Source organism: Gracilinanus agilis, chromosome 5, assembly GCF_016433145.1.
Source record: "Gracilinanus agilis isolate LMUSP501 chromosome 5, AgileGrace, whole genome shotgun sequence".
In the NCBI taxonomy this organism is placed as follows: Eukaryota; Metazoa; Chordata; class Mammalia; order Didelphimorphia; family Didelphidae; genus Gracilinanus; species Gracilinanus agilis.
This window is the reverse complement of record NC_058134.1, coordinates 308,588,642-308,730,771: the sequence shown is the minus strand read 5'-3', so window position 1 is coordinate 308,730,771 and position 142,130 is coordinate 308,588,642. Positions and strand designations below refer to the sequence as shown.

Here is a 142,130-nt window from a genome sequence, read left to right as displayed (position 1 = left end):
TTTGATCCAGCAATACTGCTACTAGGTTTGTAGGGCAAAGAGCTAATAAAAAAGGGTAGCACAAAAACATTCATAGCCACCCTCTTTGTGGTGATGAAAAATGGGAAAATCCCTCGATTGGGGAATGGCAGAACAAATTGTGGTCTATGATGGTGAAGGAATACTATTGTGCTGTGAGGAATGATGAACTGGAGGATTTCAGAAAGAGCTGGGAAGTCCTCCATGAACGGATGCAGAGTGAAAGGAGCAGAACCAGGTCGTTATACACACACAGTAACTGCAATATTGTGGACCGCTCAAGCGTGAGAGACTTTGCTACTAGCAACAATGCAATGTTCCAGCACAATCCTGGCGCACTAATGAGAAAGATGCACCAACGATAAAGACAGCTAGAGAAAGAACTGGCGGCGGACCCTTTGCAGAAAACATGCGATTTGGCACTCCTTTATATGGGTCCAGGATTGGGGGCTTTGGGTGCTCTCTTACAATAATGAATAATGTGGAAATGGCTTTGAACTCTAACATGTGTGTACGTAAAGGTCTAACCCAGTGGAATTGCTTGTCAACTCCGGGAGCGGGAGGGGAGGGGGAGGGAGCCAACAGGAATCGTGGAACCACGGGAAAAATGTCAACGATGTGTTAAAAGAATAGCGTGGGTTAGAAAGGGAGCTCTTTGAGGCCAGAGGCGGTTCTGCTTTTGTCGGTCTGGCCCTGGGACAGAGCAGGATACCTTCGGCCTAATAACGCTGGGGCGGGAAACTGGACCGTCCAGTGTTCTGAAGAATGAAGCTAAGACTTTCTCCCCGGAGAGGTGGCGGCTATGGAGACCCAGGGCGGCACGCTAGGTCAGGCGCCATCAATGACGGGGATCTTTTCAAAGCGACCTCAGTGATTTTTACAGATAAAGGGGAAGGATTCCTTGACCTCCCCCCCGGGCACATATGGGCAGAAAGGGAAGGGGACGGACCGGGGAATGGAATGGCTGGGGAGCCCGATGTTTTCAGGGCTACGGGGCTGCCCCACCCCCACCTCTAACACCTTTGGGCCCTTTGGCCGAAGCCGGCTCTTTCCCAGAAGGAGTGTAGGAAGACTTTGGCCTTCCGGCTTTCCCTTAAGGTGCCCCCAGTGATTTCAGGAGCGGGGGGGGGGGCACCAGAGGCTGGGAGCACCCGCGGGGGCCCCCTTTCTCACGGCCAGCCTCCGGCCTCTCCCCTCGCATTCCGGAGAGGCGCCCGCAGACTCCGGGGATGAAGCGGAGACCAGAGAACAAAAGGAGCTTTCTCCACGAGCGGAGAGTTGGGGACCCACTTTCGGTGGAGGAGGAGCCCCTCCGGCTCGCTCCCCACGGGCAGGCCGACCCGCCTCCACGGTCCTCCGCTGGCTACGGGCTCCTGCCCGCCTCGGAAAAGGGTTCCGGCCCACAGCGGAACCTGCCCGGAGGAGGTGAACACTCCTCCGTCCGTGGTGGCGTTCCAGCCGGGATCGCGCCTGCAGCTTCGGGCTCTTGAGCAATAGTTAATAAAAGCCGCCTGCGGTTTGCATTTGCTCTCCGCCTCCCTTTTCTACTTTTGGGCGCTCCGGGGCGGTAGCGCGCACGACTGGGGACGCCAAGTTCATCCCCGACCGGCAGAAGAGACGGCGAGAAAAAAGAGCGGAGGAGCAGATCTCCTCAAGTCTGCCGATAGCGCGAGCGCGCTCCCCCCTTACTCTCCGCGCCTCGATCTGGGGGGGAGGCTGGAATAGGTAGGCCCGGCCTGCCGTTTTAGCTCTTGCCACGAGCACCCTACGGACCCTCGAACTCCCGACTAGTCCCCTGCTGAATGCCCGGCACTGTGTTAGCCTTTGGGCAGACACAGACAAAAGGGAAATAATCCTTGCCCTCGAGGAGGGCACAGTGGAGGGGGGGGGGGGCGTCGGCAGGTGAAGGTATATGCAAATTAGATGCAAAAGAGATCAAAGATGGTTTGGGGCAGGGAGGGAGGGCACTAGAGCAGGGGAATCTGGAAAGGCTTCATGGAGGAGGTAAATTGAGCCTAGGAAAACATAAAGGGAAACAGGTAATTCTTTTTTTTTTTTTTTTTTAAACCCTTGTACTTCGGTGTATTGTCTCATAGGTGGAAGAGTGGTAAGGGTGGGCAATGGGGGTCAAGTGACTTGCCCAGGTTCATACAGCTGGGAAGTGTCTGAGGCCGGATTTGAACCCAGGACCTCCCGTCTCTAGGCCTGGCTCTCTATCCACTGAGCTACCCAGCTGCCCGAAACAGGTAATTCTAAGAGGCTGAGGTGAGGAGCAAGGACGCTAGCCTACGCAAAGGAGAAGAAGCATTAGAACTTTTCTCTTTGATAGTCGCTAGGATATAAGTGCTCTCAAGGCAGGAAGGCCTGAGTTCAAGTCATAGCTCAGACCCCGGCTGGGTGAGCCTTTTGAGAAAGTTCCTTCAAATGAGGGTGAAGCCCATGTAGCCAAAGAGGACCTACTGATGAGGGTTGTGGTAAGCATCAAAGGAAAACTAATGTATGCGCAGCGCTGTGCTAGCCATTGTTATTAATATTATAATTTCCCCTGTCGAGTCCTTCCAATAGCTCAGAGAGACCCCCCCCCCCCTTTATTTTGTCCATTTCGCTGAGGACAAAGGAGATGAAGTGATTTGCTCAAGAGCTCTGGAACCCGGACTCCGGAGCTAGCACTGGACTCTGCCTTCCAATAGGCAAGATTTTCCATTTGTCCTCGTAAGCAGAGTATGGTGGAGAGTGTTAGCCTTGGGGATGAGAGCTCCGAGTTTGGCTGCTGCCCCGGCCTCTCACTCGCTGGGTGATCTCTGGGCAAATCACCGGTCCTTCCATCCTCGGGTCCCCCGGGCTCCCCTGGGAGCTGGAGCGGAGATCATCTATGGAGTCCTGGTTCCTACCGTTTGTAGTTCTGGGAACGCACTAGAAAAAAAATCCACGTTACGAAGCCCCGGGGCATGCATGGCAGCCGTGGCATTTGAGCTCGCAGGAAGGGCTACCATCGCTGCAGGACGTTTGGTGAGCCTAGAAAGAAGTCCTCCAGCACCACCTGAAGCTCTTCTTAACCTCGAGACTTAACAAGTTGGGCTGAATAGTAACATTTTAATGAGGTAAGTTAGAACTTCTTGTGGTTTCCTAGGGTATAATTATCGCGATTGAAGCTCCTGCCTGGGACAAAAGCGACATTTGGCTCGTCACCGACAATTGTTGCCGAGTTGCGCTGACTCTTTGGTGACCCCATTTGGGGTTTTCTTAGCCGATGCTGGAGTGGCTTGTCAATTCCTTCTCTAGCCCATTTTATAGATGAGGAAACTGAGGCAAAACGGGGTAAGTGGCTTATCCGGGGTCGCAGAACTAGAGAGCGTCCGGGGTCAAATTTGAACTCGGCTGCCCCGTCCCCCCAGTCTTAAATCTCCACCTGCTTCTCTGGTGAGAACCCGGGAGACTTTCCCAAGTTTTCACCAAGAGGGGGAGAGGCCCTTTTCCTCTCCGGTCAGCAATGTCCCCTCCCCCCCCCCCATTCTTCTCCCGGCGGGCAGCACACCCAGGGGGGAGGGGACCCCACGCGGTCTCGGTTGCCAGCATTTTTTCAGGTGTGAGAATGGCAATGACTAGGGATGGGGGAGGGGCTGGTCTCGGTCCTCCTCCTCCTCCTCAGCCGGCCCCGGTTAAACATCAACTACAAAACCTGTGGTCTCGGCTTTAGCCAAGCGAGAACTCGGGACAGAAAAGTTCCTCGCGGCGCGGGCTGGGCTGAATTGTAGTTCGGGGGCATAATTCATTACCTATCGCGCCCGCCCCCGGGCTGGGCTCCCTCTCCCAGCCGGACCAAGGGGGAACGCTCCCGAGGGAGCCCCGGAGCCGGCGCGCGCTCCGGATTCCCGAGACGCGCTTCCACCTGCGTCTGGAATGGGAGATGCGGCCCTCCAGACCCCGCTAAATAGGCCGGCCTGTTCCCGGGGGTGCCCCTGAGTCCGCTCTTCCTCTCCTAAGCCAGCTCGGCTCCCATTCTGGACGGACCGCAGTCTGGGTCTCCCATTCTGGGCGGGGGCGGGGGCGGGGGGGACCCCGCTACAAGGCTTCTCCCCGCCCCAGGGCCCAGGCGAACTCCTCGGTGCTAGAGAGCCCCCGGCCCCCTCGCGTCGCGTCTCTTCATCCTGGCCCTGCAGGGAGAGGCCGGAGAAGCGGCCCAGGGATTCCCACGCCCAAGACCCCCGCGCTGTGGCGGACGCGCGCCCTCGGGGGAGCTCGGGGAGGCGGAGCCAAGCGCTGCCGGACCAGCCCTTACCTGCGAGCGGCCAGGCGGACGGGGCAGCCAGAGATTGGCCTTTGGGCTGGGCGCCTGGCTTCTGATTGGCCCTCTGGGGGAGGGGGTGGGCCGGCCCGCTTGCTCCTGCGTGCCCCGACTCCAGTGGCCGCAGGTAACTTGGCCGCGGCGGAGCTTCCTGGCTCCCCTCCCGACGAGCATGGCGAGCGGGTAAGAGCCGGCCAGGGTCAAGGCCAATCCCGCCCCCCCCCCCGAAAAGGGTCCGGCTGGGGGCTTCCAGTGGCCCGCCCCGGCTCTCCCAGGCTCCCTACCTGCTCCACAGTCTAGCAGCCTCTGGCTAACCTCCTTCCCTGCCTCTCCCGCTCTCCCTCCTCAGCCCACCTCCTGCCCCTCCCCCAGTTGCCCTTTGGGACCCTCAGAGGAAAGGGGGGTGCGCGGGGCGCCACTTTGGTCAGACAGACTCTGGCCGCGATCTCCCCCCTTACTCCAGCCTTCGAGCCTGAGCAGCAGCTTGCTTTCCCTTTCCAGCCTCAGTTTTGCCCTCTGTAAAGCAGGCATAATAAGGATTGTGCGGGAAGAGCTCTAGAAAATGGAGTATGCCAGAGACAGGTGGAATAATAACTAGTCCATGATTAGGTTCCTGGCGGGAAGGGACCCCAGCGGCCATCCAGCTCCCAGGGAAGGCCACCGTGGGACAGGGAGTCGCGGGAAACAAGCAGACGACAAAGTCAGGATTCGATTCCAGATCCTTGCCTTTTGTACCACACCAAGCTCTTGCCTTGCATGAAGCCGGAAAGGAGAAGGATGGGATACTGGGGAAATCATGGAGGACTTGGGGAGGAGGTGGCATTTGGTGGACTTTGAAGGGGGTAAAGATTTTAATCAGAAGCAGAGAGGTGTTCTCTCCTCTAGCCAGGGGTGAAGGGCAAGTTTGGGAGACAGAAGTCCTCGGTCAGATTGCCATCTTGGGCAAGCCCCTCTTCCTCCATGGGCCCCAGCTTCCTCAGGGGCCTCCGAGTTGGAGTTCAGCTTCTAGCTGTGGTCAGTGCCTCCTTCCCCGGGCAGCTCTCAGACTACACTGCTGGCAGATGGCACCCTGGCTTAGCAGCGAGGAGCTGCTGGGTTGCAGGGGCAGCGCCATGGCAAATTCCCCGAGGGATGTTGGGTACAATCAGAACCCAGCCCTTTCCACTTGGGATCCTGGGCCTGGGAAGGGACGGGGTCCTCCCCTCTGCAGACACTGGCTGTTGGGTGGGGCAGTGTGGAGAAAGAAAAAGGGGCCGCAGATGGGGGGCCAGGACTCTGGCTCTGGCAGGCCACCCGGTGGCCGAGGCTCAAGGCTCTTTTCTCGCTACCTTTTGGGGCCCACTTTGGGCTTGAGCCCCAAACAGCCTGGGCCTCCTTGGAGAATCCATCGGGACGAAGAGGGACGCTCAGCTTCCCAGCCACGAGGAAGTGGTGTCAACGTGTCCATCCCACCGGCGCCAATGAGAGCCCCTCCTGAGCTGCGCCCGGCCTTGGCCTTCTCCCCCCCACCCCCCGGATGCTTTTCAGGGCTTCCTGACAGCCTTTGCCTTTCCAAAAGCGGAAGCCTCTCTGCCCACGGCACAGCCCCGCCGGGTGTTCCTTGGGCCTTCCCAACAGCCCCCAGCAGCTAAACCATCCCACGAATCCGAGGGGGCACCTCCTGCTTGCACCAAAGAACCTGGAATGGAAGAGCTGGGGGAGGGGGGGGCGGTGCTAATTTTCAGTTAGCAATGATCGAGTCTGCCAAACCTCCTTGGCTACCGTACAAAGCTATGGGACAGGCGAACAGGGGGAGTCGGGGCTGGGAGGGAGCCTGGAGAGCCCCTCATTTTCCAGGTGAGGAGGAAAGGGCACCTGGGAGTGCGTCGTTCATGGTCTCCTCTGGTGCTCATGAGGGAACCCACAGTCTGCACACAGGGCTTCTTCTCCTGCCTCGTCCCCCCGTGTCTCACCACACTTCCTCTTGCCTGACCTTTTCTCTGAAGGCGGCCGAGACACTTCCCAGCCCCAGCAGAGGCTGGGTCACGAGGCTCTCGTGTCTGGGTCCCCTTGTTCTGGGGTGGGGGAGGAGGATGTGGGGCTGGAGTTCAAAGTGAAGTGACTCGAGCAGTCACAAAGCTTTGGAGGCAGGAGATCTGGCCAAACACCACCCCAGTGTGCTTTGGGATCTCTAGCCTTAGGGCCTTAACTGGGGGAGATGGTGGAGGCCAGAAGTGGAGTGCTGTGGTCCATGGGGTCAGGAAGAGGCAGATACAACTGGGCAACAAACTAGAAGGTCAGTGAGGTGTCCCAGTGGAGAGAGAGCCAGGTCTTGGGATGAGAAGTCCTGGGTTCAAATCTGATCTCAGACACCGCCTCGCTGTGTGACCCTGGGCAAGTCACTTAGTCCATTTGCCTAACCTTTCCCCCTCGATTTCAGAGTTGTTACTAAGACAGAAGGTAAGAATTTCAAAGCAAACAAATTAGGATCTTACCTCAGGTTAGCGAAGCTGCCCTGTATTCCTCGGCCTAGGTCTGGCTCTCTTGATTTTCCTCTTATATATGACTGGTCTCAGAATCTCTGAGTTAGAAGGGAGGAGGCCTACGCAGGAATCCCCTCTCTAGTCTCCTGGCAAGTATTTATCCAGAGTCTGCTGGAAGACCTGATGGAAAAGGGATGGGGAACTCACTACCACTCACTCCATAGTGACTTATTTGGGCTTTTGTCTAGTTCAGTTCCTCTCTCGGGGGCTCCATTTTCTTCTCTGTAAAATGGTTGGGGTTGACCTGGATGACCCCAAAGGTCTCCTGCAGGTCCAGATTCTTTATTCTCGCCCTGGACCTCAGTTCCCTCACTTGTAAAATAAAGAAGCTGCAGAAGTTAACTCTAAGTTCCCTTCTGGCCTTGAGCCTTATGAACCTGGCAGCCTGCCAGGACTGTTGTAGTCTCTCCTCAATGCTTTCTCCTTTGTGAAAACCCAGAGCCCCAAGTCTAGTCCTGGGTCCACTGACTGTGTGACTGTGTTCAGGTCACCTGCCCCTTTCTGGGCTGTATTTACTCTTGTTAATACCTTCCTCCCTCCCAGGGGAAAGGCTAAAGCATTTTGGAAGTCATTGGCCCCATTTAAACATGGAAGAAGTGAAAAGAATATTTATATAGCACCTACTGTGTGCCACGTACTTTATTATTATCTCACTTGATCATCACAACAGCAATAGTAAGGTAGGTGCTATTATTATCCCCCTTTTACAATGGAGGAAACAGACAGAGATAAAGTGACTTGCCCAGGGTCACACAGCTAGTAAGTGTCTGAGGTCAGATTTGAACTCAGGCCCTTCTGACTCCAGGTCCAACATTCTATCCATTGTCCTACCTAGCTGTCCCTGTTACCTCTTAAGGTTTGGCATCTCAAGGTATTTGAATTTTCTTTTCTTTTTTAACTTTTTCCTTCTGTCTTAGAACTAAAACTAACATCAGTTCCAAGGCAGAAGAGTAATAAAGGCCCTGCAATGAGGTGATTAAGAGACTTGCCCAGGGTCCCACAGCTAGGAAGTATCTGAGACTACATTTGAACCCAGATCTACCTGGCTGCCCATGGCATTTCAGTTTTCTAAGGGTGAAGCTAGAGAGCGTGTGTGTGTGTGTGTGTGTGTGTGTGTGTGTGTGTGTGTGTGTATAGTCATGGCCATGCTCTCTCCCCTTCCCCTTTCCCCAGAGCAAGCCTTGTCTTTTCCTGAAGAAGGGCCCCCATCCTCCATCCTCTTGGGGTGTATGCCCCGGAAGAGGCTAGACTGGGTCCTTTTTCCTTTAGTCAGTAAAGACTCCCCTTCTTGTCCCCTATCCTGTTGTGGAGGCCAGTCACAAGCTACCAAGTGTCCCTGCCAACCAGGCCAGCCCCAGTGGTATCTTTTGGGGCACCCATCCCACCTCAGGGTGATTCGTGCCCTCCCACCCTCAAAGGAAGGACAAGGCTATAGAAATACATGCTAAGATCATGGCGACTTAAGAAGCTGCCATCTAGCCTGACCACTTCATTTCATGGATGATTCCTAGAGAGGCAGCTCACTGACTAGTCCTGGGTCCCTCCAAATGGCAGAGCAGAGATTTGAACCCAGCTTCTCTGAGTTCCCTTGAGTCCTAGCCAGTAGGGTCACAGGGGAGCCTGATGCCCCACCAAAGCCCTGCTTTTGTTTCCCGCAGGCTGGTTTTAAATGACGAACTCTCAAAACTTTTCAACCAACTATGGGATGCTGACCTGAACCGTTTTGGGCCTGGTAGAGACTATGCCATCTCCCTGCAGGTGGGTGCTTCTGAGGGGTGGGGGTGGGAGAGCTGGGACACACTTGGAGGGGAGTCAATCAGGGCCGATCATTCCTTCCTTTGGGGGCTTCTCACAATGTCTGGCAGATGGTTGGTAAGTCATGCTCGGTTGTAGTAAAGCCTCAAACCATAAAAGCAGTAGGAGGGAGAAGGGAGGATGGGCTCATTTAGGGGTCTGGGAAAGGAAGCACGACCGACCTGGGATGTCTCCCAGGCAGGAGGGTTCCCCGGACCAAGGGAACAAACTTTTGAGGGTTGAAGGTGGGCAAGAGGAAGAGGACAGCGTCCAGAGAAGCTGGTTGGGGTGATTTATAAGTGGAGGAAGGGGAAATGCACAGCCTCTTTCTAAAGGTTAGCCTGCTTGGAAGAGTAAAGACACACAGGTGGACAAGGGCCAGCACTGTGTAGCGCCCCCTTGAGATACCCCTCCCCAATGCTGGGTACCCCATGGAACAACTACTGCAGGTTCAAGGGGCTCTGCGAGTCAGAACTCTTCAGACTAGGTTGGAACCCCCACTAGTTCATTCACTTTCAATAATCAGCCAGTTGATATGATTAACTCAAAGCAAGGGCACTTACTGAATGACAAAAGTAACAAACCATTCCTTAAAGCTAGGTGGTTCAGTTATGAGTTCATATCTGGATTCAGACATTAGCTGTGTGACCCTAGGCAAGTCACTTAACCCTGTTGACCTCAGTTTCCTCATCTGTAAAATGAATTGGAGAAGGAAATGGCAAAGCACTTCTTGAGATCTATCTATCATCTTCAGATAATCTGATAAAGACAGCTTAGTTGATAAGGAAGTTGATAAGGGACAGGGGAGATCTTTCTGTTAGCTCGTAGCTGCTTCTTCCAGCTCTCTTGCAGCATGGAGTTTATTATATATACTTCAAGACTCGTTTCACACAAAAGAACCCCCCTGAAACTTCACGTTTGCACAGAAACACAAATTATGTCATATCAAAGCACAATAAAGTTATAGTTTTACAAAGAATTTTCTTATGAAGATAATGCCGGATGGGAAAAAGTCTCAAGGTTAAAAATGATCCTCACTTTATCTAAAAGTTACTTTGCCTGAGCTTGCCACTCCGTGACCCTGGGACGCCTGGAGCAGTGCGAGAGATATGCCCACAGCTGCAGCTTTCCTCTGCTGAGTGAAAAAAGGCTGTTAACTCATTAAGTGCTGGTTTACTAAGAACTTAAAGTTTTCCTAGAACCTATAATGTTTTTCAATAAGAAAAGGTGTGGATCATAAAAGGGGTCAAAAGAGGAGTCTCGGCTTTTCATCTATTTAAGACTGTTTCTCTTATTGGCCTCCCACAAGCACTCTAGGATCTTTGCCATGAAAACCCCAAATAGGGTCATGAAAAGTCAGACATGACTGAGCAACAATAGCAATAAACCGTTCTTCCCATAAACCTTGTGTACATCCTCCCACAAATGCTGACAGTGCAGCCTGTTAGAGTAGATAAAAGAAATGCCTCTGGAAGATGCCATCCGTGCCCATCTACTGTAGGGCTACGGTTTAGCTGCCCCATCCAGGCTTAGGCTCTTAGGTGCAGTCTGCCTGGAGCTTCTTGCCCATAAGACATCTCTAGCACCTTCGAGTCCTGGGATCAGAGAATTTTTAGAACTGGAAAGGACATCCGAAATAGGCTCCTCTTACCCCCTCGTATCTGCAGGGAACAAGAGTGCCCACTGGCGAAGGTACAGTAGAGCAGGGCAGGGAGAGGGTCATATCATCAGATGGCCACAACTTGGAGAAGGAGAGATGATGGGGAAGAGGAAGAGCCAGAAGCACCTTCCAGCTCTTCCTCCTGGCCCTGTGCCTCTGGATGTGAGTCAAAAGGAGCTGCTGGCATCTGGAGGGGTAGAGCGTCCTCAGGAAGAGCCAAACTCCAGGTTGGCCCAGTCTGGCAAAGAAGAGGAAGAGATAGAGAGTGATGCTGACATCTAGAATGGGGCAGAAGAGAAGGGGGGCAGGGAGGCGAGGGGGTGGATGATGGTGGTATATCCAGGAGAGGGAGAGGGTCCTGCAGGTAGAACCATCCAGTGCTTTCTATTAGAGAGAGAGTCCTGGGGCTGGGCCAGCTCTGGACCTCCCCGACTAAAGGCCTGGAGTAACCTCTTCTGTTTCTCATCTCCCCTCCTAGGGGAAGGCTGACTTTGTCCCCCAAGGGATCAACAAGGCCCCTGACCATGCTTCCCAGACTCTCTTCCTCTGGGTGAATGAGGGCCGGTTGCAAAGCACTAAGACCTTTGCAGGTAAGAGTCTTATCCCCACTGGGTGGTCTGCACTCCCAGCTTAGCTAGTCTGGTCCTTGGGCTCTGGACACATCACCAGGCTTATGCCTGCAGTCTTCTTCCTTGACAGCTTATATGCCACTGACAAGGATATTCAAGAGCCCCCATTGGAGTATCCTCATTGTACAGCGTGTGTGTATATGTATATGTATATATATGATTACATACCATATATAACTTCATTTTATATAACATAAAATAGAATATAATTTATATAGAAATATGTATAAATGAACATACAATATATTATTCTATTTGCCATTAATATCATTAATATAATTGATATTGTTATAACACAATGAAATAGAAATAAAATAAATCTGTGTGTGTGTGTGTGTGTGTGTGTGTGTGTGTGTGTGTGTGTGTGTGTGTGTGTGTGTTCTAGATCTATTCCCCACCTCCGAGTGTTGTTTAGCTTCTCTGAGCCTCCATAAGGCTGGTCTCCTAAATGAGGAACAGACTTCAGAGGGTTCCCACCCACCAGCTTGCTGGCCCCATGGGCCATCTCTGGAGAACCTCTGAGTTTCAGAGATGCACCGATCTATTTTCTCATTTAGCCCCGTGGTAACGGAGGGCAGGAATCCTGGCCTCGGGTTGTAGCTGGGAAATGGAGCCTCAGTTCCAGCTCAAGCACCCGGGCTGGGCTTTTTCATTTTTCTTTCCAAATCCTTTCATTTTCTCCTGATTTGTCTGAGCTCACAGCTGAGGAGTCTAGGGCTCAGAGAGGGAGATTGGGCCACAGTTCCACGTGGTAGGGCTGTGACTGGCCCCCAGGATTCTTTCCTCCCTGCCTTGCCCTCCTTGCCCCAGCGAGGGGGTCTCTGGGTTTCTTTTGGCAGCTTTTATCTCCCTTCTGGATAACTACGAGACGTCCACAGGGGTAGCAGAAAAAGTGACTCTGGAGGAAGAAATCGAGAACAACCGATTCTTGGATGCCATCTTGGAGACAGAAGTGATGAAGGTGAGGTGAAAAGTGAAGAAGGTGATGAAGGCCTTGCCCTTCCCACCCCTCTGCAGGTCTGCCCTTTGATTGGAGTCACTAAACGTACATTAAGCACCTACTGTTTTCAGAGCTCAGAGTGGAGGCAGCCAGGTGGGGCAAAAAATGACACGCTGGTCATGAATCAGCGAGACACGTCTTCCTTAGCTCCGTGATCCCTGGGCAAGTTGCTTAACCTCTCCTGGCCTCAATTTCCTTGCCCGTAAAATGGGGGAAATCATCACGAGCACTTCTTGTCAAGTGGTTATAATTTCTTACGCAATTTCCAATTAAATGATTGCGATGAGAATGAAAAGAAGAGCCCTTACGGAATATGTCACAGTTTAGAATTCAGCCACTGGAAGGGGGATCAGAATGACTAGCGCGCATCCGATGATTCGAATTCGTAATGGATTTCTTTCATCATAGCCCGTGCTCGCTCATTATCAAATAACTCTAATTGGTGAATGCTTGAACTCGCATCTCTGGGACGGGACGCTCATCATCATTCTGACGTTCAAATTCCTGAGATGATTTAAATGGCGATAAGAACTCGCCCTTCTTGGCAAACTCTTCCCACGATTCCAATGGGGAGAAGAATAACTGGCTCTTAGCGAGTCAGTATACTTTGTTCCATTATATTTTATAACGCGACTTCTTACAGGGGGCTAATGACTGCACCTACTTGGCAGGGTGACAAAGAGCAGATGCTCCGGGTAGAAGCTCCAGGCCGACCAGGAATCGCCCCAAAGATGCCCTGTTGTTGCTGTTATTGTTGGGGACTGGGGGACTGGGCAAACGGAGAGAGGACCAAGTCCTGGCCTTCTGCCTTCGAGGAGGAGTTTGGAATTCACTCCAGTTAGAAGGGCCCTTCTAGGTCAGGCATCCCCCTGCCCTCATCTTACAACTGTGACTCATCCAAGGTCACTCTGCTGTTCAATGTGAGAAGCAGGATTTGCACTTAGATCTCTCCTGACCCCAGATTGGCTGCTCTGTCCAGTCCTGCCCATCAGCTCTGCAGAAGGTGGGATTATAACCCCTGCTCCACAGGTCAGGAGAGCAGCAGTGGGGTGAGTCCAGCTAGGTCACCCCAACACTCTGAGCAGAGGGCAGGTCAGAGGTGAAAGGGGCACCTTCAGAGGGTTTGAGGGCACCATCTGGGAGGGCAGTACAGGGTCTTTGATTTGAAATCAGTAGACCTGGGTTCAAATCCTGCCTCAAACACTTTCTAGCTGTGTAGCCTGGGTTAAGTCCCTTCCCTCCGTTTCCTTCTCCGCAAAATGAGCGACTGGAGGACCCTGAAGGTGTCTCGGCTTAAACCCAAACTCTTTCAAAGGAGGAGGTTCCACGTCACTGCCAGCTGCGACCTGCCATTGTCCTGGGACCCCAGGAGCAGAGGCTTTGGGTATGGGGCAGTTCACGGGCTGCCTGGGAGCTGGGGGGAGACCTGCCTGCTACAAAATGATACTGGCTGCCATCTCTAAAATGCCGAAGGCTTACGAAGTTCTGTCCCCACGACAGCCTGTGAGGTTGGTGGTAAAAGTATTCCATTTCCCATTTTACAGATGAGCAGGCTGAGGCCGAGAGTGCCTTGTTGGAGGCCACTTGGCCAGTAAGTGTCAGAGCAGAGACCGCAGCGGCTCCACGACTGTGGAATGGATAACTCGCGCCCCACTCCTACCCCTTTTCACTCTTTCTAGCTCGCCCATCAGTATCTGGTGAGGAAAAACTTGTCCAAGCCCAACCAGAGGGATTTCAAGGCTCAGCTCTACGGCATCTGGTTCCAGCTGTACACTCGGGATGGACGCCAGGGGTATGTGGCCCAACCTCAGTTTCCCTATCTGTCAGATGAGGGGCTTTGCCAAGCCGGCCTCTGAGGTTCATTCTGACCAGGAGCCTCTGACTCCTGACTAGCTCGATGCCAAGGAGTGGATAGAGCATCCCAGAAGAGCCAAGTTCGTATCCTGCCTCAGACACTTACTAGCTATGTGGGCAAGTCTCCTGGTTCTGGTGGCATGATCCCGGGCAAGGCATGTAACCTCCGCCTGCCTCAGTTTCCTCATCTGTCAAATGAAGGGAGCTGGCTAGTTGGCCTCTGAGGTCTATTCCAATTCCAATATTCTGTGATGTGGGAACAGCAGTGAGGTGAGGGGGGCAGATGGCAGGAGAGCAGTGGGTCTCCTTTCTGGCCGGGGGCTCTGGGAGAAGGTGGCTCTGTCTCTGGTCACTAGGAGATGATGACGGTAAAAATAAACACAAACACTCCCATAGTGCTTTAAGGCTTACAAATCGCTTTTCTCAGAATCCCCTCCATGTGGCGGGCAACTGCATGGGTGTTAGAGATGGGAAAACAGTCGGAGCTGTTACAGTGACCTCCCCGCCTCCTCCAGCCCCTCACTCCAAGTCCCCCACTTTTTTCTCCACACCATACCTTAGGTGCTGCCCCCAACAGATTGGGAGTCGAGAAGGGCTGGGAAGAAAGTCGCTCCCTACCCCCAAGAGTGGTGTAGAGGCTCACCAGGGAGGGGGGAAGGAAACAAGCATTTATTAGGCACCTACTATGTGACAAGCCCTTTACGAACACATCATCTCATTTGATCCTCACGAAACCCTACAATGTAAGCGTCATTATTATCCCCATTTTATAAATGAGGAAACTGAGGCAGAGAGGTTCAGTGACTAACCCAGGGTCACACAGCTAGGAAATGGCTGAGGGCAGATTTGAACCAATTCCAGGTCCAGTGCTCTAGGCACCATATTTACCAAGGTCCTTCAAATCTCAGGGTACAGTCTGGGGAGCCCTGTCTTCTGGGGGGGACAGCCAGGTGCCTTACCTCTTGTCTCTGTTGACTTACAGGCCTGATTCTTGTGGTTTTGAACATGTGTTTGTGGGTGAGACCCGACGAGGCCGGGACATCCTGGGCTTCCATAACTGGGTCCAGTTCTACCTGCAGGAGAAGCGGGGCAATATCGATTACAAGGGCTACGTGGCCAGGCAGCGCAAGAGCCGGGTGAGTGGGCTGGGCAGGGCTCTGGGAACTGGGGAGTGCTGCCCTCTGCCCTCTGCCTCTCCTCCTCCCCCTCCGACCTCTTCCCTTCTTCCTCTCCCCACTGACTTTCTGGCCTGCCCTCACACTTTTCTCCTCCTTTTCCTTCCTCTCTTCCCCTTCTTGCTTCTCTCCTCCCTCCTCCTCCCTCCTCGTTTCCTGCGAGCTGGCCCTCGAGCCTCCACTTGGTTCTCTGCTCGCCATTTCTTAGACTCTTTAGCGGCCTCCGTGCCACTTCCCAAAGGATGCTGGGGAGGATCTAACAAGATAATGGAGCCAAAGCGCTTTTCCATCAGCATCGTTACTCTACTGTAAGCTCCGGGAGCAGGGCGACTCCTAGAGGGCACGGCCACCGCCATTAGTATTCAAACAGAGGTCTAGGCTGCTTGCTGTCTAGAAGCTTTGGCCTCCAGGGGTCACCTGTGCCCCAGCTTGCTCCCAGGCCAGCTCTCCTTCTGCCTCCTCCCCATTCTCTCTGTCTCTCCTTCCTCCTCTCTCTCTCTCTCTCTGTCTCTCTCCCCCATCTCTCTCCCTCTCTATCTGTCTGTCTCTCCCTTTCTCTCTGTATCTCTTTCCCTTTCTCTCTGTGTCTCTCTCTGTGTCTCTCTTCCCCCCTCTGTCTCTCTCCCTCCCTCTCCTTCTTCCTCTCTGTCTCTGTCTCTGTCAAACACACACACACACACACACACACACACACACACACACACACACACACACACACACACACACACACACCCCCTCTATTTGGAAGCTCCCAGCCGGTCTCCCCAGAGGACTGCCCAGGGACCTCTTTCCCTGTCACCACTTGGCCTCCGCAGGTGTTTTCAGGTCGTTGTTCCACTCGTTGCTCCAGGGACGATCGTCCCGTGTTAGAGATGGGGCTCACTGAGGCTTGGAGAGGGGGGTGGCCAAGCCCTGGGCATGCTGCTAGCCGGGTGCACAGGGGGCTCCCTGGGCCCCGCCGCTGCCTTCCCTAATCTGCTGGAATCCGATTTGAATGGAATTGAATAAGTTGCCATTTGGCTTTAGCGTTTTCGTCTTCACAGTCTGTGCTGCATGGCGGGTATAGTTCATGTGCCACGCGTGAATGTTGATTTTGTATTCTGCGTCATGCCTAGGTTATATGATGGCTGATGCTTGCGCACGTGCCGTGTGTAAATGATAGGCTCCACATCATAACACCTTCTTCCTTACACGAGGACTTTCCCACACTGGCGAGGCCCGGGCGGCCCACTTCTTTACCAAGAGGACGGAGACCTTTTCTCCGGGGTCTCCAGGATCCACAAAGTGCCCCACGGCCCACGGCTCAGGTCCTGTGCAAGACCGCAGGGGAGGGAGAAGGCCGCCTAGCTAGTCCCTGCAGTTTTAGGGTTTCAATAGTAACAATTAAAGTAGGGTCTCCTATTACCTGCTGCCTTTTACATAGGACGGTAACTTCCTGTGAGGGGCTTTTGGGGCTTTGAACTTGGTGTGGAAGGAGCTCAGGGGAGCCCTCAGACGGCTCCCCTCTGAACTGTCACGTGGGTAAGTCAGGCTGACCCTCCTTCTCTTCTCTTGGCGTTTCTGGAGGCTCCAGCCTCAGGGAGGCCTCTCTTGCCTCCCTTCTTAGAGGAGGCCTCGTGGCTAGAAGCCTTGTTTGATTCACCTCCGTGTCCCCTCTGCTGGGGCCTCTGGGCCTCCCTGGCTCGGGCCTCCGGTCCAGGCCGGAGTTTCTCTCTCTCATTTTCCCACCTTCAACCTTCCTAACTGGAAATAAACCACCATAAAAGTCACCCTGACTTGGGCCTCTTTTATTTCAAAATCAAGTTAATCGATTTCTGGCCACCAAACCCTAAATATCTAGTCCAACCATAATAATTCCCCTTTTCCCCTCTTACAGTCTTGAAGGAGCTCCTCTCTAGGATCTTGGCACCTGGGGTGTCCTGCTCCCCCCCAACCCAAACGTCCTTGTTCTCAAGGAACCTGCCTTCTGGGGAGGGGTGGTGCCAGGGCATGGTGCTGGACTCGAAGTCAAGAACTCCTGGGTTCAAATCCTCCCCAATACTTTTGCCAATTGTGCAAGCCACTTATCCCCTCTGAGCCTCAGTTTCCCTCTCTGTAAGGTGAGATTAGAGGGCTCTTAGAACATGGATTATCAGGCTGGGAAAGGCCTTAGAACTTGGCTTATCAGGGTTAGGAGGAGGGACTTCTAACATTTTCTATTCTCTCGCCCCCCAGCCTGATGAAGATGACCAGGTGTTGAACCTTCAGTTCAGCTGGAAGGGTTTGGTGAAACCTGTGGGCAGCACCTTCCTGGGTGTGAGCCCCGAGTTCGAATTTGCCCTCTTCACCATTGTGTTCCTGCAGTCCCGGGAGAAGGTCACTCGGGTGCTTGTCCACATCGAGGAGTATGAGCTGCAACTTGTGGTCTATCGCCATGGCTGCCATATTGGTTCTGCCTACCCCATCCTGGTTAGCAGCAACAATGAGGACCTGCACTGAAACTCACCCCAGCCGGGTAATCGTTAGGCTTAGGATACAGAGAGGAACAGAGGCTGTTATCTCGTAGGGTAGAAATGGGGTTCCACTGCTTGGGAATAAGAGTCCCGGGCTCTGCCTCTACTTTGGGTCACCTGAGATAAGTTAGTGCTTCCTGGTCAGGGCCTGCTCTTCACCGTAAAAAGTGAACTCTTCTTCCTCTCAGCACTGAAAATGTTTGTTCTAACTGTGAATGTCCTAGTTCTTGGCAATACAATGCAGAGACTCATGATGAAAAATACTATCTGCCCTCCTAAAAGGCCTATAGACAGGAGGTCCTGGGTTCAAATCTGGCCTCTGACACGTGGGCAAGTCACTTAATCTCAATTACCTAGCCCTTACCGCTCTGTCTCGGAACTAATACTTAGCATCAATTCTAAGACAGAAGGTAAGAGGTTTTTTAAAAGTTGGTTTTACATGTAATTGGGGGGGAAATAAAGTATTTTTTTAAAAAAGAAAGGAAGAAAAGATCTGTCCTAACCTCCCCCCACCCCACACCCCCAGCTTGGATTCCATGTTTCTTTTCCAAATGATTGTATAAGTGATTTCTCCTGCTGGTGTTCTCTCAGACTAGCCACAGGTAAATCTTTGAAGATGGAGTCCAGTGAAAACCCAGAAGCAGGACCTTTTCTTTTCATTCTGAATTTAACAAACCGTGTGCACAGTGGAGTAGGAAAGGAGGATTGTCCGTAAAGCTTTCTTATGTACGCTTTGCCTTTCTTTTAAAAGCTAGAATAAATTCAACTCTGAGACCTTCAAAGCTCTTTTGACTGTTTCCTGCTGTTTTTTTTTTGTTTCATCTTTTTTATGTTTCATCTTTATTTTTTTAATAACAAGCGTCCACTCGAGCTTTCCAAAGTCATATGATTCATGGTGTCTCCCTCCCTTCTTCCCAGACAAGAATTTCAACTGTGCCTTTTTTAAAAAGCTCCAAGGACCCCCTTTCTCTTCTTTTTTGGGCAGCGCTCTACCTTTTTAACTCCCATGGTTGATGAGGAAGAAAAAAACCCCAAACCCTTATAACAAAAGTGAATAGTGAAGCAGAATGAATTCCCAAGTTGGCCCTACCTAGACATGTGCATCTTATTCAGTAGGCGTGCTCTATCTCTTTTCGCACAGGAGGTGGCGGCCTGCAGTCCTCTGGTAATCCTGGTTGGTCCATGCATTGATCTGAGCTTTTCAATGTTGTTTTTACTCACAGTGTGTGTAAATGGAATTAACTCTAGCCATTCATAGTCAAAACTCTACTCATCCTAGCCTTAGAAATGATGTAATTCCTCACCTTCCTTAGTGGGGAGTGGAGACGAGTTACCCACACGTGACAATAAGTAACAAATCAAGAACAAGGGACGGCCCTTTGGGCAGTCCAAATCAATGCAGAGACTGCCATTTGTCCGCTTGAATTAAAGGTGGACCCACAGGAAGTGACGAAAGACACGATCTCTTTAAGTTAGTTACTTCCTGTTGGGGAGTTCCCACCTTGAACTTGGTGCTGAAGGACCTCCTGAGACCGCAGAACGCTTACACTCTGTATTGTCACGTGGGTAAGTTAGGCTGACTTCCTTGGCCTACCTAGGCCGCTTCCAAACTCTGCCTATCTGGTTGCTGGGCCTTGTGGCTTACAGCTTCATTTATTTAGCCTTTTAACCTTCTCTCTCTTTCTCTTTATTCCTATACTTTCACCTTCCTGATTGTAAATAAACTTGCCTCAACCCCATGCTGACTTGGGTCTGATTTAATTACGGAATCAACCTGAATTGTTGATTCCTGGCGGCCACGTTTTAAATATATATCTATAAAATACCCTAATTTCCCTCTTACATTTTGGCTGACCACGTCGGTCTCGAACTTCCTCAATCTTCCTGAATTTTCTTGAATTCTTCTTTACTTTATAACTATCCCTTAAGTCAGCCTTCTCATAGCACGCTTTGGAGCTTTGGTCGGTCGATATAAAGCTGCTAGACTGGTGAGATCAAAAAACCCGGGGCCCTGGAAATTCAGCTAGGAGGCTGTTTCCTTGTCTTAGGGAATGAAATAAGCCTATTAGCTGGCCTTGGCCACACCTGGAAAGGACTGCTTGGTTCTCCTAGCCAGGCCAGGAGCACACCTAAATAAGGTTTAAAAGCAGCTTAATAGAAGCAGGAGGCGCTAGACTTAGCATATTAGTAGATTTTTTAGGGAGAGTAATTTTTTAGGCTACAAATAGGCTTTAGCTCGGTTCTCTATTTTATTTCAAAACTGTATTTCTAGTTTTAAACTCTTTAGAAAAAACAAAAGCCTGGTGGAGCCAGCTAGAATTTAACCAGCTTTTTTTCCCCCTCAGAGTAGAAGGCACATAATTTTAAAGAAAAGAAATCTTTCAGACTTTTACAACTAAAAAGAGCCTCCCAGAACCAAACTTAGCCTTTGAAAGACAACTCCTCAGGCTATAGCCTTTGTCCCCAGGCTAGGCAGGAACAAAAGAAAATCTTAAACCCAAAACAATACAACTATAGCCCAACCCTTAGTAAAAGGAAGACCTTACCCACTAGGGACATCTAGAGTAAATTATAAGCAGATTTATCAATATCCTGGAACAAAATGTGGTGGTTTCAAACCATTACTGATACAGTAAATACCAGACTTCAGACTTTAAAAAGCCAGATCCAGTATATAGTAATGTCTATTTTTTTTCAGAAGAGCAGTCCCACAAAATACTTTTCAAGGGCTGTTTGTTGCACTGTATGTAGGTGTGATAGTAAGTGTGATAATACTGATTGTAGGCGGAATAGTTTATCTTTACCTCTCCCAAAAGAAACTACCAGAGAAGCTGGATGACACTAACTCAGAGAGATTGAGTAAATTGGAAGAGGGCCAAGAGCAACTGCTGGCTTATATAAAAAACCATGCTAAGCATTTAAAAAAGAGGAAACAGTTAAAAAAGAAATTTCAACAAAAGAGGGAATTATTCCTCCATACTTCCTCAATCAAGGACTCCTCCTATGAAGGTTCTTGACACACCCTCCACTGTACCACCCCATCCTCAGCCCATCCCACCCCCTCCTCCTCAACCCCTCCTACAGACAGTCCCAGCTACTGCTAATGCTGCAGAACCCACCCTCTCTGCCACTCAAGATAATGCAGCACTATTTCCTTTACGAGAAGTACCGACTTTTAATACTGAAGGAGACTTGGTGTCTGTAAAACACTTTACTCCCTTCATCCCTGATGATTTAGCTGGATTTAAAAAAAATATGCCCGCTTTTGAGAAACAACCATTTTTAGTTTTAAGAAAATTAGACAATATATTCCAAACTTATGACCCTACCTGGCAGGACGTTGAAAATGTTTTAGAAGAACTCTGACACATGGTGAGAAAGAGAGGATCATTACTCGGGCCAATCGTAATAAAAGTAAAGACACACCTTACTGGCCCCTCAAAAATCTGAAATGGAATTACAACTCTCCAGCAGATATTAAAAAATTGCATGATGACAGGGTAGCATTATTAATAGCTGTAAAAGCTTGTGCTGACACACAAGACACTTGGGCAAAATTCGAGAAAACTAAACAGTGTACCAATGAAACTCCTTCCCATTTTATGGACAGACTGATTGAGGTTGCAGAAATATATTTGAGCCTTGATTTAACCATGGAACGGGACATTAAACATATATGTAGACAATTTGTAGAAAATTCCTGCAAAGTAGTCAGAGACTATTTTAAGACTAATTGCCCAAACTGGGATACTATGAACCTTGGAGAATTAAGGAAGGTAGCATCTTATGTTTTTAGAGGCCAAGAAGAAGAACAGGAGGACGATACTGACTCGATAGATACTTTAAAAGCAGAAAACAAAATGCTAAAAGCAAAACTAAAAAATGAAGGTGAGATTATAGCCCCTCTCCAAGAATCTAATTATCAGTCTGTTATCTGTCATTTCTGTACAAGGAAGGGCCATAAGATGATGGACTGTAGGAATCTCTTAAGATTAATCAGAAATGATACCCAGCCAACAGATAACTATAGGAATAACAACAGAAACAGGAATAGCAATAATAATAATAATGATGATTCCAGGAATAGCAATTTTAGGCATGATAGAAATGCTAAAAATAAACCTCGGGATGATGATAACTCATACCAAATGACCCCACAACAGTATATCTTAAGTGGAGCTCCCCCCCGAACTAATCAGGGTGCTAATGCCCCTCAGGGGGGTGCCCATGGAGTCCAAGCATCTTTATGAAGGTGCGTGGGGGGAGGGACGGCTTTGGAATCAGAAAGGGAAACCTTTGACTTTCCCGACCATGATGTTCTAATGCCTATTATCCCCATATATTCCCCCCCCCCAAATAGTAAGGAACCTCTTGTAACCCTAAAAGTGGGAAATTCATATTATGATTGTTTGCTGGACACTGGGGCTTCAAGATCAGTACTGGTGAGCAAGCCAGATGTAAACTGTAATTCTATTGGCTCTTTAAACGTAGTAGGGGAATCAGGAACACCTCAAAAGGTCCCAAAACTTTCTCCTCGTATAGTAAGCCTCGGACTTTTATCAATCGAACACTCCTTTCTTTTAATGCCTGGATCCCCCACAAATTTACTGGGAAGGGATCTATTATGTAAACTTAAAGCCACAATAATTTGCAATCCCCATGGTTCTATGTCACTGGAATTGCCAGAGGACTCTTTAAACTTACTCCCTGTACTTCTTTCAGAAGAGCAGGAAGCAAAGGAGCCTCTCACTTTTAAAATCCCAGATGATATCCCAGAATCTCTTTAGGCCACATCTTCTACTGATGTAGGCCTACTTAAATCAGCTGTTCCTGCTCAGATTAAAACAAGAGGAGGACCAGCTCCCTCCATTCCTCAGTACCCCTTATCAAAAGAAGCCATTGAGGGAATAACCCCAGTGATAAATTCACTAATTGAGCAAGGAATAATAATCCCATGCAAGTCAGAATATAATACACCTATTTTACCTGTCAAGAAGCCGAAATTAGGCCCAGATGGCAAACCCCAATATAGATTTGTTCAAGATTTAAGGGCTATAAACAATCATGTTATAAAGAGACACCAAGTGGTTTCAAACCCAAACACAATATATTTCTTCTCTTCCCAGCACAGCCACTTACTTTACGGTCATGGACCTGTGCTCAGCTTTTTTCTCAATTCCTATTCATGAGAATTCCAGACATATATTTGCCTTTACCTGGAATAATTCTCATGGGCGTGGCAGCGCCTCCCACAGGGTTATTGTGAAAGCTCATCTATCTTTGCACAGATTTTGAGCCAAGATACAGAAAATATAATATTTAAAAATAGTAAATTGATTAAATATGTAGATGACTTACTCCTGGCTTCACCTGATGCTGAAACATGCCAAGAGGATAGTAAACATCTTCTTTTAGAATTACATAAAAGAGGACATAAGATAGCAAAAGGAAAAGTTCAGTGGTATCATCCTGGTTCTTTCACTTCACACGAGCCTTCCCAGGTTCCTCTGGACCTGTCTCTTTGTTCATTTTTAAAAAAACCTTCACCTTCCATCTTAGAATCAATACTGTGTATTGGTCACAAGGCAGAAGAGCAGGAAGGGCTAGGCAATGGGGGACAAGTGACTTGCCCAGGGTCACATAGCTGGGAAGGGTCTGAGGCCAGACTTGAACCCAGGATGTCCTGTTTCTAGGCCTGGCTCTGTCTCACTTCACTGCCCCCTTGACCATTAATCATAGACCACAACGTATTCAGCCATTCTCCAGCTGATGGGTGCTCTCTTCATTTCCAGTTCTTTTCTATAACCAAAAAGAACTCCTATCAATATGTATGTACATATGGGCAAAGCTTTCCCTCAGTCTGACCTCTCTGAAAGCTATCTAGCCCTCGTAGTGATGTCATTGGGTCAAATCGGCTCTGGGATCAGAATGACAGTGTTGACAGCTGACTCCTGTCGCTGCTCCCTTGCCAGCAGCTCAGGGGCCCCTCTTGCTCTAGCCTGCATTTTGAAGCTTCATGAAGGCAGTCAGTCTTCTGCTAGATCCCATCTGTAGCGGCCAAAGCTCTCTCTGTCTCCCTCTGCAGATCCGCGCTAGAAAAATGATTCCCCGTCATTTCTTTTTCTTGGACTTCTTGATCACGACTCAGTCTAGTGATCTTCTTAGATCTGTATTCAACTAGTCGTGGGGAGGAGAGGCTTGCTAATCCATGGGAGCCCTCAACCCTTCCTGACTGTGTGCCCTTCGGGGAGTCATTCAGCTCCCGCTGTGGAGCCCTTACGGCTCTTCTGCCTTAGCGCCAATGCGGCCTGTGAAGGGAGACTGTTTGTTTGCTTAATGGTATACTGGGGCCAGCTCAAACCAGAAAGTCAATCAGTAAATTTTCAGCCCGAGACTTTGCGCCTCAGGAATCGGCAAAAGCTACCGATGGGGGCGATGGGCCCTTCTGTTGATTGTCTAGTCTTCAGGAAGCGATGGAGGAAATGTCCGTGCTGTAGCAGAGCCCTAGAAGGGGGTTTTCAGATAATTAGGTGTTAAATACTGAGGGGAGATGGGGGACCAGAGGGCTGAGGGGACACTGAGCTGTCCTGTTTCCTCTGACATCTTTGTGGGATGGAAACCTGCCAAAAAGAAAGGAAGTGAAGTCTGGGGGGACTGCCTTGGTTTGGTCTGGGCGAACTCTTCTTTGGGTTACGTGATGGCACTTGTCCATTTCACCCCCAGTGATCTTCAGCCTCAGCCCTTGTTTACTCAGGACCTCGGCCCCTCTCCGGAGCTGTGCAAAGGGTTCCTTCCCTTCTCTTCAGATTAACCCACATTTTTTCTCCTCCTCCCAGAGGAGAGCCACATGGAAAGTGTGTCTATGTGGGCACAGACCAGAGAACATCAGAAGTCCAGAGGGGCCCAAGATATCAAAGAGAGCTTCGAGTGCCAGAGCCGGGCTGATCCCTTTGCTTTTACACACAAGAACACTGAGGTCGAGGGAGGAGGGATGACTTAGCTGAGCCACCCAGCAGGTTCATGGCGGAGCTAGGACTGAAAGCCAGGTGTCCACCGCTCCTTCCTCTTACCACAACTTCACTCTCCAGAAAACCAGGGCTCTGAAGAGGCGCCGATCCCTGGCCCATGCAGGGGTCTCTAGCTAATGCCCAGTGGAGCAGCTTAGCCCACTGAGGGATACCTTTTCCCGACACATCCTTTCAGCCAAGAAGATGGACATTTTCTGAAAACCCTCACTTTAAAGAGCCCAGGATGGCGCAGATCATTCTTCCAGGAACCAAGTGATCGATTCTGTACAACACTTTCTTCTGGAAGCAACCTTTGGGCTGGCGAGACGATACCAAGAAAACCTTTCATCTGTTTGAGAACTACGTCGGGCACAATTATCCTCAGGCTCATGATATCTCCACCCTAACCCTCACCTTCCGCCCTAGAGTCGCTACTGCCCATTGGTTCCAAGGCAGAAGAGCAGTAAGGGCTAGAGGCTAGACTGAAGGAAATGGAGCCTTATGGGGCAGCTGGTGAGGCAGCAACTAGAACCTTGGACCTGGAGCCATGAAGCCATGAGTTCAAATGGAGCCTCAGATACTTACTGAGCAAGCCATTTAACCTCTGTTTGCCTCAGTTTCTTCATCTGGAGGATGGAGAATAAAACAGCAACAACTTCTCAGGGTTGTGATGAAGATCAGGTGGGATAATAATGGTAAAGTACTTAGCACAGGGCCTGCACATAGTAGGTTAGCTATTATTATTACATGGAGAAGCAGTGAGGTATGATGGATACAGCAATGGGTCCTGGATTCAAATTCTGTCTTTCTTAGCTGTGTGAACAAGGACAAACCATTTTTATTTTTCTGAGACTCGGTTTCTTCATCTATGAATTATTATAATCCTTATAGCAGATGAGGGGAGAACCACAGAATCTCAGCATTGCCAAAAACCAACATCCTCATCTTACCAATGAGGAAATTGAAACCCAGGGACATGCAATAACTTATCCAAGGTCACACAATGAACTGATGAGAGAATCTCTTTTTTTAATATAATTTTATTTTAAAAATATTTTTTCGGGGGCAGCTGGGTAGCTCAGTGGATTGAGAGCCAGGCCTAGAGACAGGAGGTCCTAGGTTCAAATCCAGCCTCAGATGCTTCCCAGCTGTGTGACCCTGGGCAAATCACTTGACCCTCATTGCCTACCCTTACCACTCTTCCACCTATGAGCCAATACACCGAAGTACAAGGGTTTAAAATTTATAAAAAAAAAAAATATATATATATATATTTTTTTTTTCATGGTTATATGATTCATGTTCAGGAGAGCCTCTTTTGGATCCCTTCAAGCTCATCATCTGTGTGGAAAACCTATTTTTCCTTTGATGCCTATGATCGTGGGAGCCAATAATATTATACCATAAAAAGAATGTCACAATAATAACAGCTAACATTTCTTTAGCACTTACTATTAAACTAAAAATTAAATATAGAATTAGAAGGGACCTGAGAGGGCAACGCCTTCATTTGACAGATGAGGAAACTGAGGCCCCAAATAGGCTCGCTGATTTGCCCAAGGACCTATAGCTAGGAAGTGTCAGAGGTAGGATTGAAATCGAGGTCCCCCCGCTTTAGGGCCAATGCTCTCGTCTCTGGCCTCAGGCCTGTACAGTGAGCCTGGTGTCCTCCCTAAATCTTCCCGTCTCATCCGGTCAGTTCCTTTGCCTTTGCCAGCCTGCAGGCCCAGAATCAGTGATCAGATGCCCCACTGCGTCTCTGCTGGGACTGCTCATTTCTTTCTGTGGGAGCCCGAGTCCTCTTGCTGGGCTTCTTGGCTCTCCTGGCAGCTGAGCCCAGCCTCGAATGCCAGCACTTCCCAGGCCGAGTCCACTCCCTGGGGCGCACCCTTCCGCCCTCCATGTGGAGTCATTCTTTCCAGCGCTCTGGTCCACGGCCTTCTATAAATGGGTTTGCTGCTTTCCCTGGCTGGGAGGGCTGGGAGGAGAAGGGGGGAATCAGCAGGAGGAGGAGGAAGGGGAAGGAAGCCTGAGAGCCACAGAAATATGCTAACCAGCTTCCTTGGCATCTGGGCATCTCAGGATGCCATGAATGGTTGGCACAGGAAGGGAGCAGCTGGGCAGCTGAGGGAAGGGGCTTTCCATAGCCCTCTGGCCATCTGACCTAGAGTGCCCAGCTAAACCTCTTGCTTGCATTAATGATTGCCCAACCACTTCTCTTTTCTGCGTGGCAGGAGCCTGATCATAAAATAGAAGAAGAGGCAGTTTGGAGTGCCAAAGACTAGGATGACAGTCTTGTCTGGGCTGCCTCTTAGACTATTAAGGAAGACATTTCCCTCTCTGGACCTCGGTTTCTAAATCTGCAAACTGGATGTGGGAGCAAGGCGGTGCAGTGGATAGAGTGCCAGGCTGGGAGTCAGGAAGATTATTCTTCCTGAGTTGAGTTCAAATCTGGCCTCAGGTATTCCCTCACCAGATTTGCCTCAGTTTCCTCATCTGTAAAATGAGCTGACAAAGGAAATGGCAAACTGCTCCTGGATTTTTGCTAAGAAAACCCCAAATGGGGTCACGAAGACTCGGACACAACTGAACAAGTGAAATTCAGAGCCCTCGCTGAGAAGTCAGAGGACCCGGGCTTGGGACTGGCCTCTGCTCCCAGCTGCCTGTAGGCATAGTGGGTGGGAGGGCGCCTGAGCCGGCTGGTGCTACACCAGGGAGAGGGGTCCTCGCTTCATCCCTTCCACCTCCAGGTCTAGGATCCTCTGACGGAGGAGGAGGAGGGGGAGAAGGGAACACAAGCTTTTCTTGCCTGCGGGTTGCTGGGAGTCACATCACAAGGTGCCTCCTTCCTGGAAGCCCCTGCCCATGTCGCCCCCACAGGAAACTGGGCCATCCTCCTTCTTTGGGTGGGGGCAGAGGGCCGCCCGTGGACCTGAGACAAAGGACAGCGGCCGGCCCCCTCCTCATCCTCAGCCCTCCAGCGGGTGCGAATCCTCCCCCAGACACTGTCGAATGGGGGCACTAGAGGCTGGGAGAAGCTGCCGTTTCCGGTGGGCGCTAGACAGTGTGAGCCATCACAGCTCGGTCACCAAAAAGGGGTCAGTGTTCAAGAAGCGGCAAAGCGGTCAGCGCCGGCCAGGCCAGGCCCCTTATTCCACAGAAGAGGAAAGAGGCCCAGGGAGGAAGCAACTGGAGCGCAGACACAGTATCTGAGGTGGGATTCGAACCAGACCCAGCATTCTTTGTGCTCTACCACATTAAAGGCGGCCCGGGTTTGAGTCTTTTTTTTTTTTTTTTTTTACTCTTCCTTTCCGTCTTAGACTCAATACTGTGGATTGGTTCCAAGACAGAAGAGAGAAAAGGTCTAGGCAATGGGGGTTAAGTGACCTGTCCAGGGTCACCCAGCTAGGAAGTGTCTGAGGCCAGATTTGAACCCAGGACCTCCCATCCCTGGGCCTGACTCTCATTAAGCCACTCGGCTGTCCCCCTGGCTTTGAGTTTTTACTAAATAGCTGGGAAAATGTAGGTCTCAGTTTCTCACCTATGAAATCCTGTCACATACGGGGTCCTCAATAAATAATTCACTAACGATTGATCACTTACTTAGCTTGAGGAGAGGAAAGAATAGACCCAGCAGGGGGAGGCAGACCACCTCGCCACCTGCAGTGCTCATCAGCCTCTTTTTAAAAAAATAATTTTATTTTTAAAGTTCTGAACTTAAATATAAAAAATGGCATTTCCATACACATGGCAGAATGCAAGTATTCAATATGAAACCATCATTTTTCCTTTTATACCACTGGTTTTTGAACCCTCACTTTCCACCTTAGAATCAATACTATGTACCAGCTCCAAGGCAGAAGAGTGGTCAGGGTAGGCAATGGGGGTCAAGTGACTTGCCCAGGGTCATGCAGCTGGGAAGTGTCTGAGGCCGGGTTTGAACCCAGGACCTCCCGTCTCTAGGCCTGACTCTCAATCCACTGAGCTACCCAGCTGCCTCCAATACCACTGTTTTGAAAAGGGATGGAAGAAATCCTGCACATTACTTTCAAAGTTTGTCCTCTCTCTCTCTCTCTCTCTCTCTCTCTCTCTCTCTCTCTCTCTCTCCCTCCTCCCCTTTCCCTTACTTTCTGTCATGGAATAAATACTAAACATCCATTCTGAGGCAGGACTTCCTAGCCATGTGACCCTATTTTGCTGAACTTCCTTCTGTTCTGTGAATTTCAAAAAGTATTACAATGTCTAACTCTCTTTTCTCCCGACATCTCCCACAGGGGGAAAAAAACTAAACAAGAAGAAAAATGGACGGGGAGGAAGGAATAAAAGGCCTCGTAGCAAATAAGCATAGTCAAAAGTAAAAAAATGCAAATCCCCACAGCGGCCATGTCTGGAAATGGGTTTCGTCCAGTCTACCCCGTCCCTGTGGGGGTGGGTAACGAGCTCCTTTGCCAGTCCCACAGATACAAGGCCGGGCCTTGCTTTGATCAGTGTTCTGAAGTCTTTGAAAGTTGTTTAGCTTTAGAATGTCCTGGCAGAACTACTTTCTCTTGGTTCTGTTCATAGAGCTGTGTTGGTTCATAATGTTCTGGATTCCCTGAAATCATCTCTTTCATCATTGTGGCAAAAGAATATTCCATTACATCTATATGAATATGTACAATCATTCTATTGTGAAGACATGGCCCATTCAATTCTACTTTCTTCCTTTTTTTTTTTTTTTTTTTTTTTTACATTTTTAAACCCTTCTGTGTATTGGCTCCTAGGTGGAAGAGTGGTAAGGGTGGGCCATGGGGGTCAAGTGACTTGCCCAGGGTCACACAGCTGGGAAGTGTCTGAGGCTGGATTTGAACCTAGGACCTCCCGTCTCTAGGCCCGACTCTCCATCCACTGAGCTACCCAGCTGCCTCCTACTTCCTTCCTTTGAATAGTCCCTTTAGGATCAGGAAAGGCGATTGTGGTTATTCCCTCTCAGACAGCATCCTCCTTTCCCCTTCTCTGTCCTTGTTTATTTCCTCGGTGGACTTCTACTGGTGTATGTGTTCCACTCGCCTTTGTCCCTCTCAGATAAAAGCGAGCTCTATCTGATGCCCACTTCCTCCCACTCTCCCCTCTTCTCTCCAACCTAGTCATGAGAACTCGAAAGCTCAGTCCCTATTCTTTCTCTTTCAACACTAATTTGTTCCTTTTTTGCCCTCCCTTCTCATCCTCCTCTTCAAACTCTCAGAACAGAACCAATCCAATCTCAGGACTTTCGTTTTTTTTAATCTTAAGATTTCCCTGGGCTCTTAGATTGCTCGTGTTTAGTTCTGAGCTTTTCATCAGAAATGCTTGAAAGGAATCTATTTCACTCAAAATCCACTTTCCTTGCTGTCGGATTATTATATTTAGATTGGCGAGCCGGATTATTCTTGGATGTAAAATCATATCATTTGACTTCTGGAATTTTCTGTTCCAAGATCTTTGATGGTTTTCAGTGGGAGTTAACAGATCTTGTGTGATCCTGACTACAGTGCCTTAACACTAGAGCATCCTTTCTGGGTACTTACTTACAGTATTTCTTTCATTAAAGTAAGAACTGTGGACTTTAGTTATGAGATTCCTACGACTTTTTCTTTTGGGGAGTTAGTGTGATCAGAAGATTCTTTCTAACTTTAACTTTGCCCTCTGGCTTTGAATAGATCTAGCCAGTCTTCATATTTATTTTTGTAAAACTAATGCCTAGGCTTTAAAACACACACACACACACACACACACACACACACACACACACACACACACACACACTTTTTTTTTCAGAGGGTAACAAATCTTAAATGAGTTCTTGAACCATTTTCCAGATTGGTTGAATTGGATATTGGCTATCTTCTATTTCCTTCTCTTTTTCATTCTTTTGACTTTGTGCTCACATTTCTGCTGCCTCATAGCTTCATCGACTTCTGCTGGTTTTCAGAGAGGTCAGTTCCTGAGGGAGGTTCCCACTTCCTGTTTAAGTGAGTTAGTAGTTTTCCAAATTTTTCTAGAGGATTTTCTATTTCATTAAAAAAAAATCTCTTGCTTCATTTCTCAAGTGAAAAAGAGATTGAGAGAGATCTCCATCTTACCCGATGGCAAATTCCACTGTTTCGAGGGAGGCACGATAGACATCAGGGAAGTATTGAGCTGAATTTCGGCTACATGCTTAATGAGGCATGTCTGTCTGGCCTCTCTAGAGTCAGTCCTGAAGACGGTTTGAAACCATTTATCTCCTCTCTCTCCTCAATAACTCCCATCAATGATTTTCTGCTTCCTCCCAGTGACATGCCACATGGGGCCAGCCTTTATTCTCTGCAGCAGGGCAGAGTCTTCAACAAATGCTCCAGGTTTGAACTTGGGGTTACCCAATGAGGGGGCATTTTAGGCTCGGGGAGAGTCTTGGGGCAAAGCTGGAACTCAGACCCGCATACTCTTTTTAGCCCCCTACCTTCCATCTTAGAACCAATACTATGTACTGGTAACAAGGCCGGGCCAGGCAGTGGAGGTTAAGTGCCCAGGGTCACACAGCTAAGAGGTGTAAGGCCGGATCTGAACCCAGGGCCTCCTCTCCACTGAGTTAGCAGGGTGGATGCCAAGAGTGGGGAGTGGCAGGGTTGGAGGGGAGAATCCTGAATGTCAGGAGCTCAGGCTGGGGGGGAAATTGGTGAGTGTGGAGAGAGAAGAGTAGGAGGGGGGCTGGAGAGTCTACAGAGATAGCTGAGATGAGAGTGGCGAGGGGAGGAAAGGTCAGAGAAGCCAATAGTTAACCGGCATCAAACCACCTCATTTTACACACAAGGAAAACGGAGGCCTGAAGAGGTTCGATTGCCCGCCTGCCCAAGGTAGTAAACAGCGGAGCAGAGTTCAAACCTGAGCTGTGCTATTTCCTCTACGCTGGTCTGCCAGGGACGGGGTACAGCAGCAGAGGGGAGTGGGCAGGCCCCTCCAAGCATGGGAGCCTGGGTTTGGGGGAGAGGCGATGACATCATTAAAGTGATTGGAGAGTGGGGAGGGGTGACTAGATCTCGAGGAAAGACTCCCCCGTTCCTGGACCTTCTAAATGGGGACCAATGACAGAAGCCACTAAGAATCTCTCAATATGGCATCGGAGAAGATCACCCTTTTCTGGTTGGGCTAATGGCAAGGGGGCCCAAGCCCTTTGAGCACCCGACCATTGCAGGAGCAGCCACAGCGAAGGCCGCATGTCAGGCCTGGGACCACGTGAGGGAGCCAGCCGGGGTCCTCGCTGGGAGATCAGAAGGAGAGATATTGTGACTTAATATTTAAACAATGAGGTAGAACTCCTCCCTTTTGGAACCAAGAATCCCAGAACCCCCTCACTGCTCAGTGACTCCCGACGGGGGCTGGAATGTTTACTAAATACTTGAATGAGTACCCTCTGAGCCCTGCACCCCCAAACCGGCTCTTATCACTTCTGCCAGAGGGGACAAAGTGGGGGTGGGGTGGGCCGAGAAAGTGTCGTGATTCCTTTTGCGCCCATGCTTAAATAGCGATGCCATAGGGTCCTCCTGAACAGTCTTCTTCGGGAAGGAGAGTAAAATAAGGTTAGATTCGCACTTGGCCCATCTAGCCCAAACCTCTTATTTTACAGAGGAGGAAACTGAGGCCCAGAGGAGACTTGCCTAGGGTCACAGAGCTAGTAAATATCTGAGGCAAGATTTGAAGCTGGGAAGTCCCTGCCCGTTAAGACATACTATGGAGGAAGCCCTTTACAAGCCTCCCCAAAAGGCAGAAATGGGCATTACTGCAAGGGATGGAGGGTCTGAAAAGGAATGACCTGAGACGAAGGAGGACGATGTGAAATGACAGGCAGAAGGCACCGATGGGAGGGAGTGTCTCCTTGATGACTTACCACAGACTGAAGGAAGGCCCCAGAATGCCACTGTGGCTTGGGGAGAAGGGAAGAGAGAGAGAACTCACCCAAGCCCAGAGGGATGGACCTCAGCGGGGCAAAGCCAAGAAGATCTTAATGCTATTACCTTGGACAAAATAGCCGGCCTTGTGGGTTTGCTAACTTCATAATAAACGTTGAGCTTGAGGGTGTTTTCCCCTTTCCCTTCTTTCTCAAATTCATTTGATATGAAGGCAGAAGAGCTGGGCGGAATTTCTGATCCTGGAGTCCTATAGTTGTCTGGAGCAAAGGGCAGTGAGCTCAGCTCCACACTTGAGGTCAAGAAGAAAAGAGAAATTGTAGTTTGAAGTCTCTCTGCTGCCTGCTGAATAGGAACAGGCTGGGAAAAGGGCTACTTTTTTTTTTTTAAAACCCTTACCTTCTGTGTATTGGCTCCTTAGAGGAAGAGTGGTAAGAGTGGGCCATGGGGGTCAAGTGACTTGCCCAGGGTCACCCAGCTGGGAAGTGGCTGAGGCCAGATTTGAACGTAGGACCTCCCGTCTCTAGGCCTGACTCTCCATCCACTGAGCTCCCCAGCTGCCCAAAAAGGGCTACTTTTGGCATCCTTTTACAGGCTAGACAATGGCACCCTGACCAAGTCACCTCGAGTGGAACCCCAGGCAAGGAGACCTTTTGTCCTCATTGACAAAGTGCTGGCCAATTGGCACGTCCATACTCTGTAGGACGCGCCAAAGCTTCCAAGCTAGGGCTCACCTATAGCCATCGCATTGGCCAGTGGACTCCCCGATAAAATACTCCTTCATAAGCTGACTATTCTTCAGCAGCCTGGTCCTAAGCGGGAGGAAGGGGAAGGAGGGGGATCGGCTTCCTAGTTTCTGGTCTAGTCCAGGAGCCCCCTCCCGCCATTGTCAGGGGAAAGGGGAGGCAGAGCTGAGGTTCCAGGCCCGCAGGCATCTGAAGGCTCTCCCACACCCTTGCCAAGGCATCCTGCCATGTCCCAAAAAGGAAGGGAACTACTTAACCCTTCAGGAAAGAGCTCCCACCTTCTTGGGGCATCAGGGGCTCCTGGGAGATGGGAAGCCTTCAGCCTGGCGGGCTCTGACTCAGCTGAGATAACCCAGCCCTGAGCCCACCACTGAATCCCCGAGGGGGACTGCCTAGTGCCTGGCCAGCTCACATTTGTTTGTGCTCAGGCCAGTGTTTTTTAGATCCAGCCCAATCATTGAGAGGCAAAACCCCAGCAAGTGCCAGGAGGACAGGAGGAAACCGGATGGCATGCAGAAAAGAGAAAGAGAGACCCAGCAACCCCCAGCCCCAGCTCTCAGGAAAGAGAGCAAAACAGAGAAGGAAAAGAGGTGGATGGGGTTAATTCTGGAGAGGCCAGCTGTGCACTGACCGTTTTCAAGTCCGAGCCTGGACTTGAGTTTGGCCACTCTGGCCCAGAGATTCAGCAGCTTCTTAGCCGCCAAGGCCACAGCTGGAAACCACAGCACGGGGGGACCGGAGAGGGGTCATCTCCTTAGCACTCTCCAGGACATGGTACAGTGGGTCTTGGAGCTCCAGATAAGACCAAGAGATTGTGGATTCCAAGCCATAAGGACCTGGAGGGGCCTTCAGTTCAGCTCCATCATTTTGCAGGTGAGGAAACTGAGGCACAGAGAGCAAAGTGACCTGCCAGAGATCACACATGGGAATAAATGCCAGGATTTGAACTGAGGTCATTCAGATTCAGGGTTCTTCCCAGAGTACTACCCTGCCTCTCCCTTCCATCAGAGGCTGTCCAGGGAATGGAGCCCAGAACTAGGCTGCCTCCCATCTTGCACCCTGGCACCCCACCCAGGAAGGGATTGCCATCCCTGCTTTCCTTTGAACGTCTGAGCCACCAAAGGAGAGTGAGTCAATTTGCACTGTTCTGGAGATACCCTTGGTCTGCATTCATAGGAAAATGAATGCCTTTGACAGCTGATTTGGGGACTGAGCTGCAAAAATCACCCCAAGCACCCTCCTGGGACTGGATTCCTTCACGGAGCCACGAAGTTCTACTTGGGGCTGGGCCAGCTTCTTCTCAGAATCTGAAAGATTTCAGCCCCCACTCCCTCTTAGAAGCCAATCGAGGGGGCAGCTGGGTGGCTCCGTGCATTGAGACAGGAGGTCCTGGGTTCAAACCTGGCCTCAGACACTTCCTTGCTGTGTGCCCAGACGAGTCACTGAAGCCCCATTGCCTAGCCCTTGGAACCAGTCCACACTGAGTCTAAGCTAGAAAGGAAGGGATTAAAAAAAAGCCAACAGAAGTTGCTTAACTAGAGTCTTTTGGCTGCTTTTGGCCTCGGTATTGGTGGGAGGGAGGGAAGGGGCAGCTCTGTGATATTAGGTGAATAGAAATGAAGGCAGAGAGGAGCTTTGGAGGTTGGGGATGAAACATGGCGGCCAGGAATTCACACATCTAGGGAGGAAAGCTCTAATCTGGCTCCCTTCTCTTCTGGTCTCCTCCTTCACTCCCCACTCTTGGGCTGGCCCTTAATCCTTCTCCATCAGAAATCCGTGAAAAGGGCAAGGGGTGGGCTTGCATTTGGATCGACTTCTCAATAATGCTAGAGCTTGCCGACACTTCCTCCCTTGGCAGCAGGGAGTAGGGAGCCCTCCTCGTCCTCCCCTCATGAAAGCCCCCACTAGTAGTAGAAGGCAAGGTATATCACTCGGATACCTGAGACACTTTCGCCACATCTGGGACCCACAGAAAAGGCCCGCCAAGCTCAAGATTCTTTGTAGATTCTCAACCATTGCTCCCGAGCCCCACCCATATCTGGAGCAGGGGCCAGGAACCTCCCCCCACCCACAGACAATCTTCCTCCATACAATAAATCACAAAGAGTTCTTGTCACTTCTCTCCTTTCCTTCATGGTGCCTGGCTCAGCTTTGGGAGAGGAGAAGACCCTGAAGTGGAGACAACCAGGTTATGTTATGGCCAGGCTTACTGATTTCCTATAGTTCTGTGCTCCCCAGGGCCTCCATACTGTGGTAGGGGAGGCCCTGGGTACCCCAACTCAGGGTCTTGGCCCCTGGGCTCTCCTCCTGGGCAGCTTTGGGGTCTCCTACAGGCAGGTCCTGTTTCCCATGGTTTTCTGAAGTGACAGGATGTCCTCCCCTGCCCCCCCCTTCTCTCTTAAAAATTAAACATGCTAGCATAGTTGGGACATTCAGAATTCAGAACTGAGACAGGAAAGGCCAAGATCAGACTAAAAGGAAGCTTTTAGCTGACAGCCAGCCCTGAGGGGAGACTCCCAGAGTGGGTGCCACAGGGTACAAGAGCTAGTGCATTTCAGGGCACAGGAGGAAATAGCAAGCCAGACCAATAGGTAAGGGCTATGCTTGCTCTACTGGCAGGTTTTCCTTCCTCCTTTTTTTCATTCCTGGTTCTAAGGGCTGCTTTCTGGGATAGAGAATGGAGAAAGAAGCAGGAAAAAGAGCCAGTTCTGTGTTCATGAAGAACCAAGGATAGAGCTCACAGGCCCACCAGTGAATTCCTTGGCATAAGGAAGGAGAAAGAACAAGAAAGTCTCTTACAGAGTTGGTGGAAGGGGGGACAGGCCCTGAGCAGTTATAAAATGACTTGCCCAGGGTCATATAGCTAGTACATGAGAGGTGGAACTTCCTAGAGCTCAGAGAAGCTATCTGTCTCCCTCCAGTTTGCTGTTCCATATGTGATAATTAGATTCAATCTACACTGCCCATCTTCAGATTTAATCACCAAAGGTGAAAACATCTCCATTTTTGGGTGGTCTGTAACCCACATGTGCTAGAGTGAGTAACAAATCAGAAATTATTGACTGCCTCCTGGGCAGTCTTAAGAGAAGCGTCTGTTGTGATTGGACATGTAAACTAGGAGGAAGGCACAGGAAATGACGCATAAGTGACCCCTTTAAAAAGAGGGAGTTGAGTGAGTCAAGGGGGTTTCTGGAGAAAGTCTTCTTCTGGTTCGTGGAGGAGTGCTGGCTAGGACCCTGAGACCTTGGTGAGACAGCTCTTAAGTCTTCCTTTGGAATTCCACGTGGTGAGTGAAGAGACTGAATCTTCCTGAACTTCTCTTAAGGAACTTCCCTTTAATAGAGACTCTGTGACTGAAGCTTTTGCTTCATTCGCCTCCCTGAGTTTCTGGCCTTGGGTTAATTAGATCTACCTGGATTAACTAGGGGATCGTAGCAATTTACCTGCTGTTATATCCTTATTTCCTTATTTCTTCTTCCTCTTCTTAATTGTACATAAATTTCCATAAAAGTCAATTTTGACTTGAGGTAATTCCTTAATTGGGGATTTTCCCCCTGGAGACCAAATCTTTAATATATTTGATCAAACCCCCTTTTCACCATTACACATATCATTAAGAAACCAAAGACATCCATTAAAAAATGTACACGAAACACAATTTTCAACAAGAAAATAGGGAGGAAACTCTGAGAAGAGCCTCAAGGAAATCTTTCTGGGAAGTTCTCAGGGAAGTCCCCAGGGAAGACCATGTGGAAAGGGCAGCTAGGTAGCTGCCTACCTATGGAGAGAGCACCAGGCTCTCTCCTGGGCAGACCTGGGTTCAAATCTGGCCTCTGACACCTCCTAGCTATTTGACCCTGGGCAAGTCACTTAACCCTGATTTCTGAGCCTTCGCCACTCTTCATTCTTAGAATTGATACTAAGACAGAAGGTAAGGTTTGACAAAATAAAAAGGCCGCATGGGAGAGTAGAGTGTGTCCGTGGCCTCTCTTCCACAGGAAGCCCAGACTCCAGGCACACAGGTAGACCCAGGGGGCCGGCCTTTGCCTCCCATCCAAGCATCCAAGTGGACATCTACCCAAATGTTTGACTGCAGGAGAGGGATTGGAGGCTGGGAACACCAAATAGGGAAATGTTTCCAACAAACTCCCTGGGGATGACTCTGCCTTCTGGCCAACCACGTTTTGTACTCAGGATGCCTTGGACTGCATCCAGCTTTTCCTTGTGAGTCTAGCAAAGGCAGTTGGCCTCGGGAGAATATGGGGCTTCAGGGAGTGAGCAAGACGATCTGAGAGTGAGGAGGAGCCGGGAAGGAGAGAGGCCATAAATAAAGAGCATCTCCTGAGTGAGCAGGTAGTGTCAGGTGTCAGAGATCACCAGCCTAGCCACAAAATCGGAGTCTGGTCAGGGGACAGAGCACAGGATCTAGACTGTAGGGAAGAGCCGGATTTGAATCCTGCCTCGGGCACTTAGCTCAATGACCCTGGACAAGTCACCTGACTCTCTTACCCCAATTTTATTAACTCTAAAATGAGGATAATAAAGCACCTCCCCCCCACCCCCAGCTAGTTCAAGGTTCAAATGAGATCACAGATAAGCAGATTGGGAAAGTGTCAAAACAGGAGTTGTATTTGGTTCTCCCATCTTACCTAATATTTGGGGAGGGGGAAGGGAACAGAGAGAAGGAATATGTTAGAGATTCTCTCAGAGTCCAGTCTCAACTGCCTTTCTCAAGAACCCTCCAAGTTCATGACTTGACCCCATGGGGTGGGGGGGGGCAGGAGTAGGACAGGGGGTAGTATTTCCCCTTTAGGGGCTCCAACCTCCAAGACGGGTGCTCAAAGAGCTGAAGAAGTCACGTCCAACTCGAAATTCAGGGACAGCTGGGAGAGTGGAAAGAAGCCCCCTAGAAGCTTCTGACCTTCAAGACTTGGCCCGCCACCGCCGCCCTGGCCACTCTGCCTCCCTCTTCCCGAAGTCTCTGGCCCAGCCTCCATCCTCTGATGTCTCCTGACAAATGGCTCCCTTGCCTCAAGGCTGGCCCAGCGTCTCCGGCCTGCTCTCAGCAGTCCTCGTTGGTGGATGGCTACCAAGTCGGGACAGGCGGAGCAGACGCCGGCAGGAGGGTCCATCCCTTCTGGTCTCCGGCCCAACCCGAGCTCCCTCCCCTGCCCTACCCACCGAATGGACCTTCCATGGTGGATGCTCCTTTCTGTAAAGATGGCGGAGAGCGTGGAGCCAGTGCGGGAAGCCGGAGTCCAGCCGAGCTCTTCACAGGTACATTTTCATGGCCTCGGACGTCAGAGGGCAGTAGCGGGAGTAGAGCTGTGCCAGCAGCACCCTGGACGTGACCTCGAAGCTGACCCCCTGGCTCTTCTTGTTCCACACGTGGACGGCGTAGGTCTTCCTCAGCAGCCTGTGGAACTCGGAGAGGCTGATGTCCTCGAAGTACTTTTTCCAGTCCTGCCACGTGATGGGGTAGAAAGCTTCCTGGGGCAGGGCGCGGACGCCCCGGCAGCTCTGGCGATCCTGCAGGCTCTTACTGCCACACCACCTTTTGAAGACTCTGGTCAAGAGCTGGGGGCCTTGGTGGCCCCAGATCCAGCCGTTGTAATGATCCACAAAATCCTGCATGCATAGTTTGATAAACTCGTGCCTGGGCTCGAAGGCCAGGAAGGCCCCATTGAGCACATGCTTGGACTGGGTGCCCAGGACGTTGGAGAGGTTCTTCAGGTTTTTAAGGACGATGAAGTCCGTGTCCAGATAGATCCCCCCAAACTTCCACATGATGGCTATCCGGGCGGCATCGGAAAGGACAGGGAGAAGGTAGGGCTGCCAGAGTAGGTTGATGGAGGTGTACCAGCTGGCCAAGGGGGTGCCCTCAAAAAGGCCAGGCAGGTCCAGGGGCTGGAATTCCACGTTGGAGAAGCAGCTCAGCAGAGAGATGCCCAGGTGCCTGGGCAGGGTGGAGTTCCTCCCTACCAGGCCCTTCATGAGGATGACAATCCTGGTCCCCGGGTGAGTCCTGGAGGCCGACTCCACCGAGCACGTGAAGAGAAAGCTTGGATTGGTGTAATCGGAAGTTTCCACAAAGAAGATGTCCCCCGGGGGGCCAGGAGGCTCGCCCAGGACGGGACGAGAGCCCGAAGGAAAGGCCGGAGGGCACTTGACCTCTCGAGGCAAGTTGGGCGACCGGTCCTTGTATTTGGATTCTGCCATCCAGTAGACCATGATGGAGACGAGGAACATGAGCTTGAAAAGAATGGTGGAGAGCGCGCACAGCCTCTGCTTCGGGACGCCTCTCAAACACTTCGGCTCGCCCGCCCGCCACTTGGCCATGGTCTCCCGCCGCAGGGAAGGCCTTCCACAAGAACCGGGGGATCTGCGGAAGAAGGAAACCAACCCGTCACCGAGCATTCCCAGACAGGTGGAGGCCTCTGCAGCCCCACCTCGGCTACCAACGACGGCCACTTCCCAGAGCCCTCTGATGGGATCCGTGCGGGGAGGGACAGTCAGGAAAGCCCAGGTCCGTTGCTTCTCCCCATCCCGGGGGATGAGGGGGAGCATTTCAGCTCTTCAGGCCACGGGAGGCTCCTTCCCGCTCCTGCCTGTGCAGTCGGGCTCGACCGAATAAGAGGACGGCCACAGCCACGCAAGGCAAACCCAGCAGGGAGGGAGGCCCCTGTGAGGGTGAGGGGTGCCCTGTAAATGCCCCGGGCCACAGACTGTTTGTTCCACTCCCCGTGTACAAGAGCTCTTCCGGGGAGGAAGGTGCCGAACGGACCGGGTGAGGGACCAGGCGAGTGCCTTGTTCTGCGGGTACCCTGTTCTGGCAGGGACGTCCACAAGGGGGGGGCTCAGGGGGGGGGGGGCAGGGAGCTGGAATGGTGGATGGAGCACGGGGTGGGGAATCAGGAAGACTCACGTCCCTGAGTTCAAGTATGGCCCCAGACACTGGTAGAGCAGCTGCGTGACCCTGGGCAAGTCATTTAACCCCGTTGGCCTCAGTGTCCTCATCTGTAAAATGAGCTGGAGAGGAAGGAAATGGCAAATCGCTCCGTATTTTTGCTAAGAAAACCCTAAGTGGGGTCACGAAGAGTGAAATGACTGAACCACAAGTGTCCAGAAGAGGATAGGGCAGAGGTCGAGCCAAGATGGCGGCTTCGCAGCAGTGGAAGCTGAAACCAGAAGAGGGTGAGGAAGGCGAGCAGATGCCTGGGGACCACGGCGTGGGGGGAGGAAGCTTCGGCCCAGAAAAGGGAAGGGCGGTGGCTTGGGAGGGGAATTGGATGGCAGAGTGATGAAAGTGTAGGAGGAACAGGGAGCAATCGCCATCGGAGAGAGAAGAGTGCCTGCTGGGCTCCCCGAGGTGGTGCTGAGCTCTCGGTCACTCAGACCTTCAGCGGGAAGAACAGAGCACTATAGACCTCAGCCCGGTTTGGCTCCAGCCTGGGTGCCTTTCCCGCCCCCGAGATGCCAGGTCCTGGGGACCCCGGACTTCCTAACCTAGAGCCTAGTGAGCGGCGGCGGCTGCTGCTTTTTTGAACCCTCACCTTCTGCCTTAGAATAACACTGTGCACTGGTTCTAGGGCAGAAGAGCGGTAAGGGCTAGGCAAGTGTGTGTGTGGGGGAAGTGACTTGCCTAGGGTCACACAGGTAGAAAGTGTCTGAGGCCAGAGTTGAACCCAGGACCGCCCTCTCAATCCTCTGAGCCACCCAGATTCCCCTACAATGATCTTTTTTTGTCTCGCTTTGTAATTAAAAAGGAATTTTTTTTTTGCCAATTACATGTAATAACAAATTTCCATATGTTTTCTGAAGTTATATGATCCCATTATCTCCCTCCCTTCTTCCCTGCCCCCTCCCAGAACTGGCAGGCAATTTGACCTGGCTTATACGTGTATTATTATCACACAAACCGTATTTCCACATTATTCATTTTTGTAAGTGAATAATCTCATAAAACCAAAACCCCAAACCCAAGCAAACAAGTGACAAATCATCTGCTTTCATCGGCTCTCGGCCTCCAGCAGTGCCTTCTCTGGAGGCGGATGGAGGGCGTTCTTTGTCCCAAGTCCCTCAGAATTGGCCTGGATCGTTATATTGCCAAGAATGGCCAAGTCTGTCACATCTGACCGTCCCACAATGCTTCAGTTTCCGTGGAGTGCTCTCCTGGTTCTGCTTGTGTCACCGTGCATCCGTTCAGGGAGGTCTTTCCACCTTTTTCTGAAATCCCATTCATTGTTTCTTAGAGCACAATTGCATTCCGTCACTGTCATATACCATCATTGGCTCAGCCATTCCCCAAATGAGGGACACCCCTCAGTTTCCAGTTCTTTACCACCAGAAAAAGAGCTGCTGGGAATATTTTGGTACAAACAGGTCCATCCCCATTTTAAAAAATCTCTTCCCCACAATGATCTTTTGACTACACCTGTCATTCCCTCTAGGCCAGTGATGGGCCAACTTTTGAAAGAGGGGCCAAAGGAAAGGAAACGCTCCTCTGGCAGTCTGTTTCTAAGGCAACTCTTTCCAAGTTTCATTGTATCGTATCCTACTCATTGGATTCGTCAGATGAGGAATCATGTGGGTGCATCAGGATAGGACATTTCAGGGGGCCCATCACTGCTCTAGAATGTCTGTTTGAAGGTCTGCTGAAGGGACTGAGGATGCTCAGGTGGGGAAGGGAAGACTCCAGGGGGACAGGTTTGCTGTTTTCAAGGAGCTATTGTGTAGAAGGCCTAGACTCCAATGCTGGGCCCCAGAGGGGCCAAGCTGGGAGCAAGAAGGAGTCTGGACAGAGAGAGTCAGATTCCAGATCTATGGAGGGGGATATTCCCTACAATTAGACTTCTCCAAGTGGAGGCTGAACCATTGTATGTGTGGCTGCCTCTGCGGTCCCTCTGGCTCTAAGACTGTATCTTCTCCTCTTCCTCATCCAGCCTCTTTCCAATAAGCCATGCCAAAGGCCCCTGTCTACCAGGAGAGAGTAGACCATGAGAAAGGATGCTGCTGACCTAACTGGCTTCTGGCTATGTCTGGGGCCAGGTTGGTGGCCAAGAGTCAGCTCCCCAGAGTCTCCTTTTCCCCATTTGAACGAATAAAGGCTGGGTCCAGATGTGCTAAGCTTGTCAGGCAGCCAGGCTGGCCCATCCATGCTCTCCTTCATCTCCTCATCTTGGAATCCTGGGGCAAGGGCAAAGGGAAGAGAGGGCTGGGCCCGGGCATTTTAGTTACCCAGAAGTTCTTGATTTGCATTTTTTCAAAAAACCACAGAAGGGAAGTTCAGAGAGAGACGCCCAAACCAGCAGGACAGCTTTGAAAAGAATTGACTGAATTCATTATAAACTGGGGGGGGGGGCACAGAAGGGGTGGAAGAACAAGAAAAAAGCTGTGTGTAAGAAAGAGCTGGTTTTGTACCCAGCCCTGTCTTTCTGCTCTTTGTCTATGAGGATGTTCTTATTTAATATAACAAAAAACACAGAGAAATTCTTTTCAAAAATAACTTCCTCAATTTGGAAAACAATATGGGAGAGATTAGGTTTAGATCAACATCTCACACCCTACACCAAGATGAATTCAGAATGGGTGAATGACTTGAATATAAAGAGGGAAACTATAAACATATTAAGTGAACACAGAATAGTATACCTGTCAGATCTCTGGGAAAGGAAAGACTTTAAAACCAAGCAAGAGTTAGAGAAAATTACAAAATGTAAATTAAATGGTTTTGATTATATTAAACTAAAAAGCTTTTGTACAAACAAAAACAATGTAGCCAAGATCAGAAGGGAAACAACAAATTGGGAAAAAATCTTTATGACAAAAAACTCTGACAGGGGTCTAATTACTCAAATATACAAGGAGTTAAATCAATTGTATAAAAAATCAAGCCATTCCCCAATCGACAAATGGGCAAGAGACATGAATAGGCAATTTTCAGATAAAGAAATCAAAAGTATCAATAAGCACATGAGAAAGTATTCTAAATCTCTAATAATTAGAGAAATGCAAATCAAAACAACTCTGAGGTATCACCTCACACCTAGCAGATTGGCTAAAATGAAAGAAGGGGAGAGTAATGAATGCTGGAGGGGATGTGGCAAAATTGGGACATTAATGCATTGCTGGTGGAGTTGTGAACTGATCCAACCATTCTGGCTGGCAATTTGGAACTATGCTCAAAGGGCTATAAAAGAATGCCTGCCCTTTGATCCAGCCATACCATTGTTGGGTTTGTACCCCAAAGAGATCATAGATAAACAGACTTGTACGAAAATATTTATAGCTGCGCTTTTTGTGGTGGCAAAAAACTGGAAAAGGAGGGTATGTCCTTCAATTGGGGAATGGCTGAACACATTGTGGTATCTGCTGGTGATGGAATACTATTGTGCTCAAAGGAATAATAAACGGGAGGAATTCCATGTGAACTGGAAAGACCTCCAGGAACTGATGCAGAGTGAAAGGAGCAGAGCCAGAAGAACATTGTACACAGAGACGGATATACTGTGGTAAAATCGAATGCAATGGACTTCTTTACCAGCAGCAATGCAATGACCCAGGACAATTCTGAGGGATTTATGGTAAAGATGCTACCCACATTCAGAGGAAGATCTGCAGGAGAGGAAACATAGAAGATAAACAATTGCTTGAATGCATGGGCTGAGGCGGACATGATTGAGGATGTGGACTCGAAACGACCACAACAATGCAACTATCAATAATATGGAAATAGGCCCCGAACAAGGACACATGTTACAACCAGTGGAAATGTGTGTCAGCCATGGGTGGCGGGAGAGTGGGGGGTGAAGGGGAAAGTAGGGGCATAAAGTATGTAAACATGTTAAAAATGAATATTAATAAATGTTTAAAAAAAATAACTTCCTCTCCTCTGACACTTCCTAGCTGGGTGACCCTGGGCAAGTCACTTGACCCCCATAGCTTAGCCCTCACCACTCTTATGCCTTAGAACCAATACACAGCACTGATTCCAAAACAGAAGGCAGGGGTTTCATCATCATCATCATCATCATCATCATCATCATCATCATCATCGTTATTATCATCATCGTCATCATCATCGTCATCGTCATTGTCATCATCATCATCATCATTGTCATCGTCGTCATCATCGTCATCATCATTTCCTCATTCAAACATTTATGAAGCCAAACTCCCAGGCTGAGATTAGACACAGTCACAGCCTTTGTGGAACCTCCTAGTCAAGTGAGGGAGAAGAAACTAACAGGACTCTCTGAATACCTGGAAGTGGAGGGTGGCTGGGTATGAGGAACTCCCAGTATGGAAGCTCCTTCCACTCATGTAGATCAACACCCTTCTAAGATACAGACAGAGATACTGGAGAGAGAGAGGATTTGGTCTAGAGCTGAATAGAAAGCTAGGCAGGCAAGCTGACGGATGGATAAATGGATCTTGAAGGTCCTTTCCAGCTAGACTGTTCCTAGGACTTAAGAGATGGGATGACTCTTCGAGGTCATGGAGTCCAAGGCAGGAAACGGAGGCCCTGAGATGCGCAATGGTGAAACAAATCGCTCTTCTCCTGGGAAGATGGAGGAGGGTAAGAGGATGCAGGGCTCGGAAAAGGGCCTGTGAAATCGTGCCCGGCCTGTACTGGGACGTAGAGCCTCAAACGGCTTGGAAAAGCTCTCCCCACTGTGCTCCTGTAACGCGTCTAATCCTCCAAGCCTTCTACTGGACTTCTTTCCTGCTGTGCAACCCCTCCCCCCACATCCATCCGTCTGTCCATCTGCCCATCCAGTGGTCCATCCGCAGAGCAGAAGGCAAACGATGCCCCAAGTGGAACTCCAACGTTTTCTCCCGTTTCCAACAGAGGCGCCATCAAAGAAAGCGTCCTGGCTGGGAAGGGGCCAGCCTCTGCCCTAGCGACAACTGCAGTGCCGCCCTTGCTGGCACTCCTGAATCCTGGCGAGGCCGGGGAGGCCCTTGGCACCTGTCAGCCAAGGGAGCCCCAGGGTGTCTGCAGCCAGGATTTCTCATCCCGACGCTGCTTCCCAAGAAAGCTGCCACACTTACTGATCCCCCTCTGAACTGGGAACATTTCTTGGGGATTATAGGCTTGGGCTTTGTCCTCCCCAGCCTCAGCGGGGAGCTCAGTGACATACATTCCCTGGGCTCGTTTCTCTTATTTTTCATCTTTCACTTTGGCGTCAGAGGGTCCAGGATGGAGCTGGAGCTGGAGCTGGAAGAGGCCTCAGAGGCCAGCCCCCTCGTTTGACATATCAGGAAACTGAGACCCAGGCTCCTCTCTAAGGCTCAGGTGAAAAGAAGGGATGCGGTTCCTGGGGGGACGGAAAGGGAAACTCGGCATATGGTCCAGCTGCCTGACTTGCTTAAGAGGTACCATTACTTGGCCAAGGCCAGCTGGACTTATAAGTCCACAGCTGGAAGAGGCCTTAGGGGGCATTTTCATCTGTCTCCTCACTTTCCACATGAGGAAACTGAGGTCCAGGTCAAGTGACCTGCCTAAGGTCACATATCCAGTAAGGGATCTCTCATGAATCTTCTTTGTCACATTGCTACTCTCCAAAGAAGGGGTAGAAAGAATGGGTACAATTCCTGGGAGGGTGGCAAGGAAAACCACAGCATATGCTTCAGGCTGGGCCTCAGTTTCCCCCTCTGTAATATGAAGGGCTCCCTGAATTTTAAGGCAGCCTTGAAGACCATCTTCTTGGCAGCCTCTCCCTGCCAATGTGAGAGGAAAGACAGCCAGAGACGCTACGCTCAATGTCTGCAGTCTGGAGGGCAGGGGAGGAGGGAAAGCCACCTTCTCAGTCTTCCGTCTGGGTTTAAAAACAACAAAAAGCTTTCCAGTAAAGAGATGGTAGATGGAGCTGGGTAGTGTGGGGGAGGGGAGAAGAGGAGTGTGATGGGCTGCTTCCTAGGCTCTGAGGCTGGAGGTGGGGGNCTATGTATATTTTCTTGTATGTGTGATATGTACCTTATTTTACAACATGATGAATATGGAAATATGTATTGCATATTGCACACATATAACCAATATCATATTAATCACTTTGGGGAGAGGAAAGGGGAGGGAGGGAGGAAGGAAGGGAGGAAGAGAGGGAAGAAGGAAAGGGAGGGGAGGGAGGCAGGGAGAGAGGGAGGGAGAAAGGAAGGGAGGAAGAGAGGGAGGGAGGGAGGGAGGAGTTTTGAAATCTGCTCTAATATATAGTCAGACTCCATCAGCTCTCTCTCCAGAGGTCCCTTGGAATGGCTTGGCTCGGGCCCATCAGAGTAGCTAAGTCACTGTTTCCACGTGGTGGTGGCCATGGGGGGGGGGGGTTCATTGCCCCATTACTGCCTTTAAGGATGACTTTTCCCAAAGAACCTCTGGGAAGGCAGCCCCCATGGCTCCGATGGGCTAAAATAAACGCCAAGCCCAAATAAAAACCCAGCCCTGATCCTCACGTGGCTGAGCTTTGCTGGAAGGGGGCCAGGGTGCTCGGCAAGTCTCTCCCCCATTCTCTTGCCGGCTCCAGCCCCAGCAGCCAGAGAGGGTTGTGGGAAAGAACTCTGGGTTCAAATGTGGACTTGTGCACTTGCCGGCTGTGTGACCCTGATGGCAACAACAACGCTTGTACTCCCTTCTTTGTGAGGTTGTCTTGAGGATCAAATAAGCCAAAGTAGAAGGCAGCTGGGTGATGCAGTAGTTAGGGCAAGCCCCTACCATGCGTGCCAGGTACTGTGCCAAGTGCTTTACAGAAGATCTTTTATTTTCACGACAACTCTGGAGGGAGGTGCTATTTTTATCCCCATGTTATGCTTGAGGAAACTGAGGCAGAGGTTAAGTGATTTGCCCAGGTCACATTGCTACTTAGAGGCTGAGGCTGAATTTGAACTCCAGGCTGGAGGGTTCTACTCACTCTGCTTCTAGCAGTTTCCAGAGGAGTCTAGGGTGAAGCCCACTTCCCCACCTCCCCAGAGCCAATCCACTTTTGAGAAAGATAGTGCTGGGCTATGGCCGGCGCAGGCGTTTGTTTTCCTGTCCTGGGAATACTTGTTACAAAGGTTCACTCTTCCTTCTTGCGATCTGGGAGGTGGGGAAAGTGTGAGGGGAAGAAAAAAGGCTTCAGGTAATTGAAAAGAATGTTTTTAATTTGAAATGTTTGTTGACTGATCAGCCATAAGGGAACATCCCATCCTTCCAGGTTCAACTCAGCTCCCACCATCTGGGGAAATGTCTTCCCAGGATCCCAACGGCAATTGCTCCCTTCCTCTCCATAGTTTTTTTACCTCATTTTTTCAGTAAGCAATCAATACACATTAGGGGTCTAGCCGATGCCAGGCACCGTTTGCTTTGGCTCTCCTTTGCCCCACTTGTCTCCGTCTGCTTAATGTTTATCTGTGTGAATGGCAGAGTGTATTTTCTTTCAAGAAAAGGACTCTCCTGGGTTTTCTCACAGATGCTATTTGAGGAGGAATGGACCCCGGATTTAGGGGGGGAGCCCCAACATTGCTGTTGCTCTAATTATGTCACTTCAGTGAATGTTTTTACCTTTGTAATTGTGTCCATGCCGCCGTTGTTCAAGCGTACCCTTAGCTTTGCCATTATAAATTACTTTATTTTAAAAAAAAAAAAAAGGCTGGCAGACTAGAATAAAGGGAGGCACACCAGTGGGGGCTTGCGAGCTACAGAACAGAAGAGAAGTTCAAAGGAGCATCCCGTTTTCTAAAAGGCACCGTATATCCTTAAGAAAGTACCATGTGGTAGAGCAGAAGGAAACAGCTCCATGAAGGAGAAGCCAAGAAGGGAGAACATGGACCGGTTAGCCCCTGCCATATTTGGTGAGGGGAGCAAAATGCGTTTCAATAGGGCGTCTAAACCAAAGTTGGCCCAGAACCAGAGCCTGAGTGGCCTTGCGCTAAAGTCTATCATGCTGACTCGGTGCCAAACAAAGCATTTTCCCGAGTTATTCCCCAAAAGAACTGACTGCTTAGCCACAGGACTTACAGCCAGGGAAGAGTTGAAAAGATGGGCTCCCCCAAACTCCTCATTTTCCAAAGACCCGCTGGAATTTGAACCGAGGGTCCCTGAGTCCAAAACTCTTTTCTGGGATGCCTAGAAGCAAGGCCTGTCTTTTGGGAGGTAGGGGGTGAAAGGGGAGGTCTTGGTCTGGGATATCTCTTATCAGTTTGGGGGACCCAAGCTTGAACTCCTAAAGAGTCTTCTGCCTGAAGCTCCTTTAAGAGTCTCAGGGCGCTGCTTCCACAGTCATGCACCCCTCTGCACTGGGTCCCCATTCAAGGTCTGCGCCTGTGCTCAGGATCCATGTCTATGGCTGCGCTCAGGGTCTGTGTTCAAAGTCCGTATGTTCTTTATCCTCTTGGGGTCTTAAGTCTTGCTGCTCTCAGGAGCAGGCCCTGGTGATGCCAGGTAGCTGCCAAGGACTTAATGGGTGCCCCAAACTTGCTCTAACTCTTGTGCGCTGGCTTTGGCCCTGTAGGTGGGGTGGGGGAGGGGGTTGCTCAGCTCGTGCTCTAGTGAGAGCTGTTTCACCCCTTCGTAGCATGGAAATGCCCCGAAGGATTCCACGTACCTTCAATGCTGCGCCCTGTTGTGGGGTTCCTTCGTTCGTCTGGATTTGTTTTTATGTCCTCTTGAGGAGTCCTGTATGAGTGGGTTAGGAGAGGTTAAGCAGCTGCTTTTTACTCTGCCGCCATCTTAACCCAGAAAAAAACCCTAAAGAGTCTCAGACCCTTGCTTTCTAGGGAAGGTATGCTGGCCCCCCCGAGGAAGTCCAGGGCACCGAGGACAGAAGGCCGACAGAACCCTCCTTTCACGCGGTGCCCCGCGCTGCAGGCTTGACCAGGACCAGACCAAGTCCTCTCTTCCAGCAGCTGGTGGCCCTGGCTCAGCCGCAGGGGCTCAGTGCCATGATTCCTTCACCTCTTACTGAGAGCCTCCAAGGCCTTTTCTTCCCTCAGAAACCATCCAGTTCCCATGGCCACTCCAAGGCCAGCCCGTCCCTTATCCAAATTTCTGCCCTTGAGTTCTTGAGGCTGAAAACACTTGCCCCCACACCCCTGACTCCTGGCCAGTTGGGGTGCCCCTGGGTCCCTGGAGATGCCCCACTGGCCCTCCACGTGGAAGCTTCTGAGACTGATGGCAGGCCCTCCTAACCCAGCTCAACACGGGGTGCTGATAATCAGAAGCTGGGGCTCTTCTAGCCATGGCCTCACCTTGGCGGCACCCCCCCCTCCCTCCCCTCCCCCTGGGCCCCAGTCTCAGAAGAGGCCCTGGCTGCCATCCCTCCAGCAGCCCCTCCAACAGGGTGGCCCTTCCAAACATCCCACTGGTTTCCCTTCTCTTTCTGGGCTGCCTGCAGACATGCCAAGATCTCTTCCGGCCTTAGCAATCCTTGATACACCCTCTTCTCTACCTGTCAAGCTGCTCCTTCTCGCCTCCTTTGCTGGCTGAGGCCTGCCGTCCGTCCTGCATGGCCAAGTGTATTCTGTGTACCCAGCCTCGACAAGCGCTCATCCTCCTCAAGTCCTTGGAGCCAGCTCTGCTGCCCGCCTCGCCTCGTCTCCCCGCCTCGTCTCCCCGCCAGGAGTCTTTCATTGACTCTCCCCCCACCCCCCAGCTGCCCCAGGTGATCTTCCTAAAAGCAGATTGCTGAACAGATGGGGAGATCATGGGAAGTCAAGGAGCAGGCCCCAAAGCTAGGGCGGGCCAGCTGTGCAATGGAAGCTGGGCAGGAAGGGAAGGAAGAGAGAAATCTGGTGAGGACAGTGTGTGTGACTCAGTGGGCAGAAGGGGGAACGCCAGCAAGGCCACATGGGAGAGAAAGGCAGAAAGGATAAGGGCCACGGCACTCTGAACAAATTAAGGCCAGCGCTGTCAGCCGGCCAGTGGCTGGTCCTTATTTTATCACAGGAGCTTTTGAGCCCTGCCTGGTGTAATGGAGGATTGGCGGGATGTTAACTATTATTATTTGTGGGTTCACACTGGGGTGAGAGAAACAGGAATGTCAGATGGACAGGACCAACCAGGATAGGGAGACCAGGGTTTACTGCCAAGGAGCTAACTATCAACAGGAATGGCAGGTAGGCCCAGCAGTCTCTCAGCCCACCTAGGCCAGGGCAAGCAAAAGGTAAAAGTTTATAACAGTTTAATTGAGGGAAACAATAATAAAGGATGGGAATTGGGACTCTACACTAACAAGCTAAGGGCAAACCACAGGGGCAGAGGAAGGACTAAACTAAGACCTAAGCCAGGCAGGGCCCAGAGAATAACAGGCCTGGAGTGGGAATCCTCACAGTAGAGTCCAGAGATGTTTTCAGGATGCCAGGAACCAACTCCTCCAGGACTGATGGTCCAAAGCAGCCCAGTAGGGAGAGGAGCCTGCAAGCTGGCCACCACATCGCAGATCGCTCCTGGCTCAGTGCTGTTGTGCAGGATAGACGTCCTCAGCTTCCAACCTTCGCCACACTCCAGGATCCCAGGGAATCAGGGTGCAAATCCACTAGCTCTGAGGTCTCCCAGGGAATCAGTGACTGCCTGTAACTCCCACCATGGAGTCCTTCTCAGAGAGCGCCAGCCACTTCCTGCTTCCCCATTCCATGTGGAATTCTCCAGCCCTTCCTGCTAGGTCCACATTAACTAGATATAAACGAATACCTAAATAATCCTCACAACACTGGCGTCTGGAGGTGGCTCAGGAGGCTTTGTCTAATCAGGTGTTGGCTCCCATTACAGAAGCTGGAGGACGAAGGAAACGAGAGCCTCCTTCTGGGGAACTCCTTCTTCCTTTTTCTTCATCCCTAAACCCCTTGACATCCTCCTCCTGTTTGTTCTTCCTTTGCTCCAGCCTCTGAAGATGAGGCGACTCCTCTTGGTAAGGCTCCCGACTTGCCCACATCTCCTCCTGCCATTTTCTCAGGCAGAGTGTAACCCTTCAACCTTTCCCCATCAAGGGATCTTTGCCCAGTGCCTTCAAAAATGCCCGAGTCTTCCCTCTCCTTAAAGAGGTCTCATTAGACCGCATGGCCCTTTCAAGCTCGCTGTCTTCTCTCCCTCCCCGCGTAGCCAAACTGCTTGAGAAAGCTTTCCCTACCCAAGAGTCTCCTTTCTCCTTCTCCTCTCCAACTTTACAGCCTGCTCTCTGAGCTCCTCATTCCCTGAAAGTGGCCTTCCAAAGAGACCGATGATCTCTCAGCTTTCCCATTCCATGGCCCTCCCTGCCCCAGTCCCCAGCCTTCTCAACCTCTGCTCCATTGGACACTGTGGAGGTTCTAGTCCCTGCCTCTTTCCTGGTTGCTTCGTGCTTTCTCCTTCTCCCTGCACACGACACCCCCTAACTCTTGGGTCCAACCACGGTTCTGGCTCAGGCCCTCTTCTCTACTCCCCATCTCGCTGGCAGCCTCATCAGGCCCCGTGGTCCTAGCCAACCTTCTCCCAGATCTCTGCATCCAGACCTAGTTGGCCAAACTGCCCCAGACACATTTCCAGCTAGACATCCTGGATACACGGACACGTCCATATGATCAGACCAGAACTCGGTACTCCTCCCCATCTTGCAGACTTCCTGCTTTCTGTTGAGGGCACTGCCATCCTCCTAGGGTCCCTGCTCCCCCTTACCCTGTGTATCTAGTCGGTTGCCAAATCTTGCCTACCTCAAGGACGGACACCTTTCACTCCATTCACACAGCCCAAGCCTGTAGTAGGGCCCTCGTCACATCTCATTTGTAACAGCCTTAGGTCTGCCCCCAACCCAGTCTGTCCTACACACTGAAGCCAAAGCAATTTCCCTTCAGCAGATCCCACCCGACCCCAGGATTCCATTAACCCATCAACTCCCATGGCTCACACTGCTTTGGGGTTAAAATAGAAACTTCTCCATTTCTTTTGTTTAAAACCCTTACCTTCCACCAGAGAATCAGTACTGTGGATTGCCTAGGTGACTTCAATGATTTGCCCAGGGTCACACAGCTAGGAAGTGTCCACAGTCAGATTTGAACCCAGGACCTCCCATCATTGGGCCTGGCTCTCAATCCACTGAGCTACCCAGCTGCCCCCTTCATCATTTCTTACAGAATAATATTCTTCCATCAAAATCACATACCCTAACTTGTTCAGCCATTCCTCAATAGATAGGCATCCCCTTAGATTTCAGTTCTTCTCCACCACAAAAAGACCTGCTGTTGATATATTTTTGTACGTGTGGTTCCTTTCCTCCCACTTTGATCTCTCTGGGGGTAGGGATGGGCCAAAGGGCAGACACTGTTTAGGAACTTTTTCGGGCTTCTACAAGAGCAACCTGCAGCAAATATTTCTCTTTTAACTTTAACTTGATTTGTTATGTGAAATCTTTTTTAATTTTACGTAACCCAAATTAATCATTTAATTTTCCGTGATCCTCTTTATCACTGTCACGGACTCTCCTTCTTGCCATAAATATCTGATGGGTAATTTCCCCCTCTGATTTGTTTTGTGAGTTGACGTTTAAACCTAGATCACCTATCCATTTGGAGCTTATAAGGTGGCATAAGAAATTGTAGAGTGGTATTCAAAATCGAATTTCTTGTGACTATCACAGAAGTTTTGTCAAAGAGTGATTACTTCTACCAGGAGCTGAAGTCTGGGCTTATTGAATATTAGATGGATACATTTGTGCCTGTATGTTGTGTACCTAACACATTCCACTGATCCTTCTCTCCGTTGCTTAGCTATCACCAGTTCCAAGAATTAGTTTCTATTCTAGTTTGGATTCAAGTACTGCTAAGCCTTCTTCATTCCCACTCTTCATTATTTCCCTTGAGATCTTGACCTTCTCTACTTTCATATAGATTTCTTCATTATTTTTTCCAAGCTTGTGAAGTAATCCTTTGGTAATTGGATGGTATGACACTGAGTAGTTAAATTAGGTAGTGCTACCATATTTATGATATTGGCTCGTCCTATGCATGAGCAATGTTTTTCTCCAATTGGTCAGGCTTATTACTGTAATCACAGGTTTGTAGTTGTATTTATAGAGTTCTTGTATGCATCTTGGTAGGAAGACAAATAATTTCTACATTCTGTAATAATTTTAATTGGAATTTCTGTTTCTTCCTGTTGCATTTTATTGATATCACAGGGAAATGCTGCTGACTTGTATAGATTTACTGCAGGTTTGCAAAAGTTGTTATTTCAATTAATTTTCGAGTTGATTCTTTAGTTTATGGGAACACACCATCTTATAGCATCTGTACAAAGTGATTATTTTGTTTCTTTGCCTATGTTGATTCCCTAAATTTCTTTCTCTCGTTTTATTGCTACAGGCAACATTTCTATCCTGTGCCAAATAAAAATGGCAACCATGAACAGTCTCTTGTTTCACCTCTGAATTTATCAAAGCATTCTAGTTTATCCTTGTTACAAACAATGATAGTTATTGGGTTCGGAAAGCTACAATTTATCTTTTATTCCTACACTTTCTAGTTTGTTATTTTTAACAGAAACAGATCTTGCGTATTATCAAAAGCTTTTTCTCCATTGATATTGACACCATCATGATTTGTTAATAATGTTTCACCCAGGGTTTAATGAAATTTACTATAATTTTTCTAATATTGAATCAACCTTGGGTCCCTAGTATAAATCCAATCTGGTCATCATATATCATCTTTGTGATAAATTGTTTTAGCTTCTTTGATGGTATTCTGTTGAAAATTGTGGTGTTGGGGTTCATTAGGGATATAATTTTCTTTTCCTGTTTTTATTCTCCCTGGTTTAGGCATCATTGCTTTTCTTAAACCTTGGTACCCCGAACTGAACTTAATGCTCTAAAGGAGGTCTAAGAGGGCAAAAACAGTGGGATTCTCACCTCCCTGTTCCTAGAAGTCATGCCCCTCTTAATGCTGTCCAATATAGCTTTTCTGCTAACATACTGCTGACTCATTGAGCTTGCAGGCCACTAAAATCCCCAGATCTTTTTCAGAACCCCTCTCTATCTCATGCTTATAAAGTTGACTTTTTTATTGCAAGTGGAAGACTTGACAGTGACCCCAAGTGGACTTCATTCTATTAGATCCAGCCCAATGTTCTAGCTACCAAGACTTTTTTTGATCCTGCTCCTGACATCTGCTGTCTTAGTCATCCCTCCCAGCTTTGTCCTCTGCAGATTGGATGGCCGTGCCATCTGTGCTTTTATCCAAGTCACTGATAAAAATGTAACCTTGGACAGAGCACTTGGCCCCCAAGGATAAAAGCAGACCCTTATATTAAGATATGTCATGTCGTTTCTTAGTTCAAAAGGAACTATTCCTAAGCCCCATGGCTGACCCCATTTTCACATGCTCTAGAAAAGCCCAGGGTCTAGATCTATTATCTCATTGGCACAGGAAGCTCCTGGGTGAGAAAACTTCTCTCACCAATGCAGGTTGATACTTTCTCTTCTACTTAATTTAAGAGCTTAAGTCACTTGCCCAGAGTCATACAGTGTCTCTCAGTTCTTCCTGGCTTTGAGTTCAGTTCTCCATCCACACACCTGGCTTCTTCTCAAACCATAGAAACCTCAGGGAAACAGTTCATATTGCACATGGACCCCCACAGGTACAAATATTTATAGCAGCTCTTTTTCTTTCTTTTTTTAAAAATTAAATTAAAAAATTTAAATTTATTTAGAATATTTTCCACAGTTACATGATTCATGATTTTTCCCACCCCTCTTCCTTCCCCCCTCCTGGAGCCAATAAGCAATTCCACTGGGTTATATGTGTATCATTATTCAAAGCCTATTTCCATGTTATTCATATCTATAGTAGATATCAAAACTCCAATCATATCCCCATCGATTATATGTTTTTCTTCTGTTTTTCTACTTCCACAGTTCTTTCTCCTAAGTCACTCTGGATTGTCCTGGGTCATTGTATTGTTGCTAGTAGCAGACTCAGTTACACTGGATAGTACTATCAGTCTCTGTGTATAATGTTCTTCTGGTTCTGCTCCTTTCGCTCTGCATCAATTCCTTCCAGTTCACATGGAATTCCTCCAGTTCATCATTCCTTTTAGCACAATAGTATTCCATCACAATCAGATCCCACAATTTGTTCAGCCATTCCCCAATCAATGGACCCCCCCTCATTTTCCAAATTTTTGCCACTACAAAGAGCATGGCTATGAATATTTTTGTAAAAGTCTTTTTCTTCATTATCTCTTTGGGGGTACAAACACAAATGGCTGTATGAAAGGGTAGGCATTCATCTTTTAAAATTAAGTTTAGTTAATTAATGTGAAGAAGGGATTAACTCTCTCCTATTGTTCTTTAGATTTTAGCCACCAGGAACATATACATCCCCATTTAATCATTAAGTGGGGTAGGGAGATCTATGACCCACTTGTGCTAGAGAGTGACAAATCAAAAGCAAATGACTGATGACTGCCCCTGGGCAGTAAGAAGCAAAGTTTAAGCTGCCATTTGTCCATGTTTAAGTGGAAGACACAGGAAGTGATGCAAAGAATTCTTTTAAATATGATAGTAATTTTCCTTGAGGAGGTTTTTTTCCCCTTTGAAATTGGCCTTGGAGGATCTGGGGCTTGAAACCTCAGACTGCTTCCATTTGGACTGCCTCATGGGTGAGTGAAAAGGCTGACTCCATTTCCTTGGCTTTCTGGAGGCACTAGCCTCTAGAGGGGTCCCTCCTCTTGGACCCTTGTTTAATTAACCTCTGTAGGCTCCTTTGCTGGGACCACTGAAGCCCTGCCTGGTTTGGACCAGGCCTGAGTAATTCTCTCTCTTTCTCTCTCTCTCTGTCTCTCTCTCATTTTCCTTCCTTTCACTCTTCCTCTTTGTAAATAAACTACCATAAAAGCCACTCTGACTTGAGTCTTTCATTTGGAATTAAGTACTTAATTCCTGGTGACCAAACTCTTGAATATTCAGTCCAACCATAATTTTAACCTTTACCGTCTAGCCGATTAGATCAGTTGTGACAAGTACCCTCAATTTTCCTAAATTTTCTTGACTTTTCCTTTACATTTATTACTATCCCCAAGTCAGCTTTTAATAGTTTGTTTTGAGTCTATAATTCACAAAAGCTGCCAGGCCAGGTGAGTTCAAACATTTTTTTTCTCCTTAAAATAAATAGAACACAGCCATTTTTAATCTTAGCAGTGGGGCCCTGAGGCCTCAGCTAGGGAAGCTGTTTCCAATCCCCCCTGGATTCACCTGGGGGCGGGGGGGACTCCATATTGTAGCTAAAAACTGCTGGGCCACTGGAGTAAAAGGCAGTGAATTCAGCTCAGTGAGGCTTTTCATTAGAGAGAATGATTGTAATTAAATTTTTAGCCTTGTTTTGCTCCTGGAAATCTACTTTTCTTTTTTCCAAGTCCCACGTGTTTTAAAGTTTAAGTGAGAAGTAAAAAACCCGGTGAGGCTAGCTAGAGAAAGCGGTGTTTTTGCCCAAAGAGGGAAGCATGGAGTTCTAGTGGTTTTAGCCTGCGGGGGAAGGAGAGAAACCTCTCTCAAACCTTTAAATTAAACTACAGGCTGCAAAAAGCTTCAGGTCTCTCTTGTTGCCCCTCCTAAACTTAGCCTCTCAAAAACTCAGCCTCTGGCTAACTGCTTTGTTTTTCCAATTGCCCTCCACCCAGAAAGTTAATTGGATTAAGGTTGGTGAAACAAAAGGACCACACCCCAACACCTAGCCAAGAAAAAAAAATCCTAGCCAATAGTGCCATCCACTGACAAAAAGTAAAATTAATAAGCAATTTAATAATTAACTTTAAAAAATGTGGTTAGAACCATTGAACAGCTTAGTAAATAACTGGGTTTTCAACAGCATAACCAAATTTGGACCATATTGTTTCTTTTCTATTTAAATTGTTTTATAATCCCATAGAACATATTATAATGAACATACTCTGCACTGTTCTTGCGTGTAATTGTGAAAGTTGGATGTGGAGTATTTCATCTCTTCCTCTCTTGGAGAGACTTGACAAATACCCCAAGTACACTAGACATGCAAATAAGAGATTCATCTGAGTCTCACCCTGTACAACACATTTCCTGTCCAACCTGACCAACTGCCCCTTCTATTATTCAACAAAATGCGGAACTAAAAGCTCAGCTTGAGTATAACTTGAGTGACATTTACAGTCAACTGGAAAATATGGAGGAGAGTTTATGGAAGACCAAGGCTTTCATGAAAAGCATTGAAAAGAATTTAAAAAAAAACCCAGAGTACGAGAGATTTATCTCTCCATACTTCCTCATTGTCAGAGCCAATTCTGTCTCTGTTCCACCCTGCCCTAAACAATTCTGCTCCTCCTACTCAATCCATCCCTTCCACTCCTCAACTTACTCCTCCCCCTGCCCCTGCTGCCTCCTATCCTTCCCCCCATCCCCTTCCCCCTCTGCTCACTTCATTTCCCATCTTGCTCCTACTTCTCATTCTTTTGACCCTCCCTGCTCACAACCCCTTCCCCTCAACTTGCCTACTCCTACCCCTCCCCTTACCTACCCCATTGAAAACCAAACATGGAGCCTAGAGGCAGGAACACAAAATAATTCAGCGAAAAGCTTATTCCCCTTAAGGGAAATACCTACCTTCAATAAAAACAGGGATTTGGGGTCTATAAGACACCATTCACCCTTCAAACCCTAAGATTTGAATAGATTCAAAGAAGATATTTCTTCTTTCTAGGAAGAACCAATTTTAATCATAAAAAATTGGACAATGTATTTAAAACTTTCAAACTCAATTGGATGGATGTTGACAAACTAGTAGAAATGTTTCTGGCAAACAAAGAAAAATAAAATCATCTCTCTTGTTAACCAGAAGCAAGGCAGGGGAGTAACTCATTGGCCAACTGAAGATCCAAATTGGAACCCCAATATTGAGGCAGATTACACAAAACCATGCCAAGCCAGAGAAACATTATTGACAGCCATGAAAGTTTGCTCTGATAGGCTGGATTCACGGTCAAGATTTGAAAGGACCAAACAAGAATCGATGAAACTCCCTCCCAGTTTATGGATAGACTTATTGAGGTGGGAAACACATATACAGACCTTGATTTGTCCACAGAATGGGATATTAGACAAATTCATAGACAATTTATTAAGAATTGTTGTCCATTGGTCAAAGACTACTTTAAAACTAGCTGCCCAAATTGGGACTCTATGGATCTAGAGGAATTGAGGAGGGTAACAGTCTAAGTTTTTAAGGACCATGCACAAAAACATGAGGAAAACAGTGAATCAATGGAGGCCTTAAAGAAAGAAAATAAAATACTAAAAGGAAAACTGAAAAATCAGGGAGAGACCATAGCCCCTTTATAGGAATTCACAAATAAACCACCAAAGTGTTATTTATATGGAAAACATGGCCACTTAATGTTAAATTGCAGGAACTGGAATCAGATATTGAATAACATGAATTTTAGGAGAAATAAGAGATATAAAATAATCAAAATTCTAATAAAAACAATGATGTAAATAACACTCCAAATGAATCAAATGATAATAAACAACAAAATGCCCAATAACAATATATAAAAAGTGGAGCTCATCCATGCTATACCCAGGGTGAAAATCCCCCTCAGCATGGGGGATCCCAGAAAAATGCCCAAGCATCTTTACATCTTTATGAAAGTATGATGGGGGGGGGGGTTTAAGGGCCTCGGAATCAAAAAGTGAAACCTTTGATTTTCCAGACTCTGATATTTTAATGTCAATTATCCCTATACATTCCCCTCACATAATAATGAACCTCACATAACCATAAAAGTGGGTAACTCATGCTGTGATTGTTTATTAGACACTGGAGCATCTAAATCAGTCCTGGTGAATAAAACAGATGAAAGCTGTAACTCTATTGGTTTTCTGAATGTAGTAGGTGTATCAGGAATACCTCAAAAGGTCCCAAAACTTTCTCCTCACATGGTATTCATGGGACCCCTAAAGGTAGAACATTCTTTTCTGTTAATGCCTGGATCTCCCACAAATTTGCTGGAAAAGGATCTATTATGTAAACTTAAAGCCACAATAATTTGTGCTCCAGAAAGCTCTATGCCATTAGAAATACCTGAGGAATCTTTAAATGTGCTCTCTATACTTCTCTCAGAGAGCCAGGAGGTGAAAGAGTCTCCCACCTTTGAAATACCTGCTGATTTACTTAAGTCTCTTTGGGCCACATCTTCCAATGTAGGCCTACTTAAATTATCTATTTCTGTTCAGATTAAGACAAGAGGTAGACCAGCTCCCTCCATTCCTCAGTACACTCTTTCAAAAGAAGCAATTGAGGGAATCACCCCAGTAATAAATTCATTAATTTAGCAAAGAATAATAATTCCATGCAAATCAGAATATAATATGCCTATTTTACCTGTTAAAAAGTCAAAAATAGGCCCAAATAGAAAAGTCCAATATCAATTCAGCCAAGATTTAAGGGCTGTAAATAATCATGTTATAAAAAGACATCCTGTGCTTTCAAACCCAAACATAATAATTTCCTCTCTATCCCCAGTACTGTCACCTACTTTACAGTAGTAGACTTATGCTCAGCATTTTTAAAAAAACAAAACAAAACATTTACTTCTGTCTTGGAGTCAAAACTGTGTATTGGCTCCAAGGCAGAAGAGTGGTACGGATGGGCAATGGTGGGGTCAAGTGACTTGCCCAGGGTCACACAGCTGGGAAGTGTCTGAGGTCAGATTTGAACCTAGGACTACCTGTCTCTAGGCCTGGCTCTCAATCCACTAAGCTACCCAGCTGCTCCCACTCAAGCCTTTTTTTTTTATCCCTATTCATGAGGATTCCAGAAATATATTTGTCTTTACCTGGAAAGGTATTCAGTTAACCTGGTGTCGTTTGCCTCAAGGGTATGTGGAAAGCCCAACCTGTTTGTGCAAATTTTGAACCAAGATACAGATAATATAAAATTTTTAAACAGTAAGTTTATTAAATATGTGGATGATTTGCTCTTGGCTTCACCAAATGCCACAGCATGTCAAGAAGATAGTAAACATCTTCTTTTAGAATTACATAAAGAGGCCACAAGATCTCAAAGGAAAAGGTTCAGTGGTGTCTCCCCAAAGTGGAATATTTAGGGTTCATTTTAATTGCTGGTACCCATTCTATTTCTCCTAAGTGCATTGAAAATATTCAAAAATTGAGCACTCCTACCACTAAGAAACAGTTAAGAGCAATTTTAGGAGCAACAGAGTTTTGTAGGCAATGGATTCCTTGCTATGGGGAAATTATTAAGCCCCTTATAGCATTGTCAAGAGATTTAGTCCCTGAACCACTTAAATTAGAGCCAGAACACCTGTCCGCTCTGTCAAATCTAAAACAGGATATCCTATCTACCCCTGCTCTAGGCATCCGAGATTATAAGCCATTTACTTTGTATGTACATGAGTGGAGAGGGGTAACTTCAGGTGTTTTAACTCAAACTTTGGGACCTTCTCAGCACCTGGTTCCTTAATAATAGTGTCCAGGGATGAAAAGCCTAGAGACAGTCTCCTGGACACTCCTTTAGACAATCCAGATCTAGTTTTATTTACTGATGGTTCTCCTTTCATGAGGGATGGCATATGCTACACTGGAGCTACTGTAGTCACAGAATTTGCCACTGTGTGGTCAGCTTCACTGCCCTCCAATATAAGTGCTCAAGGTACAGAACTTATAGACCTAAAACATGCCTGTATAATTGCCAAAGATAAAAAGGCAACAATTTATACAGATTCTAGATATGCATTTGGAATTTGTCATTCAGTAGGTATGTTATGGCTTCAGAGAGGATTTTTAATCTCAGCTGGAAAATCTATAGCTAATGCAAAAATTATTAATGAAGTTCTTTCTGCTCTCCACCTACCCAAAGCTCTAGCTGTGGTTCATTGCTCTGCCCTCTAAGTGTAAAAATTAATGGTTTGGCTAAATATATGAAAATTATAAATCTTTTATTTATGAAAGAGGTGGAAATAGTGAAAGTAGAGAAATACAAAAGGGTAGAGAAGAAATTAACCTATCTAACTAAATATCATTCCAGTGCTTGGCTCAGCCAGGACTTGTTAAACTTCAATCAGAATTAAACTATCTCTAGAAAACAGGAAGGGAAAACCAGCTATCCACTCACCCAAGTTCCCTCCAAGAGGCAGGTCAAAACAATGACTGGAGATGAAGGTGACTCCTGAGGCAGACTTTCTCTTTGAGCCAACCTTCTTCTTGAAGCCAGCTTCCTTCTTGGAGTGACTCTCTTCTTGGAGTTCACTCTCCACTAGACTCAACTGAGTTCAGGGCTTGCTTTTATGGTGACTTCTTGTCTCCTCCCCTCTTCACAGGGGACAATCAGTTTCCAAAATTTCTAGTACTGCCCAAGGGGCAGTGTTTGTGGGAACTAATTCACATTACAAATTTTGTCTAGTCATAGTAGATCAAGTTACCAGATGACCAGAAGCATTTCCTACTGTCCCAGCCACAGTGGCTTTTGCTGCCAAGGTGCTCTTAAAAGAAATTATTCCTTGTTTTGGCCTGACTGCACATATTGATTCAGAAAGAGGAAGTCATTTTACTGATTCAGTTTTATCTCAGATATATTCTTGTTTGGGGATAACTCCCAAATTCCATGTACCATTTCATCCCCAGAGCTCAGGCCAAGTTTAAAGGATGAACAGAGAACTTAAAACTATTATTGGAAAATTTTGCACTGAGACACATTTAAAATGGCCTTAAATTCTCCCTCTGGCCCTATTTTATCTTAAAAGCAGGCTCAGGGGAGATCTACACATCTCACCATATGAGATGCTTTTTGGACATCCCCCTACACAGGCTAAACCTTTTTCTCCTGCATATACATCACTATTAGGGGGAGATACTTCTATTGCTTCTTATATACAGGAATTGTAGCACAAACTGCATTAACTCCATGAACCCAGAGCTGCAGTACAAGCAGGACCAATAGACTTTCACTTCATGACCTGAACCCAGGAGCCAAGGTGTATATAAAGAGCTTCCAGCATACTGGAGCACCTTGGCCTTCCTGGGAAGAGCTGTTTCAAATAGTGCTAACCACTCTAACAGCTATAAAAATTGGAGAAAAGGACTCTAATTCATTGCTCACATGTAAAGAGAGCATCTTCTATTGGAATTGATTGACTGTATCCTGTCACATGCATTGGAGATAATAGCCCATAGACAAGTGGATACTGTTTTTGGAAACACATTGTATTTTTCCTGAATTTTAATTTTATTATTGCTTTTCCTTTTATTTTTTAATAGAATATTTGATTTTTTCCCTCTTTCTTATTTCTTATACTTAAAGTAAAATCAATATTAATCTTTTTTTGATTTTGCAGTAATATAAGTTTAATATATATTTGCTATAATATTAATGCATACCCAAAAGCTTTAGACTATGGAAACCTGCCATTTATTGATAAATGTTATGAGACTGTGATGAATGATTGTGTCTGATTCCAGGAGAAGGGACCAAAAGAGTCATTATACAGTGCAAAGAAGCATAAGGTCAAGGAGACCAACCAATCCCAATGGGATTGATGAGAATCTGCACAGTGTCTAGGAGCACAAGGTCAAAAAGAACCAAACCAATCTAGGTAGGATTGTTGAACTTCTACGCCAATACGAAAGGACTTGTTCCTAGTGTGAGACTCAAAGTTGTGGCGCTTGACATATATTAAGATGCAGAACTCCTTTTACCACACTCCTGGTGAAATACTCTCAATCAAGTATCGAAGTTTGGCTATCTTCCTGGTTCCCCTATCCTTGAGAGCAGGGGTCAGCAACATATGGCTCTTTCTGCAGGAGCCATAAAGTCAACCGTGGCACAGTAACTAACAGTTTACGCATGACATCGTGCGTCACGTGATACGTCACATGATCCTTTTGGTACCGCAACTATCTTCTAAGATAGAAGGCTCCCTCATTGATATTTCCACATGAGACGGATCCTGGTCTTTAGTTCGGCTTGGTAGGTGTGCTGTGTGTTCCTCCTTCTGCCTTCCTTTTACTTTTTCCACACCTGTTACTGACATCTTGGGGTTCTGTATAGTGATTGATCACTTTTGTCTACATTCTCTACCCCTCTGCCTCTGATTTACATGGCTTTATCTCAGTGCATTCATGAGGTCTGCACTCCCTATTTGTGAGATTGTTATTATTTTTAACTTTTCTACCTGCTTGTAAAGGGGAACTAGAGTCAGATTACATCTTTACATATGCTTCATTAGTGAGAAGCATTTCTCCCCAGTAGTTGTTTCATTTGATACAGAATGATTGAGTAGGCAGCACTGATAAACACCTGTACCAGGAAATGTGTGTGATGTGTCCTGGCCAGTTTTCCATGAAAGGGTACCCTCCTCCCCCACTACTTACTAATGCCTGCACACAAGTCATGTTATTTTCTGTAACTCCTGATCTCCTACTTAATTTATGTGGCCAAATGGCTTAACCAGCAGGCCGGCAGCTTTTTCTTCTCCTGTTGCCTGACTTGAGAGAAGAAGAGGAAAAAGTATTCTTCCCTGAAATTTTCTCTCTTTATTTCAGCAATTTTCTTAGTCTAAAGGAGTTTTATATGTATGTGTGCAGTTATATCAGTATTATAATGCCCCATTAAGTCTTGTTTTTTGATTAATAATCAAAATAATTTTGATTAATAATCAGCAAAACCATGCAGCACCAGAAGTCACATTAATGTGCTTTATTCATCATTGGTTAGCACATAATAACGTTATTAAAAATAATTCAGAGACTTATTGTACTTTATTTTTTTTATCTTTTTTTTAACCCTTAACTTCTGTGTATTGGCTCATAGGTGGAAGAGTGGTAAGGGTGGGCAATGGGGGTCAAGTGACTTGCCCAGGGTCACGCAGCTGGGAAGTGTCTGAGACCGGATTTGAACCTAGGACCTCCTGTTTCTAGGCCTGGCTCTCCATCCACTGAGCCACCCAGCTGCCCCCTCTACTTATTGTACTTTAAAAGTGTTGTTCTTACATAAAATGCACATATTTATTTGTATTCAGTGTTAAACATATTGTACGGCTCTCACGAAATTACATTTTAAAAAATGTGGCGTTTATGGCTCTCACAGCCAAAAAGGTTTCAGACCCCTGCTTGAGAGTGAAGGTAAAATCAGACCAGCGAATGACACTTCCCTTTTGCAGAAAAATATAGTCCCTTTTTCTCTCTTATAGTATGGCAACTTCCTGTAGTCTTGGCTGCCAGTGGGTAAGTGCAATATTACTGCATTTTGTTCCACAGACTTGTGGGACAGAAATTACTTTAATTGGACCCTAATACAAGGGTCTATTATGAATTTATTCTTATTTACTCATAAATTTTTATATACATAGATTTTTGATATTTTGAATTTTTTCTTCCTCTCAAAGTTTAATTTTTCTTCTATTTGTTATTTTCTTTTGATAATTGACTCATACACCCCATAACTCAACCATGTATCCTTAGCTGATCTGAGTGTTGGTCAACACCCTCTTCAAAGGGGATTGTATTTTCATTAAAATCTAAGATTTAAAATTTTGTTTGAGAAAACATTTCAAGGAAAGAAGCTTGTTAACTCCTTAGTCCAGAGAATGAACTATTTGCAGAAAGATGCCTGCAAAACCTACACTGCATGCACAGAAGAAAAACACATGCCTGAATTCATGGGAGGATGGGGATATAATTAGGGATATGGACTCAAAATGAGCACCCTAATGCAAATATCAATAATATGGAAATAGGTCTTGATCAATGACATATGTAAAACCCAGTGGAATTGTGCATCAGCTATGGGAGGAGGCGGGAGGAGGGGAGGGATAGAATATGAATCCTATAACCATGGAAAAATGTTCTAAATTAATTAATTTTTTTTAAACCCTTGTATTTCGGTGTATTTTCTCATAGGTGGAAGATTGGTAAGGGTGGGCAATGGGGGTCAAGTGACTTGCCCAGGGTCACACAGCTGGGAAGTGGCTGAGGCCGGGTTTGAACCTAGGACCTCCTGTCTCTAGGCCTGACTCTCACTCCACTGAGCTACCCAGCTGCCCTAATTAATTTTTAAAAAGATAAAAAAACCCTACACTGCATCAAGAAGATCCAGAATGAACTTTGGGGTACAATTGATTGAACTGAAGGAGGTTGAACAGTTATTTTGAATGTTAACTTTTATGCCAAAGGGGACTGCCCCCTGATTGGGTTTTTGTCAATGCAACTAGCAAAACATTGGTTTTGCTTTCTCTCTCTTTTATTTCCCTCTCATCTCTAACTATTGTTCTTTCCTTTTAGAAGGTGCAATTTTGTATGCACCTGTAGTTAGAAGATTTTTAGAGGTACAAGATGATTATGTAAAATGATCAGCTGGGGAGACTAGTCTTCCAAATGATCATCAGGGGGATTGTGAAGATGGGATTAACTCTTCCCCTATTGTTCTTGAGATTTTAGCCACCAGGAATATATACACTCCCACTTAATCCGAGGAGGGAGGTCTATGACCCACTTGGGCTAGAGAGTGACAAATCAAAAACAACTGACTGCCCCCTGGGCAGTCTGAAGCAACATTTAAGCTGTCATTTGTCCATGTTTAAGTGGTTGGAAGACACAGGAAGTGACACAAAGAACTGTCTTTTAAATATGATAGTAATTTTCCTTGAGGAGGTTTTTTTTCCCCTTTGAAATTGGCCTTGGAGGATCTGGGGCTTGAGACCTCAGACTGCTTCCATTTGGACTGCCTCATGGGTGAGTGAAAAGGCTGACTCCCTTTCCTTGGCTTTCTGGAGGCACTAGCCTCTGGAGAGGCCCCTCTTCTTGGAGGAGGTCTTGTGGCTAGAAGTCTTGTTTAATTAACCTCTGTAGGCCCCTTTGCTTGGGCCTCTGAAGTCCTGCCCATTTTGAACCAGGCCAGAGTAATTATCTCTCTCTCTGTATCTCTGTCTCTCATTTTCCTTATTTTCACTCTTCCTATTTGTAAATAAACTACCATAAACGTCATTCTGACTTGAGTCTTTCATTTGGAATTAAGTACTTAATTCCTGGTGACCAAACTCTTGAATATTCAGTCCAACCATAATTTTACCCTTTAAATTAATTAATTAATATTAAGAATGTTTTTTCCATGGTTACATGATTCATGTCCTTTCCCTCTCCTCCCCCCTCTCCCCTCCTTTAGCCAACAAGCAATTCCACTGGGTTTTTGACATATCATCGATCAGGACCTATTTCCATATTATTAGTATTTTCATTAGGGTGATTGCTTAGAGCAGTGATAGGCAACCTTTTCAGTTTGGTATGTGTCAAAATTCACCAAAAAAATGAGCATAACTCAGGTGGTGTGTCACTTTGAGAAAAAAACATAATTTCATGATATTTATAAATAACAAAAATGTATAATTGTAATATATAACTGTATTTAATAAACCAAAATAGGTAAATTAATATAAGTAGAATTGTCATCCATAGTGCACAGAGTGTCTACACTACACTAAAGCAAATGTTTCATCCTCAGCATATGGCCCGATACTACTCTGTATACGGCTGCATGCAGCCGAGTGTTATTGAAAATGGCTATGTGTGTCAGCGCTGACACATGTGTCATAGGTTTGCCATCACTGGCTTAGAGTCTACATCTTCAATCATGTCCCCATCATCCCATGTGATCAAGCAGTTGTTTTTCTTCTACATTTCTGCTCCCACAGTTCTTTCTCTGAATTTGGCTAGTTTTCTTTCTCATAAGTCCCTCAGCCTTGCTCTGGATCATTGCATTGCTGCTAGTAGCAAAGTCAGTTAGATTTGATTGTGCTACAATGTATCCATCTCTGTGTACAATGTTCTCCTGGTTTTGCTCCTTTCACTCTGCATCAGTTCCTGGAGGTCTTTCTAGTTCACGTGGAATTCCTCCAGTTCATTATTCCTTTCAGCACAATAGTATTCCATCACCAACAGATACCACAATTTGTTCAGCCATTCCCCAATCAAAGGACATCCCCTCATTTTCCAATTTTTTGCCACAACAAAGAGAGCAGCTATAAATATTTTTGTACAAGTCTTTTTCCCTATTATCTCTTTGGGGAACAAACCCAGCAGTGATATGGCTGGATCAAAGGGCAGGCAGTCTTTTAAAGCCCTTTACATAATTCCAAATTGCCTTCCAGAATGGTTCGATCCACCAGCAATGCATTACTGTCCCAATTTGGTCACATCCCCTCCAACAGTTATTACTTTCCTTTGCTGCCCCATTGGTCAATCTGTTAGGTGTGAGGTGGTACCTCAGAGTTGTTTTGATTTGCATTTCTCTAATTATGAGGGATTTAGAACACTTTTTCATGCACTTATTGATAGTTTTGATTTTTTCATGTGAAAACTAGCAGCTCTTTTTCTTGATATGGCAAAGAACTGGGTACTCATCCACTGAGGGATGCCATGTGAATGTAATACTTTTTACTCCTTATAGAACACTGGAGTGACCCTGCTTTCAGGGATGCCTTGTCTGCAGATGCCCCTAGGACACCATTGTGGAGCTCTTCCTTCTGTCCAACCAGACCATCATGGTACCAGGCTCCTGGAAGGTAGGCCTGGAGGTGCCCCTTCCTGTTCTGGTGCCCACACCCTCTGCTTGTGCCTTTCTTTTGAAACGATATTCCATTCACACTACAAAAATCTTATATGTTCACCCATTAATTAGCCTGTGAGCTCTTGGAGGGCAGAGACCATGGTTTTGCCTAAGTATCCCCACAGGGTGGCCTAATGCCTGGCACATCTGGCACATTGCAAGCACCTACCAAACAAGTATTTACTGATCACCTGAGCCTGTGACTCTCCCCTTCCTCTGCTCTACAGGTCAATTAAACCAGCCTGAAAGTCACCCTCCTGGGTGATATGGCACATGGCGTTCCCCCTCCCTCCAGGTGTGGAATGCCTTTCCTCCTCTTCTCCAGCACTTCCTTCAAGACTCAGTAGCTTAATCTGGGTTTTTTCCTTGGGGTGGGGTGTAATGGGGAAAAATTGGGGAATGGTGTGTGGTAAAAGGGGATGTTGAAGGGAGGTTGTCAGGGACTTGCTAGGAAAGTAATATGGGTTACAGGTAGGCTGGAATAGGGAGATTCAGGATATAATATGGGCTGAAGTCAGGGAGTATAGCACTGAAGGGAACAAAGATCTTCAGGGAGAGGAGGAATTAATCTAAACAGGCAAAGAGCAGCAGGGTTTATAGACTAGGACTCAGACTAAAGACAAACTGAGAGAAATCGACTGATTGAAATTAACTACAGCCTCTAGTTAATTTCACAGGAAGGGACTTGTTTTGAAGTTACACCTTCCTTCAGGATGGACACCGGCTTCCCTTCAAGCCCAGAGTATGTTGGTTCTTTCCCTCTTCTTCCCTCTCTTACTAATTAACTGACAGAGTAGCTAACAGGTCTGTTGAAACACAAGGGGTTTATTGTCATTTCAGGTTGATTTGTCAGGAAAAGTGGATTAAGGAAGCCCTAACAGTTGTTTACAGAAACCTCAGGTGGGGGAAGGGAGGCAGAGATGGGGTTTGAGCAAGGTCCTGCCTTAACTCAGCTCTCAAGGTGATCTTTGAAATCTCAAGGGAATAAGATGATGACTAACTAACTTCTTTAGATAAAATACTGTCAAATTATAGTTAAACTCCTCATAGATTTGAACTACTCTCTAATTTCCTCTCCTTATTCACTCCACAGACATTTAAGGTAAGGGAAGGAAGGTAGGAAATAAGGTAGGGTATGAAGATACAAAGGGTTTATCTAAACTAACAATTCTTAAATAAATATTCCAAAGCTAGGCTAAATTTTCAATTCTTCAGATAGGCAATGAAGCAGCTCAGCTGGTCTGACTTTCTCTCCACGAGATCCCCAAACCAACTGAAACTTTCCTTCAAGATTCTAAACTCCTAACTGATTTCAGAACTCAGCCAAAGCTTGAAAAAACTGTCATGACCCCCCTCTCTCTGCACTACAGGGGTCATCACTCCCTGGGTTTGGAACTGCTTTGGAATTGTTTTGCAAAAGATGCTGCATCCTCCTCCCCTACCCTGCCCCCTCAGGTAGGGCTGTGTTGCTTTGCCCAAGTATGCCTGGTGTCCTTCCCAGTGCCTGGCACACAGTGGGTGCTTATTGAGTGCTTGTGGAATTGGGCTGGCCAGAGACTAAACTCAAAGTCAAGGCCAGGCAGCAACTCAGAACCTTCCCTTTCTAAGCCGTCCAAGGCTTTCTGATGCTTTCCGCCCAAGCTCAGTTTGTTCTTCCCACACCAATTATTGGCATGGGTGGGGGGGTGGGGCCAAGATGTTGACTTCCAATTGTGGGCACCCTTTCCTAGCCAAACCCTAGCCCAGAGACCCCCTCTGGAGATGAAAACACTAGCCTGAGGCCCCATTCCAAGGGAGAAGAGCCAGTCAGGAAGGGCAGGGCTTCCATCCTTCTGGCCTGGATGGCCCCAGAGCCCTGGCACATTCCTGACCCTTCCAGGACAAGCCCCAGATAGCTAGGGATCCCTGAAATGTGGCCTTGTGGCCTCCGACTCTGAGGAATGAGCTCCTAGAAGATCAGCCACAAGCACCCGAGGGGGATCCCCAAACTAAGGGCCACAGACTAGTCTGTTTACAGGGTGGAAGGTTTAGGGAGACCATCTCTCACTGGCCCGAGGGTTGGCTGCTCACTCTCCTTATCTCCAGGGAAACAAGGCTGAGGGGGGGGGGAAGTCCAGGCCCAGCCAAAAGGGGGGCAGGAATCACCTGCAAGAAGAGTTTTAGCTTCCAGAGCACACACAAAACTTACCAGGAAGGAATGTGTGCTGGGAAGAACAGGAAGGCATCAGGAAAATGGCATCAGGGGCAGGGGAAGGAAGGAAACTGGTTTTTTAATTTCCTGAAAAATTCACTTTCCCAAGAGGACTCTGGAGAGAGGCCATCTTGAAGGACACTTTCCCTTCCACATTATTGGGCAAAGCCCCAGACTCCACCTCCCTCCAGCCCAGTAAAAACTGAAGGAAATGGCTCAACTTTCCCCAAAATTCCATTCCCAGAAATTCTTCCCTGAGCGTCCCTTTCCTGTGACCTCTCCCCATCCATCCAAACCATGATAATCACTTTGAGAACTTCCTGTGAAAAAAATCCAAGCCATTAAATGTGACCTGAGACAGACAGAGCAGGCCTGCGCTTGCTCAAGCTTTCCAGCCTCTGCTAAGCCCCAGCTGAAAACCAAAATGGGAACCAAGGCCCAAAGCCTTGCTCCAACCAAGTTTTCTAGGAGTTAACAATGCCCAAACTCCAAGGTGTTTCCGCTGAGGAAAAACTGATGGAATGGGCTCAGGCCAGAAGCTCCCTGGTGAGATCGCCGGGATGGACAGGCAGCATGACAGAGCCAGCTTTGGTCAGGAAGACCCCAGCCTGCCTCTGACCCCTGGCAGGCCGCCAAGGTCTCCGGTCTCTGCTTTTGACACTTCTAATGGAATGGCCCATGGCCCAGGGGCAACTCAAATGTGGCCATCCCATCATCCCTCTGCTCTCATTTCAGTGGAGGATATCACCCAGCTTTGAACCTGGACATCACTTGAACTCAGCCCCCAGAGCCAATGAATAGAAAGTTTTCTCAAAATGGGTTCCTTTCTTTTTTTCAAATTTCTTTTTTTATTTTCTCTTTTTGAAACCTTACCTCCTGTCTCACAGATAAGGGCTGGGCAACTAGGATTAAGTGACTTGCCCAGGGTCACCGAGCTAGAAAGTATCTGAGGTCTCAACCGCTTGAACACATGGGATGATGCGGAGATGGTTGGGGATGTAGACACTAAATGACCACACCAAAGCAACGATCAATAATATGTAAATAAGTCTTGATTGATCACACATGTTAAAACCGGTGGAAATGCACGTTGGATGGAGGGGGGGGGGTTGAAGGGTGGGGTGAAGGGGAAAGTAAAAACAGGAATCATGTAACCATGGAAAATTTTTCTAAAAAAATAAAATATTTAAATCTAGAAAGTATCCGAGGTCAGATTTGACCCCCAACCTGGGGCTCTAGCCACTGTGCTATCTAGCTAGTCCTCAAAGTGGTTTTCTTGCTGTTTCTCAGCCAAGAAGCCATATCTTCCATCTCCAAGCCAACATGGCAGAAGGGACCCTTCATCCACCTTCAGCACCCTCCCAGGGGCACAGTATATCTTATGTCTACCTGTATAGGTGAGTGCTAGCAGCCCCCTGCCCTGCTGAGATGGAGACTCTAGGAGGGCAGAGCCTGTTTGGATTGAGCATTTGGCACCCCCCCAAGGGAACAATCAGGCCCATGAATCACAGAATCTGCCTGCTGGAAGAGACCTCCGTAGCCTGGCCTCCCCACCCCCTCCAAGAAGTCTCTGCTCCAAAAGGGGATCCTCTAGGCTCTCTGTGTGAAGACCCCTGAGGACAGCTGGGGCCACTTGGCCAAGTAGGCCAAGGAAAAGCAGATTTGACTCCCCAGGCCAGCAAGGGTTCTTTACCCTTTCCTAGGTAAGAGGCGGCTAGGTGCCTGGACTTGGAATCAGAAAAACAGAGTTCAAATCCCATCTTAGACATTAGCTCTAGGACCCCAGAGCAAGTCAAAGGCCTTTGGCCTCGGTTTCTTTATCTGTAAAATACTTCAGCAGTTAACGAGGGTTAAAAATATATGTTGTGGCAGCTAGATGGCTCAATGGATAGAGTCAGGCCTAGAGAAGAGAGGTCCTGGGTTAAAATGGGGCCACAAATACTTCCTAGCTGGGTGACCCTGGGTAAGTCACTTAACCTCCGTCTATCTCCTAGCCCTTATAGGCTCTTTGGCCTGGAAACCAATCTTCAATATAAATTCCAAGACAGAAGGTAAGGGTTTAAAAGAACATATACATGTAATATATATATATATATATGTGTATGTATGTAAAGGACTTTACAAATCTTAAAGCTCTGTGAAAGGCTTATTATGCTTCCTATGGCAGGAATCTTAAATTAAAAACACTTTCCAATAGAAGGTTAGTAAAAGCGATGGCAGGAACTCTTTCTCCCACTGACGACTGCCAACAGCAGAGGGAACCTTCCAGAAGCGCAGAGTCCCAGGGTCAGTCTTCCCCTCACAATCTGCCCTCCAGCACTGAAAGGTGGGGAGAGCCTGGCCCACACAAGTCAGAAGACAATGGCCCAGCCCCACTCCCACCCCCCAAGTGGTTCTGGAGATGTGAGACTTTGGGCAAATCACTGACCCTCAGAGAGCTCCTCTCTCTGTAAAACGAGGCGGGTGGCTGGGAGCAGCTTCATTCCTTCTAGCCTGAAAGCTGGGTCTGGCCTGGTTCCTCTCCCTGGGCATTCGTTGCCCTCCACCCAGAGGAAGGAAGCTTCCCTTAGCTTAGCTCCAGATCAGCCCCTGGGAGCCAGCAGTGCCTTTCTAACCCTCCCTTGGCAGCTCTTACCCGAGCTTGCTGCCGCTGGTGCTGAGGGAGGCACTAGCCGCTACCCAGGCCAGGAAAGGGAAAGACCAGGAGGCTCATGTGTGAGGTGAGATCAGGGCGGAGGCAGGTGAGAAGGGAAGAGGTTTCTAGGCCCAGGGAAAGCCCACCAGAGAGAGACAGGATTAGGAGATGGAGCCGCTGAGGGTGAGAGTCAGGGGCCGGGGATGGGTGTGGAGACCCAGCAGAATGATGGAGGGCATGAAGGGGCTCACGGAGCCAGATCCTGCCCACCCATCAAAGGCCCAGCACCGGGCAGCCTTGAGCTTTCCAGAAAACACTTTGGCAGCAGAGGGAAGGGCAGGTTAGAGAGGCAGGGGAGATGCCCCCACAGGCCTAGTACAGGGCTATGAGCACCCCAGCTCAGGGTGAGGCTGCAGGAGGAGATGCCATTAAAAGACCAGGAGACCTGACAAGAACAGGAGAGAAGAGTTCCTGAGAATGACTTGAGAGCTTTCCAGCAGCACCTCGGACAGGAATCCCGAGTGCAAATCCCAGGTTTGAGGAATTACCAATCAATTTGTGATTTGGGCAAGCGCATCTCTATTTCTGGGCCTCAGTTTCCTTATCTGTAAAGTGAAGAGGCTGGCCTTGCTGTCATAGGCTCTTCCTTTTTAGTAGATATTTAGAGCCTTTTTAGTTAATCCTGTGGCCGAAGACTCCTTTGTAGCCTTTTCTCCCTAGAAAGGTCACAGGTCAGGTGAAAGGGGCTTCTTGGCCATGGCAGCAAAGAGCCGGAAGGGATTAGTCCTATGACCTGCCCAACAGGAGTGCCTCAGTTTCCCTGAAAGGGAGGAGAGGATGCAGTAGAGGGGAATCTCCAGGAAAGAGCTCAAAGCCTCAAGACTTGGAGAGCCCAGAGTCTGGAGATGGATGGGGGTGGGAAACTGGCCAATGGAGAGATGGTTCGGGCATCCCCCTTCTCCCTCCCATCAGTCTGTGGGGCTGGTCCGGCTGCAGGGCTCGTGTCTTCAGTAGTGGGCTGAAGGAGGAAGCTGGCCTCTGCCCGCACCCCAGCTCCCCAGGGATGTCCTCTGAGCGGCTTTCTGGAGTGGGGGAGCATGGGAGGAGCTCATTCAAATCCTCCCAGGGTGGGTGGGAGAACTTCCCATGGCTCCTTGTCACCCAAGATGGAGAAGGCTCCAACCCGAACCCCCTGGGCTTCCAGGGCCTTGTACCTAGGCCCACTGGTGCCCTCCAGCCTCCCCCGGGGCCTCAGTTATCTAGGTTTGACCCTCCCACTACTGGGTGGTTCTGCTGAAGGGGCTTCCCCCAAGGCAGGGCCCCGGGGACTTTGGGGCCGCCCTAGCTGGCCCCCATCCTCTGGGCCAGTAATCTTTCACCTGAGCCCTGGCCCTGCCCTGCCCCCACCCCGGGGCCAGTTTCTTGCCTTTGGGGACAAACCTCTGGCTATCCCCTGTGTATGTGTAGACGCTTTAAGCCCTGCTTCCCTGCTTGCCCCGACTGGTCCTATGAGCAACACGAAAGCCTGTGATCCGGTCATTTCTAAGGGCCGGATTTCCTCGAGGCACCCATCAGGCCATTCATTCAGCCACCACTGGTTCGAAAGGCCCTGGAGTGGGGGGGGGGGGGGCCATTAACCCGGAGGCAAATCTGTTTCTGAGCCCCTTCACCCGCCTGCCTCAGTTTCCTCATCAGTAAAATGGGCGTGATAATAAGAGCATCTGCCTCCCAAGGCTGCTGGGAGGATCCGCCCGGCTGTACAGCACAGTAACCGGTCCATTAGGAATGCTGGTAAGCGAGCCCACAATTCCCTCCCCTCTTTGACAAGTGGGACTACTGACTGCCAGGGGAAGACGATCCGCGCCAGCAGAAAGGGCACTGGCTCTGGAGACAGGGGGTCCTGGGTTCAAATCCCTCTTGGCATGTGTGACCCGCGGGAAGTGCTTCCGTCCCCCTGTCCCGGGTCTCCACTGCAGAGCAGGACAAACAAAGGGCTGGGCTTCGGCGCGTCTACCCCACACGGCTCCACCAGCCACCGGGGAAAGTTCACCCCTCAAGCAAGCGCCAGCAGATCCCCGCGAGAAAACGAGAAGGGCTTCGGTCAAACAAACCCACTGAGGTTCCTGGGGGCGGGAGGCGAGCCTGGAACGAGGGCGGGGCTAGTGCCCACGAAGTCCGGGACGCCGAGGCGGCGGCGGCGGCGGGCAGCCGGTCCTTTCTCCTGCCCCAAGCCGAGCCTCTACACGTTCCGCAACGATAGCAAGCGCCGGCCTTTCCCTAGCGGACCCGCCGTTGCGATGACTTCATTTGAGCCGCACTACGGCCCGGGGGGAGCTGCTGATCGTCATTCCCATTTTCTGGGACGGGCAAACGGAGGCCGGCCTCCCTGGGGTAAGGCGCCCCGGGGGAGTGGCTGAGGCCGAATTCGAACGCAAGTCTCTCTGCCTCTGTCCGCAGTGCTACCCGGCCCCTCGTTGCCTCGCTCACGGCCCCGCGCGTCATGCGCCCGGGGCCGGGGGCGCCAGGCTGGCGCCGGGACACCAAAGCGCAAATCGGCGCCGCGCAGTCCGCGAGCCTCCCCGAGGCCGCTCCCTCCGTGGTTCCGGACGGACGGAGGGACCAACAGACCGGGCTCCCGAGCCCCGCCCGCCCCCCTCCCTCGGGACCCCGGCTGTATTTGCAGGGCGCGGCCGTCCCCGGGGCCCCCGCGCGGACCGAGAAGCCGCAGCTAGAGGGGACCACTGGCCGCGGCCCGCCTCTCTGGCCCCCCACTCACCTCCACTCACCTCCTGCGGCTCGGCGTGTGCCCGCTGCGCTCTCCTCTCGGATGCTCCCGCTCCACTTTGGTCCAGTCAACTTGTAGCTGCGGCGGGCCCCACCTCCCCGGGCTGGCTCCGCCCCGCCCCTCCTCCCCTCCCGGCCGGGCCGCTCTCCGGTTTCTCGTCTCCCCGGAGTCGTGGCCAATTAAGGGGCATGAATAATGGACGCCTCTCCGGGCGGGCGGACTCCCCTTCCTTTGTGCGCCCAGCCCGGGAGGCAGCTCGGCCTTCAGCCACCTGCGAAGTCCCTGGACTTCTCCGGGCGCCGCTCCCTCGCCCAGGCTCCGCGGGCCGAAGTAGAAGGGGGGGGGCGCGTGTCCCGGGAGGGGCCGTGATTGGATAGGATGGCTGGGGGCGCTGAGCGGACAGAAATCGGGCCAGCCCAGGATGCCCGCGATGGAAGCACGCCGGAGGCCGGCGGGGGGCTCTGACCCTAACGGAGGCGGCCCTGGGAGAAAGGGGCCCGGGCAGGCCGGGGCAGCTGGCGGGGAGCACGGGGTACCTTCCTCCCTCTCGCCTGCCCTAATAAGAAAGAACCACTCCGGTATCATGAATGGCTCCGCACCGCCTGGGAGGATCCTCCCCATGGCGGCTGGCCGGCCTCTTCTTCACTCCGAGGGGCTCTCCTTCAGCTTCTCCTTGTCACGTGCGGGCCAGGAGAATCGGGGCTGGTCGCGGGTTCCTGAGAAGCTCTGGGTCTTGCCTGGGTTCTGGCCAACAGGGAAAGCGAGGCACTGAGTCAGGAAGGGGGAAGGCCTTTAGCCTAGTCCTAAAGAGGGTGGAATCCGGCTGAAGCCGGTGGGGCCCGCCTTCTGCTTTCCCCCAGCCTTTCTCTAAAACGGAACTGGGCTTCAGGCGGTGCCACCCGACCTCAGGGCCTGGGGGGCGGCGAAAGGGAGCGTCGGGAAGCAGTTCATGGCGGCTTTCTTTTCTTTTGGGGTGCCTCAGTCTGAGAATGGGGAACGCTAGGAGTGTCCTCCCAGAGGGGCTGAGCCCCTTCCACGGACCCTGCTCATTTATTCCACGGGGAGCCAGAGGGTCGCCGCCTCAGCCGGGTGCATGTAGAAAGGAAGTGATTTATTGGTGCAAACCGAGGTCAAAACAGACTTTCCTAAATCTTTATAACAAAAACCTCTGACAGGGCTCTCCTTACTCAAATATACGAGGAGCTACACGGATTGTACAAAAAAGCAGGCCATTCCCCAACTGATAAAGGGGCAAAAGACACACGAATAGGCAATTCTCCGGTAAAGAAATCAAAAGTATCAATAAGCACATGAGAAAGTGCTCTAAATCTCTAATAATTAGAGAAATGCAAGTCAAAACAGCTCTGAGGTATCACCTCACACCTAGCAGAATGGCTAAAATGACAACAAGGGAGAGTAGTGAATGCTGGAGGGGATGTGGCAAAATTGGGACACTAATGCATTGCTGGTGGAGCTGTGAACTGATCCAGCCATTCTGGATGGCAATTTGGAATCACGCTCAAAGGGCTATAAAAGAATGCCTGCCCTTTGATCCAGCCATACCATTGCTGGGTTTGTACCCCAAAGAGATCATAGATAAACAGACTTGTATGAAAACATTTATAGCTGCACTTCTTGTGGTGGCAAAAAACTGGAAAAGGAGGGGATGTCCTTCAATTGGGGAATGGCTGAACAAACTGTGGTATATGCTGGTGATGGAATACGATTGTGCTCAAAGGAATGAAGAACTGGAGGAATTCCATGTGAACTGGAAAGACCTCCGGGAACTGATGCAAAGTGAAAGGAGCAGAGCCAGGAGAACATTGTACACAGAGATGGATACATTGTAGCACAATCAAATCTAAATGACTTTGCTACTAGCAGCAATGCAATGATCCAGAGCAAGGCTGAGGGACTTATGAGAAAGAACGCTATCCACATTCAGAGAAAGAACTGTGGGAGTAGAAACACAGAAGAAAAACAACTGCCTGATCACATGGGAAGATGGGGATATAATTAGGGATATTGACTCAAAATGAGCGCTCTAGAGCAAATATCAATAAAATGGAAATAGGTCTTGAGCAATGACACATGTAAAACCCAGTGGAATTGTGTGTCGTCTATGGGAGGGGGTGGGAAGAGGGGAAGGAAAGAACATGAATCCTATAACCATGGAAAAATGTTCTAAATTAATTAATCGAATAAAGATCTTAAAATAAAAAACAAACAAAAATAAAAACAGACTTCCCTGCAGCCTAGACATGGTTCTTTTAGTGACAAGATATTAGAAGAGTTAAAACCAGCTGTTGGAGGTAATGCTTACAAGGAACTGGATTTGGGAGATCTCTGGGCATTTTTCTAGACCAATCCTCTCTGCCAGTGTCTATGCTGGCTCAGCCTGATACCTCTTCCTCTTTTCAGGGACTCTCCCCTTCCCACACACTGTCCACACCCAGAGCCTCCCTCCATTTCTTTTCCATGCAGATCCAACCTTCCCTCTGGTGCTGTATCTTCCCACTGTATCCAGAAAACCTCTGGGACCACTCCTCTCCATCCTGTTCCCGCCTCCCCTCCTTGACCCATTTTCTGCACCCCATCTCTCTCAGATTCTCCTCCTCCTCCTGTTTCTTCCCCTTCATTGATTTGCAGTTCTTGGTTCCCTTTAACATGTCTTTGAGGGTCACTTTCAGTTCTCTGGGAGCCCCACTACCACTGCCTGACCATGTGCCCACCTTTGACTTGTGTGTGAAAAGAAGTCAGGGGCCCTCAAGCAGCTGATGTGTGGGTGACAGTGGGAAGCCACAACAGTTATTCATGCTAAGATAAAGCTCAAGGGCAGTCCTGGGAATCTGGGGCCTTTTCAGACTTTGCCTTAGTCATTGTATAAAAGCCCAGCAGAAGAACCTGTGCCCACTCGTGACGAGGCTCCTGACCATGCTAGAGATGATGGATGTAATTTGTCAGTAACTGGGCACGTGTTTAACGGCTCCGTTGCTTCATGGGCTTGGAGATCGGATTTCCTCCTGTTTCTCATTTAAGTGTGATTTTTGAAACAAGCTTATGGAATTATAACTGATATTTTATATCGAAGGCTCAGTTTACAACGTCTACAGCCCTGACAACACTGCATACCCCAAAGCTGAGACTATAGAAACCTGCCATTGGTTACTGAATCTTATGGGACTGTGATTGATGTTTGAGTGTGATTCCAGGAAAAGGGCTGGCTAATAAGCTGCTGAGCAGTACCAAGGAGCACAGGAGGGCTGCTGTGGGGTGGGGAATGGCACTGCCAAAGTGGGGGAGCTATCTCAGGGGACTGTTCCTGAGGTTGGCCTTCTCTGTGTCAGCTGATAAGAACCGAGACTAAAATATATCCCTATTTGGCTCTCTCTCTGGCATGCTATCCCTATGACTGGAGTAGAAATCAGCCTGGGGGACCACATTCCCCTTTCCATCAGACTTCTGCCCCCTTTTCCCTTTGGCATGACAACTTTCCTTAGTCATGGCAGATGGTGGGTACCTGCAATATTGTTGCACCTGACCTACATGCTTGTAGGATATAAACTACCTGCCCATGACCTTGCATCTATATCAGGGACTTGGTCCAATTTTCATTTATTGATATTCAGAGATGCAGATCTTTTCTTCCTCCTCTCCTCTTGTTTTTGGGAGCAAGGAGTGATCCAGATATTATTGAATGCCTTCCTTCTTAGGTTGGTTGGTAGCCATACATCCTTTGGTCGCCAGGGGATTGAACAATTATCTGCCCCCAGTTAAGAATAATCTCAAGTTAAAATAACTTTTATGGAAATTTATTTACAAATGAGAAGAGAAAAGTAGAAATAAGGAAATAAGAGAGAGGATAAGATAGGATAAGTAATCTAACACAGTAGGTAATTTGCTCTGATCCACTAGTTCAATCCAGGTAGATCTAATTAACCCTCAGCCGAGGGAAATCCGACCTTGAACCCAAGACCAGGAAGCCAAAGGCCTGAAGGGCCTTGAAGGCAAACGAAGCAAAAGCTTCAGCTACAGAGTCTCTATTAAAAGGAAATTACTTAACGGGGGCAGCTGGGTAGCTCAGAGGATTGAGAGCCAGGCCTAGAGATTGGAGGTCCTAGGTTCAAATCTGGCCTCAGACACTTCCCAGCTGTGTGACCTTGGGCAAGTCACTTGACCCCCATTGCCTACCCTTACCACTCTTCCACCAAGGAACTAATACACAGAAGTTAAGGGTTTAAAAATATAAAAAAAAAAAAAAAAAAAAAAAAAAAAGGAAATTACTTAAGAGAAGTTCAGGAAGATTCAGTCTTAACACCCACCAGTAGTGGAACAGTCTCACTAGCTCCAGACCTCCTCCAAGTCCAGTCACGAACCAGAAGAGCTCCTTCGGGTCCCATTCACGAACCAGAAGAGAGAGCCCAGCTGACTGAGGTCTCTTTTTTCTTTTTCTTTTTCTTTTTTTTTTTTTGAGGTAATGAGAACAATTTATTGATTTCTACATAGTAATACGGTCTGCTAAATTCTTTCCACTTTTTTTTTTTAACATTTATTAATAATCATTTTTAACATGGTTACATGATTCATGCTCCTACTTTCCCCTTCACCCCCCGCACTCCCCCCTCCCATGGTCGACGCACATTTCCACTGGTTTTGTCATGTGTCCTTGATCAAGACCTATTTCCAAATTGTTGGTGGTTGCATTGGTGTGGTAATTTCGAGTCCACATCCCCAATCATGTCCACCCCGACCCGTGCTGAGGTCTCTTTTTAAAGGGGCCTCTTTTGCATCACTTCCTGTGCCTTCCTCTTAGTTTACGTGTCCGATCACAACAGACACTTTTCTTAGGACTTCCCAGGAGGCAGTCAGTAAATTCTGATTTGTCACTCATTCTAACACACATGAGTTACAGATCACCCAATTTGTGGGTTAAATGGAGATATTTTCACCTTTGGTGATTAAATCTAAAGATGGGCAAGGTAGATTTAATCTTATTATCACAGTTGGGCCATTATTTTTTGTTACTGTACTCAGGGTACGAATATAGGGTTCAATTCTGGGCCATATCTTATCTTCCTGAGGAGAGATTGGGAAGTTATCCTAAAAGCACAAAGGCTGAGAGCTTTTAAAATCAGTTTTATGGAGAGAGATGACCTGGACCAGGAGAGGAAGTCTCCTGGAGGTGACATTGTGAGGCCCAGCAGGATTCCAAAGGAACTGAGAAGATGACAGTAGTAGAGGGTGTCCCCAGAAATCAAACACTATGTCACAAGGCTTTGGGTGAGCCTTTGGTCATAATGAACTGGACTATGGCAGGGCTGGCCCTCCTCCCACTTTTGTTCTTTCCATTTGCCCTTATTTTATCCTGATTGTAAAACCTTTCTGCCAAAAAGGGGAATGCCCCTGATGGCTCCTTGTCAAAATGCTATCAATCATCTGTTGACATGTTAAGAGACGCCCAAATTGTAGCTAGACTCCCCATGAAATGTAGAATATCTCTGTGACCTGACACACCCTGGTGAATTTAGGCCAATCCTAAAACGTACACATATTCTACATGGGATGATTCACTGGGGAGATGAGCATGGTAATCTCCCAAAGAACCAGAGGGGGAATTGTGTGAGTTTAATAGAAATTGTAACTCCGCCAAGGACGGTCCCAAGCCCGGCTGAAAAAGGAGGAGGGTTGGGCGCGAGGCTAGCAACCTCACCCCGTAAAAATCTCACTTGCTATAGAAACTGCAACCTCATTAAACCAACAAAACCAACGATCGCCTAGTCTGGAAGATTGCTCTCCAACAGAGTCCATGACGCATGCTGGCAAAAGCCAACAAACTCCAGGCCTCTGTCAAATCTTGAACACCAGATGGCCTGAAAAGATCTCCAATACCAGACTCTGGGAACTCTGGAACCCACCAGGGAGGAGAAAAGTCGGAAGGCCAAAATAGACCTGGCAAAGATATGCCCAGTTGGTGGAAGTTGCCCAGAACAGAGTCCGTTGGCGTGAGATGGCTGCGGCCCTATGCTCCTCTGGGAGTCAATAGGAATAATAATAATAATAATAATAATAATAATAATAATAATAGTACCTTTTAGCCTGTTTGAAAACCCAGTCTTGGGTGATATCAGTGCCCCCCACCCTTGACTTCTATGGGAGCACACTAGAGGTTGAGTGGCTCTCTGGCTGTAGGAAGAGGCTGGCCCCAAGTCCTGAGCAACTCTCTCCCACTTCTGACATTCTATGCTCTAGAGTCCTTCCAACTTTCTACTAGTCCAAGTCCAAAGGTCCTTCCCAGCTCTGGCGTTTCATGTCCTTTAGTCAGTCGGGCCTCTATAGTCAGTCCCTTCAGTGGCTAGCACCCACCCTCCCAAACTAGGTGCCTAAGAGGCCACTGTAGCCCTTTCCAGAGACTAAGACTGGATATATACATCCAAGAGTCCTCTGCACAGAGATGCCCATTGGATCTCTAAAAACAGAGGAGATCAGAGAGAAGGCACAGAGAAGAAGAAAAGAGCCTTTGGGTAGCCTACTATGGATGGAGAATCAGCAAAGGAGATGGAGAAGGAGCTATCACATATCCAGGAGAACAGCATTGGGAAAACCTAGAGAAGAGGGTGACCACCAGAGGCATCTTGCCAAGTCTGGCCATGAAAAATCAATGGGGGCCCTTTCAGTTGAATGACAAGGGCAGAAGGTCTGCTGCCTATTTCTTGAGATGCCCAAGACACAAGAATGGAACCAAAGGGTGCTCCATGGGTGACACCCCCAGGAACTTGGCCACCCACAACAAAGTCCAACACCCCAAAGAGTCAGATGAGCGGCCTTGCCAACCAGAGTTCCAGAAATGAAGGGGGTCACGAGAGCAAGGCCCATGCAGGCCACTGCTACTAGAAATGATTGAAAGCTTCTGCTCAGGGATCCTGGACTTAGTCACAAGTGAGCTTTGTAAGGAAATGGTCACGGTTGGGTAACGTCACTGCAGGGTACAAAAACTCACCACCCCTCACCTAAAAGACCTACCCAAAGGGTCAGAATCTTAGTAGAGCACTGCTGTTTGTTTTTAACCCTGACCTTCTTCTTGGAATCAATACTATGCATTGGTTCCAAGGCAGAAGAGTGGTAAGGGTTAGGCAATGGGGGTCAAGTGACTTGCCCAGGATCATCATCTAGGAAGTGTCTGAGGCCAGATTTGAACCCAGGACCTCCCGTCTCTAGGCCTGGCTCTCAATTCACTGAGCTACCTTGATGCACCTCCCCTCCAATGCTATTTTTCATAAGCATACCCTGTACTACAAATAAAAGCCTTCCCAATATGCCTATGGATTCAGATAAACTCTATAGGAGTCAAAGCATTCTAACAGTAAAAGTATTCCCAGAATCCTCCAGAAATGGAACTGAGACACAAACATTTCAGAACATTTTGAATAGATGGCACTAGTTTGAGCCTCCAAATGGCCTGGAATAGAAAGCTCAGGAAAGGTAGAGCCTTGTGGAAGGAGTCTTACGTTGTGAGAGAACAGGAAGAATGTCTTCATTCATCAGCACTTATTAATCACCTATGGTGTGCCAGGCATTGTGCCATACGCTGGGGATGCTGGAGCTGTCCCAAAGATTCTGTCAGAGAGTCTTCAGAAGATGAGCCAGCAGCCCCAGGTATTTATCCAATTTTTTATGATAATATTTGATTTGATTTCCCCCCAATTACATGAAACAACAGTTTCTAACACACTTTAATTCAATTAGCCAGACATCCAGCCAGCCAACCCCTCCTTTCCCCCAGCCGTGTAATGCTGTGCAGAAGGCTAAACATAAAAGAATAATGGTAGGCTAGTCACTTAGCCCAGAGAACCAGAGAAGAGGCAGAGCATCCTCCATAGAGGAAACACAGAATACCAAGCAAAGCAAAGGCTGGTGGGCCTTGGGGTTTGCTGGCCTGACCTGACCGTAACAAGTGAGTTTTACCTCAATGGATCCTATGTCTAAGATATAAGGGTGGTATCAAAAGGCCTCCCCGGGTAATGATGATCCACCTATTATAGGCATTCGTGTTACGAGCCTACTATCTGCCACGTGCTGGGGACACAGAGATGCAGGAGAGTCTCTAAGCTGAAGGAGTTCACTTCCCAAAGGGGGAACAAGAAGCCTACCCACCAGAAATCCACTAAGGAGAGTGGGACAAATGATTGAGTTGGGTAGACATCCATATAGAAGGTGGTGCAGTGAATAGAGTGCCTGACCTACAGTCGGGAAGACCCGAGTTCAAATCCAGACTTAGACACAGCTGTGTGACTCTGGACAAGTCATTTCATCCTAATTGCCTCAGTTTCCTTATCTGTAAAGTGAACTGGAAAAGAAAATGGCAAAGTATTCCAGCATCTTTGCCAAGAAAACTCCAAAAGGGGTCATGAAGAGTCAGACACAATTAAAACTACTGACCAATGACATTTGTAGAAGTTGAGGAATATATGATAGTGCCTCAAGATCTGCTTTTGACACCAGAAATTTAGGAATGGTTATTCCTTTTTTTAATTTTATTTTTAAATTTTTTATTTTGAATATTTTCCCCTAGTTACATATTTCATGTTCTTTCCCTCTCTCCCAAACCTCCCAGCCCCCCCTTAGCTGATGCACAATTTCACTGGGTTTTACATGTATCATTAAGACCCAATTCCATATTATTGATAGTTGGACTAGAGTCATCGTTTAGTGTCTTCATCCCAATATTATCCCCATCAGCCCATGTGTTCAAGCAGTTGTTTTTCTTCTGTGTTTCTCCTCCCACAGTTCTTCCTCTGAATGTGGCTAGTTTTCTTTCTCATAAGTTTCTCAGCCTTGCTCTGGATCCTTACATTGCTGCTAGTAGAGAAGCCTGTTATGTTCAATTGTACCACAGTGTATCAGTCTCTGTGTACAATGTTTTCCTAGATCTGCTCCTTTCACTCTGCATCAATTCCTGGAGGTCTTTCCAGTTCACATGGAATTCCTCCAGTTCTTTATTCCTTTGAGCACAATAATATTCCATCACCAACAGATACCACAATTTGTTCAGCCATTCCCCAATCGAAGGACATTATCTCATTTTCCAATTTTTTGCTACCACAAAGAGCCCGGCTATAAATATTTTTGTACTTGTCTTTTTTCTTATTATCTCTTTGGGGTACAAACCCAGCAGTGGTATGGTTGGATCAAAAGGCAGATAGTCTCTTAAAGCCCTTTGGGCATAGTTCCAAATTGCCATCCAGAATGGTTGGATCAGTTCAAAACTCCACCAGCAATGCATTAATGTCCCAATTTTGCCACATCCCCCCCCCAACATTTATTACTCTCCCTTGTTGTCATTTTAGCCAATCTGTTAGGTGTGAGGTGATACCTCAGAGTTGTTTTGACTTGCATTTCTCTAATTATTAGAGATTTAGAACACTTTCTCATGAGCTTATTGATAGTTTTGATTTCTTTATCTGAAAATTGCCTATCCATGTCCCTTGCCCATTTATTGATTGGGGAATGGCTTGATTTTTTGTACAATTGATTTAGCTCCTTGTATATTTGAGTAATTAGACCTTTGTCGGAGTTTTTTGTTATAAAGATTTTTTCCCAATTTGTTGCTTCCCTTCTGATTTTGGTTGCATTGGTTTTGTCTGTACAAAAACTTTTAGTTTAATGTAGTCAAAATTATTTATTTTACATTTTGTGATTTTTTTCTAACTCTTGCTTGGTTTTAAAATCTTTCCTTTCCCAGAGATCTGACAAGTATACTATTCTGTGCTCATCCAACTTACCTGTAGTTTCCTTCTTTGTATTCAAGTCATTCATCCATTCTGAATTTATCTTGGTGTAGGGTGTGAGATGTTGATCTAAACCTAATCTCTCCCATATTATTTTCCTATTTTCCCGGCAGTTTTTGTCAAATAGTGGATTCATGTCCCAAAAGTTGGGCTCTTTGGGTTTATCATACACTGTCTTGCTGAGGTCACTTTCCCCAAGTCTATTCCACTGACCCTCCCTTCTGTCTTTTAGCCAGTACCATATATATATATATATATATATTTTTTTTTTTTTTTAAAGAAAGAGGAGATGTCTTATTGCTTTATTTCTTTTTAAGATTGGGTTCTGGAAGAGGAAAATGGGTGAGAGGGGTTAGTCCATCCATGCCTTCAGGGTCCGGGTGGTGATCTTGTCTTTCTCAATGATATGGACAATCAACCCCATTCCTGACACAGCATCCCGATCCACAGCATTCAGCATGGCTTGGGAGATGGTTTCAAAGAGGTGCTCGGGTTCCATGTCAGGTTCCCAGAGAGATTCACACATCCCATACATCTGGTCTCAGCAGGTACCACTGACCACGAAGTCATCAGTCACCATGGGGCAGCCAATGAGGTCCAAAGAACAAATAAAGAAAGGGCTCAAAGGTCTTAGGGTGCAAGCCAGCAATGACTGGCTCAGTGTAAAAGGGGCCAAACCGCTTCTCATAGAGGAGGTTGGCCACCATGCTCATGAGGGTATAAGGCTTGATCTGTCGTCCTTCCTTCAGTTCATATAAATTCAGTTGGAATTTGAGGCGCTGAGCACATCGCGCCAGCGTTTGCGAGGCACCCTATTACACAGCTAATCCTCGACTTCCTGGGACTCCGGCCTTCACAGGTTGCAGCTACCATATTGTTTTGATGACCGCTGCTTTATAGTACAGTTTAATATCTGGCACTGCCGGGACCCCTTCCTTCACGTTTTTTTTTTTCATTATTTCCCTTGATATTCTTGATCTTTTGTTCTTCCAAATGAACTCTGTTATACTTTTTTTCCAATTCAGTAAAAAAGAAATGGTTATTCCTAAGGAGCTTCGACTTAGTGGTCAATGCACACTGGGAAAAGGAACAGTAGAAACTGTGCATATAGTAGTAGGAGGAGGAGTCAAAATATTCACAGCAGTATGCAAAAATGGAGCACTTACTGAATACCGAGCAGGATTACCTAACTGGAGCAGAATACCTAACGGTAAGAGTTAGACACGGTGGAGCTCATCATCTTTCAGGGTTTGGAGATCCAACAAATCTCCCTCCCATTTAATACTGACCTCCAAATCTCCTGGAGAATTCAGCAAAGACCCTGACCATGAACTAGAACGCACTCACTTTGGGTGACAAAACTGCTTTGTAAAATATGTCCTGCTTAGCTCCTCTCTACAGTACAATGATCCAGGACAACTTGGAAGGCCTTTGCACAAAGAATGCTATTTACTTCCAGAGAAAGGAGTGTGGGAGTTGGATGCACATCAAAGCAGACAATCTTCCATGCTAGTTTTGGGGGGGTTTGTTCTGGGATTTTGGTTCTCTCGTTGCAGTCTCTTAAATGATGGCCAAATGGAAGTATGGTTCGTCTGAGAACACACGTAGAACACACAGCAACATCTCTGAGAGGAGGAGGAAAGAGAAGGAGGGAGGCAATTTGGATTGTAATTTCAGAAGGTGTGTGTGGAAAATTGTTCCTACACATAATTGGGAAAATATAAGGTCTTTGAATGAAAAAAGGACACCATAAAAGACACGAACGTCACAGTCCTGAGTACTTACGGCCTCCAAAGTTAGGGGCTTCCTGAAGAGTCCAAATTTAGAGCATGAGTGGAGTGAGCCAAGCTCATGGAAGCAGACAGGCCCTGTATGGTGGCCCTCTCCATTACTTGGGCTTTCCGAGGGATGTCAAAGCTCCCACCCGGGCTCAGTTCCCGAAAGCAGCTGCAGGCCGGACCTTAGAAGAATCAGGGCAGGACCAGGATGCCCCGGGGCCGTTTTTAACATCTGAACTCCATCCACAGGGTGAGAAGAATGAGATGAAGAATCGTTGTTTTTCTCATGCCACCATTTTGTTTCCATCCTTTCTCCACCATCCACCGAGATCCTTTCCTCCTCTTCCCTGCCCACTGTTCCTTGGAGACATCGCCCAAACTACCCCATCCCCCACAAGCTCCCTGGAGGCCTCTGAAAGGGGAGGGAAGGAGGAGGCTCCATGGACACAGTCCCTAGGGCTGTCTGGGCTGGAACCCTAGCCCAAGGGGAGTCTTAAGATAAGGCTGGAGCAGGAGAGAGAGGGATGGGACAGGGACAAGGGGGAGACACACACACACACACAGAGGGTCGAGGTCACAGAAGCTCATGTGAGTGACCAGTAGGGAAACTGGGATGGTAATTGCCTCCAAGATCATTTGAAGGAATTGGGGTCGATCAGCCTGGGGAGGAGAAAAGTGAAGGGTAGCCTAGCAGATCCAGAGCCCCCAGAACTCCTTCAGCTGTGAGGCCCTCCAAAGGTTCCCTAGCCTCTCTGCCACTTAGTACATTAGTCCAGGCCCTGTGATCCAGTGAGGCCCAATGGGGCGCATCCTGGGCAGGCTGCCAAAGCTACAAGCCATAATTGACTTAGTTTGTAATAATAAGGGCTCACATTTCCATATCATCTTACAGTTTACAAACCAGTCTGCTGAGCCTGAGATGGCCTTAGATCAGCTCACCTGATCCTTCCACCTCAGGGTGCCCAGTGGAGAGGCCTGAGAGGGAGGTCGGCCAATAAGGATGATTCTTAGGACTTCAGTCTTGTTTTGTTTTGTTTTTCTTTTTAAATTATATATATATTGCCCACTTGCATGTAAAAATGGAACATGGAAAATGGCAGGGTGGAATTCCTGCGAGATACAGGGCCAAGCCTCACCCAGAATTCCTGGCTTCCCTGACCTTCTTCAAATCGCAGCTAAAGTCCGACCTTCTACAAGAAGCCATTCCCGGTGTCTTTTACTGCTGGGGACTCTCCTGGGCTAATTCTTTCCAGTTTATCCCATCTGTATCACTTGTACTAGTAGGTGGCAGGCTGTCTCCCTCAAGGGCTTAGCACAATGCCTGGCACACAGGAGACCCTTCTTGACCAACTGATTCTGTCAGTCTGTCTACTCCCGGCTGTGAGGGGCACTTCCAGCTAGGGGAGCACTTCTGAGCTGCCTGGACTCTTCTGAGCCTCGAAGGACTGGTATGAGCAGGAGGAGAGCAGAGCTCATCCTCGTGGGGTCTGAAATGGGTCCTCAGACAATATAGCACACTGCCCACTTGGGAGTCTTCTTCCAGAGGTGTTCTCGCACTGACCTGCCTGCCTGCATGTTCAGGGACCTCCCTTCCTCTTTTCTTCCTCCTCCTCCCATCACCTCCTGGTTCATGCAAAAGTCTGCAACCGTTGGGGTTTATGCCAAATCCCACCTTCATCCTGGTCCCTGGGAGGCTCTAAGGAGTGTCTGCCCAGCAGGGGGTTACTACCACAGGGGGAAGAGGAACAGATGGGGGCCGTGTTCCCTGGGGGAGATATAACTGGGAGGGAGGGCTCCACCTCTCCGCCTTGGAAGTCAGTGGGAGAACCAGTGGGACAAATGCCGAGGTCAGATTCCAGCCCTGCCCCTGGGACTTCACTGTAAATTAGGGAGCTGAATAGGTGGCCTCTGAGGTCCCTTTTCCCAAAACACGTGGGAGTAGGACCTGTGCACTGGGCAGTGTGATTTTGGAAAGGCCATTGCAGCTAGGGAAACCTGGGTTCAAATCCCAGGCCTCCTGGGCCCATTGCTACTTGGGGAAGCAAGCAACTTGTTCCTCGGGTCTTGACAAAGCCCATCCCTTCCGTGCCCTGCCAGCTCCTTTCTCTGCTCTGTTAACAGATGTCCGATAATCCGGGTTACCTCTGGTGCCAGGGGTTCCTTTTGCCTCCTTTCTCATGGATTCTCTATCTCTCTTCCCACCTACAGAGGTTGTTCCAAGCCTTCCCTTCTCTCCTGAAGCCGCTCTAACCCGCTCATCCAAGGATGATAAATAATAGCCTTTATGGGTTTCGAAATGCTTTACAGATATCTCTTTTGATCCTCATGACCCTGCAAGGGAGGTGCTTTTATTAGCCTCAGGTTACAGGTGGGGAAACTGAGGCTGGGGTTAAGTGACCTGCCTAGTCACACAGCCATGAAATCTGAGGCAGGCTTCAAGCTCAGGCTTTCCTGATCCCAGGTCCAGCACTCTAGCCCCCTATTCTCTTCCTTACTGTGAAAAAAAGCCCATTTCCCAGAGCTCCTTCTCTCCATCTTCCTCCCATATTCTATTTTACTCTCAGCTTGACAGGGAGGCAGTCCTTCTTGGCCAGGCTGTTCCCTCTAATCAATGCCCCTGCTTCCATCCCCTACTGATCCGGGTGGCACAGCGGAGGGAGTGCCACTTGGTCTTAGAGCCGGGATGACCTCAAACATGGGTAACTAGGCAGCCTGGTCAATTTGGCCCCAGACACAGAGTAGCTGTATGATCCTGGACAAGCCATTTCCCCTCAGTCTGACTCAATAAAGGAAGGATAATAATAACACCTGCCTAGCCGGGTTGATGGGAGGATTAGCCAAGATAAAATCAGTCCAGGGCTTTCCAAGTCTTGATATTCTAAATAAACGTTAGCCAGGAGGATGCCAGCCTTGGTGTCTGGTCTTTCCTTCTTCCCCATTAGAATGTACATTCCCTGAGGGCCAGGACTACTTCTCAGCATCTCGCATCTTTCCAGGCTTGGCCCTTCACCAGTTCTTGGACTCTTGGATGTCTTCTTCTGGCTTAAACTTGGCAAGTCACCTCCCTTCTGAGGGTCTCCTTCCCTTCCATATCGGTTCCAAGGCAGAATGGCCGTAAGGGTTAAGTGACTCACTCAGGATCACACAGCTAGGAAAGGTCTGAGGTCATATTTGAACCCAGGGCCTCTTGTCTCCAGGTCTGCCTCTGTCTCCAAGCCACCTAGCTGCCCCATGGATGAAGTTATTTCAAAGAAGGTTCTTCATCCTTTGTTTTCAAGGAGGACCAGTGACATCATGGAGTGACGTCTTGACTTGTGCTCAAACTGGGCTTTGGAGAGGCCTAAAGTCTTGAGTCTCACCCTCTTCCAAAGTCATTGAAGCCCAGTGGCAAGACCAAAGTCTGGAGGACAGAGCCAGGGACTCCTGGAGGCAGGAGAGCTTGGGTTGAATCTCTGCTGTGCACCCACTCCCTGTGGGAAAGTTCCCTCTCCTCTCTGGGCCTCAGTTTCCTCCTCAAAAATTAGGGGGCCAACTATTTGACAAAAACTGCTGGGAAAATTGGAAAACAGCATGGGAGAGATTAGGCTTAGATCAGTATCTCACACCCTACACCAAGATAAATTCAGAATGGGTGAATGACTTGAATATAAAGAAGGAAACTATAGGTAAATTATGTGGACATAGAATAGTTTACCTGTTAGGTCTGTGGGAAAGGAAGGATTTTAAGAACAAGCAAGAGTTAGAAAATATGACAAAATGTAAAATAAATACATTTAATTACATTAAATCAAAAAAGGTTTTGCACAAACAAAACCAATGCTACCAAAATTAGAAGGGAAGCAACACATTATAGAGAAGTCTGTTATGTTCGATTGTACCACAGTGTATCAGTCTCTGTGTACAATGTTACCAGGAGAACATTGTACACAGATGGATACATTGTAGCACAATCCAATGTAACGGACTTCTCTACTAGCAGCAATGCAATGGTCCAGGGCAATCCTGAGGGACTTCTGAGAAAGAGGCTCTCCACATCCAGAGGAAGAACTGTGGGAGTGGAAACGCGGAAGAAAAACAACTGCCTGATCACATGGGTTGATGGGGACATGATTGGGGATGCAGGCTCTAGACGATCCCCCTACTGCAAATATCAATAATATAGAAATAGGTCCTGATCAGTGACACATGTAAAACCCAGCAGAACTGTGTGTCAGCTACGGTGGGGGGAGGGGGCGGGGGAGGGGAGGGAAAGAACATGATTCACAGAACCCTGGAAAAATATTCTAAATTAATTAATTAAATAAAAGTTTTCAGAGAAAAAAAAGAAGAGGGCCAGAGGAGCCGCCTGCAGGGGTTCCTCTCATTCCTGTCTCTGGGCAGGGAGAAGGGGCTAACCAGACAAGCCGAGCCTTCTGACTTCCAGCCCCTGGATCTGGTGAATGAAGAAGGTTGTTTCTGTTCTGGTGCCTCCCGTCACCTCCTGGCCTTCCTCCCTGCGTCCGTCTGAGCTCTCAGTCCTTCTCCATCCCTGCCGGGGTCAGCGGAGGCCCTTTGGGCTTCAAGGGTTTTCCTGCTGGGCTGGCTCAGCCTAGATGCTGCTGGCCTGGTGGGAAGGCCCAAAGGAGAGGGGCCCCCGGGAAGGCCTTCCCACCTGCCCACCTCCAGCCCCCACCAAAAGTTCCTGAAGCTCTTTGCATGCCCTCATCCCCCTCCTTCTTTGGGGGGGGACTCCCAGAGGGCGCTTGGCAGGAGTTCAGGGGAAAGGCCTGCCCCCCATCTGCTGGCCCCCCAAAACCTCCTGTCATTGCCTTCCCAGGGTCCGAGAGATCAGAGAAGGAGGCCGCGCTCTCCCTCATTCGGTAACCATGTCCCGAGGCCCTACTGTGTGCTGGGCCGGAACCGATGTTGTATTAGAGAGAAACAGTTCGTTTTCAGAGTGTTGGGTTTTCTAATGTGAGGAAACGGCAGCCACAGTGATGGTGGGGGTTGGGGAGCGCCTTCTTGCCCCCCATGTCCACAACGTCTTTCATCGCCAGGTCTTTGAGTCACTTTGCAAACCCCGAAACATGCTCCCTTTCTTGGGTCGGGCTCCCCTCCAGCTCCGCCGTGGCTGCCAATCCAGCGAACGCGCCCTCGTCCAAATGTCCTTCTCTCACGCTTTATGCCGGCCCCCATTTGCTCCTCTGAGGGTCACACCGAGCTGTTGACGTGCGATCGTCTGGGACGTCGAGGGACAAAGTTTCGGCCTTCATCTAACTGGAGGCCTTAAAGGAAGGAGAGAGCTGGCCGGATGCCGGCCTCGTTCACACAAGCAGGGCACAGGCCGGCGTGTCTTCTGCCTGATGGCTCCCCATCTTGGCGGAATTCCCTGTGAATCCCAGGAAGCTGTGGCTGTGCCATGCAAACACACCAGCTGGGAGGAGACGTTGTTATCTACACTTCACAGATGAAGGAACTGAGACTGGCATAACTATGAAGTGCCAAAGGGAGGACTTGAACCCAAGGCCGATGCTCGTGCCCCATGCATCATTGCTTCTCCTTTATTTTGGGGTCTTGAATGATGTGACTTGGCTCTTTGGGGATGAGCCCCCCGTCCCTTTCGGGAGTGCGGGGAGGCCCGGGGAGGCAATAAGATCATTCACCGCCCGCCAGGGCACCGGGGCCAAAAGAATCTGCACATCCTCGGGATGCCCCTTTCCGTGGAGGCTGCGCTGCTTGGCCAGGAAGGCCCTCCTCAGACTGCCTCCAGCCTCACCTCATACTGCAGGGTCCAGACCAGCGAGTTCCCTGCCCCATGCACGGTTTTCTGAGAACTTCAGCCCAGCCCTCCTCTCCGCTCGCTGAAATCCTCGGGTCCTGGTAATCGCGCTTCCACTCTCCCCACACTACGGGGGAAAATGTTCCATTAAAAGTCTTCAAGGCCCAGTCCGGGAACGGACTCCTCCAAGAAGCCCTCCCAGATCTCCCTCTTCTTTCTGGAGAAATCTCAAAGGTGGCTTGCTGAGTCTCTCCCGCAAAGGGCCTCGCCCAGGATCGCCCTTTGGGAGAGCTCCGGGCAGGATTCCAAGCCCCCTTTCCCCTCACTCCCCTGGTATGGATGTCTTTCTTTTTGTACGGAGAGGAAGGGACCCAGGCCAGGGCAGCACAGGGAAACCGGAGGCGTCGGAGAATCGAGAAGTTGTGGTATCCCCAAACCGCAAGCCTCGGAGGTCTGCCAACAGGCCGGAGCCCAGAAAGGGCGTCGCTAGGTGGAGGCTTCAGAAGGGGTGGTGAGAGCCAAGCCCCAGGGGCCCGGGCGGAGCAGGTCAGGACTACCTGCCCCAGTCTTGGGTTTCACCTCGCCCTTGGCCCGAGCCTTGGCCTGTGCTCCCAGAGGCTTTGTCTCTCCTGATTAGAGGCGGGCCAGAGAGGGCCGGCCGTGTTGGGAGGAATGGGCGCTCTCTTTCCCTGGAGCTGCCACTCGGGGCCACCCGCCTGCCTCCCCTTCCATCTGTTCCGGGCCTCCACAGAGCCAAAGCTCGGAGCAGAACAGATGGAAAATGCTTGTTTCCCTCAAGCGTCAAGTTCCCCCCGGCTGCGGGTTCGGAGAGAGGGAGAGAAGCTCTGGAAAGCTTCTGCCCACAGTGGGGGGGAAGCCCGGCGGGGCCCTGGAAGCCAGCAAGGGGTTCCTGGAGGCGGTGTGGGTCCCTCTGCACACCGGCCGGGCCCACAGCATTCTCTCTCCTGTAAGGGCCCCCTCTGGGGGAGGTGCTCTAGCCTTTGGGGCTGCTTCCCTCTCCTTTGCCTCTGCAGCCAGACGCCCACTGAAGGGTGTCACCACGGAAGGGCCAGGAGGCAGCTGGAGGGCGTCCCCCAGGGGGACGACGGTGACCAACTCTGAGCAGGCTCCCCCAGTGGCACCCTGGCTTGAAGATTTTCTGCTCTTCTGGGGCCTGTGGAGGGGGAGGCAGTTGGAACTTGGAATGGGCAGAGGTCTCCCCCTCCCATCCCCATCCCACTTCCAGGATGGACGGGGGGAGCCGGGGGGCTCCCAGCTAGGACTGGCCAGCTTTTGTGTGGTCGGGGACCTTGGCTGAGGGGAAAGGGAGTCCCTCTCAGGCTTCTCTCAGCGGCGACTCTGCCTTCTGCAGGTGGGGGGCCGGGGGGGGCCCAGGCAGAGGTCTTGAGTTAAGGGTGTGCCGCGCAAACGCCGTGATGGAGGCGTGCAGTGGGGCACATGGTGAACGCTGTGGATTTTTGCCTGAAACGCGAGGAGGAGCTCGATGTCCTAAGTGACTTCCCTTAGTCACGGCGCTGACTTGACAAAATGACAGCTGAGCGTCCTGGAGTTGATTCTAGGGGTGCAGAGTTGGGGGCGGGGCCTTTTTTCATCATCGAAAGAACCTGACAAATTTCATAATTGAAATTTTCACCCCGTGGGCATTTGTGGAAAATGATGTCAGCTACGGAGGATTTATTTTTAAGGCCAATTAAATCAAAGCCTATTTGCTCTAAGGAGGAGGCGGAAGGGACAGAGGGGCTGAGCCTAGTGGGGACGGGGAGAGGGGAGAGAAGCACTGATGGTAGATAGGGGGCCTGAAAGGAAAGGGGGAGGCTGGGAAGAGGAGGCAAAAGCTTGGAGTGGGCTATACTGTTTCATTAAATGCCTTTTCTTCGAACTCCCCATGCCCTCTGGTTGACTACTAAAGGCAAACGTATCGGTGGTGGGGGCTCCTGAGCTACGAGTAGGTTCAGGGACACCCAAGGTAGGCACGTGAAGCCTGAATCCCCTTGGCCAGCCTTTCCCCTGGTCCTGACCTCCAATTGCAGGGTTAGGGGAGAAGGTAAACAAGATATACAAATGGAGAAAGATAAGAAGAACCAATGGTGTTCTTGCACTTAGGGGAGAATTGATTACAAATAGATAATTCCCGGAAAGGCCCCACATCGCTTCCTCTAGCCCAGGTCACAGGATCCAGGTGGAAACAGCTGTACCAAGGCTGGCCTCACACCGTAACCAGGGAAGCCCAATACTCCAGCAGAAAAGGAGTAAAGGGTAGAGGGTGCAGAGAGGCAAATTTAGATACGTTATCAGCAAAAACAACAGAGCTCGGATCAAGGTGCCTTCTGGGTAGAGAGAAAGGTAAATGGCAGGAGCTGGCCCAACCCTCTCCCTAGAGTTGAAGGAGGGCTCTAGCCCTGGGCCTCTGATCCGCCCATGCTGTGCCACTTCCCGGTCCTTCCCATACACCCCCAATAACACCCAAAGTCAGGGCCAGGGAGAGCCTTGCCTGGAGCAGGTGTGACTTGGGCGGCTCTGAAACCTGCCTCCCTTTGCCTCTCCAGACTTCTGTCTACCATCAGCGCTTCTCTCCCCTCTCCCCGTCCCCACTGGGCTCATCCCCTCTGACCCTTCCACCTCCTCCTTAGAGCAAATAGTCCCTCTACCCATGGCCCAACACTGGGCGCCTCTACCCATGGCCCAACACTGGGCGCCTCTACCCATGGCCCAAAGGGCATCCAAAGTTTCAGAGACAACTCTAGGAGATGCTTACCTACTCTACTATGGCGTATCCGGGGACTTGATGTTCTCATCGTCGCCTGTGGCCTGGCCATTTGGTTTTCCTGAGCTCTTAAGACCCACCAGAAGGGACAGAAGCCAAAGGGAGAGCGACCCCAAGAGAACACCTTTGGGTCTCGCCTCTTGAGAGAGGAGGAAGTGGACCAAGTGGAGCTGCGGCTTACGGGAAGCCTGGGGATTCCAGTTATCTCCTGCCCAAAGCCATACTAGCCAGGCTGGGGGACTCACATATCGACACAGGGAGCACCTCCTTGCAGAAGCATCACCCAGTAGTCCATTGTTCTCCTGCGGGACAGGCAGCTCCTGGTTGTGAAATTGGAAGGGAAGCCTCCCAAGCCATCCAGCCCAATTGCTTCACTGTCCAGGGGAAGGGAAGGCCTCTCTCTGCCAAGAGGGCAGGCTTAGTGGTTCAAGCTCCCGGTCCCTGCTCATCCAGGTGCCCAGAAAGGCCAGCGACTCGGCCGAGGGCACAGGATGTGAGGAGGGCTGGCTGGCCTCCAGGTGCTCCGATTCCAAGTTCAGGGCTCTCCCCAATGGGACTATCATGCATATTATTTCAGGGCTTTCAACCCCAACAGCTTGGCCTCCGAGAGTGAATTAATGAATGCCTCTGACCAGAGAGGGGGTGTCTTTGTCTTCCCCACCTTCTAAGGCCAGATGGTGGCCTTCCCACATTGCTCACCACATGCCTTCCTTCCCAAGGGCTCCAGAACCCTTGGTCCATCCAGGTCAGTATTCGATGAGCCCCAGGGTCTGGCTGATGGAGATCTCACCACCTACTGGGCCTGGGCTTCCTGATTACTCAGCATCTGCCACCCATCAGGACGATTCTTGTTTGTTTTTCTTTAAACCCTCACCTTCCATCTTGGAGTCAATATTGTGCATTGGCTCCAAGGCAGAAGAGTGGTCAGGGTGGGCCATGGGGGTCAAGTGACTTGCCCAGGGTCACACAGCTGGGAAGTGCCTGAGGCCAGATTTGAACCTAGGACCTCCCATCTCTAGGCCTGGCTCTCCATCCACTGAGCTACCCAGCTGCCCCCTGGGGCCAAATTTGAATCCAGGACCTTCTATTTCCAGACCTGGCTCTATCCACTGAGCCACCTAGCTGCAATGCTATTCTTGTTGAAGCAATTCCAGTTGTCCTGCTTCTGCAGGAAAACTGTCCTCGAGTGCCTCTGAATCTCTTGTGGTTGTCATTCCTTTTATAAATGATATCTGAGTTTAAAGCCAACAAGAATGTATTTTCTCTACCTCTATCTTCCCCACTGAAAAAAGCCGGGGTGGGTGGGGGAACTGCTTGTGACAAATTCTTCACTTCTTATCACCCAACACTAATGGATTCTATTCATGGGACAGCATTGTTTTAATTGGAGCGCCCATTTTATTTGCAAAGTGCTCTGAATATTTTTGCGTATGTTCCACATTTAAGCTGAAATGGAAGAGGGATAAGTGGAAGGGCTTACATTTGGGCTCACATATAGAAGATGAGGGAAGCTTGACTAGGCAACAGTTCTGAAAAAGACCTGGAGGCCTCAGGGGACTGCTGGTTCAGGACGAGGCACCTAACGAACACTGTGATCACTGCAGGAGTCTTAAGGGAGGCCTGGGCCCACTGCCCGTGCCGCCCAGGTCAGATCTAAGGACCACAGTTCAAGGTCACTGACAAACTGGGGATGATGGCAAAGGGCACTGAGATAAGGCCACACGGACAAACAGATGACAAAACTGGAGAGCCTTAGCTTAGGGAAGCAAGTGCTAACAAACTGGGAAAAAATCTTTATAACAAAAAACTCTGACAGGGGTCTAATTACTCAGATATACAAGGAGTTAAAGCAATTGTATAAAAAATCAAGACATTCCCCAATTGATAAATGGGCAAGAGACATGAATAGGCAATTTTCAGATAAAGAAATCAAAACTATCAATAAGCACAAGAGAAAGTGTTCTAAATCTCTAATAATTAGAGAAATGCAAATCAAAACAACTCTGAGGTATCACCTCACACCTAGCAGAATGGCTAAAATGAAAGAAGGGGAGAGTAATGAATGTTGGAGGGGATGTGGCAAAATTGGGACATTAATGCATTGCTGGTGGAGTTGTGAACTGATCCAACCATTCTGGCTGGCAATTTGGAACTATGCTCAAAGGGCTATAAAAGAATGGCTGCCCTTTGATCCAGCCATACCATTGTTGGGTTTGTACCCCAAAGAGATCATAGATAAACAGACTTGTATGAAAATATTTGTAGTTGTGCTTTTGGTGGTGGCAAAAAACTGGAAAACGAGGGTCTGCCCTTCAATTGGGGAATGGCTGAACAAATCGTGGTGTCTGATGGGGATGGAATACTATTGTGCTCAAAGGAATAATGAACTGGAGGAATTCCATGTGAACTGGAAAGACCTCCAGGAACTGATGCAGAGCGAAAGGAGCAGAACCAGAAGAACATTGTACACAGAGACGGATACACTGTGGTAAAACAGAATGTAATGGACTTCTGTACCAGCAGCAATGCAATGACCCAGGACAATTCTGAGGGACTTATGGAAAAGATGCTACCCACATTCAGAGGAAGAACTGCAGGAGTGGAAACACAGAAGAAAAACAACTGCTTGAACACACGGGTTGATGTGGATATTATTGGGGATGTAGATTGAAAACAACCACACCAATGCAACTACCAATAATACGGAAATAAGTCTTGATTGATCACACATGTTAAAACCAATGGAAATGTGCGTTGGATATTGGGGAGGGTGAAGGGGAAAGTAAAAACAAGAATCATGGAATCATGGAAAATTTTTCTAAAAAAGTAAAATATTAAAAAAAAAAGAGAGAGAAGCAAGGGCTTAAGGGGGACCCAACATGGTCTTCAAGGAGCCGGTACAGGGCATTGCTGGACGTTTGAGTGAGAAGGGTCTGAGTCTGAAGTCCTGGTTCAGATACTACATAGCTGCGTGACCCTGGACAAACCATGCCTTCTTCTCTGTGCCTCAGTCTTCCCATCTGTAAAATGGGGATTACTAACAGCACCTATTTCCTGGGTGTCTGTGAGGATGAAATGAGATAACATTCACAAAGCAGTTTGCAAGCTTCAAAGGGCAAGCCCTCCTCGTTCCCCTCTGGTGGGTGAAGAGAGATGACGTCTTGCTTGGCTTGGCCCCAGAGGGCAGAAAGAGGAGTAAAGGGTGCAGAGAAACGGAACTCGGATCAGTGTGCTCACTAGTCATGCCTCCTTTGCAGAGATGGGCTGAATATCAGTGTAGAACGAGGCTTATGAGGTCAAACAGGGCCCATGTGTGGTTTGTTCTTCAGTTTACTGTAATGATAATGACGATGCTAATGATGCTAACTATGGGCAGGGTCACTAGGAAGTGATGGCAATGTTGTAAAAATATATTGGTAAAACCTTTATTTTTTAAAAAAGTCCTTCCAAAGGGAGCTGGGCCAAATTGGAATGGGCTGTCTCAAAAGGTAGTGAGCTCCCTGTCACTGGAGGTTTTCAAGCAAAGGCTGACCGATCAATTGTTGGGTATCTTTTTTAAACCCTGATTTTCTTTTTCAGTTAAAAAGAAAACACCCAAAACTGATCGTCACCATTCTCGTTCTCTCAAATGAAAAGAAAAACAAATCTTAATAAATAGGCATCATCAAGCAAAACAAATCCCCTTATTGACTTTGGTGGTGTCCCCTGCATCTTGAGGCTGTCGCTTCCCCACCAGGCAGCGGGCAGCAGCCTCATCCCTGGGCCTGTGGAATCATGGTCGGTCATTGCACTGATCAGTGTTTCTGCCTTCCCTGTTGCCTGTCTCTCCGTGGATGCGGCTGCATGGATGGTTCTGCTGGCTCTACTCACTTCTCTATGCATCAGTTCAGATAAATCTTCTGGTGGAAATTCTGCCCCAGAAATTCCTGGGCTGGCAGGGGGAGAGGAAGAGGAAGCCTGGGATCTGAGAAATGTTTTCAAAAAAATTTTCAATCCTTGCATTTTTTGGTAAAAATGTTTAATCTTCAGATGGGAAAAGGAAACCCCAGAAGACAAAATGACTTTGCAGAAGACCCCCAGGCCTTGAGGATGGAAACAGCGGCTTTCCATAGGTGGGAAGGTGCCCAGCGGCACTGGCCGACTCCGCCATGCTGCCGAATTCTTGGAATATTGCCTTCTGACATAACTGGCTTCCTCTGTCAGCCCATGTGCTTGACGCATCTCAAAACATGAATTCTGAGAAGGGCTTCCCTAAGATGGTGGCTCAAGCAGGTCTGGTGAGGTGCACAGAAGGTTAAACCCTCCTGCTCCAGACGCAGGTCTCGGGCCTCGGAAGTATGGCGTCTCCCTCTCAGCTTCGTCAGTCACCAACCTGCATCTCCACCTGTATCCCTTGACCAACAGCCCGAGCCCCAGGCCATTCCGCCAGAATTCGAAGCTCCTTCCCGCCCTCTGTCCCGAGTGGGCCAAGGGGGACGAGACAGGCACCCTGAAGACTTCGGAGGGCCGTAACGATACTCTCGGGCGATGTCGGCGAGGGATCCCATTAGAAGAGAGATCCTCCGATTTGGACTGGGCCTAGAAGCCGGCCTGAAAACGGAAAACAAAAGAGCCGGAGGGGGAATCTGAGATCATTTACTCCAGGCTCCTCTTCGCAACAGGGGAGAAAACAGAAGACCCGAGGAGAAAAGAGACGCCCCCCAGCCGCCCTCATAAGCTCATCACCTGGGAGACGACAAATTATTTTTCATTTCAATGAAAGAAAAAACAGGGGATGTGGCAGCAACAGGAAGGTCACAGTGTCACACTAGGGTGATGGTCCAGCCTCAGCTGGGTCTGCGGAAGGGCCCCAGGAGAGGCTTAAAGGACAGACCACTGGATCCTGGGCTCAGGTCTGAAGGGGAGGTCAGGGAGTCCGAGGCCTCGTTCCACAGGTGAAGCCCTTTGGCTGGTGCCACGCAGGCGCTCATTCCTTCAAAGAACACTGCTGGTCATGTTCGCTTCGGTCATCGAAGGGGTGACCAGATATCCTGGCAGCCAGCAGCCCCTCTATCCACTTCTGGCACCTTTGGGTGCTTTGGAAGGGATGAGCCACGGAGGCTGAGGCCCTGGAGACAATCCACGGACAGCCAGTGAGTGGCCCTGCCCTGGGGAAATGACATTGGAGGCTCCCTCCCTCCCCATCTTACATTCATCGGTTAACATTTAGGAGTCCGGAGGGCCTGGGTGACTTTCCACTCTGGGGCTCTGAAAAAGGAGGGGGCCAAACGCAGTGACCAGGAGGTCCCTCCCCGCCCGGAGCTGGGCTCCAAGGACCAGGACTCATGCCCTGTTGGAGAATGTAAGCTTCCTGAGGGCAGGCATCAGCACTCGGCACAGGCCCTGGCACAAAGCAGCCACTTGATAAATGCTGGCTGGGTTGGATCGGGGAGTTTTAAACCTGATCTAAGGCCATCGACACAAGGGCTCCTCACACACTAGCGCTGGGAGCCGAGTCATCTCAGCCCCAAGGCCGGCACAAGAGGGCCCTCGCCGGGCCAAGGGGCTTCCGGTGCCGTGCCAATGGCCAGCTCCAGGCCGAGTCTTGGCTCTCTCTAAAGGCACGAGGAAGGGTCCGCTGGGAGATGCACCCGGGGCTGCCTCCTGGCAGACCAACGAAGCACCTGGGGATGCTCGAGGTCAACACACAGGCCACACCGTCTGTTGCAAAGATTTATTAGCTTGAGAAGTTTACAAATTTGAGATCATTTAAAGAAATATATTCATCAGACATTCAGCTGAAACCAATGTTCTAGTTCCCCCGATTTCTCGCCTCTCTTCTGCGGCCCAAACCACCAGCAGCTTATTGATTGGCTGAAAGCCAGGATTCGGGGAAAGCCAAGAGCTTCCCTGTCCCCCCAGCGCCCTCGCCCGCTGTGACGGAGGTGACGTGGGGACCGTCTGCCTCCTCCCCTTCCACACACTTTGGCTGGCCAGAGAGAGCTGATGCGCGAGTCCTCGGCTCCCATCTCTCCCACGTCCGAGGCCCTGCCTCGCGAGCGAGCGGCACCACTAAGCCATTCTTGAAGCTACAGGAAATCTTAAATTTATTTAATGCACTCATTGGAAAGTTTAAAAAATTCGGTATTTCATACAAAGTTAACAATTTTAAAAGGGAAATAATGTTGTCAACACAGTCCTCCCATGACTTTCAAACAGGGACACGGGATGTAGGAAGCTGTCCAGAACCGAGCGCTCGGGGACCTGGACTGGCAACAGTCCCTCGTGGGGAAGTGTCTGCGCGGGGCCTTTCCCACCTCCGGACTGCTGGAAGCACCGGCTGCCGGCAGCTCTGAGAGCCCCAGGCCCGGTGCCAGCTCCATGGAGAAGGGAGGTTGGCTCGGGAGGTGGAGGGCCGCCGGCCCCATCCTTCGGCCACTCTCAGGCGCCTGGCCGTGGCGGGACGTGGGTCCTGACCCAGAAGGGGCTGCCCGTGGAGGGCCCCAGGTGTGTGGGCCAGGGCAGGGAATCAATATGGACCATAAATTAACAGAAATTACTAAAACGCTTCTACTACAGCAAGAAAAAGAATCTCTCAAAAAGAAAGCGAACCCCCCCAAAGCCCCAGCTCGACAGACAGGCGGCCGGACTCTCGATGTGACAGCACTCGCGGGCTGGGCTGACGGACAAGCCGGGAACCCCGAGGGCAGCGCAGCCACACGCCATTGTCGCGGGCCGGGTGATTAGGAACCGTAGCGATCCTGGAAGGGAACGGGGCAGTGACTGCCAGGCCTCCGCGCCATCGCCCCAGGCTGGACAGGGGCCCAACACCAGGGGCTGCCCCTTTCTCCCCAGTTACTCCATCTGCCAGCTGCCAGGCCAGGAGGGGCGCCAGGGGCCACCAGCCCATTTTACAGATGAAGGAGCAGGAGGGACCAGTCCATGGTTGTGCGCCCCTCCTGCTGACTTTGTCTGTCTGAAAGGGGGGCTGGACCCACAAGGGAGCCTGAGCAGGGGGAGCCTCTGTGGGGGAAGCTTCTAGATGAGGGGCTGGAGAGCCACCAGGGGTGCACAGGCCAACTCCCCCCTTTCACAGAGGAGAGCCTGAGCTCTTAGAAGGTCAAGTGACTGCCCAAGGCCAAAGTGAGAGCAGCAGAGGCAGGATCTGAACCCAGTCCCGGAGCAGGGGCTCTGCCTCGGAGGGAGGAGGGGAGGAAAATGCCCCTCTCGGGGCCCCAGATCTCTCGGAGAGGCAGAAGTCTTCTAAAAGAACATAAAGCAGCAGGCTGAGATGGCCCTGACTCCCTCACTAACATGTTCAGACACCAGGGAACCAGCACCTCTGGGGATTTCTGGTCATCCCATCGCCTGCCCACGGGAAGTGACCGTGTCTGGGCCCCTCACAGCCCAAGGCCCACCTTCCCGATGCCACAGGAGGGTCCCAGAACCCCCACCCAGCCTAGGTACTGCCCGAAAGATGGCGGCAAAGACGAGAAGGACCCCTGGGCAGGAGAAACACGTCCCGCTGACCTGAATGGACGTCATGACTCCGTTGGCCAGGACCGAGAGCTTCCCGGCCACCGATCTCACTCCTTGTTTGAACTGCGTTATGTCCGGGGCATTCGGCAACACGTTGCTAAGGTTGTAGTTTCCTGGAGGAAGAAGAAAACGTGCGCCGTCGCCCTTGGCTCCCGGGAGGAGCTGGTCTGGGCACAGTGGGCACCGGCACGCGTTCGAGGCCCCTGGCCCCTCGGTGGTCTGCCGGCCCTTGCCGCCAGTGGGTGCCAGGCTCCCGGACTGTTTACCAGGGGGTGGCTTGGGATGCCTGCCCTTTCTAAGCCCGAGGCCCCTCAAGGTGGAATAAGGGAAAGGTGGGCCTGGGAGGACAAGAACTGGCTGGCCTAGGCCAGGATGACCGTAGTCCTGGGCCGTGCTCCTGAGTTCTAGAGGTGCAGAGAGCTTTTCCAGGGGAAATCTGAGGGGTTTTCCTGCTTTTATCCTGGGGGGATGGCAAAGTCCAGGATGATGTCACGTGCGCCTGAGGTGGCAGCCACCAGACAAGCGGAAGGCTGGTGCCAGCTTCAGCAATGGCACTCTGGCTTATCTGTCAGGTGCCCGGCACCCTTCTTCTTTCCTAGGAATGTCCAGTGCTTTGGCCTATCTATGGCTGGCAGACCCAGAGAAGCAGTTTTTTAGAGACAAACTGAATGTTCTGGCAGCAGTTGGTCTGTACCCAGCAGGATGTGCAGCAGGGCATCTGGCTTCCTTTGGCTTTCCCCCACCTCCATCCTGGAGGCCCAGCAGTTAGGCTGCTGCTACAGCAGAAAACGTTGGTGAAAAGCACCCCTGCTCGCTGCCGCTATGCACTGGTCTAAACCAAATGACATTTTTGTGGTTAAAAAACACCCGAGGGGGCAGCTAGGTGGCTCAGTGAATATCAAGGCAGGCCTGGAGAAGGGGGGATCTGGGTTCAAATCTGACCTTAGACAATTCCTAGCTGGCTGATCCTGAATGCCCATTGCCTAGCCCTTACTGTTCTTCTGCCTTGGGACCAAAACAGACCATCCATTCTAAGATGGACAGGAAGGGATTAAAAAAAAAAAAAGCAACCCTTGAAAAGAGGGGGGACGGAAGAGACGACACTCGGAGGTCACATGGTGGCCTGCTCCCCTCCTGCCCCTCTCCCTCTCCTTGCTGACCTCTGCAGCCTCTGACCCTGGGGCCCACCCTCTCCCCCCGTTCTATCCCTATCTCGCCCCCTCACCTCGGGTGCCCCTCAGGGCTCTGCCTCAGGTCTATGGAGGTGGCTCATGCTTGTATGTACACATCTGTATGGTCAGTCTTTGGTGAGTTCCAGCCCTGCCCCAGGCCCTGGCCATTAGACAGTTCTGGCTGGATGTCCACCAGGCACCTCAAACCCAACCTGACCCATGTATCCCTCCTTTCCCAAGCTTCCCCTTTTCTGTGGAGGGTGATCTCCCTCCTCCCTCAAGTCCTGTGGATCCTACCCTGAAAGTCTCTCTCACATCTGCTCCTTCTCCTCACACATCTGCTGCTGCCTTCATTCAGGCAAGAGCCCCCCAACTACCTGGCAGGCAGTGATTACAGAGCAGGAGAAGCTCCACTAGGTCAACTGACTTGCACATAGAGGCAGGATTTGAATTCAGATCTTCCTGTCTCCCAAGCCAGGACTCTGCCTACATCACCAGTTTTTAATTCTCTACCATATGCAAGAAAAGATCACAGGTCTCTGTTACTTGTATTCACTGTCATAACATTCTCTAGAGTTGGGCAAACACATGTGAATAGACTGCAACATGGGCAAGGAAGGAATGACCCAGTTCTCCTCCCTAAGAGATCTCAGCCAGACTTCTTATCTCATCTAAAAAATGGGGAGGTCTGAGCAGATGAACACTGAGAATCTTAAGGGATGAAGACCAGAAAAAGCACAGGGGCCAGGGACTAAGGGATTAAAGGTGACATATCTGCCCTGCCTTTCTGTGTCAAGCAGAGACCTCTGGTAGGCCCTCCCTCCCATTTTGGGGGGCCACTTGGGTCCTAGATGGGAAGTCCTGCTGGGCTGAAATAAAACCCACTCATGCTAAAGATCTACAAAATGCACACAAGCTCTAGTTTGGCCTTAGTTTTCTCCAGGAAAAAAACAACACACACACACACACACACACACACACACACACACACACACACACACACACACACACACACACAATGTTAGGCTCTAAAGAATAGGCTGGGGGAAGAAATTGGGGAAGCAGGTAAACTGAAGCAAAAACATTTGTGAACAGGGAAAGGTTGAAAGAAAAAGAGAAGGATAAATGGGAAACTCAGATGAGGGAATCATACAGTTAGTAATCATAACTGTGAATGGGATGAACTCACCTATAAAATGAAAAAGGACAGTAGAGCAGATTAAAAGCCAGAATTCCATAATATGTTGTCTACAAGAAACTCATTTAAAGCAGGAAATATACAGAATAAAGGTAAAGGGCTGGAGCAAAATCTATTAAGCTTTGGATAAAGTTTAAAAAAAAGGGATAGCTATTATGATTTTGGTCAAAGCAAAATGAAAATTGAGCTAATTAAAAGAGATAAGGAAGGAAATTACAACTTGAGGAAAGGAATCACAGACAATGAAGTAATATCAATATTAAGCATACATGCACCAAATGGCACAGCATCCAAATTCCAAGAGGAGAAATTACATGAGTTACCAGAGGAATTAGACAATAAAACAATATTGGTAGGGAACATCACCCTTCCTCTCTTAGAATTTGATAAATCACACCAAAAAAGAGAAAGAAATGAAGGAGGTAAATAGCATTTTAGAAAAATTAGACTTGATAGACCTCTGGAGAAAATTGAATGTGACTATAAAGGAATATACTTATTCTCAGCAGTACAGGGCACCTTCAAAAAAACTGATCAGATAGTAGGACATAAAAAGCCTCACAACCAAATGCAGAAAAGAGCAGTCCAAGTCTCCCTTGCCTCAGCTGGTCCCTGAACAGCCCCTCTGCCCACTTTCCTTCCACTTGCTCATATTTTTCCCAAGTTTTCTAACACAGCATCTTCCCTGAAGGATGAAGCCCTTCTCTGTCCTCCTCTTGTCCCTCACCTCTCAATGTGTACAGTGATTTCTGTACTATAGTATCTGTGAAGGTACCTGGCTTCTAGTCATGGAGTGAGCCTGCAGGATATCCTGTGGTCTGCCCAGAGTCTTCTGCTCTACAGAGGGCAAATATTGTAGAATGAGAAGGTGGGAATGGGTAACTATAAGTCACAGCCCTGGGAAGAGGATCTACTCCAACATCAGCAAGATTGGGAGTCACACAAAGCAATGAAGATTCTCCCCAAAGGACCCAACACGGCAATCCCTCTATACCCAAGTGTTTAGTTACAGGCTTGGTCTTGCTCTCCCAGGGCCCCTCTAATTATACACTGCCTAGCCCTTGCCTTCATGGCCTGGAGGAGGTGGCAGAACCCAAACTCCCTGAAGGCAGGAAGCCCCTAGTAGGTACCTTGGATGGAACTGGTGCTGCCCCACTCTTGTAACAAGTACCCAGTGACTCTCTGAAAGACTAAAGGGACCAGACTACTCCCACTATGCCTTGGAACCCTAGGATGGTACCTGGGCAGAATGACATGAAGGGTGATGAATTAACCAACTTATCTCTAAAAAGCCTAAATTTTAAAGTTAGCAATGACCATGACACTGTGAAATGATCAAATCAAGACAGGCAGCATCACCTTAGCTTTCTGAGACCATGAGACTAAAGGGGTTGTTTTTGTTATTGAGGCATTTTTCAGTCACATCTGACTCTTCATGATCTCATTTGGGATTTTCTTGGTAAAGATACTGGAGCATTTTGCCATTTTCTTCTCCAGCTCATTTGACAGATGAGGAAACTGAGGCAAAGTGAAGTGATTTGACCAAGGTCACACAACTAGTAAGCAACTGAGGCTAGATTTGAATTCTAGTCTTTCTGACTCCAGGCCTAGCACTCTGTTATCTAACTGCTATAAAATGGGATTAAATGATGCAAAAAATGCTTTCTGGTGAATTTTACATGGAGGAATGTGGAGATTTGCCAAAATTAATGAAATTCTAGTGTGTGTAATTAAATCTGGCCATGTCCTAGCAGTATGAAGATAAAGGGCGAAATGCTGAGGAAATGGCCAGTAATTTGCACACCTGCTGCAGAGGACAGGACAGCCCCAAGGAAGGGCGCAGCCCATCCATCACGAGTATCCCCTAAGCAGCTCCTGTAAGGGTGCCGGGCTCTGTTCTGAGCTAGGGATACCCTGAAGGAGCTCACATACTAATGGGCAGAAAAAGGAAGGCTAATGAGGCCAAAGGCTCTCAAGGAGGCTCAGTCACTGATGGGACAGAATGGCCAGGACTTAATGTGAGGGATGGTGGGCAGGAGGGGACAGGAACCGATACTGTCTCTGCTGTGCCTGGCTGACATGGTCCTCTTGTTTTCTTTTGAGAAAGAACCCCTTGGGGGGAGCGCAGATGATTCAGCAGGTGGCAGTCAGGGCTTACAGGAAGCAGGCCTCAGCAGCCCCGACTCCCCTGACTGACTCTGGGCTAATCAAGGAAGCCCATCTGTGCAGCAGGAGCCTTGCCCCGGGGGACGGCCACACTTAACACTGCTAAGCAGACTGAACGCCTGCTGAAATGAGTAAGAACCAAACCACCACCAAAAGCAAGATCTGGACACAAATGAAGTTCTCTCGCAGTACAAGGGGGCGTGTCCTCGCCCAGCCTTTAGGCTTGAGGAAGGAGGGCCTGGATGATGCTGGGATAAATGAATCTGTATTTCTCACCGTAATGAGGAGGGATCGGCCCTTGGAGCCAGGCGGGCGCACTCTGGGCCTGCTCCCAGCTCTGGCTCCTGGGGGAGCCTCCAGGCCCGGGAAGCCGAGCCAGCTGCTCTTCTAACTACTCCCTCTCTCTGTCAGGCTATAGGGCTGACTTGTTTTGGGGTTTTTTAACCTCACCTTCTGTCTTAAAATCAATACTGTATATCAGTTCCAAGGCAGAAGAGTGGTAAGAACTAGGCACCTGAGGTCAAGTGACTTGCCCAGGGACACCCAGCTAGGAAGTGTCTGAGGCCACACTGGAACCCAGGACCTCCCGTCTCCAGACCTGGTGCTCTGTTCCCTGAGCCGCTTAGCTGCCCCACATAAAGGTGAATGTTGACAAGTCCACGTGCTCCACAGCCAGGAAGCAGCGTCATGGACCTTAGTCCGTGCCCTTACCAAGGGCTTTCTGCAACTCCAGCAAAGGCTGAACACGATGCATCCACTCTCAGGTTGAAAAAAGCTCCACCGCCAGGCTCCAACTCTGGGAGTTGGTCAACTTGGCCTTCACACACAACCTTCATGTCCCCCCTGCTGGCCTTTGCCTGGGCTGTGCCTCATGCCTAGAATCCCTGGGAGGGGACTGGACTCTCTGAGGCCTGACTCCAGAGCCAGGGCTCTTCTTCACGCCCAGTGCCCGAGCTCCTCCCTCTTTCTTTCCCAGACAGCCCAGGGCTTCTCCTAATGACTAACGACACCCGGCGTACCAGGCTTTTAAAGCCAAAACAGGACCCGCTCCTCTGGGGGCTTCGGTGAGCTCATGGGTAAAATGGAGCCGGAGCAGGTGCCATGCTTATCCCCCAGGAGCAGGAGGGCCCAGGTGGTGACGCCCCAACTTCAGCATGGCCAACACCGGTCCTACACAAGCCATGAGGGCCTGCCTGCACCTCCTCTTCCCATGGAGATTACTAAAGCGCAGCAGGAAAACAAGGGTTATAACTAGTAACAATTCCTATTTCTTGAATGCTTTGAGGTATGAACCCTAAAATGGAGCAAAGAGCCTGAGGCTCTACGAGCTGGGCCCAGAGGCAGTCCCAGGGGCTTGGGACAAGATGCACTGACCACTGGGGTTTGACCTGCGGCCTCCTGGGTGTCTCTGTGGTCATGCCTCAGAGACTGTTCAAATACTTTGGGCTAGAAGGAGGCCAAGGCTACCTGGCTCAGTGCCTGGCACCAGTCCTTCCTCGGTGGGTCACACAATGATTGGGGATGGGGACCAGCTGTCCCCCAGGGAGAGTAGCTATGGCCATCCATCCCTCCTGAGAAGTGGGGCTGTGGGGGGGCTGTGCTCTCCATTCTCCTCCTCCAGAGAGGAGGCTGCCTCCACATGCATGGTCAGCTTAGCCTTCCTGTGGGCGGGTGGCCCCTTCCTTCCCACTTCAAGCCTGAGCTCAAAGCCCTAAAACCAAGAGGCCAAAGCTCCAGGGTGGATCCTGACGGGAGAGGATGCCCTATCCTGGTGAGGGCTCCTGTGTACTGCCTGGGACTTTCTTCTTGCATGAACCTGGATCTCCACAAGTCATTCCCCAGGGCAGCCAGAAGGGGCCAAAGCTCTCTGTGATCTGAAAGCATCTGCTGACTGGCCAAGGGGGCCTCCTTGTTCCAAGAAGGTGGGGTCCTAAGAGAGACCAGGACCTAGGCCAGACGCCAACTCCATCAAGATGGCCAGGGACCCCTAAGACAAATGGCAGAGCACTAGGGACATGGATTATGATGGGAAGAGAGTTTCCAAGGTAGAAGGATGGCCATTCCCAGGAAAGAAATGAGTCAGGAGACTATCAGCTTCCTGCAACCTGACCCCCAGGGGGAGCAGTTCTTGAGAGCTCTCACAGGAGCTGCCAGCCAGGGGCAGGGTTCTCCCAGGTTAACAGCCAGAGGGCCTAGGTGAAGAGTGATGGGAATGAAGGTGCAGAGCCTACACTGCTAAGAGAAGATCCCCATGAGGTCTTCCCTGATCCCAAGGGTCAAGAGCTGTTTACTATTGGACACAGGGTTCCTAAAAAGTGACAGGGGCATCGTATGATTCTCCTTAAAATGGTCATGAAAAATAATGTCTGGGCAAGCCATTTGGCCCCTGCCATCTCATCTGTCTCTTCCCTCCCTGAGTGAAACCCCTAGAAAAAGCAGTCTACACTGGCTTCCTCTACCTCATCTCCTTTCCCTCTCTTCTTAGCCTTTTGCAGTCTGGTTTCTCTCCACCCTTGTCCTCCAGATCCTCTCTGCAGTTCTTGATGCTGATTCCTGCCCTCTCCTCCTGGAACATCCTCTCCTCTCTCGTTACTCGTAACTCTGCCCCAGTCCACTCCTCCTCCAGATTTCCTGAGTTCTCTCCAGTTTCCCAGCTTTGCAATGGAAGGCTTCCTCTTGCTCTTCCTCATCCCATGTCCATTCAACTGCCAAGTCTTGTCATTTTTTGACCCTGACCATGTGCCTGCCTCAGCTCTGTCCCCTTCTCTTTAGTCCTGTGGCTCCCCCCTTAGTCAGGCCCACGTCACCTCTGATCCCATTCTCCTTGCCTCAAGCCTCCAATTCTTTTCAATGGCTTCCTCATTGACTTTCATAAGGCCCAGGTCTGACTGTATTGTTCCCTCCTCTCCCCCTCATTCAATAACCTCCATGGGCTTACTCAAGGTGGGAACGACAGATGGATGGACTTCCCACAAGCTGGCTCCAAGGCACCTTTCTGGCTTTAGGAGACCTTCTTGCTGCTTCACTGGGGCCTTTCCTCTAGGAAGCCCAGGCTGAGGCTGGTTCCTGGTGGCCCTCTTCCCTCCCTCCCCGTATTCACTTGTATTTATTTGGTGCTGATATTCTCCTTGTCCTTATTTATAACCTGTTGTCTCTTCCGTTAGACTCTAAGCTTCCTGAGGGCAGGGACGGCCTCCTTTTGGGTCTTTCTACTTAGCTCCGTGGGTGTCATGTAGACGGAATTAATAAATGCAGGATCAGCAGAGATCAGGAATCCGATCACTCTTTCTGGCTCTTCCCATGAAAACTTTCTTTCTCTCTGCCTCTAAGGCCAGACCATTTGCCTGGGCCAGTGGCAATCCCTTTCATTTCCCAAAGAGCAATCATGTGCAGCCTCTCCCATCTCTTGGTCTTAGGTTCCTCTGAACAAAACGGCCGTGGGCTGGCGTCTCAGCATACGGAGTGCGTCCTCCCCGCCTCCCCAAGAAGCTAAAGGGTGTGTAGACTTCTCATTCAGGAGAAGAGCTCCTGCAGGGGCTCTGTGCTGCCTGTCTTTCCTCCCATCTGACCTTCCGAGCCCAGCTCAACCAATCCTCCCACCCAGCCACCACCCTTACCTGAAGACTGTTTCCTCTGCTCATCAAACAAGTCAGCTGAACTTATGGAGGAGCTTCCGGAGAGTCTCTCCAGCCGAGCCCTTGTTTCATACTAGAAGAGAATGACAATCAGTGATGAGAAAACATGGCGGTGCTGCTGCTCTGAGGATTCCTGGAAGGTTCCTAGCAGTCTCTCCCTTTCCCCTCCATTTATTAAGCCTTTCCCTTCCATCTTAGAATCCACAGGATCCATTGGTTGTAAGCAGAAAAGCAGCAAAGGCTCAGCAATGGAGGTTAAGTGACTTGCCCAGGGACACACACTGAGGAAGTGTCTGAGGCTAGATTTGGACCCAGAACCTCCCATCTCTAGGCTTGACTCTCTCTCACTGAGCCACCTATCTGCCCTGGTGTTCCCTCTTTACTAGGTTAAAAGCAGGGCTAACTGTCCTCTCCCTGAAACTGGAGTGGCCTTTGCTAGCAAGCCCCACCTGTGCCTCTGTATGATTCTTTTATGAGACAGAAGGAGAGAGAGGTTGAGGGGAGAGAGCTAGCCCTGAGTCAGAAGGACTTGGCTTCAAATCCCGCCTTGGGCCATCTGGTTGGCGCCCTTGGATGAAGCTATCATGAGAGCTGATATCAGTACTGACAGCACCTGGAACACAGTACGCCCTTCATAATGCTTGCTGATGGCCCAGCCTGCTCCCTGCTCCAGGCATTTGGGGAGGACAATAGTTACAAATCAGCTACTTATTTTCACTAGTAGAAAGAATGTGCATACTTGGAATTCCCTATACTAGTGAGGTCATGGATGTGGACAGAGAGAAATAGCTAAGGTCTCTATGAATCAGGTGTGTTGGGGAGTTGACTAGGATCATGTGGAGAGCCAGAGATAGGGGTTCCTGGGAGAAAAGATAGACACATTTGATCATAAAGCAATTTTAGTTTCTGCCCAACAAAATTAATGCAGCTTAAATGAGAAGAAAAATAAGAAATGGGAAAAAAATTTCTATAGTAAATCTCTGTGAAAAATGTCTCATTTCTAAGATAACAGGGAACTGAGCAGAATTTATAAAAATAAGAACCATTCCTCAATTGACAGTTAAAGGAGATAACAGTTCTCGGAAGAAGAAATCAAAGCTGTCAATGGCCATATGAAAAAATACTCTGTTGTTAATGATTAGAGAAATGCAAATTAAAACAACTCTGAGGTGCCACCTCACACACATCAGATTGGCTAAATTGACAAAAATGAAAAGTGATAAATGCTAGTGGGAATATGGGGAAAACAGGCACACTAATGCATTGTTGGTAGGGTTGTGAACTGATCCAATCATTCTGGAGAACAAGGTGGAACTATGTCCAAAGGGCTATAAACTTGTGTATACCTTTTACCCCAGCAGTACCACTACTAGATCTGTATTCTAAAGAGACCAAAGAAAGGGGGAAGGGATTCATCTGTACAAAAACATTTATAGCAGTTCTTTTCAGAGGGGCAAAGAACTTGGAAACAGAGGGCTGTCCATTAGCTGGGAAATGGCTGAACAAGTAGTGATATATGATTGTAATGGAGTACTACTGGGCTATGAGAAATAACAAGCAGGATTTCAGAAAAACCTGAGAAGACTTAATGCGCTGATGCAGAGCAAAGAGAGCAGACCCAGGAGAACATTGTACACCATCTACAAATGACTTAGAGGCTCTAATCATATAATGATCCAAGACAATTCCAAAGGCCTCACGCTTAAGTATGCTCCCTTCTAGATACAGAACTGATGGATTCAGAGGGCAGCCTGAGTGAAGCATTATTTTCTTCTCTATCTTTCTTTCTTAGATATGGCTAATGCAGAAATCTGTCTTGCATAACTATACAGAGTTGTAAAAGGGTTTGTTTTTCTTGCCTTCTCAATGTGGGAGAGGAAAGGAAAAGAATTTGGAACTGAAAAAAATTGTTTTTAAAGTCTCCATGCTAAAATTTTTTTAAAGAAAAAAAAAAAAAGGAGTTGACAGGCCCTGAGGTCCAATGGGAACAATGCTGGGTCAGTAGTCAGAAGACCCGAGTTCAAATCCTACCCTGGCACTGTCAGGATGCTCCAATTTGTCCACTATTTAGGTGGAGGTGAAGCCAAAGGTGTCTTCTGAAGCTTCCATCTGTCTCTCAAGAAGCCACTGACATTTCAAAGGAAATGAGTAGAGGAGACTCTGCCGCCTCTCCCTGGCCCTGTCTTCTGAAATTAAGGAGGTCCTTGAGAAATGTTTACCGAATGGCTGCATATGGCACGAGAAGAGCAAGACTCAGAGCTAGCAGGCCCCCAGGGGTCACTTCACTTCATGCTGACCCAGAGCGCCTAACCAGCTTCTTCTGTAAAGTTGGGCTGGGTCTAGATCAGGGTCTATGAACCTGGTTTTTAAAAACTCTCCGTTCTACTAACTGTGGCTCCACATGGTTGGCTTCTCTTGTGAAGCGTCTGATAAGACTGAGGACACAGTGAAGACTCCCTTCCTGGAGGTCTCCTCTGGCCCCCACATCCAGCAGCCTGCGATAGTTCAATCCTGTTGGAGCTTCTCTCAGCAAGATGTCTCACAAACAGCTCTGTTTACTGGGGTGAAAGCTGAATTTACTGCAAATAGGCATGACTCACTTTCTGAATCAGTGCCAGGGTCAGGGCCACCTGATGTTCACCTGACATGGAGCGAGGAGCACAGTCCATCTCAAGAGACCCAAGAAAAAGTAAGATGTGGTCCCTGCCTTGGTCTTCTAGAGACCGCAGCCCGGCTGGGAGGAGATGACAAGTGCAGGGAAGGGATAATCCGAGCAGCCGGAGAGCGAGTCCAAGAAGAACACCGAGGGCTTGAGTGTAGAGGGACCTCCTGGATGGGAGAGTCAGGGCTGGGATGGCAGAAGAGGCCTTCCAATGCCCCATTCCCGAGTCAGGACATTCAAGTGCCTCCGTTTCCCTACACTCTCCTTCAGCAGCAGTGTTTCCCTCTCTGCCTCCCCTCCTACCATACTTACATCAGCCTGTTCCTGTCTTCCAAAATACATGTCTGATGAAATTGCTTTGACGTTGCCAAATTTTTTTTGTGCCTCATCTGTATTTCCAGCTGGCTCATAATCAGGCTTGCGACGCGAAGTAGGTCTACAATTAAAATTAAATTGACTTCAAGATCAATTCAAGCAAAAATTGACTTAATTTAAGGTCAGGCAGATGCTGTTCTCATCCATAATATATAAATTTGTATTTGCATTTGAAAAGAAAGTAGAAAATGAGAACAATAATTTTAAAAACCAGCCCTTCAAGACCGAAGTATCAGAAACGAAATTGAGCACCCAAATCACACAACACAAGCAAAAATCATCCTCTTCAAAGATCACTCGTCTCCCCTCAAATATTCAGACTTCCAATTCCCGTTTCCTCTCTTTGGGTAAGATTCAGCCACTCAATTCAAGCAACAAAGTGCTTAACAGATGTAGGTTGGGTGATCCAAGGGTGCCGAGGCAAGGGCAAAAGATGCCAGATGTAACCGGTGTGCCCTCCTTTGCTGTCTGGGCTCTGCCATGGCAAGAGCTGCTATAGAAAGATGTCGGGGCACGAGAATCCCCGTCCCTTCTCTTTACTTCAAAGTACAAAGTGTGGCCTGGTGGGGGTATGGCTGGGGAAGCCAAGGGGCCGCCTCTTGACTGGGTGGGCAGATGGGCAAACGCATCAGGCTGTAGGAATACAATGGAATATCACAGCACCACACCATGAGGAATCCAGAGAAACTCAGTCAGACCTGTGTGAGCTGATGTGGTGGATGAAGAATAATAGCCATAGTAATGTGATGGTGGTAAAACTAGCCAGCTACATTTACAGAAAGAGTGCCCGCTCTGTGCCAGGCACTGTTCAAAATGCTCACAATGATTATTTTCTGGGATCTCGCAAGAACCCTGAAGGCAGTGGCTGTTGTTATCCCCACTTTAAGTGACTTGTCTGGGGTCCCCCAGGTGGTAAATGACTGATCCAGACTTGAATTCAGAGCCTTTCTGACTCTAGGCCCGGTGCCCTAACCACTGTGTTCCCTAACTGTCCCTAAGAGAACCAAGGGAACAAACAGCATCCACAAGGACTCCACCAATGTCGATGAAAAAGCAGCTGCTGGCAAAGGAATGGCCATCCTGATCCCAGGCCATCGATGAGGAAGGTCAGGAGAGGGGAGGAACTATGGGGATAGCAGCCCCAGGCAGGGCTGTTCTACGTTTTGATCAACTTAGAAAGTCGAAATTATATAGTGTGTCTAGCTCTTTTACTCTGTTATTTATCTAGTTTTTCTAGTTCTTGTCCTGTGGATACAGCAGCACCCGGGAAGCTGGTTGGAGCCGCACTCAGGACTGCTGTGGGCCTTCCCAAGGGCCCCCTGATAGCCTAGCCATAGATGGCCCCCTTTCCCTATGGGACTGATTATAAGCTGACTGGCTAGGAAGTGAAGACGGCCCTCAGGTAGGCTGCACACGGCCCCTGCATTAGGTCAGGGTCTTCTGCTGGTGTGGCTGTGTGCCCTTTCCCAGAGATGCCCAGATGCGCAGGGTGTACCTGTCAGTGTAGCCCATCCCTTTCGGGCTCAGGATGGTTTCTGTATCTCTGAAAGGCTCGTTCTTCCAAAACAGGTCTGAGCTGTCGTCCCATTTAATGATGGGGCTGCTTCTTGTCTCAGTAGGGTCTTCGAAGTACCTGTAGGGGGAAAGCACACAGAGAGGGATGCCCTTACTGATGGCACCCCAAGGCTCAGGGAGCGGCAGTCCCGCTTCAGCTCAGAGGTGGTGATGGCCATAACTGGTCACCGGCCCCGCTCGGCAGAACGTCACTGAGTCTTTGCAGACCTTCTGGAATTGGCCTGCAACTTCTCTGTGCCTGGGAACTCCCTGGACAGCACGTTGCCCAGGTAGAGCTTGGGCCTGGCGATCCTCACCAAGTGCCCTTCGTGTCCCAGCCATCTTCCTGATGACTGGCTGCCTGGCACTCATCCGTGGAGCTGCCACGGGCAGTCCACCTCCCACTGCTGCCTTCGTGGGTTCTTGTGCTCCAGCCAAGTCAGGTTCTCTCTCCCTCCCGACATGGCTCAGGTTTTCCTGCCTGGTGGGTGCTCTCGGGCTCTTCCCTGGGCCTGGCAGCCCCTTCATCGCTACCTCCACACACCATGCTAGTTTTCAATGTCTTTTTACCTTCCCACAATGCATCCTTGATCTGTCCTCAAACACTCTGGAGAGCTGGCTCCCTCCCTCCCTCTCTCCTTCTGCATACACTCTGGAAGGCCATTATTTGCACAGTTGTGGACAACACAAAAGAGCGATTAGGCCACAACTGCTTTACAGGGAGAAATAGTTTGGAACAGCCCCAGAGCTGAGAGTCAGCAAGAGGGTCCAGTTTCATTTATTTGTGCACCAGAAAGAATCGGATTGTTTATTTCCTGAAAGTAATAATAGGGTTAGGTTCCAACGAAGAGTAGGAAGAAGTCAGTCCAATTCTAAAAACCCTTCCGTAACTCATCGTACTCCCGTGTTAGCAGAGAGAGCTACGTGGAGAGCATCCAGGGAACGTGCAGAGGACGCCTGCCCTCCTCCCAGAGGCAGGAGCCTTCTGCTGCACCGGGACTGCTGCCCTTCTTCAGATAAGAACAGCAAACAGCTCTTGGGTTTTTCGTTGCCGCTGGACAGCTAACGATGGGCCATTCTCCAGTGTCCACCTGGCAAGAGCCAACAAATGGAGTCTCTACACAAAAACACCATCTGTTTCCCAGCTTCGGTCTATAAGTAAATATCTCAGACTAGCTGTGGCCTTTAGAAAGGACATCCTCATGCTGCTCCTGGCTGGGCTGGTGGCCAAGCCTCCTTCACAAGGCAGGAAAACCCAATACTCCACAGCATGGTGTGGGCCAGGCTTTAGAAAAACAGGTACCCGGGGTACCAGGGAAGCTCCCTCCCCCAGCACGCAGCTCAGGGCCTGCAGCCTGGGCTCCCCACGCCACAGAGGATCTCAGGAGGAGCTGAGGAGGCCAATGAGGCATTGTGTGGGAGAGCACGGAGAAAGGAAAACCAGCGCCGACCTTACTAATATGAAAGGAAGGAGGCATGGTCACAGCATTGGGGGGCTGAGCCAGCAGCTGATGGGGCAACCACAAAGGTTCAGGAGGTCTTGGGCTGCATTCCAAGGGGCAGAGCTTTCAGGACAGGGAGGTGACTGTCTTGCCATCCTCTGTCTGACCTCATCGGGAAGTTTGTGGCATGTCAAGAGGAGACCAACCGTGATGGGGAAGGCCTTTAGGGCACGACGTAGTGGGATCAGTTGATGGAACTGGACATGCTGAGCCTGGAGAAGGCCCAGGAAAGAGCTGTCCATCTACAAACATCTGAAGGCCCATCCTGCGGATAAGGACTCCAATTTATTCTCTTTGGCTCCCGAGGGCATCAGCAGTAGGAGGAGGAAGCCACAAGGAGGCCACTTTAGGGGGGATGTTGAGAAAGACTCCCAGCTAAGCAGGAGAGCTGTCCAAAGTGGCAGAGGACGCCTGGAGAAGTAGGGGCTCCCCCTCCTCGGGGGTCTTTGAGCAGAGGCTGGACCCCTATTGATCAGTTAGAGCAGCTTGGCCCAGATGGCTGCTCACAAATTCTGGGAAATGCCTGGTTTTCTTGAAAACATGACCTGCCCTTTAGTTTCTTGCTGACACTTTTAACAAATGGCAATATCGACTGTTTTGAAGTTCATCTCAGCGACACTGTTCTTATCCTATTGTGGGAGAGGGAATGATACAGGGAATGAACAGAGGAAGAGGAGAGGAGGCCCAAGACGGAGATAAACCAGCCTGCAGCGAATCACACAGCTTGGGCACATGAGGTAACGGGAGGACTAAATTTAATAAAAAGCACCGTGACCTACAACAATTCCTTCTGTTGCTCCCTCATCATTGGTTTTAGACACAAGTAGGCGACTTCCAAGTTCCATTCACTCTGACATCTAATAAGCAAGGAAGGACGTGGAATGGATCAGAAGGAATTAGAGAGGAGAGCAGAGGGGAAAGAATACAGGCGCCGAGTCTGGAGGTTTGAGTGTGACCCAGAAAGGGCTCAGCTAAAATTGCCTCCAAGGTCCCTTCCAGCAGGAGATTCTAGGATGCTGCAAGAGAGAAAGGAACCTGGGTACAAGCCCGGATGCTCCAAGACTTTGTGGTGACAAGCCCAGATCACAAACGGGGCGGGGGGTGGGGAGGGATACCTTCAGGTGATGTCTACACATCCCACACTAATTCTGACCTATCTGACCAAAGGAAGCCCACCGACACCACTAGTATCCCCAGAGGCTGAGCTCCCTTTGGCCCCTGATCCAGGGGACTTTCTGCTCTCCCCACCTGCATCCTTACACTCAGTCTCACAGGCGCTGATATGCACAGGGCAGCCAGTGATGGCCGAATGCAGGCCCTCGCTCTCTCTCCTCTCCTGACACTCATAACCACATGCTAAATTAGCAGGCAGAACGGATGTTCTTTCCCCTACTTTACAGAGAAGGAAACTGAGGCTCACAGAGAGAAAAGTATTTGCCCAGGCCGCTCTGGCTCCAAGGGCTCAAGGGAGGAGTCAGATCTCTCTCTCCCCCAAGCCATCTCCCACCTCCACCATTCCATTTGATCCTTACAAAGTCCCCATGAGATTAAGCATGACTGTGCGTGTGTGCGTGTGCTAACAGAAGCTTAGCCTAACAGAGCGTGGTTATGGCACTCCTTCCCCGAGGCTGGCCGCAGCTTCCTGTTCAGACATCTCCTGGAACAGGAAGGGGCCCTGGCTCCAGCACTCGCCGAAGAACCAAACATGCCTTTGGGCACGTGTGAAGGCATAGTCACAGAACCAGTCCAAGGCACAACTCCCCGTCAATACACGTATTTAGGGTCACCCAGCTAGGAAGTATCTGAGGCCAGATTTGAGCCCAGGATCTCCCGTCTCTAGGCCTAGTGCTCCATTCACTGAGTCCCCAGCTGTCTCTGATACACCTATTTCTAATCATAAAACGATGAAAGAAAATGTCTCGGGATATCTCAATCTTTGGGCCCAACTGTACCCCTCCTCACCACGCAGGCTTCCAATGCGGTCTCTTGAGTAAACCCACCTGTGTGAATAGGAAGCGCACCCGTCCGTGGGGCCGGCCATTCAGCCAGGCAATCCCCCTGGACAAAGGAATAAATTGTCATTTTGTTTGCTACGTCAGTCTCTCCTGAATTTGTTTGGCTCCGATTGCTTTCCATGAGCTGAAGAAATTCAGTTCCTCAACCTAAGAAGCGAAGGGCCGGGCCCTGTTTGGCTCAGGTAGTCCGGAAGCGTGGTACGGCGGTGACGCGACAGAGGGAAGACTCTCCAAATCCCCTGCCTCAGAGCAATTTTAATCTATTACCTTGTGCTGGATGAGGTGAAATAGGAATCGTCCTTGTCGTCGCTGTACTTCTTCCTCGGTTTGGCCAGAGTGGGCGTCTCCTGCTCTATGGTCTGCATGTCTGAAGTCACGGAGTGGGAAACGCCACTGCAAAGAATCAAAGAAACACGTGAACTCTTGGCGGCAACAATACACGGCTTGACTCAAGTGTGAATCTTGACTTTTACTAACAAACATTCTGGGTTTCTGGGGAAGAGATGCTCCAAATACGGGTGAAAAGGAACTTGGGCTATTCCTGTGGAAAAGAGAGATGTAACGAGGTGTGACGACCCTGCTAATCTCTGACTTTTCTTTTTTTTTATCCTTTTTGCAATGAAAATTTGTCCCCAAAGCCCAACCTTGGGGCACTGCTTTCATACATCAAACGAGGATCACAGCCATCTTTAGAGGCTTTTCCAGCTGTATAAATTCTCCAGTTAATAAAAAAACACTTATTAAGAGTGGCCCAGGAGGAGGGGAGGGAGGGGGAGAATCTAGCTCAGGAAAAGGTTTAAAAAATTGTGGGGTTTTTTCATGGCATTGAGGAAAAATGACGAAAAATAAAAACAGTGGCCCAAAGGCCACATTTAAGGCCTGACAGATTTAGAAAGCTGAACTGATTTTAAATCCTGACCCGAGAAAACACAGCAGTTCACACACCTTCTGGTATTCCCAAAGCCCATGCCGAGTCTCTCCGACTCGATCTTCTTTTTACCGCTGAAATCCATCTTCTCATCTTTCTTCATTTGAATCTCCAGGTCCCTGTAGGCTAGTCGTAGCGACGACACTCTGAATGAGAAAAGGCCAGCCGCTAGATGTGAATGTGTCACTGGCTCCACCAGACTAAAAGAAATTAAGCATGAGCTCTGACAAGCTTCCATGAAAGGGCAGCTGGAAAACCGGTTGGCAGGAGGGACCTCTGAGACCATCCGCTTACAGAGGGGGATGCTAAGGCCCATGTAAGGTAAATGACTTATCCAAGCTCGGAGAGCAAACAGGTGGCCATCAGAATTTGAACTCAGACCCTCTGATTACAAACCTAAAGTTCCTTCAGGGGCGGCCGCTTTGGGGACAAAGGCACATCCGTGGCTCTTGTGGCCGAAAGGTCTCTGGCTGGTCAGTGACCCGCCATCAAGGAAGGAAGGGAGAGGGCCCTCCAGTGTGAAGAATTAGAAGAGCCCACACCCCAACGGATTTCTCTTCCACATCCCCCAACATCACAGTGGCCTCTCACAAGGGCTGCATTAAGCCCAGAGCTTCAGTCGCCACCTGGTGGACACACGTAGGAAGTGAGCCCCGACCATGCACATGGCCACCAGAGGGGAGTAAGTGGAGGGAGGGATGTGCCAGGCCCTGGGAGGTGGGTGCTGCTATTGTCCCTATTTTACAGTTGGAGAAACGGAGGCAGGCAGAGGGCTCTCTTCGAAGTTGCCCAGGTAACATTTCCTGAACTGGAAGTCGACCTTGGGAAAAAGCTGGTGCACCGCCTCCCCCTGCTCCCCCACATACATGGGCTCTTCCTTGGACGCCTGGAGCTCGTCCTGCTCCTTCCTCTTCTCCACGGCCTGGGCTTGCTTTTCGATGTCGCTGAAGCTCGTGGCGCTCACTTTCTGGGCACCCAGGCCCCCCTTTTTGCCTCCAAGCTGGAAGAAAAGACACTGGCCTGAGTGGCTAACCGAAGGAAAGTGGAGTCGCAGGTCCCGAAGGGTGACAGGGACGACGGTACACCCACGCTCGGTGACGGGGCCTCAACGCCCCGTTCTGCTACCAACCCTGCTGGCCAGACTCACACTCATTACCAAGGAGCTCAAAAGCAAAAGGCCCTGAATGATGGTGGGAGCAGTGGGCATGCATGCAGTACTCACCCCTTTTTTAGCTTGAGCTGGTTTCTTTTTTATGAGAGAAGAAACATCTGCGAAAAGAAAATGATGACTTCATAGAATATGGCACGTTGTCTCCGAAGAACAATTGAATTTCTAACATAATGCTATTTCTGCGGTATTCTTTACAGAATATAAATACTATTTTCTTCTGGGAGTTTGGGCTTTTTCTGATGTCCCTAACTGTAATGGAAAGATTTCACTATAAATCAGCGTTAAAGAGAGACTACATCTTGCCGCTTGAAAAGACCTTAAAGGCCCAACACTAAGAGAACTTTTCAGGTGCTTTCGGCCTGTCCTTGATCAGGATCTGGTACCGTCCAATACAGGAATATACTGATTTGCACAGCTCCCAGCTGCCTCCAGGCTCACTCTTTACAGGCTGGCTGGTGAATTCTCCAGAGAGAGGCTACATGCAGCATTTTTAAGTCAAAGGACTGTGATTATAAATGCCACACCAAGATTTGTGCTTGTGAAATTATGAAAGATGCTGTATGGGGCTGAATTCCCCTACAGTGATTGAATAATGTATTGAATGAATAAGTGATTGAATAAATGATTGCAACAGAAAGACACACACAGAGTTCAACTAAGGACTGGAGCGGGGTCTATTAGAGGTAGCAATCATGATCTCAGACAAAGTAAAAAGAGAGAACCAGGGAAACTACGCTTTCTAAAATGTACCACAGACAATGATTTTCATAGCAAGTTTGCTTGATAAAGGTCCCATTCCTCAAATATAGAGGGCACGGAGTCACACGTAAAAATAAAAGCCATTTTCCAATAAGTGGTCAAAGAACATGAACAGATAGTTTTCACAAGAAGAAATCAAAGCTATCAATCGTCAGAGAAAAAATGCTCCAAATCACTAATAATTAGAGAAATGTAAATTACAAGAAGTCTGTGGTGCCACCTCATAACGATCAGAAATGAGAAATACTGGAAGACAAGGGGGATAGTTTCAGAAAAACCCGAGAAGACTTTTGTGAACTGATGCAAAGTGAAGTGAGAAGAATCAGATTGTTGTGCACAGTAACAGCAATATTGTACGATGATCAACTGGGAAGGACTTGGTTACTCCAATTAATACAATGATCTGAGACAATTCCAAAGGAAGCATAATGAAAAATGCTCTCTGTCTGCCTTCAGAGAGAGAACTGATAAACTCTGAGCGCAAACTGAAATATAATTTTCTCACTTTTTTCCCTTCCTTCCTTTTTTTTTTTTTCAATATGGCTAATATGGAAACTGATAAACCCACCTTCTCTGTGGGTGAGGGAGGGGTAGAAGGGAAGGAACTTGGAAAAGAAAAATTTTTGAAAAGTGTTAAAAATAATCATTTTTTAAAGTATGTTATGAAACAGCAAGTGATTTCCTTTTTAGAGATTTAATCCTCTTCTCCACTACTTCAGGTATAAGCAGCACAGAAAGATAGTAATCTGGCACTTTTCTCAAAAGATAAATTTTTTCCCACATGTCCTAACTCCCAGCAGAGAGGTAGGAGACTGTAGGTGCAGAATGAGGCCTACATCTTCAAAATGCCTAAAATAAGAGGTGTGATATGAATAGGGAACAAAATAACCCCATTTGGTTTAATTCAATCCCACAAATTGAAGGGCCTCCAATGCTACAGCACTCGGAACACCTATGAACATAGCTGTTTCCTTGGCCACGGTTTACACTGACCTAATGAAGCTTTGGGTGACATACTGAGGCCATCAACGCTTGGTCCTCGCTCTGGTCCACCTGCAAGTACAAATACTGAGATTAATGTAGAAGGGAAGGCCTTTCAGAGCATACTATGGATTCAGCCAAGCTCAGGCTTGGGTCTTCTTTCCTTCTTATTCCTTATCCTACTTTCTCATTACATGGCTTGTGGCCCTTCATATACTGCACACGAAAACACACGGCCTTATAGGTGGGTGGTCTAAAAGACACCAAAAATGGGAGTAGCCTGAACACCTGTAAACACACAAAGAATAGCATCATTCTGTCAAGGGTGAGGGCCCCGAATGTCATAACTTGGAATCTGACTTTTTAAGATAAAGAAAATCCAAAGCAGGAGTTTTTTAGTAAATGTTTGGCCACAATGTTTTGCCAGGGGTGGCAAAGAGATAACGTTCGGGACTGTTGGGACAGTCAATCACCCGACTCTAAGCTCCTGAGAATCGTCATCAGAAATAAGGTTTTGGTATAAACCGATAAAGGACACAGATGCCCAGACGCCTAAAGCTCCAGGCTGGCAAGTTCAGAATGTACCAGCAGGGCTAAAAGCAGAGAACTGTAGGGGTGCCCCTGGCAGGCAGGCCTGGGACACGGCTGGACAGTTCTCCCTGTCTAAATCTGCCCATTTCTAACACTCCTTCCAGCTCTTTCTCCTATCCCGTGTCAGCAGCCCGAGTGGGCCATGCCCAATCCCTCTTTCCCAGGCTGCTGCCAAGGTCTCCCTAATCCTTACTGTTAGTTAAGTGTCTGAGGCTGGATTCAAACTCAGGTCTTTGTGACTCCAGGCCCAGGATTCTATGTGGGCCCCCTAGCACAGGGAGACCTAGATTCCATCTGGCCTGTGGCATATGTTGGCTGTGTGACCCGACCCTTCAAGGGCCCCTCGGTGACCGTATGAGATTTGCCCTGGCACACAGAGATTCCGCTGCAGGAGTCCTCGACCAGTGAAATCACAGAGCCAGGGGATCTGAGTCTAGCTATTGCCGCCCACATTCCAGCCCACCGGCAAGCCCCGGGTATTGTCCTTCCTGCTCCAATTCCCCTCCTCGCTTCCTCTGTGCTGGGCTTTCAGCTTGGGCAGGGCAGGCCAAGACCTTGTGGCCTTTCTGGCCAGGAAACCTTCTCATCCCTTTGCCAACTAAAGCAAGCTCTGGGACTCAGGCTCTTTCCATACCCCAGAGGCCGGGGGTAGGAGGATAAGAAACTCAAGGCATACACAGTGCCTAGTGGCATGGGATTCTTACTCATCTCATCCACATTCTTTGTGACTTGACTCATTTTTAAAAATAAAGCTCCAAATGTTAAACAGACGCATCTGTGACACACCCGACCCTACAAGGAAGCTGCCAGCTGGGAATCACTTTAGGAAGGTGTGACCCCCCCTCCCAGAATAGCCATTTTGTTCTAGTCCAGGACTCTACCTTCATTCCTTCCTGGTATGGTTTCTGAAGAACTTGGCCCTAAAGAAACTGGCTCTGGTTGTGCTGATGCCCACTCTGGGCTGCCAACCTGGAATGAGGGGGAAAGAGTAGTCGATGAGCAAAAACCAAACTCTATAAAAGAAAGCTGATTCAGAAATAACCTCATGCATGTCCTGGTCCCAAGAACATCAAGTCCCAAATCTGTCAAAATTCCCAGTTGCTGTGATTAACCATTAAGTCTCTCCTCCTCAAACTACCCCTTGCTGGGCCCTCACTCCATAACACCCCCAAGCTGCCAGGGACTCTTCCCCTCTCCCTAGTGGAGATCACAGGGTGGCCTGAAGGCAGGAAGGTTGTTCCTGCATAAAACCACGTACCTCCCAAAGGCCCGGACTTCACCACACAGTCGATGCTTCGATTTTAGAAATTATGATCCCTATTACCTTCAAAACTATGTACTGATTCCAAGGTAGAGGAGTGGTAAGGGTAGGCAATGGGAGTCAAATGACTTGCCCAGGGTCACACGGCTAGGAAGCATCTGAGGCCAGGGTTGAACCCAGGACCTCCCGTCTCTAAGTCTGGCTCTCTATCCACTGAGCCACCTGGCTGCCTCTTCAGAGGATGCTTTTGAACACTGGCAGGCTTTATCTGACCCAGGGAGTGCACTGGTCTACTTGGAACATTCCATGGAAGTGAGACCTTAGAAATCACCTCCTAATCCTGGCAAAAGAGAAGGGGTTGAGGGGTTTGGTGTAAAAGGATACGTAATGCACCACCTGTTTAACCCCAGGCAATACCAACCCGAATTTATGCTCAGATGGCGGATGCCTCCTCCAGGGTGTCCAAGGACTTGGATCTGGAGGAATCTTAAGAGCTCCTCAAATCCAACTCATCACCTTACAGAGAGCAGACCGAGTCCAGAGAGGAGAAGTGAGAGCCTAGGTCCCACTGAATGTTTGGAAATGGTCCCATGACCCAGGATGAAGATAAACAATGACCCTTGTACAGTGTAGGCCTTTAAGAGTGTTTGTCCGGCGAATAAAGGAGAGCCATATTTAAACTGTCCCTGGCTTTCTGGTCTCAATATTTGATCTCCATCGTTAAACAAACATTCATCAGGACCTCCGCTTCTCTCATGACTCTTAAGTTAAAGGGACAGCAAAAAACAAGTCTTGGAAGGCCATGAAAGCAGATCTCTGGATACCAATTGACAAAAGAAAAGGCTCTGACTCATTCCTAACAACTCGGTGATGACCCCACTCAAGCAGGGCCCACCATGATTTTTCTCATTTCTCAAACCCCCAAGGTTAGCACTTCTTTAAAAGAAGACTTTTGTCAGGCAAGAGTAAGGCCATTAAAAAAACCAACACCCTTAGGTGGGGTGTACCTTACCTTGGGAGAAGCGTGGGACGCAAAGAAATCCTCCTCTTTCTGTTGGGGCGATGACGGTGGCACTGCACAGCTTTCCAGCCACAACTACAACAGAAACACAAGCCAGCACTCAGGCCAAGGGGAATGTCGCCAACCACAGAATCTCAGCACTGAAAGGACCCTGGAGGTTGCCTGGCCCACCACAGGAAGCCCCTTCAACAGTGCTTATCCACTCTTTACTCCAATTATTCCATCCCTCTCAAACCCAGGGGACAGCAGGGTTGATGCTTGGGAAGCTTTTCCTTGTATTGAACCTCCTGCTACCTCCGGTCTGCTCCTAAGGACCATGTCTCTCATGGGACAGACAAATGTGCCCCTTGAGCCTGCTCTCTTTCAGACTCTGCAGACCCTGGTGTCTTGGCTGATCTCACCACGTGTCTCTAGAAATGGCAGTACTCACAGCTAAACTGAAGTGCTCAGATGTGGCCCGACCCGGACCCAGATCAGCGCACCTTCTTCCTTCCTCAAGCCAGCTTCCTTTCCTGCAGCCTTCCTGAGTGCTGTGTCCCAGGGCACACTCCAAGGCTTTGCAGCCACTAAACTCACCAGATCTTTTCTTGGAGGAACTGTAGCCTATACCCATATCTCTCATAGGGCCCCAAGTACAGGACTTCATCCTTCTCTCTGTTCGATCTGGTCTGTCGTTCCAAGTCAAGCCACTCATGCACTAGAAACACATGCCCAGGGCACACAAAGACAAAAGCCAACTTCTGGCCTGCCTTCAGTGTACTGGCATTCCGATGGGGTGGACAACATTTCAACAGGTAAATGGACAGACAGTAATTTGAGGAAGGAGAAAGCATTGAGAACAGCAGAGATCAAGAATGGCTTCCTGGAGGAAGCGGGGATCCTCTATGAAGCTAATGATTCTAAGATAAGAGAAAGGGAAACACTCCAAGCTTATGGGAATGTACAAAGGATAGAGACAGGAATGGGTTGCAGAGTTTGAGAAACTTAAAACTGGACAGTTAAGCTGCCGAGAGGAAAAAACATTGGATTTGGGGTCTGAATATCTGGATTCGAGTCTTGGTCTTTCCCCTTCAAAACAGAGCCTGAGGCCCAGGGGCTTTACGTGTCCGGAGATCAATTTCCTTTTATGTACAATGGGACAAAACTTGTGCTTTCTGCATCACACAGATGTGAGGAAAGGTCCACAGTAAACTAGGAAGTGCCATTTAACACAAACTGTGGCTCTTCTTTTAAAATCCTTTTCTATTGATAGCTTTCATTTTTATAGCCCCTAAACTGCTCCCTGGATCTCTCTTCCTCAAAAAGAGTCGTCTTACTTGTTATCTTAGATTTTATTTATTTTTTTCAGAATATTTTTCCATGTTTACATTCATTTTCTTTCCCTCCCTTCTCCCAGAGCCAACAAGCAATTCCACTTGGTTGTACAAATGTTGTCATTTGATACCTATTTCCATATTATTCATTTTTGCTATAGAGCAATTTTATTAAAGCCTAAACCCCAAATCACATACCCACATATACATGTGATAAGTAATGTCCTATGTTGTGCTTTTGCATTTCTACTCCCAGAGTTCCTACTCTCAATGTGGACAGCGTTCTTTTACGCTAGTCCTTCGGGAGCGTCCTGGCTCGTTGTATTGCTACCAGTAGCAAAGTCCATTACATTGGATCGTTCCACAATGTTTTACTTTCTATATACAATGTTCTTCTGGTTCTGCTCCTTTCACTCTGCATCAGTTCACTGAGGTTCTCCCAGTTCATATAGAAAGCCTACAGATCATCAATTCTTACAGCATAATAGTATTCCATCACCATACCACAATTTGTTCAGCCATTCCCCAATCAATGGACTCCCCCCCGCCCCAAAGAGTCATCTTTTTGTATACAGCAAAGAAAATCTCTCTTTAAAAAAGGAGAAAGAGAAAAAAACAAATGAACCAAACTGACCTATCCATCTAGGAATGGATTGTTCACATTATTCCATCCCAATGGTCCTCTCCCTTCTACAAAGGGCTAGACTGAAGTATCTTCTTCTGGCCCTTCTTGAAGGCAATTCTTATTCTTACTGTCATTGTCATCTGCATTTTAATGTCAGATTCCGCCTCTTTCTGGCCCCACAAACCTACTTCACCTGATTTCCTGGGGAATCTTTGTGAATGGTCACCCTACCTCCCTTCTTCTTCTTCCCTAGTTTGCCTCTCACAATTACTTTCTTTCTTTTTTTTTTAAACCATTAACTTTGGTGTATTGTCTCATAGGTGGAAGAGTGGTAAGAGTGGGCAATGGGGGTCAAGTGACTTGCCCAGGGTCACACAGCTGGGAAGTGTCTTGAGGCCGGATTTGAACCTAGGACCTCCCTTCTCTAGGCCTGACTCTCCATCCACTGAGCCACCCAGCTGCCCTCTCACAGTCACTTTCAAATCTTTTTCTCCCTTTGACTATTGCCCTAGTCCAGGCTCAGGGCTATCTCAGGAAAAACTCACCAGATTCCTCTGGGTTGGTCCAAGGGGGCAGAAAGAGGGACAATGTAGTGGGGAATAGCTGAGGGGCCAATTCTGGCTCTCCATGAAGACAAAATGCCAATCCCTGGTTTTACAGAGGAGGAGACTGAGGCTCAGAGAAAGGTCAACCAGAGAGAAGGAGGAGATCTGAGACCTGATGATGCCCAGCCTGGCACAGTATCCACTGCCACAGACCAACTGACCTTGAAAATATCTCAATTTGAGCAGCCCATCCTGGGCTTGGTGGTTGGAACCTGACTATTTGGTCATGACTGCCCTTCTTCTTCTTCTTCTCTTCCCTTTACATACTAGATGTCCCAGAAAAATGGAAACAGCCTCCTCCTGACCTCACCTATCCATTACACTGCCTAGTGAAAGCCAGCACACACAGGACAAGCTCAAGGCAGTGAAAGAGTCTGAATGACTTGGTCAAAGGCAGCACTTGTACTTATTCCTCCCAAAGGAGCAGGAAGAAAGACAAGAAGGCCATCAGAATATTTTTGAAATGCAGAAAAGACACAGGCAGGAAGGACAGTACTGAAATTATGCTGAATGTATCCTAGGCTATTTAAAAAATCAAGCTGCACGTAACAGAGATGGACGAGTCCCTTTTTCTGTTCTTTGTATGTGGAAATGCTTGTGTTTGTTGGCATCTGTTAAGGTCAGAATAACAAAAATATTTTAGAAAAAACACTTGACTTCTTAACTGTGAGTGTTAGTATAGTTCAGAGTTCACCCTTTAAGCTGTTAGCTCCACTTCCTGTACAATGCCAGCCTGTCATAAAGGGGTGAATGAGGTTTCTTGTGTTAGTGATCACTGCACTGGGTAGGAAGGTGGCAAGAGGAAGCATCAGCCACAGTGAGGCAGGGGATGTAGCAAACATCCCACAGTCCAAGTGGCAGAGCGCCAGGGCTGGGATCCAAAAGGCAGAAGAGGAAGGCATGAGTGAAAGTGGGTTCAAGTCCAGGATGCCAGGCCTCAGAGGAGAGGGAGGGTTTCCTCCTCCAACACATCCTCAGTACCCTAACCAGGTCCTCCCTCCTTTCCCAAAGAGCTAGGCCTCAAAGGCTGACCTTGCCCATGGAGAAAGCAGCTGAGCTCAGGGATGGCCACAGAAACAGACATTTATCTGAGTCAGATATCCTCCCCTATACTCACATCAGTACCATGCTTCCGAGCAGCTTGAGAGGCGAGAGATTTAATCTTCTCCCTGTAAAGCTGAGCAGCACGACTATTATACTTGGCATTGGTATCATTTGTTGTACAGCCATGTTGATGGAAGAAGGAAGACTGCAAAAAACAGAGAATGAAATTAGTAGCAGAAGCTGTGGCTTACATCAAAATGAGATGATAAAAAAATATTTCACAAATGATCTACTGGGAGACACTAAGCCAAATGCATTTCACTTATTCAACTGGAACTTGGAAAAAATCTTTTTAGTTTAAAAAAAGAAAACTTCTAATTCATTTAGACTTCATCAACAGATTAAAATGAACATTTCTGCCCTGAAAGTTTAGAGACTGTGACTATGTCTCTGCATGCTAAGATCTGGTACTTGAGTTAAAAAATGTAATCGCTCTGCTTACCATCTCAAGAGGGGTGGGGAGTTGGGGGGAGGGAGAGAATTTGAGACTCAATACTCTTTTTAAATTGTTGGAAACTGTTTTTGTATGCAATTGGGGAAAGATAAAATAAAATAATATAATATAATTACTGCTACTTAGCAAAAAGACTGGGTAATTCCCATGGTCCTGGAAGAATCCTTAAGCAGGGTTAAAGGGGAGAGCAGAGAGGAAAGGGCAGGCTGAGGACTACAACATATACAGTTTTTAAAAATCCCTATTAGGAAAAGAGGAGGTGCAACATAGCAAAGATCTGTTGCTCAGGTGGACCAGAGAGAAGGGAAGACTGAGCTACTCCAGGTTTATCTCACCATTCTATTTCCCCCGCCACCTTTGGACTAGGAATGACAGAACCAAAGTGACTAATAGGGAGTTGATACCCAAAAGAAGAAAGGAAGAGAACGCTTGATGTTCCTTGATCAATCAACACTGAGCAAATATAAATATACTATGTGTCAAGCATCATGCTAGATGCTGGAGATACAAAGGTAAGGAAGAAACAAACCGTACTCACAAGGAGCTGATGTCATTTTAGGTCACCAGGTCCAAAGGAGCTACATCCTCAAATACTGAAAGAACTGATGGACATGTTTACTGGGCCCCAGTCAGTGAAATCTAAAAGATCAGGGACAATGGGGAAGGATTGGGGGGGATGGAGAAGGCTCATGGTTCTTATATTCAAAGAGAAGAGAATGGAGCCTGAAAACTGAAGGCTGGTGATCTTGATTTCAATTCTTAGGAAAATACTAAAACCAATTATTAGAAAGAGGTGCGTAGATACCTAGAAATGGAAGCAGCAATATAGTCATGCCACACTAACCTCACTGCCTTTGGGGGCAGGATTACTGTCCTAGGAGGTCAGGCAAACACCATACTAAGTTTTAGAAGTGTTGGATAAAATATTCCTTTACTTTCTCCGGATTAGATGTGAGTACAATTAGATTCAGAACTGGTTAAAAGGCTAGAGTCAGGGAGGATTCTTAATGTTTCAAGATCTGGGATGATTGGAGCAAATAGCTGCCTGGCATGGTCGTCAAATGTGGAGGGAACAAAAGGATAGAAAGGAGAGCTAACATATTGGTTAATGGTTAGAGATTCTAGCTCCAAGAAGAGTCTGACAGATGGTAAGACAAATTAGTCAGTGATGTCTTGGACTAGATGACCAAAGGCTGTCATCTCCAACATTCTAGGTAACCAGATGAGATATAAGAGGGGTTGGTGTAACTTATTACAACTGCCCCCCCCACCCCCAGTCTGAGGTGAGATTTGGACCCAGGACCTCCCATTTCCAGGCCTAGCTCTGAATCCCCTGAGCCACCTGGCTGCACCTGCCACCCTGTTGTTAGCCTGGACTCCTCGCCATATTCCTCACCCATGTCCCTGATCAGCTACCGGGTGCTGCTGCTTCTGCCTCTCCATCTGCCCCATCTGCCTCCTTCTCTACTCACCCGCCACCCGTCCCCCACTCCCTTGGGCCCTCGGTACTGTGTAAATGGAATTAGCTCCCCCTCATTCATTCTTTAGACTGTAGCCACCAGGAAGAATGTCACCCACCCAACTTAGAATTAAGTGGGGAGGGGGAGGTCTGTGAGCCACACGTGCTGGTGAGTGACAAATCAAAGCCACGTGGCTGCCCCCTGGGCATCCCAAAACAGTGTTGAGACTGCCATTTGTCCACATAAAACAGGGTAGACGCAGGAAGTGACGAAAGCTGCTATCTTTTAAATAGGATGGTAACTTCTTGTGCGGGGCTTTTGAGGCTTTTGGGGCTTTGAACTTAGTGTTGAAGGAGCTCGGGTGAGACCTCAGACTGCTTCCCTTTGAATTGTCACGTGGGTAAGTCAGGCTGACTCTCCTTCTCTTCCCTTGGCGTTTCTGGAGGCTCCAGCCTCAGGGAGGCCTCTCTTCTTAGAGGAGGCCTTGTGGTTAGAAGCCTTGTTTAATTAACCTCTGTGTCCTCTCTGTTGGGGCCTCTGAATCCCTACCTGGTTCAGGCCTCCGGTCCAGGCCGGAGTTTCTCTCTCTCATTTTCTCTCCCTTCAACCCTCCTAATTATAAATAAACCACCATAAAAGTCATCCTGACTTGGGTCTCTTTTATTTTGAAATCGAGTTAATCGATTTCTGGTGACCAAACTTTAAATATCAAGTCCAACCATAACAATTCCCATTTTCCCCTCTTATATGGATCTGGAAAGGACTAGGTGGGAAAGTTCTCACAGTGAGGAATGTGGATGCTCACAGCAGAGTCCCTGTTCTCTTCCCATTTTTCTCCAGCTGCTATTCTTTCTCTTTGCTTTTGGTGGGCTTCCCCCTCAAACTAAGGACAGTCAAGAACAGAGATCCTTCAACTTCTTTGGACACTTTTAGATTTTATTTCTCAGAACTGAGCAGGATTCTTCATTTCTTACCATTGCTATACCTTAAATTCTGCCCATGTGAAAGATAAAAGCAAATGTACATCTAAGAAAGCGGGACTCATTTGGTCACCAGTCCAAATTGATCTCTTCTGAAGTAGATGATCACCGTCTGGGATCCTGCCTTTCTTCTAAAAGGGACCATGAGGAGGTCAAGTCTACGTGGAGACTTTAGCTGTGACTCTGAGGACGAAATCTCTCATCCCTTTGGATTGAACCCTTCAAACCTCCCACCCCCAAGTTAATATCCTCCTGAAGGTAAAACACAAATTCCATTGTGTTTTCAGTCATCTCCCTCTCCTGGGTCTTCAGGCCAAATGTACTCAAAGGCCTGAGCGTGGCCATGATTGATGCTTGCCATGCACAGTGATAAAAATTACAGAACTTATATATTATGGTGACAGTCATAAAAGCAGGTGGCTCCCGCCCCAGTTCTTAGATAAACTTACAGCATTGGAATTCCCTCCAACTTGCATGCATCTCAGCTGAAACCAAGACCAGTTAGAATCCAATTCAGTAGACCTAAGTAAAGAAAATATTTGTAGCTTTAACATTTTTCAGTAGCATATCACTTTTTGGGGGAGTGGAGGGGAAAGAAGGTTAATTGGAAGGTTTCGGAGAGCTTCAGAACTCTAGGCAATGCGTTAGGGTCCACAGATATATCAGATGTGATGTTATGGGAGCTAAGTTTTCTCCAGATTGTGTAGAAGAAGAAACGAACAACTTGGGGCCAGTTCCTAGAACCACTCCTAGAACTGAGTGGTTCTAGGCTCCTGGTCCTCACACAGGCTCAATGGAAAGGGAAGGCAAGCTAAGCCAATTAGCATCCTCCCTCCACGTGACAGAGGAGAGCAGAGAGGGACTCTGGGCAAACAGGCTCATCTTCTGCATGCAAGACAGAGCGCCTCATTGGTTTCATCCTCCACACTACTGAGTTCCTCTTCAACAGAAGTTCCCTGCCTGCCTTGCTCCAGGTGAGAGCCCTTCCCAGGCAGACAGCTACAACAGACAGGAGGAGTCAAGGGCTGTTGCTCCTCAGCTCCTCTTGGGAGCAACCTCTAATTCTCACCAGGAGTGAATACCCCCTGGAATAGACAATAATCTGAGTGAAGAACCCCAGGCTGCCAGCCAGCCATCCCCACTCTGGCAGAGAAAGCTCTCTGATCTCAATTTCCAAACCATTCTAAGGTTCACTAACTGGACAAGATATAACATATGAGAAAGATACAAGCAGCCAAAAATATTGTGATTCAACAAATGCTGCGTGAGCACCTGCCACGTCCCATCGCTAAGGGATACATTCCAGATATCATCATATTCCAGCCATGAATAAGCAAGAAAACCAGCTGCTGCTCTCTCCCATTTGACCATTCTCCAAAGAGAAGGGAGGATTTGAGAGCTGACCGAGAGACAAGAAAGGGACCGGGAAGAAAGAGAGCCGGGCCATTTGGGATTCCCTGTAATCCTGGATGGATGTGCCTTTACAAAGTCTTTTGGTCCCAAGAGAAATTGAGCAACAATTCTGTCTGACTCGCTACCTTAAAATTGAATAATAGGGGGGCAGCTCGGTGGCTCAGTGGATAGGGTGCCAGGCCAGGAGACAAGAGGTCCTGGGTTCAGTTATGGCTTCAGACCCTTCCTAGCTGGGTGACTCTGGGCAATTCACTTAGCCTACATTGCCTAGCCCTTACCACCACTCTTCTGTCTTTATGGGTTCTAAGACAAAAGGTAAGGGTTTAAAAAAAAACCTCAAATAATACAACCACAGAAAACTATTAACAACAAAATAACAACTAATATTTATGTAGCACTTTCTATGTGCTAAGCATTTTGCAGTATCATTTGATCTCAATGACAATCCTGGGAGGTGGGTGCTTTTATCATTCCCATTTTACAGTTGAAGAAACTGAGGCAAATAGAGGTGAAGTGACTTGCCCAGCATCACACAGCTGTCCAGGGCTTCCTGGTTCCAGGCTGGGGACTCTATTTACTGCTACTATAACTTTAACCCACAACCCCATTTCTGAAAATAACAAATAATTGTCTTCCTCTATTGATGAAGAAATAGATTTGTCAAAATTAAGTGCATTTTCCAAAAGGACTGGCCTCTTCCCAGGGCTGGCCTATCCCCTGAGCAAGCACCGCGAACCTCAGGGGCAGAATGTCGGTTACCCAAAGGATGTCTGCTCAGCGCTACAGATTCATGAGAAAGTAGACAGCAGACTCCTGGGAAATGGTTCTTCTAGATGTTGTGAGAGCCATCATGGAAGCGCACACTGAGGCCACACTCCCAAATGAGCTTGCTTTGAAAGGGCGTATAATGAAAACCATCTTGGCTGAGGACCACACTCGGGTTTTGCACGCAGACAACGTCCTCCCTAGTCCCTGCCAATCCATCCGTTAGCCTGCCCACAAGGCTCAGAGGATCTCAGGAGGCGAGTGTGAGACACGAAGCCCACGGCACTGTGAAGGAGGGCTAAAATGGTGGGAATGAGAATGACTGAGTCTCAGTGAAGTGCTTTCCTTACCTCACAGGCCAAAGCCCCGCATATTCCTGCCACAATTCCCAGATCCAGAGTGAGTGAAAAGAGATTTCAGTAGAGATCTAGAGATACACTGGAGATGTCTGCTCAGAGGGGGATAAGCCAGGCAGCCAGAAGAGGTAAGCTGAGTGCTGCCCCAATGGTCATGCATGGGTGGTGGGCTCCTTGCGCCCTCCAGCATCTCTAAGGTATTGTCTGTCCATCTGGTATCATGAACTCTTAGGATCCCGAGGTGGGGCTGGCTTCCCCATTAGAACATGTGCTTGTTGGGGGCAGCTAGATGGCTCAGTGGATAGAGCCAGGTGTAGAGACAGGAGGTTCTGCTAGCTGGATGACCCTGGGCAAGTCACTTAATCTCCATTTCCTATCCCTTAACACTCTTCTGCCTTGGAATTGATGCACGGTATTGATTCTAAAACAGAAGGTAAGGGTTAAAAAAAGAAAATTCAAGAATATCTGCTCCCTGAGGGCATTCCCACTTCATTATGGTATTCCCAATGTTTAGCACAGCAAGTGCCCAGTAGTCAGTCCAGAAGCATTGACTAGGTGCCTGGCACTGGACCGAGCCCTAGTAATACCAATGCAAGCAGAAAGGAACCCAGTCCTTAGCCTCAAAGAACTCCCAGGCAGTTTATAAATAAACAGGCACGTGCAAGTTCCACGTAGGACAAAGACTGGAAACCAAGCAGCCGCCTGCTGACTGGGGAAAAGCAAACTGTGGTGAGTGACCATTCCCACTCCATCAGAAAGGAGGGACAGGAAGTCTGGGAGGGCTCACACAAGCTGAGGTGAAGACAGCCGTTCTGTGGGCTTGGCTTCTGGGGCTTCGGCAGGGCCTGCAGAGCACACATTGTGGGGCAAACTCAAAGCTGTGCTGACCATCTCATTTGTGGCCCAAAGGAGGGGCTTGGCATGGCCCTTTCTTTCCATCTTGGAGCTCTGTGGGCTGGGGTCTGAGTCAAAAGAGGGCTGTGTGTTTGTTCCAGGGCTTAGGACACTTTGGGCTGGAACAGAGTAGGCATTTCATGTTTAAATGAGCTTCAGCCAATTGCAGAACAATGATGGGCACCCCAAATGTAACAACAGTAAAAATGTTCCCTAACATAAGAATCTAGGGATGCTAATGCCCAGTTGACTTCTTCGTTTAACTGCTAAGCAGAGGACATCGTGGAAACTGCCATGCTGGATGAAGTGCCCACAATCCCTCGCAGCTCTTCTCTGGCCATTTCGGGGTCTTCCTCACACCAGAAGTGCACACACATAAGTCTGCTCTCTCACATGAGCCTGCATGCTCTCCCAGGGACCATGCTGGAATCACCTCTCTACCTACCATCTCCTGCAGTCATGGGGCTGGGAGACCACCTGTCGGGTATGTTACAGTGGGCCACCGTGCCTGGCCAATGAGGTCATCCCCTGAGTAATGAGTGTCTGCTGAAAGCACCACTGAGCTCCTGCCTCTCTCTTACCCAACTGAAGCCGTTCCTATGAAATGTTTTCCAGAGCTATTAATTGTTTTTTGAAATCATCAGGGACAGAAGCCCCACAACCCAAAGTGTGTCTCATCTTTCCTCGCCCTTCAGGACTCGTTTTCCATCCTTTGCTGCTGGCTGCCCCTGCAGCACCCGAAAGCAAGCCTTTTGGAGTAACCCTCTTTTCCATACCATTTAGTAAGGGGCTGGCAAGGCCAGATGCTCGCTCTTCACTGCTGGTCCTCCTTTTCTTTCTGGGGGAATCTCAGCTGCCTCCCAAGAACACATCTGAGTTAAATTCGTTTGGGCTTCAGTCTCTTTTCAAAACTACATTTGGGCCCAGTAAGATCTTTCCCAGATTTTCCTTGTTCTCTCTGTCCATTAAGGGAAATGAATGGCTCACTGTGCCCGAGAAGTTAACAAAAAGTTCTTTTCTCTTCCTTCCACCTCTCTCCCAAATGGAAAAGAAAAACAAAACCAGCAGAGTCAAGCAAAACCAAATTCCTCACATTGGTCCCTCAAATGCAGGACTGGGGTCGGGGAGGGCAGAAGCTGACTAGCCATGTGACCCTCCTGGGTGAGTCACTGTCCCCCTGCTCAGACCCTCAAGGAGCTGTAAAGCTCTGGGTCATTAAGTCCCAGAGAAGGAAAAGGCAGGTCCTGTCCCTAGCAAGCTCTCCTCGGCCCTGCCACGTGCTAACTGGGCCTGTGGATGTAAAACACGCATGTTCATAATCAGCCTGGCCTAGGGCATAGAAATCTCTTTTGGGAAAAGGATGCCAGAAAATGAAGATGTATCTGAGCTGGGCCCAATGCCTCCCCACAAGGCAACAAAGACACGGGGCATGCAAGGTGAGCAGGTGGCACTGCCCTCTCTGAAAAGAGAAGATGCTGCCAACACTCTGTGGCCTCGGGCTTCTACAGAAGTCAAAGAAGGATAGAATGGGAGGAACCAAAAGGGAACCTGCAGCATAGGAGCCTCTCCACTCCAGGCTGGTCAGGCTGGCTCTCCTGTTCTTGGCCAGGACCAGGAGCTGAGTGCTCTCTGCCTGGGCAAGGGAGAGAGGGATGGCAGGCAACCCAAAGGTGGCTTGAGGCTCAGATGGCAGCTGCCCACCCAAAGCCCAAAAGCTGGCCTTGGGGGGGACCTCTGGCAAGTCTCCTCTCTTTGCTCTCCTGGTCTAAGATGTAAGGAGATTGGTTGACCAGGTGATGGCCAAAGTCCCTCCCACTTTGGACATTCTAGGAGTCAGTGAGTAAGAGGCAAGATCAAGAGGTCTGGGGGAGGGCAGCCACAGAGTCATGGGTGAACTCAAGATAGGCTGACCCCTTTTCTCACAAGCTTTGGAGTGATCTAGGGACAGAAGCAGTCCCAAAACATTACAACACACATCCGAATGGGTTAAAATGAATCCAGAAACAGTCCTTTGGGGCTAGACCATCCATCACACTGTCCTCAGGGACTCTGTTAGAACGAGGTCCTCAAAGCCCCCCGACACAGGGCCATGCAGGTGTCACCTGAACACTAATGCAATGTCCCCACCCTTAGGCACAGGCCCCATCCCCACTAAGCTCAGACTCTGTGTCCTACAGCCTGGACCTTACAGTAAGGAGGGCCTCAGAGGCCATCTGGTCCAAAGGGAAGAAACTGAAGGCCCAAAGAGAGAAGTGAGCTATCCAACAGAGGCAAACAGCAGGTAGTGGCCAGGCAGGGGCGGCCCAAATTTTCACACCGAAAATCACTCACTTGTACCAGTGGGATTTGCAGGGAAGAAGGAACAAGCTGGTCCTTTCCTGCTGGGAACAAGAACTGTCCTGTACGCTTCTGACTGGGTACTTCCCACCCTCACTTTCTCTGGGGTACATCTGACGACAGACGCTCCACGAGTCCTCAGCCCATCAGGTGGTTCAATACAAAAACTCGAGGAACGACTTTAGGGTGCTTGGCTGCACCTTGCACCCAAGACCTGCCTGGCAGTGGACACCTTCCCTGGGGTTTCTTTGAATGGGAGCTCTCTGAAAGGAGGGATTACGGAACTTTCCTGCTGGTATCCCCAGCACTTAGCACAGGGCTCTGCACATAGAAAGCACTTAAACAACATTCACTCATTCATTTATTTACAAAAGAACCTCACGGGCCATTTGCCATCTCTTAGTTCTACCAGAAGCAAGCCAACCAGAGGGGTCAGGAGACGTTCTTTCAGGACCAAAAAGGGAAGCTCACTCACCGAATAAAGCTCAGGTGAACCCCGAGAGACCGATGAGTGCCTGAGCAATCGATACAGAGAAACACCCCATACGTGATGCTGGCCCAGCTGGGATTTTTGGCACCACAGTCAAAACACACCTGGAAGACAAGTTTCAGCCATTAATTGCAATTAATCTAATGAGTTGTCACTGTCCAAAGTACAGACAGAGAGCCCCAGGGTGTAAACTCGCAGTCCTGGACAGAGACATGAGGGCAGGATTCATGCCAAGGCGGGTCAGTGAGTCAGCTTCTCTGGGCTGTACAGAAAGGATTCTGAAATGTGACCCCACAGGGACTCGGCCAACCAACCAGGGTCAAATTCCTCTCTTCCAGCAATAGATCACTCATACATTATTGTAATGACTTACAATAGTAGCTGCCCAGGTACCACTGGGAAAGTCTCATCCCATTCTCAATGCTGCTCTGATAGCTCCTGGAGGGGGGCCTTTGTGCTTTTCACAGTGACAAGGAAGGGTCGGCCTGCCTCCCTCCACCCCTTTCATTTGGGGGGAGGCAGTGGGAGTCAGCCAGGATGATGAGGTATGGAAAGAATGTAATCCGCATCCCAGCTCTCATTACAGTATCTTTCCCCTGAAACCCAGCCCTCCTCATTTCCCTATTTTGACAGAGAACAAACAGCTCCATCCTTTCTGGCACCCAGTTTACAACCTCAGAGTCGGACCTTTCTTTCTCATTCCTGTCTCCCTCATGATGACTCTAAGATCTGTCCCCCTCTCTCCACTCACAGGGTGTCCCCCTTTTAGACTCTCAATTGGCCTCCGAGAACAGCCTATGATTTGACTGTGCAGTCTCTCCCCACTTAGGTTCTACCAGATGCTAACAGGTTTTCCTTAAGCTGGGATTTTTGGCATCATGATCAAACTCAACAAACCTCCATGGCTCCCTATTATACCATGAATTATCTTGATCTCACCCTTTTTAAGCCTTTTGTGTGTGTGTAAGTTTTTGAATATTCCTAATTACAAGCAGAGCAGCCCATGTCCGTAATTTATAAATAACCGCCCCGCACTGGGCACAGGGGCACAGTTTAGAAAGAAGTCTGGAGATGGCTGTGTCACCCCTCCTGGCAGAAGGCTTCCCCAGCTGCTGATGATGAACAAAAGGAATTCCGAGAAGGTTTGCGGGATGCCAGCACTGCTTAGGAAAAGAAACTTAGCTCTTCTGCGTTTCCAAGTTTTTCCAATCCAGCAGACACCTTCTGGAAGCTTTGCAACTCAGAGCAGTTCCTCAGTCCTCTCAGCTCCTAAAGAAACCACTGAAGCTTCTTCCAGGTGACATCAAATAATGAGTGACAGCACAGGTCTTGGGCCACCATCTACCTTCAGGCGCTCACACCTGGTCAGTCATCCAGCCTACAAAAACCGCACTTACAGCGTGCGATCAGCATGTGCTCATTCCCTGGCCCAAACATCCCACAAAATCATCTCCTGCCCTTCCCAGCCCCAGACCAAAGTCAAAGCAATTCATCCTCTGACACCCACTGGCCATTTACTAGCTGTGTGCCTGAGGGCCAGACACCTGACCTCTCTGAGCCTCTTCATCTAACATGTCTACCTTTGAATGCTAATACACATGGCCCCAGCAAGAGGTGGTAGCATTAAGCATTATGGGTACCTAGAAAACTTTGGGATGCAGCAAATAGCTGGGCTTGATGCTGAAAAATTGGGTGTGAATCCTGGCTCTGATGCCAGTTTGTGACTCCGCTGGAGAAGACATTTTTAGCCTCAATTTCTAGCTCTGGAAAAGGGATACCGCCAAGATCTTCCCACCTGACAAGTTGCGAAGTACTGCAGACATGTGAGCAGTTACTATATTCTCTTTCCAAGGTTGGTTTCTTCTACTGTGGGTGCCCTGGGCCTTTCCCATTCCCAGGGAAGGAGCTTATAGACAGGGCTTCAACTGCCTAAAGGCCACCAGGAGCCCAGGCAGGGGAGGACAAAAGTGGCATTTGGAGGCACTGGGTGCCCCTGGGCAAGTCCTCTCAACTGTCTAGGGCTATGGCTTTTTCAAGTGTCTAGGTGGACTGTAAGGTCCCTAACAACTCTGAAATGAATGATCCTCTCTGGGGGTTTTCAAGTTAGAATATTCCAGAGAAGAAGAAGAAAGAAAGAAACAAGTTTACCAAACAGAAATTCCTGAAGTTCCTCCAAACTAAAGGAAATTAAAAGAAGCTTCTCCCTTTAAACTCAGTTCCTTTGACAAAGATCATTTGGAGGCATGGTGGTGAAGTGAAGGCTGGGAGAGGACATGTGTGGATGGGAGATCTGACTCATTCTAACCACCCTAGGGAACCAGGTACACCGAAGGCAGAGAAGTATTCTGCCGGTCCCCCACGAGGAGCTGGTTCCCTCTCCCTGGAGGCTTCGAGCACTGATTACCTCTTGGAAACATGCACATACATGAGCACATGCAAAAACTGATTCCAGAGAATCAGTTCAAGGTCCTGGGCCTCCTCTGCCAGCTCCTGCTCAGCTGAATGAAACAGGCTTAAGTGACTTCACTTCACCAACACCTAGGAGCTCACGGCAGAGCCTGGGATGTGGATTCAGGAAGAGCAGAGTTTGAATCCTGTCTCAGACACATATGAGCCCTGCAAATCATTCACCTTTTCTGAGTCTTAGTCTCTTCATCTGGAAAATGGGAATGAGAGCCCTCCCACCCCCTTCACTCAGGGTTGGAAGGATCTGCCCTCTATGAAGCTAGTCACTGATGCCTGCTGAGTACCAACCACAGGCAAGGCCAAAGTTATAGGCCCCAAGTTCCTCGAGGCCAGGGGCAGAGAAGTCCGGTGCCCTCGGACCAAATCCTGGCTCTGATGCTTAGCAACTATGTAGCACCAGATAACCCACTTCCGGTCTGGAGGCCTCAGCTAAAATGATGAACCCTCTCTAAAATGGGTGCAAGAATCTTATGCTCCCTCCATCACAGGGCTGCACCCTAGGAATGGCAGTGATTCACCTCAAACTCAGCACAGGCTAATGTTTTCCAATAATAAAGTAGAAGGTGACTGACATTTCATCTTGCTTAGGAAGTCTGACTACAGCCAGGCTTTGAGCACTGCTGAGCCAGGGAACCAAGAGAAGTTATTTGAACCAACAGAACACAGGGCAGCAGAGGTGGTCACTGACTGCCTCTGGGGCTTTCTGGGCTGCTCCAGAGGAAGCACTCACTGCCCATGAGAGGAAGGAAAGTGGACACCATGCGTTTTGAAGCTAACACCCCCAGCATTCCTGAAGCCCTTCCCCAAGATGCCCCCTCCAAAAAGGAAGACAAACCAAACCAGGTGCACAGTATCACTGTGGATGAAGGTTCAATTTCTTCTGATTGGCCCAAGGGGAAAAACCAGAGTGATAGGTAACAGGATGGAGAAATATTTGAGCTTGAGCAGTAAGAATGTCCTGACAATCTG

At 48.8% G+C, this 142,130-nt stretch overlaps 3 protein-coding genes and 1 pseudogene across 3 annotated transcripts; 1 reads left to right on the top strand and 3 right to left on the bottom strand.

Moving 5' to 3' along the window:
* The first annotated feature begins 4,475 nt into the window (after positions 1 to 4,475).
* LOC123249517 (poly(U)-specific endoribonuclease-like) lies at positions 4,476 to 17,746 on the top strand. The gene is made up of 7 exons (XM_044678566.1): positions 4,476 to 4,486; positions 8,484 to 8,583; positions 10,758 to 10,869; positions 11,748 to 11,869; positions 13,588 to 13,700; positions 14,745 to 14,898; positions 17,152 to 17,746. Exons 1-7 carry the CDS (start codon positions 4,476 to 4,478, stop codon positions 17,413 to 17,415), a joined length of 876 nt encoding a protein of 291 aa, XP_044534501.1. The 3' UTR covers positions 17,416 to 17,746.
* A 20,523-nt stretch (positions 17,747 to 38,269) lies between these two features.
* On the bottom strand, positions 38,270 to 39,425 carry A4GALT (alpha 1,4-galactosyltransferase (P blood group)). Its single transcript, XM_044679297.1, has one exon. It carries the CDS (start codon positions 39,423 to 39,425, stop codon positions 38,358 to 38,360), a length of 1,068 nt encoding a protein of 355 aa, XP_044535232.1. The 3' UTR covers positions 38,270 to 38,357.
* Positions 39,426 to 85,373: 45,948 nt separating this feature from the next.
* Positions 85,374 to 95,685, bottom strand: LOC123250289 (annotated as a pseudogene).
* A 5,404-nt stretch (positions 95,686 to 101,089) lies between these two features.
* On the bottom strand, positions 101,090 to 140,518 carry ARFGAP3 (ADP ribosylation factor GTPase activating protein 3). The gene is made up of 16 exons (XM_044679296.1): positions 140,474 to 140,518; positions 138,681 to 138,799; positions 132,890 to 132,962; positions 129,560 to 129,691; positions 125,891 to 125,974; positions 124,499 to 124,586; positions 123,039 to 123,098; positions 121,338 to 121,384; positions 120,982 to 121,115; positions 120,133 to 120,261; positions 119,455 to 119,580; positions 115,612 to 115,749; positions 114,054 to 114,177; positions 111,062 to 111,152; positions 102,900 to 103,021; positions 101,090 to 102,130 (listed from the first exon to the last, which is right to left on the bottom strand). Exons 1-16 carry the CDS (start codon positions 140,516 to 140,518, stop codon positions 102,113 to 102,115), a joined length of 1,530 nt encoding a protein of 509 aa, XP_044535231.1. The 3' UTR covers positions 101,090 to 102,112.
* Between the last annotated feature and the right edge of the window lie 1,612 nt (positions 140,519 to 142,130).

Excerpts from the sequence above, each read along its gene's own strand:
- LOC123249517 (XM_044678566.1), top strand. Across the intron at positions 11,870-13,587 it reads TGGAGACAGAAGTGATGAAG|CTCGCCCATCAGTATCTGGT; the intron begins GTGAGGTGAAAA and ends CACTCTTTCTAG. Across the intron at positions 14,899-17,151 it reads CCAGGCAGCGCAAGAGCCGG|CCTGATGAAGATGACCAGGT; the intron begins GTGAGTGGGCTG and ends CTCGCCCCCCAG.
- A4GALT (XM_044679297.1), bottom strand. The coding sequence starts at position 39,425 with ATGGCCAAGTGGCGGGCGGGCGAGCCGAAGTGTTTGAGAGGCGTCCCG.
- ARFGAP3 (XM_044679296.1), bottom strand. The coding sequence starts at position 140,518 with ATGTCTGCAGTACTTCGCAACTTGTCAGGTGGGAAGATCTTGGCG. Across the intron at positions 138,800-140,473 it reads CAGGTGGGAAGATCTTGGCG|GTGTGTTTTGACTGTGGTGC; the intron begins GTATCCCTTTTC and ends CTTGTCTTCCAG. Across the intron at positions 115,750-119,454 it reads TTCACCTCATCCAGCACAAG|GTACTTCGAAGACCCTACTG; the intron begins GTAATAGATTAA and ends TTCCCCCTACAG.